The sequence below is a fragment of the Falco rusticolus genome, chromosome 8, assembly GCF_015220075.1.
Source record: "Falco rusticolus isolate bFalRus1 chromosome 8, bFalRus1.pri, whole genome shotgun sequence".
Classification (NCBI taxonomy): Eukaryota; Metazoa; Chordata; class Aves; order Falconiformes; family Falconidae; genus Falco; species Falco rusticolus.
Genome location: NC_051194.1, coordinates 13,210,225 through 13,354,403, shown reverse-complemented (window position 1 = coordinate 13,354,403; position 144,179 = coordinate 13,210,225). Strand labels below are relative to the sequence as shown.

At 40.2% G+C, this 144,179-nt stretch overlaps 1 protein-coding gene and 1 long non-coding RNA gene across 2 annotated transcripts; one reads left to right on the top strand and one right to left on the bottom strand.

Annotated features, from left to right (window-relative positions):
• Positions 1–66,454: 66,454 nt before the first annotated feature.
• ATP10B (ATPase phospholipid transporting 10B (putative)) lies at positions 66,455–128,545 on the top strand. The gene is made up of 23 exons (XM_037398622.1): positions 66,455–66,592; positions 71,428–71,721; positions 72,766–72,960; positions 85,400–85,604; positions 88,834–88,919; positions 91,567–91,673; positions 95,295–95,426; positions 97,896–98,023; positions 99,162–99,414; positions 100,307–100,542; positions 107,376–107,555; positions 108,101–108,686; positions 109,219–109,325; positions 110,071–110,197; positions 111,733–111,917; positions 115,242–115,554; positions 116,705–116,781; positions 117,286–117,411; positions 118,772–118,972; positions 120,730–120,810; positions 120,923–121,027; positions 121,480–121,667; positions 124,648–128,545. The coding sequence occupies exons 2-23, from the start codon at positions 71,447–71,449 to the stop codon at positions 125,150–125,152; spliced, it is 4,398 nt and encodes a 1,465-aa protein (XP_037254519.1). The 5' UTR covers positions 66,455–66,592; positions 71,428–71,446; the 3' UTR covers positions 125,153–128,545.
• A 3,250-nt stretch (positions 128,546–131,795) lies between these two features.
• LOC119152940 lies at positions 131,796–138,413 on the bottom strand. Its single transcript, XR_005105987.1, has 3 exons — positions 134,122–138,413; positions 133,098–133,247; positions 131,796–132,403 (listed from the first exon to the last, which is right to left on the bottom strand). It is a non-coding gene; the product is annotated as an uncharacterized LOC119152940 (long non-coding RNA).
• Between the last annotated feature and the right edge of the window lie 5,766 nt (positions 138,414–144,179).

Sequence of the window (144,179 nt, the reverse complement as noted above, 5' to 3'; positions counted from 1 at the left end):
TTGGAAAATGATGTATGCTTTGGTGCTTTGTTATGTCATTACTCTTTGATCAGAGATAAATTCATTTGTATTTTAGTCCTATCCCTCAAATTTCAGGCTCTGCTGATGTTGCTGAGCAATGTGTCACCAGATATTTTAGGACAGTGGCTTCTAATGTCTGATATAAATAAATTCAGCAGACCAGGTGTTTGTTACATCTTCCTTTCTTCTTGAATTGTTAGTGCCTTACCTTACGGCATGAAGTGTTTTGTCGTCTTCTACCAAGAAAATGTCACAAAATAGCTAAGCATTCTGAAAAATTCAATCGAACGTGACTACATCACTAGGGAATACATAGACTATAACCCTGCAGGGAGTTTATGTATAGCTGAGAGAGGAAGGAGAGGTGAGAGAGAGAGAGAGAGAGAAGTCAGAGAGGACATGCTTTTACTCCACATGAAAACAGACCTTTTTTTTTTTTTTTTTTTCACCCACATGAATCTGTGTGCCAAATCTCTCTTGTTATGTATTGATTATTTTCCACAAAGAGATATTAAATGTATGTGCAGTTATTTTGCCAGTTGCTATGCTCCGCCAGCAAAAGAGGCTTTTATCATATTTGCATATTTTTTTATGACATATGGATGATATGTTTTTGTATGATGCTTGTCAATGCCATTCACATCTCAGTATGGGAGGTTTTTTTGGTCATGCTTGGTGCAATAGGGTAGGTGTGGCAGTTCTCCCCTGTTGTACTGGTGACATTTCTTTGTTTCATTTGTTTTATGGAGACTGAGTGGTGAGATCAGATATGTAAAAAAAAAAAAAAAATCTATCTTGTTGTTTATATAATAAAAAAATTGTGTTAAAATCTTATCAATCTCCTATGTTACAGTTGCAGGTACAGGGATGTGCTTGTAAGTGGCATATTTATAAAAGCAAATATACAGCTCAGGGCAACTTTAAGAAATGGGAGAAAAAAGACTCTCATGGACATAATGGAGCATAATCAGCATTTTCAACTGCTCCTGAAAATAAGCTAAAAACCTTACTGTGAAATGCATAAGTGTTCTGAGCTTACTGTTTTCCATATTAATAGGGGAAAATCCTTTAAAATATTACTTTTTTTTTTTACACTGCCTTACAAAATTGCAGTAGTTGCTCCTGTTTGTTTGCAGTCCAACAAAGCTTCTGCAATGTAGCTAAATGGTACATCACTGATGATCTGTGTTTGTGACAATTGATCTTAAAACTGAGAAGGAAAAGAGAATGTTCGTAGGAAATTGGCTTTAAGGGCACTGATGAAGGCCAAAGGATGAACCGTGTGACACCTGGTTATAAACAGCATGTGTAGAAGTGACAGGCTTGAAAAACAGCAAGTGAGCAACTCACTAAATATGTTTGCCATGCAGTGAATTCTTTACTAAATCATAATAGTTCCATATGCAGCTATAAAAAGAAAATATTTATTGGTGCTAACAGAAATGTGATCTGCTCAAAGCGTTGCATGAAGGAAATATATATTCTTTCCATTCAAAAATACAGTTCTTCAGAAAAACTGAAATTGTAGTTATTGGGATAGCCCACCAAATATCTAATTCATTTATATAATTATTAATTATGAATTAATAAATCAATAGATAGTAATTATTAATATTAATTATCCAATACTGTAGCCATTAAAACAGAAAGCCTCCTGTTACCTCAAATTATCAGCTTGATGAAGGAATTACATTTTTGTATTTCATTCAGGATTTTAGACTAAAAAAATCTTCAGGCTCCACATCTAGTAGTGTACAAAAGACCTAAATGAGCTCGTTTTCTCTTGGAGATGCATAAAAGAGGGTGGTAGAACTAGGAAAAAAAGTTTGCTTTGTGTGAAGGAGTGCACAAGAACAGTCTTCAAACAAAGTAGATTTTATCTCTGCCAGTACTCCAAAAGTTCTTGGATTCAGGCAAATTCCTAGTTCTGTTTCTATAATAAAGTTAACAGTTACCTATTTCTACTGTGATTTCTTTGCAAAAATGTTCTGCTTTATGATGCATAGCACAGTAGGAGTTTTCTATTAGTCAAAGTAGGATTTTTAGTAATGGTCTGTATGCTCATGTGTTACTGAAGTAAAGAAACAGTATAGCCTAAAAATTGGAATTAAGAGCTATATAGGAAGTTGTAAAATGAAACTTACACTGAAACTTCATTGGAGAATTTGGAACAGGCGCTCTGAATGGCTTCAGAAAAGTTTGTAACTTTTCATTTCAGCCTCAGACTTTGCGCAGAGATTTTTCTAGTGGCTTTGCACAACATCTGGAGAGCCACCATTTCCGATTCAGGTCATAACCCGCAGCAGGGGCCACTGGCACAGCTAGAACCCTTAACCTAGGTCAGTCCACCTGGAAAGTATAGTGGCTGCTTGGCAGCCCACCCTTCCCATGTCCTTGTTTACCACAGTAATGCATAACCACTGTTTGGTGTTTACTGTAACAGAAGGTGTAGTTTCCACTTTTCTTTTTAAACATTATAATGAAGGGGATGTTTCAGCATTAGGCTGGACATCTGTGCTTAGTCCTTCATCTCAGCCCCAGGGTGGACATCTGCACACTGTTCCTTCATCTTCACCAAAGACACTTACTTTATCCTTATGGAGGTGGGATTTAGAACAGAATGCAGATAGAGGACCTCCTCCACCTTTTCCAGTGATGTGCTGTCATCTTAGTTTATTAGCCTTATTCCCCATCTGTCCATTTATAACAGCTAAGACATGCCTTCCGTTGGCAGTCTTGATTTGACTTACTTTTTGGTTTAATATAAAAGTCACAACAAACCTGTTAATGGCACAGAGACCTCTTACTGATTTATATTTTTTCTCTTGTTCAACTGCTGAAAGCAAAGTGAGGGGGTTTAATTCCTTGGATTTTAGGGGATTCTGCATGCAAATTTACTGGAGGCAAAGGAGAGTTCTTATGCAACAGTTAAATTAAAGAAACCTTAAATTGTAAAGTTCATGTCTTTTTTTCACTTTGACAAGATTTTCCTTGGTCAGACTATATGGCCAGAAACTTGTATCCAGTTTCCATTCTTCAACCTAAAGCAACATGAGTACATCACAGAGTCCAAACCAACAAGCTTGGAAGAATGTCTTATACTTCCACTTCAGTTTCTTTCCTGTTCTTCTCTTCTGCCATTTCACATTCTTGGATATATTCACATTGTTCTTCCAAGGATAGTTCACACAGAGGGGAGGAGTTCATAGTGTGTCTCACTGTGGGGAAACATTTTCACAAATGTTGACACTCTGTTAGATTATTACTTCCTTGTTGATTGACTCCCAGACTAAATAGTAGCAAATATATGACTAGTTTCTTGTAACACTGTTAAGATACCCAAAGAAAGGAATGAGTTAAGTGTCTGGTAGTTTTGGGACCAATTTTTGTCATCTTTAAATGTGCCTTTGGGCTCAATATTCACAAAGAACCAGGATGCTCTCTTTAGAAAAGGTGTACAACTGAATAAGAGATGGCAGATGTTCTGGTTACAAATCAAGAGCATCCTTATAGAGACTTTAAATAGTCATGAAGCTTGACTGGATGCAGGCTGGAAGTCTGAATGCTTCATATTATAGTCATACTGGTGGAAGCTGGAGGCACAGATTAAAGGTAGCAGCTGGCCCTTAGGGCAAGATTCTCGACTTGAACTCTTCTCTGCAGAACAAATCCTGAGCATGTCATGCCCTTGTTCCATGCATAGGACTTGCATTAATCTCAAAGTCCCCTTTTTGTTTGTTTTGTTGGTTTGTGGATTTATTAATAAAAGTCTCGCTCCCTGAACCAAAATTCTCAACTTGAACTCTTCTCTGCATAACAAATCCCAGGCATGTCATGCCCTTGTTCCATGTATAGGACTTGCATTAATCTGAGTCCCTTTTTTGTTTGCTTGGTTGGTTTGTAGTTTTTTCAAGAAAATTCTTACTCCCTGAACCAATTAGGAGGTGTATTAGTTTGTAACTATTCTAAATGCTAGACTCTGTAACACCAGATGTTGAGTTTTGACATCCATGCTAGGGCAAAGGTGCAGGAGACACTAAATCTCTGAAGTCTGTGAAGCCACTCCATGGATAGTTTGCTGTCACCCAGAGCAGAATCTGAACATGTTAAAAAGAAATATGTGATGAAACATTCATCTCTTACGTTAACCTCAGAGGAACTAGCCAGTGTGACTGTGGAAGCAACATTGCAGGAAGAGTGTGGCTCCTGCTAAGCCAAGATTTCTTGCTGTTTCTTTTGAAGGCAAAGCAATAGCCTTCATAGTGCACTGTATACAGCTTAATTTATGGATTTGGAGAAAACTCTTTGCAAAAGTTCTGCTTCACAGACTTCTGCTTAAGCTGAAAGCTGCAGCTAGCCAAGGGAGGATGTAAGAGTGGATACAGGGGATAAATACTAGCTAAAAAAAAAAGGAAACAAGCAATTGCTTGTCAGAAAAGCACTTCTAAATTGGAGAGAAGTATTAAGCAGGGTTCCCAAAGGGGTCGTCCTTGAACATAGACTGTGTCTAATCTATATACATGACTGACAGGGAGAGTGAACTAGTTAGTTGCTGATGAAACTAAATTTAGAGCAGCAGAGGCTGTGGAACAAACAATAAGGGAGACTTGAAAGGATTCCAGACTGAAGTATGAGCCCTGGTGTATTAAATGTGCTTTAATACAGCCAGATGTATACCATGATAGAGCAAACAGGAAAAGTGCTCAAAACAGGAAAAGTTCATTTAAACTGTAAAAGAATAAAACTCAGGGGCTATAACTTCTACAGCCTGAGTAGAAAGATGAAAAGAGCAAACAGAAACAAGTCTTCTGTTGTTTCCCATTGAACTAATCGATTCACCTAAGTAGCACCAGCTCTTTTCCATATTTACAGACCTGATTACTTGACCCACAGAGGATTATTCCCAGTGTTTTTTCTGAAACTGTTTCAAAGTTGTGGAGAATTGGGTTGTGAGGCAGTTCTGACCACGGATTTTTCAAAGCAGTAAGAACAATTGGAGCAACTCGTGGTAAAAACTGACTCATAGTCCATTTCTCCATCTGTAGGAGTCCAGTTATATGGAGAAAAGTGAAATTTTGGACTATCAGATTCAAAGTAAAAAATAATAATTTTTTTTTAAGGTACATGTGTTTTTCTGCAAAGTTAATATTCTATCTGAACTTTCTGGTATTGTGCTGATATATACCCACAGCGCTCTGGAAAAAGCATGTGTTGTGTTATTGGTGCTGGGGGTCCCCTTTTTTTAATGTCACTATCTTCAAACTGCATTGTGTTTGGTTTGGTAGCGGGGGGCTACAGAGGTGGCTTCTGTGAGAAGCTGCCAGCAGCTTCCCCTGTGTCCCATGGAGCCAGTGCCCGCCGGCTCCAGGACGGACCCGCCGCTGGCCAAGGCCCAGCCCATCGGAGACGGTGGTAGCGCCTCTGGGAGAATGTGTTTAAGAAGAGATGAAAAAAACCCCAAATATCAGAGGAACTGCAGCCAAAGAGAAGAGTGAGAATATCTAAGAGAAACAACTCTGCAGACCCCAGGTCAGTGCAGAAGGAGGGGCAGGAGGTGCTGCAGGCACCAGAGCAGATCCCCCCGCAGCCCGTGGGAAGCCCACGGTGAGGCAGGCTGTGCCCCCAGCCCATGGAGCCCACGGGGAGCAGGTACCCACCTGCAGCCCGGGGAGGGTCCCACGCCAGCGCAGGTGGATCCCCGAAGGAGCCTCTGACCCCATGAGAAGCCCATGCTGGAGCGGGCTCCTGGCAAGACTGGTGGACCCATGGGGGACCCAGGCTGGAGTAGTTTGTTCCTGAAGGACAGCACCTCGTGGAAAGGACCCACACTGGAGCAAGTTGTAAAGACCTGCAGCCCATGGGAAGGACTCACTTTGGAGAAGTTCATGGAGAGCTGTCTCAAATGGGAGGGACTCCATGCTGGAGCAGGAGAAGGGTGTGAGGGGAGGAAGGAGCAGCAGAGACAACATGTGATGATCTGACCATGACCTCTGTTCCTTGTTCCTCTGCACCACTGAGGGGAAGGAGGGAGAGAAATCAGCAAAGAAGGGGAGGGGTGGGGGGTGAAGGTGTTTTTATGTTTTGATTTTAGGTCTCATTATCCTACTCTGATTTGAATGGTTATAAATTACACTGAATTCCCCAAATCAAGTCTGTTCTGCCTGTGATGGCAATTGCTGAGTGATCTCCCTGCCCTTATCTCGACCCATGAGCCTTTCATTACATATTCTGTCCCTGGTCCACTTGAGGAGGGCAGTGATGGAGTGGCTTTGGTAGGCACCTGTGTCCAGCCAGGGTCAACCCACCACAGGTATCTACAGAGGAAATGAAGTATCTCTCTATTACACTAATATATTGTATTTTTTCTGTCTATGGATATAGTGCAAACGTATCACCAAATGCTGCCCACCAATTGTAGCTGTGTGTCCAAAAAACTTTTACAGTGGATGACATTAAACAGGCCCATTTGTACCAGAGTTGCTGGAATACGAGGCTGGTCTGTCCAGTCTCTGCTGCCATGCTAGAGGTTGGTGGATCTTCTTCGTGGGCTGTGGCAGCATTTCCCAGCTCTGTCCTCAGCCATGCATATGTGCAAGACTTACATAAAACTTCATCCCTTCTCATGTAGTTGCGTGGGTAGTGTTCAGACCATTCTCAGGGACAAAATGGTGAAGTGATGGAGCAGTGTGTACTGCCTGGAAAGCTCTTCCCCATCTCTGATGAAAAGACAACAGGGCAAATATAAGATTCCTGCTACCTGAATCTGACCAACAGAACAAAATTTGGCCTTGCAATCCTCTGTTGCTGAGATGAAACAACTGTAAATCCAAGGTCCTTGTCCCTTACAGCTCACTTCGGTGGGTTACATGCCTCATCTTGCAGTATTTCTTTTTTACACAACAACCCATAGGAGCATTGTTACAGTCATGTACAAACGTATAATCTTGCATAGAACTGTAGCACTACAGGGCTGCTGGCCAGGTGAGACTCTAAAGAAATCAGTGCAGTGAAGCAAAGCATTTTATTGCTTTTGGTAGTGTAGTTATATTTTATTGCCCTGTCCGTCTTGGCTGTGACCTTGCATAGCTTTTCTGGCTCTGGCTGATATGGGTTAATCATGGTTACTGGGGCATACACAGGGCTGTGAATAAATGAATGTAGCCAGCTTGGAGAAGGAAAAAAAATTAATAACAACTTCAGATAATTTTATTTTTGGTTTTGAAATGGACTGGCAAGAGCTTTTGGTAATGATTTAAATTGCATCTTGGAATTGCTTTTAATTATGATTAAGACAACTGCTAAATTTAACAAGATACAATTAAATACCAGTTTATTAAGTTTGGATTTGTTGCTGATTAGTGGTTACGCATGATGTGTGTTTTTAATATTCCTTAATCCTGAATTAATGGTTTGGATAATCAATTGATATTTAACATATTAATAATTTTTTATCTCAAAACGCAAATAAAAGCATGCAGTTCTGACTTGTGCGTTGTACCTGCCCCATCTATTGCAGACCTGAGTCCTAGCGTTGAGCCATTTAAAGCAGCTCTGCAACAACTGAAGAGCAAAACTTCAGAAACTCCTTGGAGTCTAAAGGTTGCTGTATGTCTCAGACATGTATGTGTTTCAAAGAAACAGCGGTCACTTGGAGAAAAGGTGCCTTTAACCTCTGTCCTGCCTTGGGATCTATGCTGAATATAATTCAGCCTAGCCTGAGATCCAGAACCTACACTGCTGCCATTTAATACCACACTGAAAAACATTTGTCATCAAGAATGTATGTGATGCCTTCAGGAAAGCCTATTTTAATTTAGTAGTCAGAGGACTTACCAAATGTCTGTTTTGTTTTCTGTATTCTTGGAATTTGGGGTTTTGTAAATGGAATGTTTTGGAATGCTATTGCTTAGAGCACAGAAGCTTATGTTTTCAATAATTAGTGCTTAACATACCGCTTCTTCGCAAGCTGTTGTTAGCTGCATTGCTTCCATGGTGGTTCAGAGCCTTTTGGAGATGTATTTTGTCTATGCACAGGGTTTTTAGGGAGCACTTATTGTGATAAGGCACTGATATCTTAAATTCTGAATACTGGGGCAATTTAAGTTTTCAGTACTTTTGACAGACAAATACCTTAACCTGAAGTCCCAGTGCCTCTAAAGCTCTTGTTTGGATTAACTGGGTGTTTCAATGGAACAAAGAATGATATTGTGCCTTGTGTCCTTACCATAATGTGGACAGCAATATGCATTACTTTGAAGACAGGCATTTGCTGATCTGTATTTGCAGAACAACACAGATCTCACAAAGCAACGTAAACAAAGGTTGTTACATCCTCTGAAACATACTGCATACTTAGTTTTTCAATATCCTCCTCTGCTCTTATTTACCATGAAAAACACCTTATCCCCATGCTCCCTGTAACTGAATTATCTCAGTAATCAGAAAAAGACACTTGAGCTCTTCTCACAAGGGTCTGTTGAATGGCTAGACCTTGAAATTAAAGAGCCTCATCAAAATGCTATGTTACTTATATGCCCTTTAGGAACTCTGACCTGCCAGATGCCTTGAATGTATATACTTCAAGTATTAGCTTTTGGATGTAATGCAGAGCAGGAATGAGGGAGCCTCTAGAGCCCTCTCCAAGATCTGCTGCAATCGTGATCAAAAGTGCCTGTGCCCTGTGGCTCTGCTTGTCTTCCCAGGATTTTTTCCTTGTTACTTTTAACTTCTCATTATTAAAGTCTCCTAGAAACTCATTTTTATCTGTCAAGTAAAGCTAAGATATGAAAGTATTCAAGCATCCAGATTTAACCCTCTGAGTAATAAAATAGTAAAAAAAAAAAAAAAGCGTATGAAAAGTGAAAAAGAAGCTAGTAGATAAGTTCTCTTTTATGATTTTGAACATCAGAAATAAGATTATCATATTGTGTTCTTCACTAATTCTGCTCTAAGCAACAAAGGGGACTCACTTCAGTTTACAAGTGCCTGAAAGCTTTTCTGTTGTTTGGGGTTTTTTTTGTCCAGCACCATCAGTTGATTTGATAAAATGTGTATGACTCCCTATAAAAATGGCCTCATTTCCATTCTTGGGTCATTAAAGCTACATGAGCACTGGAACTATAGTTTTATCGTAAGTACTAGAACTTCCAGGGAAGTATATGTTTTAGAAGTGGTGTGGCTTTTATCAGTGGAATATCAAAATTTGTTTGGTTTTTGGTTTCTGGTTTTTTTTTTTTGTTGTTTGGGTTTTTTTTAAAACTTCTCCTTCATTAAAAAACCAAACCAAACCAATAACAAAAAAACCATCCTAAGATTTATGCCTTGGTTTTGAATGGAAAGAGCAACTTACATCTTTGGTACTTGCTCCTTTTTACTTGATTTTTTTTCACTGAACCTCTTTTAAATTAGTGATATGCAATATTATTGATGTCTGCTTTGGAGAGAAGCTTAACATGGACTTTTTTGGCATATTATAGTTAGAATGAAAAATCCAAGATGAACGATTGTATTAGAAACTGAGGGACGTGACTCCCACAGATGAAGCCAAAATGCCCTCTGATGTACACCCATCAGTGCATGGTGTGCTGCTATTCTTAAACTGCAGTGAAAAGGAGCCAAGAAGCAGCCTTGGAAGCAAAACTCAAACACTTGTTTAAGCAGTAAGGCTATATAGTTGTTTTGTAATGCAACCTTTATTTGGACAAAATCTTTTGCTGTTTCATGGGCAGACTGCCCAGAGCAGAGATATCTCTACAAAAGAACAGCAGGTGATATTGGGGGTATTTCTTTTTTATTTTCCTATTGATCTTCTATACACAATATGTCATTCTTCTGAAGGAACAACAAAAAATCAAAACTCTTTTATACTAACATACAATCTTTTAATCTTTATAAGCTCTTCAATAATTTGCGTTGTCAACCTGTTTATATTTCAAACTTTTAAGTTAATCAAGTAACTAAAATTTAATATTTTGGGGAGACCTTCAGCTCACAGAAATCAGCTTTGCAGTCTTGGTTGTAGAGAGATGATCTAAACTAATGCAGGCTTTGGGGTTTCGTGGATTTCACTTCAGTTTCAGGGAATCCTGGAAGTGAGAGATTTATTGGAACCCTTAAGGGAGTTATGGAACTTATTAAGAAAACTTGCATGATGTTTAGATATAAGTTTCTGATATTGTGACATGTACACAATCTTCAAATGTAGAAAAAGTAGCTTTTGTGCACAGTGTAGATTTTTAATATTTTTTTCTTTAAGGCATTTTGCTGTTACACTTCAGCATTGTGACAAAGCAACATCTCTCTATTTATGCATAAGTAAGTCTTGGAGCTTGCTGCCCTAGTAGAACTAAAGCTTACCTCCCACCTCAGAGCTCTGTCTAGCCAAAAAAAGGCAGCATCAAATCCCAGGAAAGTCTGTGTTAAGTCTTGAGGTCCCTTTGCAACAGCTAAAAGTAATCGCTCCTTGAAAGCTTTGCCCCCTCTTTGTGTCCTTTTCCCCTACTCTATACAAAACAAACATGCTGGAAAAAGAGGATGGCAACCAGCATCACAGTCCTTTCCTTTCAGTGAAACCAGGTGTTGCTTCTTGCTACACAAGCTTGTTTAAGTTAATATACCTGAATTATTTTCAGGCTCATTTAGCTTAAGCAAGCCATGTCTCAATGTTGTATTCTGGTTTCACAGTGATCACGTTAGTCGTTCATGCGGAGCTGTCATCTGAACTGATGCAAATAATGAACAGCATTACTGCCTGCATTTCTACTTGTAGTTCTGCCTACGTGTAATTTTGGATCCGTGTCCATTGCCAGCCCAGCTAGCTGAACTATAAAGCACCAGTTAAAGAAACATAGAGATTTTAATGGAGGGACAGGAGTCTGGGGAAGGCAGAGTTTGGTACATCCTAAGTAAACAAAACAATAGTAACAAACGTGGAAAATAGTTCCTCTGAGGTCAGTGCACAAGACCAGGGCTCCAGAAATCTCAGTCTGTTTTTCTTTCTGCTACTGATATACCTATCATTTAGGAGCATCCTTTAACGTTGTCATTCCTTTGCTTTTACCTTCCTTCATCACTTGCTTTGTCTCTTGTAGGACAGGAATTATCTCTTCTTGTACTAAGGAGTCTGAGCTTTACAGAGACCTCAAGGCACTGCTGCACCAGGAATAAATAACAAATAATCAAATGAGAGAAATTTGTGCCTTATAACTGCTAATAGAAATGTACTTCTCAGCTTTATTTATCTCCTTTCACCAGTATATAGGGACTACTTGAGTCTACAAATTTTGTGACTTATTTGCACTTCCGAGGCCAAGTTGCTCTGAACATTTTTGTTGTTCATTTTGTTCATTTGCCATTTTTTTATCTCAGAATTTAAAAAGACAATTTATGCTGTCTTTCTGTTTCCTTCTCTTCCTGTTGTATTTCTTTTATGGTTACAGTTAGGGAAATGAATCAAAATCTGAACCATCACAGAGCTGTTGGAAGGAGACATGACAGATGAAATTTGGCCAAAACAGGTAGAAAACTCTGTGACGGGTTGTCAGTAGTGCAATGTTTTGCGTCTCCTGCTGTGTTTTCCTCTTTTAACCACACTGCCTAAAGTGTTCCACCAGATAATTAGATTAACATCCAAGACATTCTTGTCCCTATGGTTTGAAGAGGCAGCAGCATAGCATCCCAGTAGACAGATTGGATTGTTTACTATTCTTAGGTTAGAGAGCAGCAAACCCATAGGACAGGAAAAACTGGGAAGTTTGTTGTAAATTTAAATTGGTACTCCTGCCTCTTCCTGAAATTCAAAATACCTTGAGCTTATTTTTCTCTGAGAAAATTTATCTTTGTTGTCAGAATTGTTTAAAATTACATTAATGTGAGCACACAGTTAAGTTTGTTGGTATGTTAAATCTTTCTTGCATATGTGGTTTTATCAAAACCTATGAAGTGAAGAATGACTGCAGCTGAAGGAAAATGGGGTTTTGGGGGATGTTCTTTTAAATATCGGGATTCTCCTTGATTATAACAATAAGCGAATGGCAGTTACTGACTTCCTAGGCACACATTTGAAATCTGTTGCCTACAAGATTGGTGTACATTTCCCAAAGAGGAGCATGAGGGCTTGCACGTTTAACAACTCCCTCTACAGCAGAGAATAGTGTTGATAGTGAGTCAATATAACTGGACCTGTTTATTTTATTTTATAAAACATATTCACTTGCCTGTCAGTACTGTATATAAGGACTGCTAATGGGACCAGAACCATTTAAAATTTTAAGAATCTTTTGAACATCCACACAGGACCTAGGTTTGAATAAAAAGGTGCTTTTCAGTGAGGGCAGATAGAACAGCGGCAAGAAGCAGGATGGAGCTGATCGCCACACTTTTGCTTGACACTCTGCTCTTATTTGAAAAAAAAAAAAAAAAGAGGGCAAAAAGAGTTTGCTGCTGTTAGTTCGTAAAATAAAAGAAATTACCCTTATTTCACACATTTTCTGTTGTGTAGGGGGACACGACTCAAGTCTAAAAATCTCTGTGAAATAGGTTTAAAAAGACAGTCTTGGTAAAAATCTAGGACTTCTGCATATTATAAAACTGTATTATCACCTCTTTTTCAACTTTCTTCTATTATATGTTCTTCCATGAAGAGCCCTAAAAAACATTTTCTTTGCAGTTGTATATGTTAGGTGCAAATATTGGTTTTTTCCGTGCTTAAAACAGTCGGCTGCTCACGAATGTAGTGAAATTTAAGCTTAAACTCATGATGGCTAGGGGAAACTTGGTTTCCTCAGATGTCTCAATGCCTGTAATACAGAGAAGAAGAAGAATTTAGTAAAGGACTGTTAAATTTACATTTCTTTTGTTGCTTACTTTGAAGCACTGAAACTGTATTGCAAATTTTTTTTAAGGGACAATAATAAAGTCTTATGGGTCTACTGCACATTATGCTCATACAACAATATGTTCTTTCTCCTTAATCTTCTACTTGATGATTGTATCTGGGTTAATCTATATTTTGTATCCCACAGAGAAAAGTATTTGCTGATTTTTTCCCATTATTTTAGATGGCTTTTTTTACTAAGATTCATATCTTTATTCTTACTTAGCTAGCTCAAACTGTCCTGTCTTCTTTTTTAACCCAAAAAGTGTTTTCCTCTCTTAGAAGATCCCATTTGATCATTGTTTCAATCACATGACCAAATAAAATCTAACATTGCCATCTAGTGTCCAAACACTGGATTATATACACTTTTTAGTTCAGTAGTATCAGATAGTCTTTCTGAATATCATTTGTAACTGTGGGGTGCTCAACTGATAGAAATATTGTTTGCAGTACTTCCATTTTAGTAGTCTTTTTTTCTCAGAGGAATAACTTTGTGCCTAACATCATAATAATGTGAAGTGTTTTACAATGACGCTAAGAATCTCAGCTTTTCTACAGTTTCAAAAGGATTGGTATCAGTACTGTGAAGAGTCAACTGGGATAGGAGATGCAGAGAATAAATTCTGCTAGCTGTGCTCTTTCTTCCACTGTTCTGCTAGAAGCTGTTTGAAGAGGTGACACAAAGTGAGCATCTTGTCCCACACAGTCTGATTCAAGGGGGGGGGGGGGGGGGCAGTTCCACTTGGGAGAGGGTGTCCCAGCAGCTGTGTGACAGGAAGACAGGAAGGGTCAAAATGACCTTAATGAAACAAGGAGAAAGGAAACTCATCCAGAAAACATTTTATTACTGTCTTTTTTTTTTTTTTTTTTTTCTTAGACAATAATGTCTTCAGAACACTGAGAGGAATAAACTACTGGCTATATATGCAACTTCTGTTGGAAGGTTGCAGTTTTCATTACCCCAATGACATAGGTGCATTGAATGCAAGTCACAGCTTTGTGAGAAAACGCTTGAAAATTGCCTCGCAGCTCCAGCTACCCACAGGCTAGGTTATGAATCCTTTTCTGAATACAAAGAAGCATCGTATCTTATTGGGGAAAGTCCATTTCTTAACAGTTACCCCAGACAGCTTGCAGAAGAACTTGTTGTCTGTGGTTCTGAGCATCCTGGGTGGTAGCATAAGCAGGCAAAGCCTGCTACTATTCCTAGTTTAGGCCTATATAATGAATGGTAGACATACCTTTGTGAGAGATGCATGATTTTAGGGCTACTCACTTCTTAAGCAAAATGAACCGCTGCACTGAAAACCTTCTTTCAGAACGGCAGCCTGGCAGCCTGCATGCTCATCCTGCTGCTCCACTGCACCCCTTGATTTATGGCTTTTATGCATTCCCACTACTGATTTTTCTTTTCCGTCTTTCTTCAAACACAAACATGAAGGATTTCCTGGTGAGCTGAGGTGCCTTAACCACCTTTTGAAGAGCCCTTCCCTTGAGGGTCTATCTGGCCAGCCTGGGAGAGGCAGGAGCCTGGAGCTCAGCCTTCCTCCCGCTGCGTATGCCTGTGGCGTGGCTCTGGCAGCGCTCAGCGCAGCGCTGGCTGTGGGATCAGACCCAGCTATTAGTATTCCGGAGGAACTGTAGAATGCCTCACAGTCAAAATCTGTGATGTGATCGTAGGTGATTGTTGTAATGTAATTTTTCCTGGAGTTGAGCTATAGGAAACATGCTTTGTCTGTATTCTTAGAAGATTTCTTATATATGCGGTTTTTCCTTCACAAACAGAAGATCAACACATGTAAAAGAAAACAAAACAAAACAAAAAAACAACCAACTTTGGGGATTCTCCTTAATGAAAAGTTGGCAGGTGGCTGTGTTTGTGTTTAAGACAGTCTCAATCTTTGAAATTTTTATGTAAAAATTTACAAATATTTGACTGGAGGAGATGAAGAAACAAATCGGGCAGGGTTGGCTAATATAACTTTAGATCTGTGCTGTTTCTTCAGCAGCTAAGAGAAACTTAGCTTCTTACAGTTTGTGACACTTGAAATTGCTCCAATGAATATTTTATGTTTACTGTCTTGTTTATTATAAGTGCGTCCTGTGGTTTTTGTTTCTAGTTTGTACTCCTGCCTAATGAGATAATACAAGACCTAAAAAGATTCTTTCTAGATTTGCTAAATCATATTTTTAGGCTTTTTCTCACATGCATAATGAAAACAATACTGGGTTGGGTTTGGTTCGGTTTGTGTTTTGTTTTGCTTTTTTCCCCATTTTTTTTCTTCTGTTCAGTGACAAGTGAATGAAACGTTTGTTAAGCAAGTACCATTTTGTAGGTTGTCATTGCTATAATATTGATATCTAGTTGACATATAAATGTTGTTTAATTGTAGTGCGTATATTGCAGGAATGTAGACAACTTAGTTTTGCAAATCTTCTATCCAAGGAAATTATGTTTACTTATATAAAAATTAAATGTACATCAAACTGAATCAGAGGCAACTTCCTTCTGTTGATAAGCAATGATTTTATCATTGGCTTCCTTGTATGCATTAACAGCATGCTCATGTTCCTCTGGGCTAGAAATTATTTCAAGTACTTGTGGTATGGAGGGTTACTTTAGCTCTCTCATTTCAACAGCAGGCATCGGCACTAGGGAGGTGAACCTGTTCCTCCAGAAGTAAAGATCTTCCAAGCTCGTTCTCAATGTCAGGCAAGTTGATAAACCACTACAAGCTATAGATTTTGATCTCAGGTAGAGTTGATCACCCATCCATAGACATGCCTGTCAGCGGTTTTTACAGGACAGAAAGGCCCCCCGGGACACAGTGGTTCAGATTTTAGGTGGAAAAAAAGCATATGTAAGATGGGTGAAATCAGCTAGTAAGGAGTTTTATATCAGTGGTCAGAAAAACATGACAGCAAGAGAGTTCCCCTGTGGAAACTGGAGAGCTTCTGTGGTTTCTTGTCTACTCTATGCGGAGTTGCCTGGCTCATATCTTACCTCATCCTACCATAGCTGCAAGGAAGCCTTCCTTCAGGCAAGTACTGCCCACTTCCAGGGTAAGCAATTTCCATGGAGACCAAGGAAACAGCTGACCAGTCATGCATGCGTTCTGCCAGGCTCTTGTAATACGTAAGTATGAAAACAGTCCTCTAAAACCGTGAGATGACCTTTGATGGTGGGTGTCCCTACAATATGAATAACCCAGGGCTATCACAAGGCTTGTCAATAAACTAAAAGCAATGGTTTCGGTTAGCTCTGTTGGGTAATCTGTCTGTAATGCAGCTGAAACAAGATCAGCCTTCGTATTTCGATGCCACTCAAAGTCACAATAAATAGCAGTGAATTAGCCCTTCACCCCTTGAAATAGCTACAGATTCTCATGCCCAACAACAATATATTAGAATTGCAAATCATTATGAATAATATCAAGCAATCAAAATGTAGCATAGAAAATGTATGCAGAGATAACGCAGGTATTGCGCTCTCCAGGTTTAATGAAAAATGTCTGTTACTTTTGTAGATCATACTTCCATTGATCTGTTTCTCGGGCTTTTTTTGTGATGAAAAATCTGAGCACAGCAATTCATTAGAAAAGACTGCTCTCTGGCCATCTTCTTTTGTAAATATCTGTTACAAGTTACAGCCTATCTCTATTTAAATTCTGTTTCCAGAAAAAAAAAAAAATGTATACTGGAGTTACTTTGTACCGTTTGTCTTACAGAATTTAGAATTTATCTATTAAACAATTCAGAACCATTTAATTTTCTTCTGCTTGTAATATTTCCTATGTCTCTTAAAGAGCTTTCTACATGATGCTGAATTAAAAGAATATTTTTTCTTTTTTTCCTGAAATGGAAAAAAAACCCTACTCTAAAGCTATTTTAACATAGGTGTAGGCTTTTAGAATTAATGAGTCTCCAGGAACCAAATGTTAGTTTTGTTTGAAGAATGAGCAGTCATTGTGCACCTGGCTATCTGTTAAAAGAAGTTAGTTAATATTTGTTATTTATTGGGGAGCACTATGTATGCAGTCATGTCAAAATTATTACAGTTTTTTTTAGAACTTTTTTATACTTTCACAACAGAAATATAAATATACATCGATGCTGTATGTTATTAACACTGAATAACATTCCAGCAAAGTAAAATGTTAGCAGTTACCTGTTTCTGGAGGTGACAAAAAGGACTGCAGACATGTTAGATCTCAACCTTTTAACTAAACTTTCAAGCACACTATTTTCATCAGTTAATCTGTCCAATTTACATATGTCTTTATAAGTGATTTTCATTTATTAGGTTCTTAACAATAAATTCCAAACAAGTTTTTTGAGACAGTTACAGGGCATCACTCAAGTCACAGTATTATTTAATAATAACTACAGTCTGCTTTCACTTAACTTATGATGCAGACATTGGCAGCTATAACAGCTTAATTGCAACATTTCAAATAGCACATTATGTGCATTATCAGGTTAGCATGCTTTTTAGTACTTAAGATAAATCATACTCTCCTTACCCATAAACCCCTGTATTTCTTATTTCCAAGGTGGCACAAGTTTCCTCCGATTTTGAATATTCTTGTTTCTCTGTTTAGTGAAAGGCAGAACACCTAGCTAGGCCTCTCACAAACCTTGCTGATTTTTATTTCTAGGCTTGTGTTAAGAATGACACTACAGCCCGTATATCAACATATTCATCCTAATAGCTCTAACACGCAGCGGTGTCAGTGTAGTTACCACAGCGCTATGGTATTGTGAGCATCTGCAAATTCTCAGCAATAGTAACCCATCGTTTGGGGAATTCATTTTCTGCTTGGAAATACTGAGGTTGTGGTGTTTTGCTTAAATAAATTTAAAGCTAAGCTTCTTTCATTTTCCTCCATTTTCCATTTGACTATCCCTTTTTGAGATCCTTGACGTGGTCTCCGTGTGTACCTGCTAATCATGTTTTCCTTGGGAACCTTCAACTCTTCCCTTTTGGAGTGCAGGGCTAAACCCCTTGTTTTGCTTAATCAGACTGGTTTAGGTGTCCATGTCTTCAGGATCCTTTAAAAATACCGAGACATGGGTCAGAAACTAATAGGCAATATGAAGGTAGTTGTAAGAGATATTTATATTTAACAATGCTTGATCACTTCAGCTTCAACATCCTGCTGAACGTGGCAGACAACAGCTTGTGTGAATCATTTCCATAGCGGGAAACATGCATTAAGGTTGTGTTGACAATTACTATATGAGAGTATCGGCTTACGGTAGTTTTGATCTTTTTGTTTGTGGTGCCGTGTTATTGGTTGAGGCCAGAGAAGGTGAACAGTCCTGGCTTTTCAGGCAGGCAAAGGCTGTGACCAAGGAGCTCAGACAGGACTAAATTATGGTCAAGGTATCAGCCTGTGACCTTAGCCAGCTGAGGCAGGAGGTGATGCTCCCTTCTTGTGGCAGCTGAGCCTGGTCAGGGAGATGGCACCAAGCAGATGGAAGAGGCAAGGCTTGGCTGGGATATGAAGCTTGTATAGGGAAAGACAAGGTAAATGTATATAAAGCATTAAATTTAACAAGATCAGACTGTAAGATAAGAACATAAACAAAAAGCATCAGGGAAATAACTTCCATCAAAATTAATGTATTGCAATTATGGTTCTTTTCTGTCTGCTTCAGGTCATAACTTTTTCTTCTTCCTACATCCATCCATCATCGGGTTTCATCTTCTCAGCCTTTAAGAGCTGTTCTTTGATTGTTTTCCCTCAGGCTAGAACGCAGTACGTAACATTGTCATTTATTCCCGTCCAAAGTGTTCTCTCAAGCTTTCCTACTGCCTAGACCCATTGATGTGACTATTTAAGCACAGTTTGCTTAGCAATTGACTGGTCAGCAATCATCCAAATGTCGTTTTTAAAGGGCATGAATGATTTGAGCAGTTTACTTGAACAGGAAGAAATGACTGAAAGGCACTTAATGCACAAATAGCAATGGGAATTAAATATCTGGTTTAGTTACTGTGATTAATGAAGTCCAAGGTATAATGTTAATCAATTCTATACCAGATCTCTTTCACTGTAACCTACAACAGCATATAGCTGGGAAATGGTTCATCTGTTAGATGAAAATGAGCACCTTCCAGAAAGAGGAATGAAGTTATTTCTTAGAGGATCTGGACTTGTACTCTACATTGTTTGAGTCTCTTATAGTGTTGGACAAATAATTCTTTCACTGTAGCTCTCTATTCTTCTTTTCTCATTCCTTTGTTCTTTTATTCAGTGAAATTTTATATTCTTTCAAGCAAGAACTTTTGCATATTTTCATAAGTTGTGTGTCTTGGCACAAGTAATGTAGCTTCTCAGGGTCTTACAAAGAAACAACAAGCATCATAATGACATGTCACTATGTCATTGAATCTTGCACATGCATGGTTCAGGATTAGACTTTGCAAATCTGTAGAAGTGTCATTTCATTTGGCAGATGAACAAAATCTTCTAAAAGGGAAGTAGAAGGTGCATGTTCTGACCAATACAAATGTTTTTCATTTTATTAAACATAAACTCAGTAGGTAAGTTAAGATTAACCTTAATTAAAACCTGAAAAGGGAAAAAAAAATAGAAAAAGGCATCACTGCTGGCATTGGCAGGCTGTTGTATTTTTGGTTTTGTTTTTTTGTTTTTTGGTTTTTTTTTTACCAGAGCTTTTGTCCATTCCAGTCTAATCAGAACACAGTGACGGTGATGTTTGAGGTTATTGAGTCAGGCTGGTCAAATATTTTTCTCCCACAATACCTCGAAGCCACAAGAAATCCTGTAGTGGCTAATTATGAAATTATCTGTCTCTAAGGAAAACTTCTTAACTGCATGAGCTGGCTTATTCCCTGAAGGAAGAATGTTTTGTATTCCTCATATAATTATACAAGGAAGCTTAGAAAGTACTGAAAGAAATTCCTTTTTTAAACAAGTGGATGTAAGAAAATTATAAAATTCATTTTCAGCTGAACTGTAGATACAAAATAACTGATGTGGAAAGCAGACATGAGGTAGGGGGAAAAATTTTCTCTTCCATGTTTTTCCTTTTATGGATGCGGATTAAATATTGTCTCTTTCAAAAGCAGTTAATAAGAACGGAATTCATACTGACTGCTGGGGAGAACAGGGAAGACCAAGACTGGTATTGCACAGCCTCTCCCATGGCTAAACCTCAGCTTGCTAGGTCTAACCCACTACAGGCTTGTACTGGCAGGACAAAAGGCTTTTTCAGTAATCTCAGATAGGAGAGCCTGAAAAAAAAAAAGTCACAGATTTCTTCTAGCTATAAAAACCTCCATTAAATTTGTAGACAGTAATATAAGTTAATTGAGCATCGCTGTCCCACAGAGACTGTATAAAAGCATAACCAGAGCCGAGTCAAGACCTTCTGTGGTTTTGAGTCTATCAGTTTGCATAGCATGGTCCACACCCTCAGGATGGGCTGAAGTTAATAATTGGTCTCATTAATCACCTATTAAAATTGTGCCGTTATGGCGGGGGGGGGGGGGGGGGGGGGGGGGGGGGGGGGGGGCGGGGGGGAATGTATGCAGAAGGGCACAAGCCAGTGTGGACTGTGATCCTGGGAGGCTGCCGTTAACGTTAAAATAGGAAAGCCCATTTTGCTGGTCAGCTCTGGTGAATCCCGAGAGCGAGCGAGCACTATCCTGCCACAGTGGTGAGCAGCAGTGTGGAAGATTAAAACTTTCCAGCTGCTTTCGTGCTGAACTTGATGCTCCTGCCATTTCTCTCCCCATCCCCTTCCCGTGAGGCAGTGCTGGGGCACAGTGAGGAGCTCGGTGCTGCCGCAGGGCTGACCACGTCAGCTTGGACCACGTCAGCTTGGGCTCTTCAGCCAGCCCTTGGGCTAGAGCCGAGAGCTGATCCTGCCCCAGAGCCAAGGAAACCTGGCTCACTAGCAGCTGTACAGGAGATAAGATTCACAAGGTTGTAACACAGCCAGTCATAGCTGGGAACACCAGAAGAGCTTGATCGCTGCCTGCTCTTGTCCGTAGGGGCATCTGATCACTTTTGTTTGGTTTTCGGGAGCCTGGTGGTTGCCTAGGTGGTGTTTTAAGAAGGTGGGTCAACCTTTCACGCAGAGTAGAGAGTTTCAACAAGCTGATGGAGGCTTGGGGGTTGTTGGGCCCTGCCAACCCACCTCAAAATCTTCTGTTACCATTCTGCTAGCATCTGCTATGAATGGACACCAGGAGCATCATAGGCACATCCACTCAGAACTGCCTTGCATAAGCAGCTGAAAATGCTGTATGCCTTTGGAAACAGGATCAGGAATCTGTCTGTTAGTGTCTACAGCCAGGATATTTATGAGATGAAGGAGGTATGCAGTGTTTAAAACAATGGAGTACATGTAAAAAAAATTGTTTTCAACACCCACTTAAATGTCATATATCCAGCTTAGAAGAGCTTTCACGATGTTTAAGTTATAACTATGATGAGAACAATTGAGCTTGTAATGAAAAGGGTGAAAGTCTCTTTGCTAGGTTTCGGCAGCTACAGGGCTATCAAAATGTTGCTTTGCTTTGCAAAATGTTAAGTTGGCACACATAAATTATTTAAGTAATTTCTGAAAGCCAAATGTCTGCAGAGGTACTGAGGTTGCATATAAATTCTGAAACTCAAGGGATACTGCTGGAGACAGGTACAGTGCAGTGGAGCATAAGAAATGCAAACTGAATTGCATAGCGTACAAACAGCGGTGAAGAAATGTATCTCAGCTTCTAGTCAGTGAACCCAAACTTGTTGTACATTATGCAGACCGCTTAGTAATTTGCATAATTATAAACTCCCCTCGAAACAGTAAACATTACTGCAGAATTCAGTAATACAAAAAGCAACATTAATATGCATTGCTGATTTGACTTTTTAATTTTCCCAGGGTCTTTAAAAACACCCAGGTTTTAGGGTAGGCAAAATAGAGACTTGTTACTGAAACAGTAAGCCATATTGGAAAGAAATGGAGCATAAAACCAGAAACTTTTAGTTTTAATATAGAGTAGTTGTCTTGTTGACTTTTGAGGCTGTTTCTGGTAAAGTTTTATTTTACACTTTAGATATATTCTTAAACTCCTCCAAGGAGTAATCCATTAAACTACAGACTGCCAATATGTGAGGGGGTTCAGAAAAGATTATCTTTATTGCTGAGGATAGCAGACAATATGATTCCGTTAGGGTACTCCGCTGTGTGGCTGTGGAGCAGAGGAGCTGAATTAGCAGCAGAATGCTAATATTGATAATACTTCACGGGCGACTGCAAAGAGCTCTTTCCAGGGAGATTCAGGGAAGAAATACAGAAGTTTAAATATGAAAATGGGAGAATTCTCAAGGAGACAGGAATAAAAACCTAATCCTTCTGTTAACAAAACAAGAAGAAAATACTGCATTGGGAACTTTTGTGAGCTTTGTGCCTGGTTCATATTTTTCAAAAAGTCAGGTTTGGGGAGCAGTCAGGGAGGGAAACTGATGCGCTGGTGAAAACCATTGTCCCCCTTTATCTTGAGATAACTTTTGTAATAGCTTCAGGTAGATCTGGCGTGTTTTGTGGAAGGAAGGTGGAGAGTAAGTGACCCCACTAATGCAAAGCCTGCAGAGTGAATTCAGTCCTGAAGTTAAGTGCCAAGAAGTCTGGCTGGGAGGCAGCCACAGGAAACGCAGCCTTATGGCGGTGGCGCTCAGAGCGGCTTTTCTCAGAGGTTGCCTACTGATTCTGGTTCAAGTACTGAAGGATGAATTAAGGAAAAAAATAACGCACAGACAGCTGCTTACAGAGTCTAAAAAAAGAGTTCAAAAGTGTGTGTGGTATGTTAGTAATGTCGGTGCATCAGTTTTCCTTTGCCCTCAGCTATTTCGTTGCAGGGTTATTGTGTGAATTCTGAGAAAAGCAGTGATGTGCTTGCATTTACGTCTGTGAGCATTTGGAGTTATCCTTCCCCATTCCCCATTCCAGAGCAATCACCTCATTAATTCCAGTCTTTTAAAAAAGCTTTCAGAAATTAAATAAATGAAACAAGCAAGTATCAAGCTAACAAAACAGAAACTGTAAGCTTCTATGCAAAAGAAATAATAACCCCAGCAGAGAAAACTACCTCAAATTTTTTCTAGCAAAAACATTGACATAATAGTAATATGTAAACTTTCTTGTTTTCTGTTTCTCGCAAACAGAAGAGCTGCTAGCTTAGGCAGAGCAGGGTCCAGTTAATTTCCTATATCCTCAGGCCAATTAGACAAGTTGAAAAATCAATCTCTGTCAGTCTTGTTCATGGCTGTATGGGGGGGGGGGGGGGGGAGTGGCTGTGGTGGCTAATAGTAATTTGTTTCAGAAAGTTAAGAGCATTAATGTCATATTTTGTCCATTTTACCATCACTAAAATTAGATTTCAAAAAGGTCCATTTAAAGTACTCGTTTTACAAACTTGTGGGAAACTCAGATCTGTGATTCTCCGTATTTTTCTTATCTATTTGCAGTTTTCCTATTAGTGCAACCACTAACGAGGTTTACCTGGAAGTGATCGCTAGCTGACTAAATCCACAGTGACACTTTATTTATATGGTAATTTAAGGAGGATTAGGAGGGTGTGGAGTAGGAACATCTACCAGTATTTGATTTCTGATGTATTTTTGAGGCTTAATTTGGACCACTAGCTCAGTTGCTTGTTCTTCCTGCCTTTGTGGATAAAGTTCTGCGCAAATCTTGTACGGATTTAATCTTCTCAGCTATTGAGCACTAGTTAATTCAGATACTGAAGGTGTAAGGCAGGGGCTACCAAACTACCTGACCCTGAAAGCCATTTTCTGAATTATTTAATGCTGTTAATAGCCATATCCTTTTTGTAAGTCTCTCTGTGTCCCCTATATTTTACAGACCAAGACCTTATCCCCTGTTGTCCCTATACCCATCACTGTTCTAAAACAAAGGCAATTTTGGCAGATTGCTGCTGTTAAATTTTATAATAGACACCTCTGGGTTCTGCTGAAGAGTAAGGTTTTATTTGCTTGTTAATAGTACACATATTTATGTTGTTCTGCTTTTTTCTGCTGAACAACTTTTCTTCCTGTTTCAGAGATGTGCCAGTGTTGAGATAATGTTGTTCTGATAATTGCCTGTTCCCATTTCCTCAGCTTGTGCCAACCTCAGGTTCAGCAGTTAGTGCTCACTCTTGTGCCCTACCGCACCTCTGATTACAAACACCCTCGAGTTATTCTGCACTTGGGCAGATTTTTCTCCTACACGATATTGCAGGCGCATCCCTCCAAGCAAGCGCCCTAATTTGCGGTTTACCTAATTCTAAATGGTCTCAGTCACTCTGGAAACACGCTTTTGGTAGTTTCTCTACCAATTGCAAAACAGAAAATAAGCCAGCATTCATTTTTATTCTCAACTTACAAGGGCTAACAAAGGTAGGTGAAGTTTTGCTGGTGCTATACGCATGTAAGCAAAGAGTACAACCCTTAAAACTGCAGAACAGCACATGTGTGTTCTTGGGTCACACCACTTTTATTCCTGCCTTGAGCTCTGTGCTGCATCAGTCTGAACAAACCGATCAACACCGTGTTTTCTCCCCCGTTCTTGCTTTCTGCAAGCCTTTTATTTATTTGAGTAGACATCTTACTGGCATGGGCCCAGCTGTTCGGAGGTGCAGACCTGGGTCTGCCTCTCTGGGTGCAGGCTGGGCTTGTGTGGGCTCTATATCATTCTCAGAAATATTCTTTAGAGAAGTTGAGTCTTCACTAGGCACCCAAAGTCTCATTTTGAAATAAACTTTATGTAATGGGTAAGCCCAAGGAGGTTGTTTTCAGTGGTTTAATAGAGCTTGATGTGCCTGGATCAAACGATGCAGGTAAGAAACAATTAAAGAAAACTGGGTGTTTTCTTTAGCATTCTCCAGGGTGCTGTCAACAAGCATATTTTGCTGCCTGCAACCTGTCTGTAACCAATTGTTACTTTTTACCACAGGTATTATTTTATTTCCCTGCCCATTGTTTTAGTTACTTCATGAATAAAGATAATTAAATTTGCTGTAATTTTAGAGCTACTGCATTTTTAAGTAATTGTGACTGATACAGGACTATCAGAGCTTATCATATTATAATATGTATTAGCTGCTCCAGCCAGTTCTTTTAAACAACCTCTTTCAGTAATATTTCATTTCTATGCAGCTGGAGGTTCACCTGAGCATGCAGCATACATATTTTAGCCTAGAATATTTAAAAGTACATCTGAAAAGCAGAAATTCAGGAAGTTAGTACTTGCATATAAGGGGCAGTGTTAACGTTCCTGTCACTGAAAGGCTTTTACAGCTTCTTATTTAAAATAAATTTGTGGATTTGAGCCTTCCGGAGAACTTGTAAATAGTTTGTTCTGGGTCAGACAGCAAACTGCCAGCACTTTACTGAAAGGGTGTTTGGGGAGCAGGCAAGGATGGAGAGTTTCTCCCAGCCGTCCTGCCTACGTTCCTCCGTCTCCCTGCCTCTCCTCTTCCCCGTGCCCAGTGAAACTCTTCCTCATTAGCATCCTTTGGAAGATGATACATGGCTACCCTCAGAATTTGCCTTTCCACACTGGGTGTACAGCTTGCTCTTGAAATAAAAAATGGATCGGTGGGGGCTCTTTATTATTACTTTTACTAACTCATGATGTTATTTTTGCCAAAAGGCTGCTCAGATAGTTCTATTAGGAATTGCTTTTAAAACCAGCCAGCACAGACAGTGGAGAGGTAATACGGTAATTTTCTACCTTGTCTGGAATTTAATTAGCCAGAGAGAGGTTTGGGAAGCTCTGAGGCTTTCTGAGCAGTGTGGCCAGTAGAATGTGGGCTGCTGTGTGTGTGTGCTATGAGGCTAAACTCCCCTCTGATTTCACTCTAGTCAGATTATTTTTTTTTTCTGGTTATAAAGAAGGGAGTTGGCAGGTTTTGCAAATACTAAGGTCAAATATCCTATTATGTGCATGCCCCTCTCCGCTCTTAACTAGCCTATTGGCACATCCAGTAAGCTTCAATCAAAGCGTTTGAGGACATGAATCACTGATTTCAAACACCTTTGGGGAACAGCCATAGTACTTACATCTGGAAATTTGACCTTAAGTAGTTCTTAGAGTACATAAATCACATAGATATAGATGCTGTAGGTGTTCTTATTCTAGTTTTGCAGGATCACAGATTTAATTATTTGACTTACCATTGTTCATTTGTGCTTACATGGTGTCTTGTCAAGCTCTCACTCATTTACTAGCATTAATTAAACTGTTCACCCCTTGCAAGATAGGTTCAGGTGCTGTACGTACTTCAAAATTGCTCCTCTTCAGTGTCTTTTTGAGTTGTATCTTTTCTCTGGTCCCATGTCAGACCTGTCCAGAGCAGAAACTGGCACACGAAGGTCTTCCCTGCAGTTGTCTCTTCTCTTTCATTCTCCCTCTGCATTACATCTGCTGGTTGAGTGGCAGCTGGCACGGCCACCGTTTACTCCAGACCTCAGAAAAAATGTAGGTGATGTGACAGCTATGTTACTCCCATCAGTGATGTGATAGTACCAGGAAATTAAGTTGATGTAGACACAAAAAGTGAGAATACAAGAAAAGCAATGATATTAACTAAGTAGAGAGTGCTGTCAAAGTAAAACCACTTGGGAAAAGAGACGTGTTTTCCCTCTCTTGTCTCTTTGTATTAAGATATTCTCAGGAGACACAAGATCTGTAAGAGGAAACCGCATGTTTTGACTATATTTATGAGGAAAAGCACTGTTGTAGCAGTAGTCTAGTTCTGATCTTTTCTCAGTGCTTATTGTCTGCATGTTCTTGAGAGTGACTAAAGCAATAGCAGGCAAAATGGTCAGTTTAATAGAGTATTTGAGAAGTCTTTGGTAGTATTACCTGACCCAGCTGATTATTGGAAGGACTGACAATAGTACAAGAGTACCCTTTACATCTCAAGCCTATTAGACTATGCTGTTTCATGAATTGTTTAGTGGTTTTGCATACCTCAAAGACTAAAATACCAAACAGTTAAAATTGTTGTATGGTGTGTTTTATTTTCTTTGCTAGTTCAGTCAGCAGCAATCCACTCATATGTGTCCTTTCCTGCTAATGTGAGAAAATCCCCTGGTTTTTGCCGTTTAGTTAAGTGAACGTACATATTGAAGTTGCTGTGGTTTGTGCACAAGGGCTCCACACAAGATGGGTTGAAATGGTGCCTGTGTTGCCCTTGCTGTCGTTTTATTGTCTCCAGCATGGCAAAGCAGTCAACAAGGGGAAAGGCAAAGAAATTTTTTTGTAAAGACAGCTTGTCAGAGGATGAGAAAAAGTAGTATTGCAGAGTTACCCTCTCTAGGGTTTTAGGGGGGGGGCTTGGCCTAATAAGTGAGATTTCCATTGAGAAAGTGGTAGTTTTTAGCATTACATATGTCTAGTAAAAGTCATTAAATAAGAGCTTCCTGTAATAAAGCTTTAGAACTATCTCCCTGGAGTAAGATATTTTTTTCCTTACATTGTGATTTACAGTTAGAAGTTTAATGAAATTAGCTCAATGAAATCAAAATGGGATTTTTTCCCACTTCATATTGTAGCGTTGAGAGAGAGAATAGATCTCTTAAGCAAAAACTGATCAGTTACTACTGCTCTAGAACTGGTTTGTGGCTTTTTGCCTATAAAATCTGTGACAGTCTCAAAATAAACATTTTGGGGTACAAAAGAGAGTAGGGATTGCCACCTTCGGTAATAGAGCTAAAATGCTGTTTAGATCAGCTCAACACTTATTAAAACCCTCCTTTAATACAGAAGATATCTTACTGTCTCATCCTGCACTGCAGAACCCAAACCAAATTAATAAGCAAGATTAGGGAAGCAGAAGAAGGAAGCACAAAAAGCTACCCCAGGCTCCTGCAGTATCACTGGTCCTTCACAAGCTGATGAAGATTATAACACAATCTGCCACCAGCTCCCATTTTAACATTGAGCTACATGCAGACCTTTTCTCCCAAGCTTTCTGCCTCTCCGTAAGTGAAGCTCTTAGAACCAGAAGGCGTTCATATTTGACATGAAAAGCAGGTTTTTAAGTCCAGTCTGTTCATCCCTAGCACCTGCCTTTGCTACCTGTGATGCTCTTCAAGGAGAGGGCAGGTTTCCAAAGGTCCAGTTCCTGTACAAAGTCAGGTTCTCAGTGCTGTCCACAGTGACCAAGTAATTCAGGCATAATTTAATCACACAGCCTGTTTATCCCACTGCTGCACACAGTTTTGCAATTAGTCTTGAGAGGTGAGTGCAAGTCTTGTTACAGCAGTTTGGGAAGTTGCTAACCTCAGCTCCAGGTCACTGCCGTGTAGAGGAATCAGCAGGAAGGTCCGTGGCTGCTGCCCCGGAGCAGTGTGCTGGTCAGAGCCCAGCCAGGAGCTGGTGCCCTGAGGAGCTGGAGGGGAGTGTGTGGGCACACGGTCTGCGATGAGGAGCGGTGGCCTCTGGCAGAGGAGTCAGGCAGCGAGCTCAGGGACGTGACCTGCTGAATTGCTACTGCAAGATTTGCCAGTTGTTTCCAATCAGCCCTGAGCTAGGAAATAGGAGCAGAATTAGCGAAAGTACCTGTGTGGTTTGGGAGTTTGTTCCTCTATGACACCAGTGGCACAGGCTCCTGGGGGATGCTGAGATGCCTTTGCTGGCAGACGTTGCTCCACCTACTCAACACAAGTGCTGTCTGAGGCAGAGGCTGCACCATCGCTGTGTTAGCAGGCACCGAGTCCGGGCCATTCTGTCTTGTGTCTCAAAGGGGCTCATTAGCTTGGGCTCAGCACTTTTAACCACAGATACACAGCATTCTGCTTTGGAGTTGAGTCGCATCTAGTGAGCTCAAAATATGGGTTGAGTGAACTTATGTTTGCAGGCAAAATCCTAAGTAGACAAACCGCAGAGTCGCTGTGGCGTATGTGATGGTGTTCGTCTTTGAGACTGTGATGCTCTGCTGGCTTCAGTAAATAAGAAAAAGTATACATTGGGGATTATAATCTTGTACATAGAATATTTTGAACTAAAAAGAAGTTATCACATGAATGGGACAAGCTGTCATAATCCTAATTATCTGATCAGTCGCTGCTGCTATCTATGCAACCAAAAGTTAATTCTAAAAATGAGAGACTATTTCAGGCATATTTCTTTATATCTCTTGGCACTAAGAGTTTTTATATCACAGTAGAAAACTAAAAGAACAGGCTGGTGCCTCTTGGCTTTTTAAGCAGAAAACAGTTCCCAAATATTGATTGTCTGAGACCATAGTAATAAGATCCCAACTAGGAAAGCCCAGAGATTCACACTTTCCCAGTGTCTTTTTACAACTCTAAATCCCTTCTGCAGCAATACTTGAGGGGGTCGAATCCTGCTTAGAAGCTTAACAGTGATGTTTATTTTCTTAGAAAACCTTATTTTGTTCACTCAGAGTTCATTGTCCTTTTTATTTCTGTGGGTTTAACCATAAGCAATAAACTCAAGAATATACATGTATTTTTAAGGAAAAAGAAAGTTAATACTTTCAATCACTGCTTGACAGTGGGGTTCAGGAGGAGAAAATCAGCTACAGATATTATTGTCTCTGGATAGATGACTACTGTGAATTCTTTGAAAATTTGCATTTAGCATTTAGTTTCAGTAAATAAAACCAGATATTTTAAATATCTCTGTTACTTTATGCTTAGTTTTCCCTTACAAAAACTTTATTAATGAAAAAAAAAATGTTTTGAAAGAAACATTTCTGGATCAATGATCTAATTTTTTAAGTAAGAATTTGTTGCAATGATTGTTTCCAACAAGCTCATTCTTACAGAGTTGAAATGGTTTTTTTTCAAAATGACTTATTTGCTTTTCTTTGGGTTGATAAAAAAGTGCACTTTATCTGAATGATAAAACGTTGATTGCAAGGGGGAAGAATACTTCCTAACAACAGATATCAGTGATGTTCTTTTCATTACTGATTTCTTATGACAAAGACCAAGAAGAGAGAGACCTGTACATCCATTTAGATTATTAATTACTTTCCGTAAAATAACCTTCACATTTGATGACTTGTTTCAGCTACAGCTGTGAAACTGCAGGTTTTAATCACTGTTTGAACCATTTGGATCAGAACAAGAAGGAAAGTTCCCCTCCTGTGAAAAGTTTTCCATTCCCAGTCTTATTGTATGACTTTATTACAGGCAATGAAAGGTTTTTAAATGCTGAAAGTCCAATTTACAGAAGCTGAGACATAAATTTCTTGTCCTTTACAAAAATGAACTTTAATAAATGTTTTTTATCGGTTTTATCACATTTTCTTATTTAATGTGATTCTTTTTATGAGCAGATTTTTTCTATAGCACAGCATGCATTTGGGACTGATTATCTAAAAATGGGCAAAATTAACTTCCAGAATTTCTAAAACCTGTTGTATACCTGTTGTATGAGATCCATTTTATTAATGACTTTTCAACCTCCGTTTTCATGGCATAGAGACTTTGCACAGTGCTGAGTTGGCTGTGAGGACAGACCTCACGCTTCAAGCCCAAGTCTTTGCATGGCTTTCTGAAAGGTGGGCTTGGCTACTGCTGTGGTCCAGCCACGGGGCTTGGGAAAGCCAGCAGATCCATTCTCTCTCATTTTCATGTTTCAAAGCCTAGAAGAGAAAAATGATCAAATTATTATTTAAAACAGCGTGAGAGATTGTTGTATGGGTACCAACACGTATCAACACACAGGGAGTTCAGTTTTGATTGGCAATATGTATTCAATGATTATTATTTACTTGCGCATTTTTGGCAAGAGTGAGCTATCTGTAGGTTAGCCACAGACTTCCATTTAGTGTTACTTAATGCGTTTCTCTGTGGTCAGGATGGAGTCAGCGATCTCCCTGTGGTCACTCATGACAGGCTGAAAGTGATTAACACCTTGGCATCACTTCAAGGTTAAAGTTATAATCCTAATGATAGTTATTCAAGGTCTGATGGTTCAATTGAATATGGCACAGCAGTTAACATAATGGGGCAATTGGGCAAATATTAAGACTAAAGTTCCTCTTTGATTCCTGTCCTGACATTTGGATGATATTTCACCCACCAGACCCTGTTGCAATTCTTTGGTAAGGTTTTCCATTATTTTTTTCTTATTTTCCATCTTAACCTAAGCATTTCCAATTTTGCAGCTAGTTTCCCATGCCTAATTTTCAAAACATTCTGGAGCCTTTATGAGTGTATAGTACATCTTTCAGTTCACAGTATCTGCTCTTCCAGACTGCTTTATAACTTGGTACTTCATAAATCACTTAGGAACACCTTGTACATAAAAATACCATCTGAAAGAAAACTTTATTCATTGTCTTGTTTGAGTGAATTACCACTGCAAGCAGTTTCTTCCACAACCCTCTGTCACAGTTTGTGTTAACTTTTTAAGAATTTCTATTTTATTTTTCAACATAAATTGTAAACTACCTTAGGATGTCCTAATTTAAAATATCTGACTGGGTAGAACTTGAGACATTATTAATGAATGAATTCAGAACGATGCTTTTGGGAAAAAATCAATAATACAAAGTATTTTTAAACTATCATAGTTTAAATTTAGATTAATATATTGTTGTCGGAAAAGAGTAAAATAATGATGCTGACCACTAAAAAGCCCAAAAAGTTCAGAAGCCCTGAGGCATACTAAAAATATCTATGGTTAACCTAGTCCCTCAAAAAGCATTTCATAGTGCTCATGTTATTCTATTTTAATAAATAATTCCATTTACAAACAGTGATGATAGATACAGATTTTTAGAAAAGTACAAAACGTGTTTTAACCATCACTTGACGGTAAAGATCTGTCTTGTACAATACCAAACAGAAGAGCTCAAGTCTTTGTGAGAGTCACACAGGGCATGTCCCTTGGATAAGAGGATAGGAATGAGGTGGCTGTGTTGGGGTGAGGAAAGCAATTAAAAGGAAAAGAAACTATTGAAAAGCTGCAAGCAAAGCTTGACTTAACAAAAGGTTACATGGAAAGGAAGTTCTGGACTGCTGTAGGTTGTGTAAGTGGTAGAACACATCCTAAAAGGGAAGAAAGACAAGGTTGCAAAGAAGTGCAGATGAGGCTGCAGACTCTTACCATCACATATTCTGCTTCCTGGAATCCTTTGCAGTCCTTCAGTCACTTACACAGTACTTCAGTAATGCACATAAGTACTATGTAGTAACGAGGACAAGGTGAAACAGATGTAAAGTTTTCTGCACAGAAAACGTGGAACTTTTTCTTTTTCAAGTAACTTCCAAGGCAGTACTACCTTGAATGTCATAGCTGGGTTACATGACTGCAGATCAATGCAGAACGACATCTCTGCTAGTCAACAAGGTTTCTCTTCTGTTTTCTAGACTGGAATTAGGAAAATATGTAATCTCGTTTGTCCTTCACGGCTCATTGCCTTGGTTGACTAGTTGGGTAGCATTATGTTTAGCACAGAAGGTTTAATGACCCATGGTTCTAATTTATAAGCAAGAAATTAGTTTTTTAAAAAGGCTGTCTGCAGAGCACTCTTTAGATTTGCCTGCCTAGACCTTCTGCCAGTCAAATCATGGTGGCATATTATGATACTGCTTGTCACTCTTTATTTGTTTATGCAGTAGAAATACAATGCCTAGAATTATTACCCTTATAAACAAGAGTGCAGAAATGCTTGTATTCATTTGGGGCTGATGTGAAATCTGCCCTTTTATTGTGTATGTGCATGTGTGTTTTCCAAGGGGAAAAAAGACTTCTCAAATGATCATTGACCCAATGCTTAATGCGTAAATAGGGGATGGAAAGTTCCGCTCCAGTGAAAAAAAAAATCTGTATTAGTATTATTATTAACAATAATATTATTATTGCTATTATTATTGTTATTATTTCAATGAACTCCATTCTTGCTCATGGTGGCAAGTAGCCAGAATCCATTCTGTGCCACCATATTGCCTTTTGATTAATTGCCTTCAGTCTTACTATTGTAAACAGTACTAATGCCTCTTGATACCATAATTGTGTTTACTCCACAATGGAGCAGCTGCTATACAAAACTTAACACCATAACTGCATTTTGTGTTGAATCTGTCTCACTGGCATTTTTTCTGTTGGATCCAACTTTTAAACACCCTCCTTGTAACAAAAATGAATAAGCTTTAGTGTCTGTCATTTCCTTCACCTAAGAACACATTTTACAATTTTCTAATGATGATAATGACTTCTCATTAGCTGTAGGGCTTGTTTTTTTTCATGGGAATGCAGAGATTTGATGGATGTTTTCAAAATGCTCAATCCCTACGCTACATTTGAAGACAAATTTCTAAGATGGTAACAGTGTTTGTCCTTGCCAGATAGAATTTAGGAAGGATTAAAACAAAGATGTTGGTACAGACAGAAAAGACACATTTATGCAAGCCGTGGCCTCTCCGCTCTGAACAAGAATGTTTGAGTCTCAAACTGTAACAGAAGTGAACTCTGAAATAAAGGGAGCTAAATTGTTCTAGCTCTAAAATAACTGAGAAATTTCTCAATCTTTGTGTTGCTTTATCTACTTGTTTTAACTAATCCCTATAGCCAGTTAAAAATTAAAGAAGAAATAGAAAATCCTGATTTGAGACTTGCAAAAGAAGGGGAAAAAGTAGGATACCCAGCCCCGCCAGGTCCTATTGTTCTGTGAAGTCACTCCTCTTCAGCACCCTGAGTGCTTAACCTACATTCTGTAAGCCATGTGTGTGTCTTTGTCAGTTATTTATGTTGTAAAGACAGGATCTTAAGATTTAGTGGTTTCTTTGATATCCACATTGACATTTCAGACTGTAGTCCTCTGGTATCTAGATGCAACTTTCATTAACATGCACATATGAACAAAAGTTTCCTACTTTAAGATGAAAAAAAGAGATTTCTAGGGTTTTAAAGGAATTCCAACTTGTGTATCTACAAGCTATCATACATTTCAGCATTCAACAGTTGCTTGGAGACCTTTAATTTTCTAAGTTTTTTTTTTATAAAGGAATTGTGACTGAAATCTAGAATGTTGCCTTAGGGGGCACAGTTCTTCATCTAGGCTAGTATATTTCTTGGGTTTGCCAAACTCTTTGTTCATTACTTGTCTAGAAAATAATTAAGTGATTTTCCTGTTCTGATGCAACTGATGCTGTATTAAAGCAGCCCCTTCCCTCCCCCCAAACATCTATGCTGGGGGTGTCGCTATTTTAAACACTGGAATTCTCATAAATCTCTATCGCTAGGCAATTCTGTAGGACCAGTCCATCAGAAATTGAAGATACGGGCTGATGGAGCTTCCTCTTGTCCCTTGGTCATTCTCTTAATAGTGTGCATGAGCTAGGTACTAATTGGCCTTGCATTCTTCATGACGAGAGCGGATAGACATAGAAACAACTTTTAGCTCTTTTTGGGACTTGAGAAAGTACTGGCAATCTTTGGATCTAATTTAATGTTTTCATGGTACTTCTACATGACATTTGGTTTATTAGTAATTTAATTGTGTGTTTCACCAGTTTCTGTCAATACATTTCTTTGTTCCATACTGATAGTGAAGAGCAGCAATGTGCTGTACAGAAAATCACAGATCGCAGATAGCCTCCAGAGCATACCCTTTAAAATTATGTATTTTAATTAGACATTGACATCTGGTATGGTCTGTGAATGCTTATTTGCACACCTGCAGGCAATTTGATATGAAGAAACCCAAATTGTCTGGAGAGTTTGTATGCAGATGGATTTTAGTGATTTAATTTAATATAGCAATTGTGCAGAATGTATTGAATTTATAACTATTGTAAAATTTGTATGCCACATAGGTTCTATGTACTTAAAAGCTGTTCATTACATAAATAACACTTTCCCCTTCTGTTGATTTTCGTAATTGATTGAAAGGTGAATGGATAATCTTGACAATATTAACAGCTTTGAGAGTGAGAAAGGTTTCATTGAAATCCACCTTGATTTATAATATTTAAGACTTACGAAGGACTGAAATGGTTATCCATGAAGAAAACACATTGTACCACATGCTCATTTTGGCTAAGGCACACATGAGGAATTTCACAACAGTTAGAAGACAGTGAAATTCACTCAACATTCATAATAACTATAATGGCCTTGTTTGTTCTGGAGTTTAGTTTTATTTACAGACTTTAAATTAAGAAGCATTCCCGTGCCTTTGTAAAATAGCTGTTTTGTCCTACCTGTAAGTATGGAATGAGATGACTGCAGAATCTCGAAGTTAAGGATCACATTAACTTTCTGTAGCAGTGTTGAAATGTCATGTTCCAGGATATATGATTCACTGTCAGTCTGTACTGCTTTCCCTTATCAGAAAACTTATCTCCTGGGAAATAAGGACTGGGAACATGACCTGTGCTTTGTGTTAGTGGCTTCTCCTGTCTTAAGTTACATGAATGTGTTCTCGTTTTCCTGATTGTTCCGTTGCTGTCAGGTGGAGGAAAAGGCAGAAACAAAAAAAAATGTGAGAAAGAATTTACTTATGTGCAGGGAAGAAGAGTAAAAAGTGATTTTATTCCCAGAAATGTTATGCGGTCTGCTGCTTAAGATATACATCCCTTTTGCAGTACTGATTGTCCTTGCAAAGGATAACTTCCTTTTTGCATCCACTAATCTCAAGGATGCAGCGTGAAGTCACTAGTACCTCCCCTTCAGCTACTCCAGGAACACATGAGGAAGGGATTCATCCCTGTAAGCTGCAGCAAACGCTGGAGCTGTGTCACTCATACTGCAAGACACTTTCCCTTCTAGTACGCAAAATCTGACACATTGCTGCCCAGAGGGAGCCTTTCTACTTTGGAGTCTTATTTAGGTCTTGATATCTGGTCTGGACTGCAAATGTTTATTTGTTCACCTTTAGGCATCTGATATAAGGACTTGTAGGGCACCAAAGCATGTGTCTGGAGATCAGATGTATAGCCTGTTTTATAGCTTTGTGTCATCTGGAAGGAATTATACCTTGTGATTTATACCTGGTTCCCAGTTCTCTTGCTTTCAGCGTCTCTGTCGGGAAAAATTCATTCCACTCACTCATTATTTCCTTGAAAAAAAAACCTACACAGCACACACTGCAGTAGTGCCATGAGTTTGTCATGTCCTGAAATAATTTGGCTAGGTAAATGAAGTGAATCAAACAGTTTCCATCAGCATATACAAATTTTTATGGGTTAGAGAAATAAAAGAGTGAGGTTGGAATAGGAGAAAATGCTTTACCTGAATAGCGTCACTTCCATGCAAAGCACAGAGGAAAGGTCTGGGGGGACCAGAGCACGTCCCTTACTGAAGAATTACCATACCACCAGCTATGATATACTTTTACAGCTGGTCAAAAGCAATGACTCTAAACCTTGCTTCTTAATTGCTCATTTGGCAACACTATCGCTATGAGATACTGTACAACCTTTCACTGTAATAATAGTTAATCACACACATAAATGCTACATCATTATTGCCTGGTAATAAGGAAATTCTGCCATACTGTTTGACCACCAGACATGATTGAGTGACGTTGCATTCACTCTGCTAATTTTCTTTGGTTACAGAAGAATCTAATAGCAAAAAAGTGGGGTTGTACAAGATTATTTTGTTTAAAGGTGGGGTTTTTTTGGGCCCCTGTGCAATCTCTGACATTCTGCCCAATTTCTGAATACTAAATAATCCTTCTCAGCTTCTGGACTTCTTGTCAAAAGGATGAGGCATTCAGATTACTCTGAATATATTAATTAATGTGTCATGATCAGACTTTTTTCTCCGTGGCCTAGAAATCTTGAAGACCACCAAAGCAGTTGCAGTAACAGAGTAGGGAGGCTAACCTGGCTGAAGTGATGAGAGAGGCTTTGCTTTAGTGTGTTCTGTATATCCACTGTGTCCTGCTGCCGTTGTAGAGCTGCTGCCGAAGGAAATCAGCACAACCGAATCTGGACCATTCTCTTGATCAAAAGTGTGTTGCTATTATTTCTGTGTTTTCATGATTTTTTCTTTTGCTATCTTAAAGTGAGACCTGTATGGTTTTAAGGATAATAATGGGAAATAAAAGGTAAATCTGTTTTCCTAGTAACATAGAAGGTGCTACCATTTAGCAAATAAGCCTTTGAAGTATATTGCTGAGAAACTTAATATTTTGTTAGTGAAAATTATAAAAAAAATACTGCTATGAGCTCTGGTTTTGGTTTTGCTGTTTTGTTTCCCAGTTAGTGTAGTTTATAATAGCATCAAAGAAGTGTTGGCCTTTCTTCTTTGGGAATGGGTGTAAACTGTCTCATCCATAGGAAAATAATACATCCTCCACTGTAAGTCTCTTGACCTACCTTGTTAAATTTCCTATATCTGCAAGAGGTAGGAGTAACAGGATTAGAAACTTCAGTCTGGTCTCATCATAAGTAGGATGATCCTCCCCGCTCCCAGGAGAGTCCCTGACAGCTCCCTCCCTAGCGTATTGCTCTTTTTCACTTTCTTCAGTACTGTGTCATTTATTCAGCTAATTGGGCAGTTTTAACTGGGTCAGTCAACTCATTCTCTGGAACTGTCTGGCAAAAGCAGAAGTAGATGTAAGAGTGCAAACTGAAATATGTCTGATTCTGTTGCCTTTAGCCCTTGATTTATTGTCTGTTAATGCAGATATGGGCTTCGGTTTCTGTCAAACCAAGCGCTTTAAGCCAGAGCCGTACATGCATGTGTTTCAGAACCAGTTGTGCAAATTTTGTCCATCTCTCCATTGTAACTCCTTGGCATATGGTGTACTTATCGATTAAATAATTGATTAATGAAGAGAAACATCTGTTCTTTGATCTAGAAATGCAGTACACTGTTGCCAAAGCGAGTAATGTGCTACTGAGAAAAAAGGAAGCACTGTGATATCTGGATATTGCAACATAATACTGTCTAGAGTAACACAATATTAATTAAAGATAAATGATGGTGGAATCAGGGAGAGCAACTGCTTAGTGGAAAAATTGTCTTATCGTGTTCCATTAGCACTGAAGAGATTCAGAGTGATTTGCTGTGCCATGAACGAATCAGCAAACCTGTACCTTGGACATCTAAGAAGGGCAGAAGCAGAAAGTTTTATCCCAGCAGTGCAGACAGGTATATTTTAGTCTTGTGTACAGAAGCTGCTTCTTTCATGAAGGAAGAAGGAGCATTGATAATAAAAAAAACCATAGTAACGCATTCCTTTGCCTTGACTGAGAGCTTCTAGGGATCTCGAGTTGATAATTTAACAACTTAACGATGCAACTAAGGATTAAACTAGCTTAAAAGTATAGGCGTTAGGGGGTTGATCTGGTTCATGACATAAAGATTTTTCCAAAAGGTTTACTTAACTCAACAGGATACGTTAGTGTAGGTGAGGTCTTCCAACAGAAAGCAGACAAATGTAAAACATGATTAAACTAGTTCCAAAATCAGTTTGAAAAACAACTCACATAATTTCAGAACAACATGCTAGATAAATATTTAACACAGTTGTGAATGAGAAATGTAGTCCAGAAACAAATGCTTGTTTTAACAGGAAAGCTTCCATAAACAAACAAAAAAAATCCCATAGTCAGTGGCAAGAAGAAGAAGAGCAAAAAAGGGGAATCTTGTTACAGGTCATAATAAATTCAGAACAGATGCTCAGCAGTCAATGATTAGTTAAATTCTATTATTTTTTTAATTCTAGAGTTTTAAGGGAAGGGTTGCAATAAATGTAGGTGTTGTTAGTTCTGGTAGCGTACTTGGAATAGAAGTCATGCCCCAAAGATCTTGCAGTCTAGATAGGTAGTTTAAAAAACATCACAAAGGCATGCAGGTCACTCGACCAGCCTGTGGCTGAATGAGAGCTAGAAAAGCTCTCCCAAATACTGCCCAGTGCAGACATCATAATTTTATACTGACTTTCCCACTACTGGGAGCAGGCATCCATGAGAACAAAACACTGTTAACTGAAAAAGGGCACATCGTCACGATTAGATCACCACCTTGGGAATCAAAAAGATAAAGGAAACATATATTCATCTCCAGATCTTACAAACTTACTCCTTTTTTTCATAGTATGTTAATAAAAGTCTTCTAATTAGAAATGCATTGCTTTTCCCTCCCATTGAACTGAAACTATTTCAGGAGAAGAAATGAGCTGGCAATGGGAACCCAAGTTAAAGAATTGTGTTCAAGTCAATGGCTGTGTGAAGAGTAGGCAAGTCAATTCTTGCTAATGTTTAATGTCTTGATCTCTCAGATCTCTCCCTTTTTGTTGTTGATTTTTTGGAGTTTTTGTGGGTTTTTTTCTTTAGGCTTACTATTCCCAACTATCAGTTCTGCTCAGCAACTTTCTTAAAGTGTTTAGCATTTCATTTCAGAGACTAGACTTGTACCTTCTGTGTCACTGTGCTTCCCCTGAGGGAATCTGCCTTTCCCAGACTAAATGCAGACTCATAGCCAGTGTCAGCTTCAACATCGCTAGCAGTTTTGATGGTCTCTGGTTTCCTTCAGTTGCTGTAATGCTGTGCTTCTCTCACCCTCAGGGTTAGCAATAGTTCTGCAGGGTCGTGGGTGCTATAAAACAACTGACTGGCTTGGCTGAGCGCCCAGGGGACAGTGACTTCTCTGCAGGAGCATTGACCTATGCTATATGCTAATGTGAGAACGTGCTAAACCTCTGGCTATCAATAATGAAAAGTTCATTTATGTAATTGGCCAACGTAACATACTTTGTGCAGCTATAAACCTGGGTTTGACTTGGGATTCATGGTCCTGAAACTGAAATTCAGCTTCTGAAACTTCTTCATGTGCTACATCCGAGTATTATTCAGGGTGTACCTGTATATCTGCTAGCCTGTGCTTTGGGAAGAAGACACTTAACAGTTAAAATGTTTAACTCTTTCTTCTCTGAAGGCCTGTTTTAAAATCTTGGTGAGATGGCAAAGGCAAATGAAAACTGGCTTGACTGACCCCAGAAATTTGCCATCCCATCTCGTGTGCCCTTCACCAAACAGTTTGAGGTCTTCAGCTGTTTGGACAGAGTTGGGCAGATACATGGTCTGCACAAGGATTGGTTTTATACGTCCTGTGTAAAGCTGGGTGCAGTGGTGGGAGGCAAGGAAGCAGGAGGAAGCTGCGCCTCATGTGTTGTTACTTGTGGTGCTGTCAATCCCACGAGTAAATCCACTCCAGCTTTCTAGCTAGTTCACCCCTGCATAAGTTATTATTCTGTGTCACTGAGCGATATTTCAGGAAACAAGTCAAACATGTTAAAAATAACTATCATTTATTTTTATGAATTTGTATTATTTTGGGCAGCAATTACTGGCTGACTCAATCACTGGCAATGGAAAAGTGTCATTTTAAGTAACTCAGGCCAAGATTTGAACAAGAATGAGACTATTTGATAAGACGTCAACAAGTGAAGGTTGTAACCTTGTCAGTGATGATATTACAAGTTCTATTGTGTCCTGTGCAAATTGCCATAACCCTTAAACAGGGGCTTCAATAAGATGAATTGCTTATGTCAAATAAAGCAATGGGTCAGAGCTAGACTGAAATAAATGGCATGTTCAGTAGGCTCTTATTTTCTGGGGTGTTAAATCGATTCAAGGATTTAATAAATAAACAAAAGATTTTGTAAAGATTTTAGTACAGCTTCTTTGGCTAAAGGACCTGACTTTGGGACTTGAAGCAACGTAAAGACAGAATTTTAATCATGCTATGTACTATGCAGCTGGTGTTGAAGAGTGAAAATCCTAGGTGCCAGAATAGTTGGGCATGTGTTCTTGGACTGATGAAGAAGTAAGGTGATTTTACAGTGGGTAATGTTGTATATGGTTCTAAAGGTAGGCTCCTCTTTGTGCGTCAGTTCTTGAGTTGAAGCAAACATCTTTATAGTATAAAATTTTTCTGCTGTCAAAATAATTTCTCAGATGACCCCACCAATCAATTTTTAAAGTTTTGCTTTTCATTTAATTTAGAAGTGAAAAGAATATTCATTGTGTTCAAAGATTCCTTCTTCTTTTGAATGGGCAGAAATGGCTGCAGTACATGCAGAAGTTAAATGCATAAACAAATGCCTTGATTCACATGTCTGATCTAAACACAGAAAAACAGTGCACCAGATGGTGAAAGCCTTCTGCTTTGCAGAAAAGCAGCTGCAATTCACCCTTCATGTTCCTGAAGATATTAGTTTGAATAGCTAAAGCCACCTCAAAAATGAGTGGAATTGGCCTGAGGGAGGGTGCAGCCAGCACACTGAAACGAATATGAATCAGCTTTTCTTGGAAGTGAAAGTCATCTTCTCTGAATCCTCTCTGGGTGATGAAAGTCACTATCTCAGAACCAAGTACTTAGGCAGAGGTGTTCTGCGCAAATGTAGTCCATGGGATTAACATCAACTGAAAAAGCATTGAGAAGCTGATGGAAAAGAGGTGACAAACATACCAAGGGGTGCAGGTTTTAGCCAGTGCACAGTAGTGATTACAGCCATCCATTTGTAACTGTTCGTATCTATACAGATGATAACAGCTACCTATTATTTGTCTTTGTTAACAGCTAGGAGGCTTTCATCTTCTTCCTGCAGAGTGAACCATTCTTTTCTAAATCTGGAGGTATGGTTTAGTAACTTCACTCGGACACTGGAACGGCATCTGATGTGTTTTCTAAAGCATTCTCTTTCCGAAGCTTTTAAAACCTATTTTTATATTGGTTCTTTGATGTAAAAGACATTTTCTCCCACCTAGTTCATAATACCTGAAAGGTAAAAAAAATATAGGTACAATAATAATTGCCAGCTGAGAACATTTGACAGAAAATGACAGGTTCTTTCTATTGAAAGCAAGCAAAGGTTTTCCTATAGATTTATAAGAGAGATTTATGTAATCTCTTTTAACAAATTGATCTTATATTAAAGATTTTACATCTAATACATGTGTTATATCAGAAAACAGTCAGACACTTTGAAAGATTGCTGTCACATTTATCATCTCTTTATGAAAAATAATAAGAAAGAGTGCTTTTTTGTTTCTATAGGTATTTCATAAAAATGTCCACCTTGATAAACCTTCTATAGAGGAAGTATCTATAGTCAAGATAATAGTGACCAAATTCTGTGACAATCACTCCAGGTGACAGACAAAATATAGGCAGCCAGTTGCCCGGGTGGCCAAGGCCAGTGGTGTCCCGGGGTCATTAGGAGCAGCGAGGCCGGCAGGGGCAGGGAGGTGATCCTCCCCCTCTGCTCTGCCCTGGTGAGGCCACGTCTGGAGTGCTGTGTCCAGTGCTGGGCTCCCCAGTTCCAGAGACAGGGAACTGCTGGAGAGGGGCCAGCGGAGGCTACAAGGATGATCAGGGGACTGGAGCATCTCCCTTGTGGGGAAAGGCTGGGAGAGCTGGGCCTGTGTAGCCTGGAGAAGAGCAGACTAAGAGGGGATCTTGCCAAGGGCTACAAATATCTTTCTTAAGGGCAAGTGCCAGGAGGACGGGGCCAGGCTCTTTTCAGTGGTGCCCAGCGACAAGGGGCAACGGGTACATGCTGCAACACAAGAAGTTCCTTCTTACTCTGGGGGTGACAAAGCACTGGCACAGGCTGCCCAGAAAGGCTGTGGGGTCTCCTTCTCTGGGGACATTCAAAACCCACCTGGGATGAGACTCTGTGCAAGGTGCTCTAGGTGAACCTCTCCAAAGGTCCCTTCTAACCCCAACCAGTCTGTGACTCTGTGATTAACCAGTTGGCAGTGTCCTGGCTAACGCTCCCCAAAGCTATTACTCACTTCTGTCTGCTGTGTCTATTCTCATTTTCCAGCTTTATATACATTGACTTATTGTCATTGTATCTCTTGAGGTGTCTTTTTTCCCTTCAAATGGTAAAAATCTGCATTTGGCCTTCTTTTTGTGCCATCCAGAAATAGTCTTGATAGCTTTCAACGTTGCTGTCTTTCAAACCTCATCTAGAGAATAACTTCATGTTCATAGATCTCAATGTGCCTTAATGTTTATTGCTTCTTTTTATGGTAGAGGGACTGAAATGGGTTAGCAACATCAAAATAAAAAAAAATATATTTTCTAATTATTGATATCTGTTTTTTTCATGAGTCTCCTTACAGTTGTAGAAGTAGTCCTCAACAGTGCATCACTACCATGTTATGGTGCAATAATGGAGATTTCTGGTTTGATTTTTGACTTGCTGAAATTTTGAATGTGAGGTTATCCAGCCAGGGCAGTAACCTGGAAGTCTATATGTGCTTTTTCAGAATGCTGTATTTTTGCTGAAATTTACCTGCACTATTTAAGCAGATATAATATGGCTTTTTTTCCCATCCCTTCATTAGCAGAGAGGAAGATGCATAACACAAATTTTCTTGTTAATGCTAAGTAGTACTGGAATTTAGCAGGGACCTTATAACAGCTAGTCATAGGGGCTAAGTGCCTTCTGTAGCCCATGGAAAGAGAGGATCATCCTGCTTCTGAATGGTGTCTACTCTAGTGCCCAGCTAACCTCGTCTAAGTTAGGTGTTTTCCCTGGATCTTCATAGCTATACTGTAAATCTTTATGAATTTAGCATCCTTAGCCTCTAGTGTTCAAAGTAATTAATTTTCCAATTATATAAGCTGCAGTGCAATGGTTGCACTTACATTCAAAGTATAATTTTTACCTTTACATTTGAGGCTGTTCCTAGCTAATTCCAGGAGGTCTGTTACTTTCCTATCTGCAGATTGCAAAAAGCGAGAGAAAACTTTCAACTGGTTTTCTTCTGAAGTGCCTAAGCACATCCTTAGAGCTGAGGGAAAAGTAAGAACACTCATGGTGCAGTTGAGGTGGACAGGTGAGGATGCTGAAGGTAGGGCCTGAGCCCAGACCCTAAAGGTCCTGAGGGGAATCCCTGAGAGTGTGATTCATTCCACCGCTGTGTTGGCCCCGTTCAGACAATGCGTGCTGAATCTGTCAGTATGACCTAGGGTGCTTTACTTGTCTTACCCCACACAACAAAGAAGAAAGGTGAGATTTTTGTTGTCTGAATTCAGCACCACTTCATCTTCCAGTAAATACACTTAACTGGTTAACCACTACTGAGAAACACCATCCAGTGTATATTATACATAAAGAAAAGGCTTATCAACTGTTCTGTGCTGAAAGATGCTCTCTCATCAACATGATGGTGTCTCTCCTGAGAAGATGTGATTCCCACTCGTCTGTATTCTTTGCCATCTTTAAAACGGTCCTTTAGATCTCCACCAACTCCAGAGAGTGCTTGAAATGGCAGCACTGTGTCTTCCCCCTTCTCCTTTGAAGTCTTCATTTAGTCACAATCTTTAAAGATGTGTATTTTTACCGCTCCACAAGGCTTCTTCCTTTTTCATGTCCTCAGCGAGAGAGGGACGGGATGTGCTGTGGGTCAGCGGCTCCAGGTGGCTGGATGGTGTCCTGGGGCTGCAGAACTGTATGGGCTGCAGCACCTGAGAGCCCTCTGACTTGGTGCCAAGGGTATCGGGAAGCTGCGGAAGCTGCGTTACACAGCCAGGCTTGTTCTCCTCCACCTCAAGTTCCAGCTGTACCCACGGGTGGCCCAGCAGGGCCATTTGCAGGAGCTGAGCTGGTTTAAGCACAGCCTGGTCGGCGGAGGTCCTGGGTTTGGGTTCCTGCTTGGAAGGGCGAGTTGTAGGGGGAAGCAAAGAGGGCAGGTTGCTGAGAGCAGCAGCGCAGCTATGCTGCCAGAGTCTGAAGGCGTAAGGAAGCCACACTGGCTGCTGCTGCTGGCTGGGGGCCAGGGGTGGAGGTGGCTGGTGCTCTGGGGCAAGCAGCCCCCCAGCTAGGGCTGGCATTAGCGCTGCCACTCACCACAGCAGCACCAGGGTGGGAGGGACATACCTTCATAGGGTCTCCCTAAAAGGCTCTGCCTTAAATGTCTCAGGATCCACAACAGACAATACGTCTTCTGTCTGGAAACAGATTTTGGTTTTTTTTCCTCACACCGTTACCAGTATGCCATGCCTGACAGCCACCGACTGTCCCATTTTACATTTGTGGGTGACTCCTCCTCAAAATGCAGTTCAGATGGAGCTGTCTGGATCATTTAACTCCTTGTTTGGGCTCTGAAGACATTTCATCCCAGCTCCCAGTGTGCAGGTGATTATCCCTTCCCTGTTGCAATACTAAGAATTTTCTGAGGCTTTGCTGAAGATTTACAGCAGTGTGTTTGCAGAAATGAAGCTGATAGAGTCCCTCCCATCATAACTCTCCCTGCATACCTGCCCTCCCTGCCTAGTGCATGCTCCAAGCTGCCTTGCTCTTTGTAGAAAGCCTCAGGCAAGTGAAATCCCAGGAGATGGGGCTGCCCAGGTTGAGGTAATGCTGCCTGCCTAGTTTGCCAAATTATTCTGTAATAATTACATTCTTAAACTAGTCCGTTTTCATGGTTAATTTGGCTGGCAGAAAATGAAGAAGCTATTTTTGCAGCATATATGCACCGTATGAATATAATTACTTGGAAGCACTGCAGACTCCAGGATTGAATGCTTTCAAAAAAAAATTTCTAATGAGCATGAGCAGGCCGTGGTGTTTGCAGTTGCCTGGGTAACTGAGATCAGACCTTTACCTGGCTTGTTCTGTTACAAGTGGAGGAATATACTCTAATTCTGATATTTGGGCTGTACCCTGAATTATTTTATGGAGATAGGAAAGGTCAAAAAACATCTTTAAGCCTGCCCCTACTGCATGCATCACAGAAAATGATCAAGCAATTGATCCCTTCCACGAGAGCCGTGTGTGACTGGAATAGAAAGGAGCTAGTTCCCTTTGCTTCTGCATCTAATTGCAAATCCTGTCCTGTGATGACAGGCACAAGTACAGCATCGTGGGTGTCTACACCGAGTCTGATTGGACTTTCAGAAATAGTTCTGAGCCCCGAGCATGGAGATTGCAAAGTTTTTCCCATCCGCACAGTCAAGAGGTCTGCAGGACCCCGCTGCGGGAGCCCAGGCTTTCGTGGCCCCCAGCCTGCGGTGCTGAGCAGGGCTGACTCTGCAGAGCACTCAGAAATTTCAGTTAATGCAGACAATGTCTATCTGCTTTCACAGTGTTGCTTCCTGCAGGGAACATATCTTCTCTGTGCAATTCAATGAGCTGCTTGAAATTTCTAAATTACTTGTGTCCCAGTAACCTTGGAGACTACATTCCTCCTACTGCTACAACAAAATTGTTGGAACCAAAGTTTAGTGGCCTTTGGAGCATGCTGCAAGGCTGATTTATCTGGATGTTTGAAAAAGGGAGAAGATTAGAAGGTGAAAATGGCACGGTACATCAGTACCTCCTAGGTGTGGTAAATAGGAAAGGCAATCCAGTCCCTAATGTTGATGTGTGTTATAATGCACATAGCTTGTACGAATACAGGAGAGGTACTAAACCATGCAGAGGAGGCATTACTGAAAAATCCCACTTTCACCAGGAGGTAGAAAAGATGGATAACCATTTTAAGAAATGTTACTTTAAATTTTACTTTAGTTTGTTCCTAACTTGATAGTTTTGACTGAAATAAAGGTTAGAAATAAACTATAAACATGCTGGTTTTTCCAGTGGAACAGTAAAAGAAAATCATTATGTAATAATTATGCCAGAATAGGTTAGGCTGCTGAAGCTCTAATAGTAAATCTCCCTGTGCTGGCAAGTTCACTGGCTGCCAAATAGATTCAGAGACCCTGAACTTATGGCTACCTTTTTCTGCTGCAGGATGTCTCACAGAGTCTTTTCATAGATAAGGACTAAGAATATGAAGTGTATTTTTAAATGCTTAATTTTTAAATGGTGGGAGATGTAAACAGAGAGCCTGAGATTTTTCTTCTAATTCAGTCCACAAGATTTCAATCTGCTACTTAAGTATATAAAATCCTTTTTCTCTAAACAAATCAAGGAAACTGTAATTCTGAAATCTCCTTATCTGCAGTCTCTCCAAACTGCTTGACCTGTCATTTAACCTGGCATTTTTGTTAAGTTCCATCTGTAAAACTGTGATTGTGTTTTTCAAGTTATGACAGTCATACCGGATAACATGAATTTTTATTTTTTTTCCCCAAGAGAATGAATAGTTTCCATATATGACATAAATCCACTGAGACACAAATCTTCAAGTCAGAAAACCAAATGGGTGTCACTACTGTCATCTTCCTTTTTTACCCAGACATGTGCAATGGAATTTTTTCTGAAAAGGGCCATTACTGAGCCTTGTGTTAACACATTTCAGAGTACCAAAAGTTCTGTGCAGTAGAGTAACAGACAAATACACTGACAGATGACCCTCAGGAAAATGAGGTGGCAGTTCATAAGATCAGCCTGCCTGCAAGTTTGCTTTCAGAGCCCAGCAGCACCTTCTTCCTCTGGTTTTCTGCATCTGGAGAGCTTGATAATTAAAACTGTTATTAAGGAGCACAGGATTCATAAAGAAAACAAGAAAAGGTCAGGAAAGCTGCTGTTGCCATTCTGTGACTTAATATCTGATGTCTATTCAGTTTTCTGATCTCTCTGGAGAAAGCAGGAGGGAGACTATTCTGAATAATCCCTGCCAGGTCACCGGGCTTCTGCAACATGTCACCTAGAAACATTTCTGAAAACTCAGCCCTTTCCTTTAACTTTCTTCTAACTATATTTGGGCCGCTGTCAGACAAATAACTGTGAGTGACTAAGGTATGACAGATTTCTTCAGAAAAACCTTTCTTCCTTGGGAACGTAGCAGATTGTCAGGAGCTTGCTTGAAACTCTGTTCCCGCCTGTGTTGCAAATCTGCCTGGGAGTTTCTCAGCAAGAGCCAAGAACACTTGAAAATACGTCTTCAGTTATAGTTTCCTGAGCCTCTGAAATGCCTGGTGGCAAGCAAACCTGATTCACCACAACCTGTACAGGAGCCAGGGGTGGCCTGTGGATACCCTGAGAACTTCCCACGCAGCTCTGAGGCTGACCTGCCACACCTGGAGCTCAGCCTCAGCACAGGCTGCCGACGGTGCCAAATGCCGCTGCCCTCTTACGACAGAAACTCCTGTTCCCCGAGTACTTACACAAGAGCTCCTGGCCAGCCACGTTCCCCGAGTGACCTAAGCAGGATTTGACCTCTCGGGATCTAGACGGCAAGTGCTAATGTAGTGCTTTGTCCAGTTTTCTCTTGCGGTGCCAGTAGCAATCTTTTGTTCAAATGTGTTGCTTGGCTACAAGTCCTTTCATTCCATTTGAAAGCCCACATAAAAATCTAAAATGTTTAAACTGACTTCTCTGGCACTGTCAACTGCTGAAAGAATATATTGCTTTGCGATCAGGAAAATGAAAATACCCTATAATGCTCTGCTTCCTTGCCACAGAGCCTGTTCGAACAATTGTGCCATCCTTTAAATAAAATCTGATAATAAACCACAGCTGGAATAATTAATGCAGAAAATCACACAGCATAGCATTCTGTATTTATTGTTTGTCTTTTAGTAGCACAGACAGTGTCAGTTTTATGGACATGATAGCAGTTCTTCCAAGTAACTGGTGTAACATAACTGCATCGTGACTCCTTGCTCCTCAACCTAACTCTGCCATCACAGGTTTTAAACGTGGGCTCTCTTAAACAGTTGGTTTGGTTCCATCAGTGATGTGGTGGGCAGTGAGGAGGCAAAGTACAGAATACACAGAGATGGCCATGTCTGGTTTCTGCTTGACTTTCTGGGGTGTTTGAGGGGCAGGGGAAAATGTTTCTGCCAGGAAATGATGAGAGTTGTGCTGCTGTAGTATGAGTAATTTATCCAATACGCCTGAGCGTAGTTGTGCTTCTTGTTTGCTGACAATCCAACAGCTTAGAAAACCTCAAACTATTTATTTGGCACTTATGAGGGTGTGGGGGTTTAGCTTCACTTTTTATGTTTTTATCGCTTCCTTACTACCAATCACGTAGGAACAGCTCACCCGTCATAACGCAGCTTAGACACTTCACGCTGTAAGCTCCCTTCGGAGCTTTGGCGTCTTTACTGCCACGTGTACTCAGCTCGCTGCCAAAGGCGCATGGGATGGATCTGGCTGGATCTCTCACTTTCTTCTCTCATCAGGCCTGGGATCACCAATTCTTACTACAGCAGCACAGAAATGTGTTACAACAGAAGATGATTCAGCCTCAAAGCATTCATACAGAGCTTTCACGTATCTGCTCTGGGTTTACTGAAAAATTCATAGTCTTGATTTTGCTGACCATTTTCTGTCTGTTTTGTCAGACCTGAAGTCTACTTCAAACTGATTCAGATCATATCCTGACCTAAGTATACAATTCCAGATTGGTTGTGTCCACTAACCAAGCTTTCAATTAAACTCATAAATAAAAATTTGCAGTCTGCTTCAAAGAGGCTGGTTTTAGTTAAACATAATGAAAACATTGTCAAAGGAGTTGCATTAAAGACACAGTTGCAGCTAGTTTCTGAAGGAAAACAAGTATCATACTTTCCTGAATGTTAAATTTTGATTGTAAATCCTTGAATGCAACAACACTGCACTGAATCATTCTACTATAGCTTAACTACATTGTGTTGGAAATAATATAGGTGTCCCACTTCTGATGCAGTAGCTAATTAAAGACATTCTGCCAAGGTTAACAGCCCTAAAACATGTCTTGCACTAATAATTAAAAATAAGGGCACCCTACCCATAATAAACTAGTCATGCTGCAATCTGGCCGCAGAAAAGTTTGCCCTTTAAGCTGTACCTCTCTGAATTATGAATGGATTCTCCAATGCAGAGAGGAGTACCTGATTCCTTCTCCTATTCTTTTTCTACTAACTTGTCTAATCTCAAGTGACTCTTAGTAAAAGAGTTTACTTAGAAAATTAAGTTACTTGAATAAAAAAGACTGTAGCTTTCAGGTCTTGCCCATCTCTCTCAAATCACCTGTATTTTGCAGTTTATATTGTGCGTGACTGGCTTGCTTATTTGAAGCAAGGACGGCAATATGAAATTAGGGAGGTTTCTAAATACGTTCATTTGTGTCATCTGTGGACAACCATAGTGCTACATTAATAGTGGATGGTGCTGTTTTTCCTGGGTTCTCATGATATTTAGGAAATTGTTACTTATGCTTTGCTAGATATTTGCACCTTCTTAAATGTAGATAACTAAAAACATTGACCTGATAGGCTTATTTGCCTAAACAGTTTATATAATTAGAAGAGGGAGTCTTCTTGTATTATTTTAGATAGATTCTCTCAAATCAGCCTTTGCAGGACTCTTACCTTTCCTTTTAGCTAAAGGAAGGTGAGAATCTGAATATAGGTATTTTGGCTGTGAGTGTCTCCCTAGAGACACAGACAAGAATTTCTATGCTCCTCAGACCTCTGGTCTGTGTGTCTCTGAATTTCTTAAAGAAGTATCCATGGTGCTGCTGGCCTTGGAGGTAAGCAGAGCTTGAGTGGGAGAGACCTTGAGCCACCTCTTCTAACTCTGAAGTTGGCCCTGCTCTTGCATGGGGGGTTGGATTTTTAGGGGTCCTGTCTAACCTAAATTATTCTGTGATTCTAAACTCAACAGCTCAGGGTATAACCTTGCAAGTTTCCTTTTAATCTCTCAGTTCAGAACAGGTTCAACCCCTGAAGCAGAAAAATGAAGGAGAATCATAAATCTTATATGTTTATAAATGATACAGTTATTATTCTATCTCAATAGCAAGAAGTGTGCTGTCAGTGTATCATACATTTTCCCTTATGAATCTTGGTTTTTCAGTACTACTTTCTGAGCTCTCACCATTCTTTGAAAGATAAGGTGCTAAGAAACCAGAAAAAAATTGCTTGTGCTCTGTGTGGTAAGTCAGTAGGGAAAAAGAGTTCAGGATCTGGGGATGGTTTTACTTGCCCTACTGTCTACTATGTTGTTCTCTCAAATGGTGCTTGAACAGACTGGATGAAAAGAGCATCACAGACTATAGTGTTAGCTAAGTGAAGTGATCTGGATGGACTCTTGAGGGCTTCTTTCCAATCCATGTTGCTGACATGGGTAGTGCGCTTGTCTCCTCAAATGAATAGCACAGTGTGGAGAATCCAGTAGTAGCAGGAAAACAGAATGGAAGCATGTGCCCAGAGGACTGTAGATGGCCTGTTAAGTGCAGAGAACACAGTTTTGAGTGTGCCTTGTTGAAAAGATCTGATTCAGTTGGTGTTTATTTCCAGCTTCAGCAGCGTGTCTGGAAACAGAAAGCTACTGCGAGCCAAAGCACAGATATAGGCAGATAGGAACAGAGAGGGGAAAGTACCCGTCTGCTGGAGCTGTCAGAAATGTGTGAGGCTCCCCAGGGGCTATATAAATAAAGGAGCTGTCTGGGCGGGAGGTTTGAAAGCAAGCCAGATGGCTGCAGTTGCTTGCAAGAAGGGTTGATATGCCAAATAACTTTTTACATCTCTAATGTGTGAAAAAGGTTTTGCCCTTGACTTCAAAGTAGCAGAGAGTTTGCCATGCTGCCTGATACTCTTCTGGCTTTTTTCTTCCCAGACAGCCGGGTTTGCTATAACCATCCTGCAAATAGCTCATGAGGTACCTAGTGCGTAATCTGTGGTCTGCCCAGCAATCCTGCCGCTGCAAATTGCGGGGATGCGGTGTTATTTCGATTGGCAGCAAACGCAGAGTTCAGAGAGTTGTGTGTACCTGGCTGAATTCCAAATGGATAATTACATTCTGCCTACCTAAAATTCCCCTTATGGCTTTTCGAAATCCCTTGCTCAAAGCTGTTGTTATAATGTCACTATCTGCTCTTAATTGGTAACTACCTTCCACTCTACAGGCGACCGCATTTCAGTGACAAGCGAGGTGACCTGGTATGTATTGTGGTGTCCCCATCACCAATTGCAAAGTCCAGGTATAAAAAATGTAGGGTTTCATGCACACATCCCAGCTGCTCTCTGCCCAATGATATATTTCTGCAAAATGTACTTGTAGTTGCCTCTAGTTTACGTAGAAATACCCATTTTTGAAATGTCTTCTACCATACAGTTACTTTCTGCTGTTTGGGCAATAAGTCTTTGTTACTTTTTTCTTGGTTTTTTATCATTTTTTTCACTATACGCAAGGCATCACTGGCTTGTGTCCCCTGTGATTTGTGACCTGAAACTCAGTGACAAGAAGAGATTACTCCAGAGCTGGAGAAACTCTGCAGAAGTTTCCTCACTTCCAGAATCTGGTCATAATGTTGAGTCATAACATCTAATCAGACATAATGAAATAGTACAGAAGTAGGCAGATCAGCAGCAGCATATCCTCAGTGTTGTAGGGGATTTTGTCAGTGCAGTGGCTGGGCCACCCATCATTGTGTGTGAATCCTGTTTCCAGGCCATTTGAAAGCTGGTGCTCAGTGCTCATCACACCAAGCTCTGAAGTGGGTAGTGCCAGGTGCAGGTATTGAAGGCTGAAATTATACATGTTCTCCTATATTTAACTGTAATTAAGCAGACACTTGAGTATCCGTTCATCTGTTTTGTGCTTTTTTAGGCTTGCCACCATTCAGTAAACAAATTATTTTAACTTTATTCCTCACATACGGTATATGTGTGGAAGTAATTAAAAATGTCAAGCTGTTCGAGGTAGACTTCACATTATTCTTGCAGAATATGTGTTTTGATGTCATTTCCATTCTGTCTCCTGCAGCCTCCTCTAAGAAAGAAAAAAAAAAAAAAAAAGTCATAGCAGTTCAGGAGAATATGTTGCACACTGGCAAAGAAACAGCAGAACAAAGCCTGGGGAGCAGACTGGAGAGTTGCAAACTTGTCCTCAGCTTTTGAAAACACCACCATAACTAGCCTCCCACTTAAAGATCTGCAGTAAAAATGAATCCATAATGTTCCTGCTGATAACACCACATTTCAATAGCCTGGCTAATACCATCACAGCATTTATACTCTGCAGGCTTTGTTAAAAAAAAAAAAAGTAGTTGCTCAAGTAGTGCAACTTCGAAAGCCTGGTTTAGGGGAGGAGTATGTCATCTGGCTGTATCAGCACTGCAGAACATCACAAGTGCACATGCACCACAGCCCTTCATTCGGGGGAGGCTACCTCAGGTGTCTCTCTGTAATCTGGCTGCTTCTTTTCACAGAAGCTGTGGGGTGTTAATGTCTTTGAATTTGAATTGATTCAAAATTTCTTGCTGGGGAGGGAAAAGGGGAATGATACCGGGCTGATACTGTAGCTGCACATGCTTCCCTTTGCATCCAGGCTAAAAAGAAACATGTTGCCTACAGCATAATCTTGAAAAGCTGACCGGTAAAGCTTTGGTTCACTCCTGTGCTCGGTATGAGGAGTCCCTCTGTCCCTGGCCATTTCACAGTGCAGTCTAATTCAAAGGCACAACTGACTGCTTTAACAGTGACAAACACTGGAAGTCCAGAAAAATGCACCGTCAGGAGAGATGAAATCACAGCTGCATCTACTCTTATTTTTGAAAAGCTGCTCTGTTATATTTAATATATCCTGAAATATTTTATGGGCACTTAAGTCATGCGCTCATGAACTGGTTCACCTTCAGTTTGAATGTGGTATATTCTTTTCTTTTTTTCTTTAGACAAACTGCAAAAGGGAGTGGCAGTGCTCTCCCTGGCTCTTCACACAGCGGTTTGTGTCACTCATCTCCCCTCTGCAAAGCGCACGTACAAATAACCACACAGACTCTCCCACAGGCCTGAGGTCTAGCTCTTCCAGCTCTGCAGTTATCAGCCACTCTGCAGTACAGCTGCTAAGGGATTTATTAATTTATTAATTTTGAAATGTGGAGGGTTCTGCTAATTTCCCCTAGTGATGAAAGGGTTGCACTGAAGCCAGCTCAGCTACGAGCAACCAACCACCCGTCTGACCTGCTTGTGGTTCTTGTAAATCTTAGAGCATCTGTTTGTTTTAATGTTGGTAGCCTCAAAGCACATTTGTGGGATAGTAAATATTGTCACCATGCTGCAGACAGGGAAAATTATCCAACAGGAGAGGAGCGGTGTACGTTATGCTGCTCGTTCAGTCAATATGTGTTATTGAGACCTGTGTTCAGGCCCAGTGCTCCAACACTGTTGTCATTTAATCCTAATCCACTCCACTCTAGGTTTCATTCAGGGTTCAGGTTGTGTTCACTTTTCTGGGGCTTTTCCCTGCTTGTTTATCCTCCTTGCCCTCCTCAGGGCCGTTGGTGTTGTACTTGGGCATGGGAAGAAGTGTTGGTGCTCAACCTTCCGTGTTGCTGATTTGTTCTCTGAGAGTGTATTTCTGCCGGCAGGCGGTCTTGTGAACCAGATTACATGATTTAATATTTTGCAGGACCTGTAATAAGAGGTTAGTGGAATTGGCCAAAATGGTGCATCTTCCATTTTGACCAGTAGGTGAAGCTAAGAAGATTTATTGGCTAGAAATACTGCCTTCCTGCCATTAATAAAACTAAAGGTTTTGGGTAGTGCTGCGCGGTTATTTCTCCATGTGAATTTATGAGGGCATTCGGGGAGAGTCGTTTTTCTTCACCTGGTTCCCTTTTCCTCAGAGTGAGTGATGGTTTTGCTACTGCTGGCTGCAAGGCGAGCAGAGAGCAAACAGTTCATAAATGTAACTGCCTCCAGGAGAGCTCTCCATGTGTACAGCAAAGTGCTTTAATAGAGGAAGCAGGCAGGCAGGGTGGGCAGGTTGTAAAATAAATACATTGCTACTTAAAGAGTTGTCTTCACTCTGTTTATACCTCACTTGCTGCCTGATACAGACTGAGTGGAGATATTTTCAGCAGAGGTATCTGTGAGTTTTTCTTAGGTAGTTGTTCTGCTCATCTTCAGTGTGTCATGTCAGTCATCTACTGCCTTTGTGCCGGTTCTTCTGTTAATTACTGCAGCGCTGCATAATAGAAAAAAAATTAAATCTGGGCTGTGAGCAGCTAGTAAACTTATAAAAGACATGTATCTTCTTGTGGTTTAACCCCAGCCAGCAACTAAGTACCACACAGCTGCTCTCTTACTCCGCTCCCCACTCCCACCCCAGCAGGATGGGAAGGAGAATCGGGAAAAGGTAAAACCCATGGGCTGATATAAGAACAGTTTAATAATGGAAATAAAACATTAATAATAACAACAGCAACAAGAATAACTGTAATGAAGAGAAGAGGGAGAGGGAGGCATAAAACCCAAGGGGAAAGAAAAACCAACAAGTGATGCACGATACAATTTCCCCCTCGCCGCTGACCAATGCCCAGCCAGTCCCTGAGCAGCGATCGGTGGCCCCCAGCCAGCTCCCCCCAGTTTATATACTGAGCATGACTTTCTATGCTACAGAATGTCCCTTTGACTAGCTCGGGTCAGCTGTCCTGGCTCTGCTCCCTCCTGGCTTCTTGTGCCCCTCCTCGCTGACAGAGTATGGTAAACTGAAAAGTCCTTGACTTAGGATAAACACTACTTAACAACTGAAAACATCAGTGTGTTATCAACATTATTCTCATACTAAATCCAAAACACAGCACTGTACCAGCTACTGAGAGGGAAACTAAGTCTATCACAGCCGAAACCAGGACAATCTAATTCTACTTCTACTCTTACACACTGTATAAAAGGAAAGATTTTACTATTTTTTCTTTGTTTCTTAACCCCGTATAGCTCAGAGAGGATATTCGTTTAGTTTCTGTAGTTCAGAAAAGGCAACTTCTAGATCCGTTCAGAAAGAAGGAAAAATTTTCATAAATTTACATTCAAAATCTAAGTCAGTAGAGGAGTGTCTTTTTTCTATTAAAATCTGAAGAATTTTTCCCTAGGGGCAACAAGACAAATGGAAATATCTGTTTGCACTAAAACATTCATTTGTTTCTAATAAATGGCAATGACCTACTTTAATGCTCTTGCATGTTTAATTGGGGCACAATAGTGTATTAATCTCTCTTTAAAAATGGGAGTGGCCTGCAAAGCTAGAACATGTAAATGTAAGGAAGAAATATATAGGAAATAGAGCTCTGAACCTACCTTCTCTGCCTGCTCTTTGCCTTTAAAGTATTATACCTGTTAAAAATACTACCATGAATATGCAAGATTCTCTGACTTATAAGTCAACCAGCTGATGTGGGTTAATGCAAAACACTCTCCACAATTTAAAATTATACAGGCAATTGCTTTGCATCTCTATCAGTATAGTGAAATCCTGTTGGGATGGAGTGTAAGGCTGAGACAGTTGTTCCTGAATTTTTGTCCTTGCTGTGACACTAACAAGCCAGTTTCCTATTTGCAAAATGTGTGGTTCATTTACATCATCAGATCTTTACTATGGCTACCTAGTTAATGATTGCAAAACAGAGGGCTCTAAAATAAGCGGTAAACTATTTCTTATCCCATTCTTATGCTGGTCAGAGCCGGAGTCCATTGCATACAGATCCATTAATTCATTTAATATTTGAACACTCTGCCTGTTTATCAAAGCTGTCACTAGTTACCAGTTCAGTTGTGGCCTTTTAGCTCTAATCCAGTAACAGGGTCTTCATTTGGACAGAGACAGAGACAGACAAAACCCACTTCCCAGCTGCCAGGTTTAAGGGCGAAGACTTGCCGGTACAATGTGGTAAAAGTTAGAAGGAAATCTAGTTCAGGCAACATGGATGGAGCCAAGATCTCCTTGGCTATAGCCAGGCTCTGGGCAACTGAGGAACCACACCTGCAAAACCCTCTCCCAGGTGTGACAAAGGTAGGTCCTGGGTGATTAGCTAGGGTTGTGCAAGCCCCTTGCCATACCTCTCCGCTGAAAAATGACTAAAACATATGTCTTTTTGTAATCTTAACATCGGTGCTGCTGTTCTTCGGGTAACCATCTATACACAACATAGCGTGTGACATCTCTTGAGGAAAACTGCCTCATGTTGTACCACTGATCCCAAGAACCATCACCACCAGCTGGCAATGCTCTTTCTTTGTTGTCAGCAGAAGGTGGAACTTCCTATACGATAGTCTTGAAATTGTTTTTGTTCCTTTAAAATTACTGCAGCAGATCACCCTGGAAGTGTGTATGTATGCTATATACCTGTATTTTATGGAAGGAGAGACCCCCTACTCTACTTCTTGGTGCTATCAAATCAAGAATTCCATCAAGAACAGACTTATCTTCAATACAGGAACAATTTGATAAAAGTATTAGCCAGTATTAATAGGAAACCAGGCTATGAAATCTCATTCCCCAGACAGCTACAAAACTAAGAACCTTGACACTTCAGTTTTACAAACAGCTCACTTTTCTCTTGCCAATGGAAATACAGCCCCTTGGTAAAGACTGCACCACCAGCTCTTGCGAGCAAGGTTCCTAGAGTGTATATATTGTCTTTCATGCTAGCGTTCCCTGAAAAGTACTTGGATATTATGATCAGTTGGACTGTTGTGTAATGGCAAGATTGACCCATGTGACCTATGGATTTTGTCCAAGGGGAACTTACTCCTGAAAATAATTTCTATTATGGAATTCACTTGATACCATAACAAACCATGTCTTGAGGTGCTGCAGTGCACTGATGAATGAAAATTGGTATACTGGCTGCAGAAACAGATGATTTTTCTGGAAGAGTTTGTCTTCTAACTGCTAACAAAAACAGTAAAATTGCTGTGCAGTAGCTTCCAGTTTAGACCAGAGTAGTAGTAACTACAGATTGCAGTGGTTATGTTATAACCTTCACCCACTCAAGCCATGATGTCAGTTAAAGTTACTGCAAGCAGCCTACGAATATCACACCTTTATTCCAGGGGATGTAACTCCCAGCACCCTATGGTAACTTCACTACATGCTCACGTAACAAGAAGGGAAAACAGGATCAACCCAGGACACTCAAGTTAGAGAAAATATTTAATCCATAGAAAAGAAGAAGGAACACAATTTAACGGTTTGGCTCTGTCTCCCTGACTTTGGAGGAAAAGAAATTCCATTGTTTTCAGTGGGTCAGCTGGACTTAGGTAAGATAACTAATAAATGGACAAAATTCCAGGAAGTTAAACTGACTTCACAGCCTCATAGTATTGCTTGCTCAAAACAAAGCTGTTAAACAATTACGATTTTCATCATCCACTTCAGGGTTATAGCTATACCTATCTCAGTTAGTAACTGGAGATGGCTGAGTCAAGTACCATGTGTTACAGCAGGTTGTAATCAACTTCAGTGTGAAGATGTAAATTACAATCAGGTGCTTTTAAAGGCAAAAAAAGTCAGCTTGAAATCACTGTAGTAACATACAAGTAAACTGCTCTGACAGAAACACATTTTTTGAATGCAGTGGTGGAGAAGCTCTTTCACACGCTCTGTGGGACCAGTTGTAACACTGAAGGTTTTGTTAGGAAGAGCTAGCTGCAAGCCTCTCTTGTGCCAACAGTATGAGCAAGAAGACGATGCTAAGAACCTTTTTCTTTTGTCTCAAAAGGAGATTCATGCCTTAATATAATTTCAGTGGAAACTATTCTGCGTAAAAAGTCGACCTAGAAATGAAGTCATTTATACATCAGACTCAGACAGAATTTATGCTTACTAACACTTTTTATTGTGTTTGACTTTGAATGTCATGTGCTTTGGGTTATAATGAAATGGAGTACTTTGAATAACCAGTTTTTCAATTTACATCAGAAATCAGACACCATCATACTTTAAAGGCAAGCAAAAATATTTGCCGTTTTTGTTGAAACAAGCCTTGGCTACAAATCATCAGTGACTGTATACTTCATGTTCTGCTTTTTAATTACATAGTAATTAAAACCTGCATTTTGTGCCAGTGTTTATGATAGTATAGAGTTCTAATGTACCACAACCAAACAAATAGCCTTCAGGATGGGTGAAGAAAATGGCTTTTCATGTATTAGAATTCAGATTCTTAAACAGTTTCTTGGATACTTTAGGAATTAAAACAATAATAGCAGAAAAGTGGGGGCGGAGGTTGTCTTTTAAGGCAATTCTTCAGAATGTTTTCACAGTCTGATACTTATCATTCTGCTTTAAAGGTATGTTTCAGACTTAAGTAATCTCCAGCAGAATTAAAATTTCCTCATTTCCATTGGCTAGGTAGTAATTAACAGCACAGGTTATGGTAATGTTGTCTCTGATGTTGCAACCAGTAACAAGTGAAGCTCAGGTTTGGAATTAAGTTTCTTAAATTCTTTTTGGTTTCAGTCTTAATACTTACTGTTCTGATATCACTTGTATTCCAGTCTGCCCCTAATTTATTTTTTTTAATCAGTCAACTGATTGCTCATTATCATGGTGATTTTGCATTCACATAAATGACTGCACAAGATGCAAAGCCACAAAAAAGCAATCCTAGGGAATCTTCAGGATGACAGATGCATATGTTTGCATTTTACCTTAAAATTTCATATGAGGTTTTAGACCAGAAATAAGAATTTGACAAAGCTTACTGTTCCTTTCCTTGTAACAGATTTTGTGTCAAACCTTGCTAGAAACATAGAGCATGAACATAGATTGGGAGAGGAAGTTTGAACCCTGTGTCTGTGCTCCTGAGAGATTCTGGCAAGGAAGTATCTGTATCTCAGCATGAGGAGATGCTCAGTTAGGATAAATATCTCTGTTTGGCCCAAAATAGTCATAGCATTACAGCTTTATGCTTCCCCTCAGCCCATTTTCCTTGGCAAGTCTTTGCTGTGTCTGATTTTATAAAAGAACTGCTCTGCTGAATAACAAAGAGGTGCTTCATCAGGTCTGTCCCAGATTTGCTTAATAGTGCTGATATTTAAATATAATCATTATTTTCTCTACATGCAGCCTGAATAAATGGAGTAGAATTCATTTTTTCTGAAATTTTTCTAGACCTCATTTTTTAATTATTTTTTGGGGGGTGTCTGCTTGTCCTGTCTTACTGCAGTACATCTGATATTCTGTAAATACATAGTTTTTTAAGTGACTGGGTTAATTTCTTTTGCTTTAGGTGTGTATCTTTCTGTGGAAATAAGGTGTGACTTTTCCCAAGATTACTTAATAATCGCTGTTCCCTTGCAAAAGGTCTGGCTTGAGTCACCTCACAGTACAAACATAATCTCCCTTCATCTCTGTGGAACATTGCCTGTAAGCTACTGCTCCTGGATTTCTTGCTTTAGAAAGGGCCAGAACAGTTTAACTGGTTCTAGGTCCCTGTAATAATTTGCAGTGTGAGTGGAGCAGTGTTTGCACCCTACCCCTGTCCTCTCCCACCTTCCCCCGTCACTGCTGCCCAAGCTGGCTGCCTGTCAAGTGACTCATTTTCTTTGGAATAAGGTGACATTTCCTAAGGTTAATGTTATATTTCTGTGACCTGACAGATGGAGGAAAGAGAAAGATCATCGAGGAAATGAGATATAGATAGAATAAGGTGGTTAGGTACCTTTCTAGGAAAAGTAGCCTTGGCACATTGTAAATCTTGGTCTTTTAGATTTTAACATAGGGTTGGGGGAAAATACCTTGTCAACAAGTGAACTCTTGTGCTGTACTTTTTGTAGTCTTATAAAATGATTTCTGGTGTATTATCTTATTTTATCTATCTAGTTTAATTAAATGCAAAAATGTGCATCCCAGTTACCTTAGCCTGGGGGAGGATGAGAGTACAGGAGGGAAAAAGAGATGGGATGAAAGGGAATCTTACTGTTTTTAAAAACCAATTAATGTTTCCAAGAAGCATTTCACAAATACGTGTTGTTATGCGGTTTATGCTCAGATTCTTATATGGAAGTTTGTGGTGGTCTTTGAAGGCCAAGGAAACCTGTGGCAGAGCTAGAGGGGGAGATCAGCTTCCTGCATCTTAACCTAGCTCCATCCGTTACTAGCCGACGTAGTCCTCAGTTCTCCCAATGCTCCCAGTGTGGTGCACTGCTGCCAGGAGAACCTTTCTGGACTGAAGAAATTTTCTTGTCGTTCTCCCAAAAAAGGCCTGAAAAGCATCACTCCTGACTGAAACAGGACAACTTCACTTTATCCTGCATACACACCTGGTTCACCAGCCCAGGTGTTACTGGACATTCCTTAAACAATGCTGGGTGATTAGATCCTGATTAAGCTTTCCCTTCATCTTTGATTGACATGGAGCTGTGCCCTACTGAATTGGCAGTTGTTTTAGCCTCTCTGGTTTTTCTTTCCATTTCATATAAATAAGTAACTATTCTCTTTGAGGCACTTTAATATTCAGATTTGGAGAACTGAAATTAGAGTCAGCACATTCAGACAAAAACATAGTTGCATAAAAGGTTTTTACATATAAAGGATCTTCTGGTCAGTTTCCAATTTATTTTCAATTTTTCTGCTTCCTTTTGGACTTTTTCAGCATTGCTGAGTTCCCACATGAACATCTGCAACATAATTTTGATCATAAGTGCTTTATAATCATACACGCTATAAATATTAGATTGTCTTTTAAAGGCCACTTCACTTTGATTTTGAATATTAAGTGGAACAAACAAAAAAAATTATTATTCAGACAATTGCTCTAATTTTGGTGTCCTCATTTCTGGGCTAAAATGCAACCAAATTCTGCCATTGCCAGAGTTTGAAATACATGGTCTTCTAATTAAGTAGCGTGCAGGACCACTCAGGGAGCTAGAGATGGAGGCATACGTTGGATCGAAACAGATATTAGTCTCTTTTGCAATAGCAAACTCTAAAGGTTTCTGAATAGCCAGATGAGAGCACAAGGGAAAATTTCCCCAATGTGCAGCAATGAGAATGCTTCTCATGTGAAAGATTCAGAGAAACAAAAGACAGCTGTGCAAAAAGCCCCCGCCAGGCATAGATACTGGGCTGGATGTGTATATTTGCAGTTTACCGAGCAAACCTTTTCTAACTAAGGAGCTTACAATACAGTGAGTCTACAGTTTGCCTTACTGCACCTTACCCTAATCTGGCATCCCTGTCTCTCTGTGTTTGCTTTTTCTCTGGGATGTGGGTGGAGATGGCTTAGCACACAGCTGTGCTGATTGCCACCTGGGTTGTGTCTGCTGTGGAAGTCACTTTGCTCAAGCAGAGTCTCTGATGCTTAATTTATGTTTGGGGGGCTTGTTGCAGTCTGTTATTACACTACTGGGTTTAGACCGACTGTTTGGGGCCTAATAAGAAAATGAGTAACTGGGCCCATAATTCTTTAATGCTCTTAAAATCCTTGAAGATGGACATTTCCCCACCATGGAGAGATGTTCAGAATTGTAGAACCTAGGTTGCTGTTGCTTCCTCTGCTTACTGGCCTTGAGTGTTTTTATAGATAAGACAGAGTCCTCAGATGGAGAATATGCTGTCTACCAAGAAGCAGAGGTGAGTGGAGACATATGACATGTCAAACGGATGTGTAGCGTACGCGTCTTTTCATTTCCTTGTCTGGATTTTCTTTTCTGATAACCAGGCAGTGGAAAGAATGGAGATGTAGTTTTCTAGAGCTAAGGAAAGAGGTTTGTCTGAAACATTTTTAATTTTACTTTTACTTTTCTTTATGAATTATCCTTTCTTCTATGAACAAAAAAAGAATTTAACGCTTGCCTGTATGTAAGAACTTACATGGAGGTTGTTTCCAAAGGCCAGTGGTATAAGCATATACTTTTGTTTGCATTGTATACAGTTTTGTTTCAGCCAATGTATGCTCATGTGGCATAGAAAATTTTTTAATATTTAAAGTGAACTGTAAGTATGAATAAGAGTTCCTATATTATGGCTCTTATATTTCCTGGATAAGAGTAATAAAGGCCTGATTTCTGAAAACATCTGTATTTAGGACAGTACCTTCATGTGCATCCTCAAAACCACATATGTGCCAAGATATGTAGCTATTTCTTACAATGACCACTCTCACTTCTGCACTGGCCTGAAGCCTGCAGTCTTATGTCTGGAGCTATGTTTACCTGTCTGAAAAGACAGATGCACATAAACCATTTTTAAGATACATGGTGAAATTCACTGTCCATGTCTGGGCACTATATTGTAAGAGAAAGCTCAAGAACACCTCACTCAAAGTCACGAAAACCACAGATCTGGCTGCCCTTTCAGTCTGGTGTCTCCAAGTAGCACCTTGCCGTTTTGGATTTTGTAAAAGCTCTGTGCAAGTACCTCTTCCCAGTGTCTCCTCAGCTGATGGTGTGAACAGGACAAATGTAATTACTGTGCTGGAAGGTGGTAAAGATGCAGAAGCTACCTCTGCGTACACTCGTGTAAAGTATAGTGGGCCCAAAAGTAGTAAGAATAAATCTGTGTAGTATTTGGGCATTCTGGCAGCAGTGATACTCATTGTAGCTAGCCAGATAATTTTAGTCTAGCTCTTTATTTAACTGAGCATGTAACATGGGAGACCTGAGCAAGCTCCTCATTCACAGAATGAAGCTCAACACAGCATCCAGAGCTGCTGTTTGCAAGTTGGAAACTTCCTTCTTGAATAATATCTGATAATCATCCTTGTCTGTATGACCTGTATGTCAGCATACGCTGAGAGCACATCTATTTTGAAACCAGTCTTAATAACAGCTGCAGCCCTGCAGAAGATTGTGCTGTCTGAACATGCCTCTGCACTGCTCAAGCTAAAGGAAAGTTCTGCACTGAAATCTAGTCTGTCCTCAGGAAAGAGTCTTATAATTAACCTATTATGGCAAGATTTTTGGATTTATTCCCCAAGGAAAGAGAATCTAGTCAAGACATGAAAAACATGTCAATCTAATATAATAATAGAATAGTGAATCCCTGTGGTCTAATGATGCATTAAATTTATGAAAAGCTCTTTTCTGTTTATCCAACACAAACCTGCACTCAAAAACATTATGTAGTTGTTAATCCATAATATATTTCTCTTGTCAGTTAAATGACAAGTCTGCAATGACCAGCTTTTTTTGAATGCAGCAGTTCTTTGGAGCTCTTTTTTTTTTTCATTTCTAGCAACTTCTTTTCTTACTGCAAGTACTATTTCTCTACTATAAAGTGTTACAGTATACTTTTAGTCTGTGGTCTGTATCCTGCTAATCAATGTAATTGCCTGCCTTATTCTTCCCAATCTCCTTTCCCTTTTCCATTAGTCTTAACCACAAAATATTTTCTCTGAACTGATATGACTGAGGAGGAATTTCTATACAGTATCACCTAAGAATGAAAGAGCTTCCTAGCATATAATTGCAAAGCAGATAAAGAAGTTTGTAGCTGAAATTTCTATAATACTCAGCTCAGTAATGTTTATCTCCCCAGCCAAACCTTCCCCAGAACAGCTCCTTCAAATGAATGCCACATCATCCATACAGGGCATCAAGAAGAAAAATTGCTGCAGCTTTCAGTTAGAAAATACAATAAGAGTTAAGGGATAATGGAGTGAAGTATTAGAGAAGGCTTGTGTTATTTAATGTCTTCTTGCCTTACAGGCAATGTAGAAATTAAAATATCAGGTGAAAACTTGGAAGGACATTTTCTTAGTTGTAGTACTTAGTAATGTCCACATCTGCATTGAAGTGCCACCACTGCCTTTTCTCACAGTCCTGACTTTCAGAAATAAGCTCCACCCTGTCTGAAATTTTGCCCTGAAGTCAAATTTTCAGAATTATCCAACCAGCTTTTGAAAATGAAGTATAGACCTTCTCTTTCTCTGATAGCTCTGAAAGTTGCTGCTTTGTATTGCCAGCTTTTAAAGTTGTTTTTACATATGCCTATGAGCAGGATTATTTTTCTTTTAATGTGGATCTATCATCTCCTTTAATGAACAGCACATGAGGCATGATTTTGTAAAAGTTTTTGTGCATATGCAGGAGAAACAAAATTCCTTCTGCAGCTCCTGAAGTCTGGGGCGCAGATCTGTAGCTGAGCCTGGCACTTGGCAGGAATGAGGCAACCTCAAAAGAGAAAAAGTTGTTTTCTTATTGCTGGCTTTCTGATCAACTTTCTTTTACAGTCACCAATATTTATTTTTTTTTTTTTAATACAAGAATCTTCAAAAAAGACAGCATTTAAAAAGAATACTCATAAAGTAAGTGTCACAAATAATCCTTCCTTGTTAACAGCATTGGCAGGACTCTCTAATCCAGTCTGTCTCTACCATATAAAGTTTTCTTTAGTATTGGATGAGATTGAGCAATCACAGGGAAGATGCTGATCACATAGGCTACCTATGAAAATTCAAGAGGCCTTTCCCATTGTCAACATAAAGTGCAAGAGGAAAACACTTACCATCAGTGGGCTGTTGCAGCATCCCTTTTCCAATAAAAGGAAACATTTCCCAAATACTTTTTCTGGCTTAAAATTGAAGTACTTACGAAGAGAAGATAAGCTGAAAACAATTAGGAATAAAAATGCCAAACTCTACCAGCTGCATGCTGGGTTTTATAGTGTTATCTTCCCTTTGGTTTGTTTCTTGTTTAAGATATGTCTCAACAGGAAAGTTCACTTCTTGTATAAGAATGCCTACATAGTCCCACTATAGTATGATATATATAAAATAACAAAAAAATAAGCATAGGCCTGCCTGAGAGGGCTTGAGACAAGTACACGGTAGTTTATCTCTGATTTGCTGAACCATCCGAACATGTGGAAATCTGCACTTGGAAAGGGCCCTGTATCATTCCTTCTGTCTCTGCTGACCCAATATGCCTTTCAGCTCTTTTCCCAACAGAAGGAATATTTACTATCTGTTTCTCTCTAGTTTCCAAACATGTTCACTGTATCCACTGGATAACTTACGTTATGGATGCAGGCAAGAGCTACCTGTGAAAGCTTACCACAGTGTAGGCTAAATCATGAGCACACTGACTTTGCAGATGTTAAGGGCAGAAATGTAGCACTAGTCTTAAAAATGGTGACATTTTAATTCACTGATTAAATGCAGCAAGAAGAAAATAAATGAGGCTTTCAAAACATGAATGGTGGCCTTAGGTTTTAGGAGATATAATTGATGGCTGCTTGTTGTAATAAATACATCCCTGTTGTGTTCATTGCAGATGCAGAATCCTTATTCTGAGACAGGGTAGTCAATAGCTTTTCACAAACCGAGTATTTTTCAGGGTACGATAACAAAACCATTAAGTAGAATGTGTATCTTGTCCAAGAGTACCACGATGCACTCTTTTTAGTTAATAGGAGTTGGATATTTTAATCCATATGCAAATGGAAAAGAAAAAATTGTTTGGTGACTTTGTGCCTCACAATTGCTTGATGATGCAAGTTATCAAATTGCACCCCACACTCTACAGAAAGAGCATGTCAGTACTCCTTTTGTTGCAGAGAAATGTTTCAAGACCTTCCTGATGACAGTGTGAGTGACACCATTTTAATTTACAGCATCTTGTTCATTTCACTCATTTGTCAAACATCAGAAATATTTAAAACTTTCTCGGACATGCATTCTTCCATAACTTTATGGGAGAAGTGCAAAGGTTTTCACGCTTCAGTTATTGCTTCGCATTTCAGAAATTTTCATGCAGGCTTGTGAAATAATGTGACTACTGCACCTAACCTCCTGTGCTAACACCAGCTTACACATTTCTCATCTCACATCTTGGCGTAACTGGGTGTCTAGCTGACACGTTTCTGTATAGCTAAGTTACCTTTGCTATAAATAGGTAATAGTTTAGTCACATATATGTTGCTTGTCTTATTTTTTTTCCAAATGCAGAAGTTCAGGAATTGAGATACCTAGACGTGTTTTACCTTTTTTCCTGCTCCTGAGACCATAGTAGCTCCTCTGGAAGGTCAAAGAGTGACAGAAGTTTGGACTGTGCAGAAGAGTGCCATTCCTAAAAGGAAGGACAGGATAGGTAAGGATTCATTTTCATTTCATTTAATGAATATATGTCTTTGGTTGTGGAAACCTTGAGGGGCATCTACACAAGGAGGCAGGGGACTTGTCCTAGGCTAGATTTTCCGATGTCTTCTCCCTGGAAAACCATGTGGGAGGTATAGATGTGAAAAAATGTGTCTGCCTATTGAGAGCTGCCCACAGTACATCCATCAATAATGAAACAGAAAGACAGAAGGAAAACAGTTTCTGGAAACTGAGGCTTTTTAGTTTGTTGATTAAGACTTCATGGGAATGATGGTCATAGCATTAATTGACTGCAACTTCACAAAAGACTGGAGGATGAGACACTAAAAGCTTATTCTGCCGTGACTATATAGCAATAGAGGGAAATTGTCACGGATATTTCTCTGGATGACTTACCTGAATAACTTCTCCAGGCTCCCTGGCACTTATTAGGTTTTATGGTTTTAAGGACATAGAGGGGCTCCGTTTGTCCCCTAGTTTGCAAGCGTGACAAGTGCTGAGCTGGGGCACAGCCACGTGCTTTCCTCGTATTTCTCCTCAGGTTGCACCTCGAGCAGTTACAGGGTAACTGAGCATAATCCAAATTTCCGCAGCCATAGCTGGTGCCTCTCTGGCATTTTTGACCTTATCCTGTGGAAAGTCTCAAAATCCCAGTCAGAAATAAAGCAGACCACTATAACTTGCTGAATGCTTTTAAAAGCAAGCTTTTCTGAAGTGGCTTGCAAAGGGTAGCTTGGGCAATAGTTCTAATGTGCCAGCACTGGAATTAGCACTTGTAATCTGTATGCTGAAGTGGAATAGTTGGTAAATCCCAAACATAATGGTGTTGGAAATGTCTGCACCACCTTGCTCTTTCCCGTTCAGGATATATATATTGCAGTACTAAAGCTTCACTAGCTAGATGGAAGAAAACCAGTCATTTCAGTAAACGTATGTTGAAAAAAATCCACACTTTGTGGGTTCTTTCAATGATATGTCTGTAAAAACATAAATCAAATGGGTGTGCACACATAAAATATTCTAGAATCACAGAAAAGGGATTTTATGAAGCTCTTTTAGAAAAAGTTGAGACAGATGTGTTAGATATATTGCCAGAGGAATGCACTATTTTTTATGGATTTTCTACCATACAGAAAGCACCTGGCATAACCCACCGAACTGTTAGTAAATTGGAACATTCTTGTAAGTAGTTGGCTGAATTATAGAAAACTGTCATTTTACAGAAGGACATATCTCTGAGTTCTTTCTTCTTTCCTGCTAGGTCATGTCCTAACACTGATGACAAGTTTAGGCTCCTTTTTATTCTTACTGAACTGAAATAATAACTGCTGTTTGCTTCTGCTATCTTTTCATTGGCAGCACTGAAATTCATATGTCAAGAAAGCCATTAGCTTGCTGCTTTGATTATACATCCAGCTGTAATTTCCCCCCCACCCCCCATATAACAGGTCCTTAGTTTTGCATGGTTTATGTTATGAAGTCTCTACACCTCCTGCAACACATTTAATTGCATGGTAGCACCAATCGGCCCCTCTCTTCATGGATATGGCACTGTTTATGACCACTGCCTTTCAAAGAAAGCCATGAGGAGAGGCTTGATCTCCAAACTAAATAAAACTAAGTCATTCTTTCATTGATTTTTACGCTTAGTTAGAGATGGGGTGGAGAGACAATGTCTTGAATGTCAAGCAGACTTGCCTAATTGTGATTTGTGAACTGCAGAAAGTTTCCTAGGGGAAGTTGTGGAAGACCTGCTACTATTTATGTGTAAAGCTGCCTTTAGTAATTTTATCTGCATTTATTTTTAGTAATATACCTGAAACTATTGCTTTCTCCCATTTGTAATGTCTAAGGAATTTCAGCCTACCTTGATGTATCTCAGATACAGAAAGAATTTGGCGCTCTGGTAGGTTGTATGTAACTCATGTATGTAGCTTTGTTACGTGCAATTTATATATATGTTACGTGGTTAAAGACATATGTAGTAGAGTGTGTCTCTGAGCCACCAAAGACTGCCACTCTTCCATCGTCTGTTCATATCTTAATTTATGATGTAGCTGACATCAGCTGGGAGCTTAACACCCAGAACAAGGTGGCAAAAGTGTCCAGACTTTAACTAGCAAACATGAGCTGCATCATTTCACTATAGCATTTTCATTGAGTGATCACTGTGCCTTTTTGGCAACTACCAACAGCTGAATTTCTGCCATTTTATTATGAAATCTTTCAGCACCACAGATTAAAAATTATACTGTAAGGAAGTTCTGGTTATAAGATAGTTCAGGTTAAATACCATTTTCATTTCAGTCAAAGTACTCAATCATTTGGGCATTGCGGAGTGGTTAGTATGGATTACAGAGAGTCCTGTCTATGGATTAAACTACAAGTTTACTCAGTTCCGTGTGAAGTCATCCAGAGCTTTAGCTTGTGCGTGTTAATGTAGCACCTTCAAATTATTGATTTTCCTTAGTAAACAAGCACCAAGAGTGCTAAAATCCATTCACAAGGAAGCCTGTTTTCATGTCTGCTGTGCTTCCAGTCCTCTCTCATGTTAGTAGTTTAAGTCAGGTAACTTGTGGAGAAAAGGTTCCTGAGATCCAAGTTGTCTAAAATCGTTGGCTGTTATAGCTTGGAAGCTATAGAAGGCTTTCTTTCAGTTTCCCAAGCCACACTCCATACTTCTTATTGTGTCTAGGTGCCTGTTTTTCCTAGCTGCTCAAACACAGTAAACCAGAATAAACTAAATGACACTACATCGACCTAAGAGACAGCTGCTTCCTGGCATCTTGACCCCAGGTCCTAAATGAAGCATTAATTTTCCTCTCCTGCCTATCAGCACAGTGCTCCCACGGGTTCTTGAGGACCACCCAGGAACACAGCATAAAAGCAGAGTAAAGGAGAAGCTGATGCTCAGGTTTAGGTTCACCATATGTTCATCAGATCTCTATCCCTTTCCCATGCAGACCATCTCAGACTTACTGCATGTTGCCTACAGTTCATCTGCAGCCCAGGGTCCTGCTGCTTTCATTGATGTGCTGCTTTCATTGACGCTCAGCAAGCTCTGGAGATCGTGTTTTAAGTACACATGAAACCATTCTCACAACGGCAGCTGCTTTTTACGGCATTTCATCTTTCAATAGATGAATAGTTACTGCAAACGCAGTGAAGGCATCTAAAATTAAGGTATAAATGCTGGAATTCCATTCTGTGAGGCACAGCACAAGTAATGACAAGTTCTGTTAAAAACTCCTTTCACTTGCTTGTTGTGATATTTACCTTCCCTTGCACCTTCCCAGCAATTCATAGTTCCAAGATTCCTTACCAGGGCAACATGACATTAAGTCTAGATTCATTAGGTTTTGGGACTTAAGTTTGTATCAACAAAGCCAGTATTTCCAAGTTCCTGACAGGCACAAATTAGCCATTCTCAACATTGTAGAGGATTCCCAGGCACTGCTGAGCAACCTGAACTCTGAATTAAAGTGTTTTGAGCAGCTAGTGAGTAATAGTGCATGAACAACACTTACTGTTTGTTGCAGAAACAATGCACTGCAAATGTCTTAGTGAAATTCAGCACAGTATATTTTTCCCCTCCCAAGATGCAAACATGTACAAATATTATTAAGTTTTTTTTTCCAAAGGAAGTCATTGCTTCCAGAAAAAGGTAGGCTTTTGGAAGAGGAAGATGAAAAGCAGAAACAAAGGACTCACTGGCAATAAAGGTATAACTCATTTCAAAGGTTTAATGTATTTGAAATGTGATTATTAGACATGTGCAAACACCTACAGATATTCTCTATCTGCTTCAAATACAGCTGCTATTAAAGTTTAAACCAATTCTTCAGTGAATTAATCTAAATAACCATTGCATTTTACGTAATTTTTCTGTCTTTGCGTTTCCCACAGTCTGAGTGAGGTGGGTTCAGTTCACATGTGTTGTTTAGTGAAACCCTGAAGCTGCACAAGGCCAGTGCCTTTTTCTTGTTTGTTTTTTTCACATCTCATGCCTCACCATTGGCAGGCAGCTTCCAGTCCTCAAACTCCTGCTGTCAGATTGAGATTTTACTGTGTTTACATTGAGCATAACAGCATATATGCCTGAGCTGCTGGAGCCCGAGTGTCCTGGGTGCTGGATTGCAATTGCAGTTGCAGATGCGTGAACAAGGCAGAAGACAAGTGTTCAATAATAGGATTAGTATTCGGAGATTTAATTCCTTTATCTCTCTAACCAATAAAACATCCATTGTTTTATTGCTGGCTGACATTTTCCATTCAAATCAAATTTCTAGGGAGACTTTGGAAAACTGTTACGGGAGTGTAAATGAGATTAAGCTGATGCTGCAGTTCTTTATTATCTGAGCTATTAAGATTCAACACCTGAACTGGTCCCTTTGTAAGTAAGTGTGAATAGAAAAAGTATTGTAAGAAAGTCAGGCATTTGAAGAAAAATGCCTGAATAGATTTGGTGGTGGGTTTTGACTGAGGAAAATGATACAGAATTTGTGATGGAAAAAAGCCATTGTTCACCTCTGTTAAATTGGCTTTATCTATGTTTGCTGTTATAACACACAGAAAATAGATTTGGGATTTCCGCCCCCCCCCCCCGCCCCCCCGAGATAGAAATAGCTTTTTTCCATGTTGAAGATTTTGTTGTTATCTTTTATTCTATGCATTCTCTGCAGAAAGTGCTGAGCTCAAAGGCTGAAGCTGCAATGGACTGAACAGGAGTATTGTTTGCTGCTTTATACCTCTGATAGCAAGACATGAAGTGAATTTTCTACCAGAATGGAATTGGTTTTCAATCCTTGTCATGCATTTATCTTTCAGCCTGACATCCCTGCTGCAAATGGCTTTGTCTGTGGACTCTGCTTTGTATCGTTGGCAGCGACTGGGAACTGAAAGTCCCTCCCAGACTCTACCAGAAACAACACCACTGCTGTCTTCTCTCAGTGACAAACCAAAACTCAACTTAAACAGATGGAGGATTGTGTTTCCTGACAATGGGAGACAGAGGAAAGACTGGAAACAAGCTTCTGTGTTCTATTCTGGAAACAAGATACAGACCACAAAATACACATGGGTCACTTTTTTGCCCCAAAATCTTTTTGAGCAGTTTCACAGGTAAAAAAAAAATTATTCAATGATACATGAGATATAAGAACTCTCTCTGAAACAGTGGTATCTGAGGGTGATGGAGAAGGACTGCTTCTGTAGTTGCCACATTAATAAAATTTAGGTGATGATTATTTGTAACCACATGTCACTCGATTCACACTGAAATGGAAATTTAAAGCAAGTAAACACTAAGTGTGCTTAACTGATGCTCTCTTGTTTGAATGCTGAAACAGTTTTCTATGTAAAAGTTTTTCTTTAAAAATTCCTCTGTTTCTGTGTTGTTTTAAGAATTTTGAAAGACATTCATTGGATATGTTGAGAGACCTATGAAAGTCTGTAGATTTCAGAGATTTATAGATTAATTTTGATACATTTTTAATGGCATGTAAGTGACTTTGTCTACTGACGTTAACAGTATACATGTATATGTAAGTGCTAGGTCAGGTTTCTTTCCAAGTGCTGGTTTCAAATTATGTACGCACCGAGCACAATGAATCATGTTGACAAGATGCCCAGGGAAATACCATTATGATAAAGGTAAATGAAATTTGTATATCCATCTCTAACTTTGAAATTGTCATTCTGTATATTGGATTTACACATTCATAATTTGACCTTCCACCTGTGGAATCCTTCCTGGATTCCTGACAGGGACATTTCTATAATTCTGAACACGTGGTTTCTTACACCCATTCTGCTACATTGGTTTGTTTATTTAAGGTAATTTGGGGGGGTTGTTTGATTTTGTGCTTATTTTCAAGACTGAGGCAGTGGGGGATCATTAAAGAAGTTCTAACTCCTTAGAGATAAAGTATTTGTGGTATGTGGAAAAATGAAGGTAGCTGTAATATTATGAAAATATATCTCACAGGCTTTTCCAAAGAAAAAAATGGCATCTCAGTTAAGGAACTGATTAATTCATTCTGGGAAAGCAAGAGAAGGTTAGAGGAGTGACATGATTAATGTTCCTTTGATACAAAATGGATGTTCATTAAGAAAAAGACACATTCTGATTTCTGACTACTTATAATTTGTTTTCTACCTTTTCAGGCTGGGTAATCTCTATTTCTTCTTTCTGGTGGTTCTGAACTGGTTCCCACAAGTGGAAACCTTCCACAGGGAGATTACTATGCTGCCTCTGGTTGTGGTGCTGCTTGCCAGTATGATTAAGGATGCTATTGAAGACTATAGAAAATACCAATTTGACAAGACAATAAACTTCTCTAAAACTAGGGTATATGACAAGTAAGTAAACTAAAATAGTTATTTTTTTCCCTGCATTTGATGTGGTAGGAACTGCTCATCTGATTTTGCAGTCCCTCACTGACACTTTGGAGTACAGTAAGTCTGGAAAACTGTTATAAAAGAGTTTTGTTCTGCCTTTAAAAATGCCTCAGTTATCTCACGTATGTTATCCTGATACCACTGAAATTTCATTTCATACCACAGCAGTGTATGCTGATATACAGGCTTTCATTCTAAGTTTCCAAACCAGCTTGCCAACACATGCAACATCCTCTCCAGGTAGCAGAAGGATCTGGAGGAAAAATGAAAGATATCCAAGTCTGGAAAGGATTACTGGGGCTCTTTAGCAACTGGAGCAATGTCTTTCAGATGTTTCACACTAAAACCATTAACACAAGAATTAATAATCTACTACATTCAAGTTGAAGCATAACCAGGAAATAAATTTTATAGGACCTCCAGTAAACACAAGTGATCAATAGAGCATGGTTTCACTTTGGAGATGGTACAACACCTGCAGTAAGCTGTGATGTTTGCTCAGTACTGACTCAGAAGGAAGAAATATTTTCACGTGCAACTCTTATTACGACATTTTGATTTCATCAGAGTTTCTTGTCCAAGTACTAACATGACTTGAGACTACTCAGCTTGTCACTGTGTAATGCAATAGATAGGAGTTTTCATTTTTAAAAGTTTAAATGTTTGGGTGTCTCTGTTTTCTCACCTGTCCTTAAGCCCAGGCCATAGAGAAAAAATTAGTATGGTTTGTACACATGTCATTAGCTCTCTTGGAAATTAGCCCTCATCTGTGCTGATGTGTCAGCAGCACAGAGACCAACGGGGAGGAAGAAATGAGAGGCTGGAAGAAGGGGTTCCTGGGTGAGAGAGGGATGCTGCTGGTGTCCAGAAGCAGGGGGCCTGCCAGAGAAGGATAAGGCTGAGGGGCAATCGAGGTAAACTGCCCTGCAACCGCCGATATCTAATGCTCACACCTAACCAGTCTAGGTTGGCTTGGTTTGGGGAAGTTGGGGTTGGTTGGTCGTTTAATAATCCATGTTATGGTCATGAAAACAAATAGTATATAGAGGAAGTAAAACAGAGAAATACCATCTGTACTGAAGCTTACAGCAATCTTCTGCTGACTTCTGGGACACGGGGCTCTGCCCATTACCTTTGAACTTCTGGCAACGCCCAAGCTTACAAAGTGATTCTGAAACTTACAGAGTGAACCGTGAAAATCGAGCGGATGTTCTTAGCTTTGTTTCTGCTCTGCGTTAAAGCAGAGATATTTTGTGTGAGCGCAGTCGATGCCAGGGAAACACTCTGAATGGGGCCTCCAGGCATATGCTAACAGGAATAACAAACCATTCAGGATGCTTTTGTCATAGTGAGGTGCAGCCTCCCCAGCAGGCTCTAGGACCTGGTGCAGCTGAGTCAGGGTGATACCTGTTCCTAGCCAGGTGAAGACTGGCGTCGGAAGGAGAGGCAGCCCTGGGCTTCAGACGGCTTGACTCTTCTCTCTGCCACTTGGGAGTTTCTTTGGATTATTGAACTCTTCTAATTTTTTTGGTTTTCAACTTGAGGCTACTTTTTGAGAGGAAAACAAGATGTCAAGGAAAAGTGTTCCAGGCTGCTTCTCTAGGATGATATGGAAAAAACATTTTTTCAAGGAAACCTGCTGCCAATGTGGGACTCCAGATACTGAAATCCAAAATTACGAGCTAGAGAAGAGAGGAAAAGTAAAGAAAAGAAAGAAGAAAAATGAAAATAAACGAGTGATCATCTCAAATTTGCCCTTTGGAAATAAGAAGTCAAGGGAAAACCCAAACAGATACTATGACTCCAATAAAATTAAGACCACAAAGTATACCATCTTGACTTTCCTTCCTAAAAATATATATGAGCAGTTTCACCGCTTCGCCAATATTTATTTTGTGGCCATTACTCTGCTGAATTTTGTGCCAGTGGTGAATGCTTTCAAACCAGAAGTTTCTGTGATCCCAATTTGTGTTATAATGGCCATTACAGCCATTAAAGATGCTTGGGAGGACTTTCGGCGGTATAAATTAGACAAAGAAATCAATCATATGAGATGTTGCATTTACAGCAGGTGAGTTTCATACAGCTTTTCTTTTATTATCAAAAAAAGTTGGCTTGAGATCTTCTATCAATGGTAAGGCTTTTTGTTTTTAAAAAATAATAAATTACTGCTGGAAAATCACAGTGATTAAGTGAAACAGGAAAAAGTCATAGTGACTATATGTCACCTGGTATTTGCTCTGACAAAGGGAAAGGTATTTCTTTTTCTGTTTAAACCTGATTTTCAGACTGGAAAGGTAAGTTTGAGTGTCGTGGTATTGGTGTGGCTACCAGCCTCTTAAACGTGGACTGTAGTGAAAACAGGTGCTTAAACAGCTATGAGCACCTGGGCTCCTTAGGAATTTTCAGGAGGGCTTAATTCTATCAATATAAGGTAGCAGACAGCGAGATCTGTCATGGGACCTATTTACATTCTTAGATGCCAAGAAACCTCTTTAAAATGCAGCCCTTTGAACTGCAATTAGTTTTATATTCTACACCGTGGACTAGCTTTCAGCTGTATATTTTTTTACTTGGTCGTAGGTAAAATAGAACTGTAAAAATGCAGTTTAAAAATGGGAGACAGTAATATACGCCTCTGTTCAGTCATATCTAAATGAATTAAGTACACATGTCTATGCTCGCTTCTTCAAAACGTTTCATGACCTCTTGCTTTTAGGACTTCCAGAAGTTTGAAAATTTAGTTTTATGGTATCAAAACTGTTCTTTCAGAAAAGTAGAAAATTACTTCTCCCTGTTCAAATATCTCATCTGGGAGTCAGAAGTACAAAACTTTCCATCTCTGTGAATGTTGCCTGCCATCCCTCAAACTAATCAACAGTGGTTTAAATAATGTACGCTTTCACAGGCAAGATCTTGCAGAATTCTGGCTTTTATCACACAGTGCTTGTTTCTCTTGCATGTGTTTGTCAGGTTTTTACTTTTATATCCTGCTGGTTAAACAGGAAAACAATGGATTTGCTTGTCTGGGGGCTAAACTTACCCCCACATATCAATAATGACTTGTCAGAAACAAAATTGTACGGTTCCCCTTGCCAGCTTGTCTGAAAAACAGACATTTTACAAGTTTCTAAATACTGTTCATTTAAGATTTCTTCTCTTCCACCACCGTAAAGACTGTCAATAATTGTAGCTCTTTGGGTAGGGTGGCAAAATTGCCTTTTCTGCCTAGCTTCGAGATTGCAGTCTAGTTGGATTTTTCAGTGTTGCATTAGCCCATGAGGCAATGGGTTATTTGTTAACACCTGTTAAAACCACTGTGAAAGAGAGTAGGTGGTGCAGTAGGTACTAATGAATGAATCCACACAGGAATCTTATTTATTTCCTATTTATATAAATCAACCCTGTTAATTTATATCTGAAAGCTTTTTACTATGGGAATGTGAGAAGTTGAGAATACAACAAAACTTGTTTTGTGTAAAAGGAAAATGTCCATCATGGAATTACAGCATGTGTACAGATCCAGATTAAAGTTACAGCCTTGAGTACTTTCTTATGCAGAAACATGGCATGGGCCTGCCCTAAAATTGGTTATCCCATCCCATAAAAAATACTTTGGTCTATGAATAAATCTTTCCTAGAATCATGTCTTTCACCAAAGTCTTATGGCCCAAAAAGGTGATGTAAGGGAAAGGAAAACGAGACCTTCAGACTATGGCATTCATCCTGTCTGAAAAAACTGTGGGTAATTACAATTGCCATCAGATCAGTAGCTACAGCTTATATTATCATGAATAATTTTAATCAGGCTTCTGTAGTGCTTTGGGAAGCTGATATTTCTCGTTCTTCTTGCTAGCTGCAAAGACATCATTGAAGAGCATGATGTCTTCTAATTTTCTTCCTTATGAATCATCTGCTCTAGGTAATTTTTTAACATAGGTGAAAGTCTTTTTTAAGACACTGAAAACTGTGTTAATCTTGTGCAGAAAAAAAATCTTTTTTAAAAGAGTAATTGATCTTCCATCCTGAGATGAAAGTTTACTTAGATTTTAAGAGTTAATCTTGAAGAGTATATTGTCTTTATTTCAGATTTTAGTAACAGAACTCTGGTTCCTATTCCAAAAGAAGTATGAAGGCAGAACAATCATTTCCAAATGCTGAATTTCTCCAAAACTTTCTTGAATACTAGGGGAAATGCAGTAACTTGCCTTCTTTCAACATAGAGCAAGGGAAATTGAATTTCAATAGGCTGCCCTGTAAACACGTTTCTTCTAATTTTCTTTTCACAGAGATCAGCTGGAATGGGAAATCTAGTCTGCTAGTCAAATGAAGGAAAAGGCACTTCAAGCAGTGTATTTAAAGAATGTTTATTTGAGAAAATGGGAGAGAATTAATAGGCATGAAAGTGCCTTGGGGAGCTGCAATAACTTAGATCTAGTATTTGATTGTTGAGATTTTAATTTTTGAACCAAAACTTGGAATCATAATAATTGTATACAAGCTGTTGTGCTGTCAGAACAAACTGCACAACACTAAACGAAGAGAACAGAAAATTCAGTTGCAGATGGTACAGACCTTGTTAAATTTCCTCCTTTCTCTTGGTATTCCTTAACATATACTTCGTCTGATTTTAAATTTTCTAAGCAAGGGGGCTTTCATTACTAAAAAAAGTAATTCTCGAAGCATTTTCTATGGTACTATGGTTTATTATCCCTTTTTAATTGCATTTAAATTCCTCAAGTCACCTGTTACCTGGTATCATGCAACCCTAGTTATTCTTTGTTCATAACATTTAATTACAAACGTCAAATACGTGTGATTTTTATCATGTTCATTTTGCTATGCCCAGACACCTTTTAGCTGAGAACAGTATATAGATTACTCATTCCACCTTTCGTATCAGTTAGTCCCTCCAAACCTACTGTGGCTACTTTTCTCTGAGCTCTCTCCAGTTTGTCATTAACTTACAAGGGGGGCCAGCACTGAATGTAACATACAAACTTCTACGTGAATGTCAACCCAACGGTTGTTAAAAGCTATTATTTGATTTTCTTGAAGTTCTACAAAGTTCAAGGAATTATTATATATGTAATTAATATATGGCCTGGATCTGATATACCCCTAGGATTAAGCTATAATGGTCTGTAAATACTGCATAGCATCCAGACAGTTTTTTACATCAATTTTACACTTCTGGAAGATTTAACCTAATTTTTTCTCAGTGTTTCAATAGGTAGAAATGCAAGGACTATGCACAGTTCAAGATGGCACAGCAACACACTTGAACTGAATGCATGTGTCAAACAGCAGCAGTCATAAAACCACTAACGTGATTTCAGTTATTCACATTGCTTTAATTGTAAGCACCTAAACTTGGATATCATAGATGGTGACTCAGAGAAGCCTAGTTTATATGCTCTGAATCATCCTGTGGAGCTGTTGGATAACTAGGTAAGTCAGCAGGCATCCTAAATGAGATAGCCTGGTTATTTTTTCCACAGAAAGTTCCTCTGTGTTGCTTTCAGGACCTGAGGTTTTCAAGTAGTTCCTACAGCATCAATCTCTTCCTCTGTAGGTCTGCTGATGGCTGTGATACAAAAAAATCAGGCTGGTCTTAGCTATGACTCTTTATCTGCTTAGTGTAAGGTTTTAGAAATTTTTATAAGATTTCTGCATCGGCACTAGCTCTGGGTTAGTCCTAGAGCAGTGATGTGGAAATAGGGAGAAAAGAAAGAACTCCTCTCTGTGTTGCACAAAGTCAGAATTGCCAACAGCTGAAAAGCTGGAAGCAGCTTAAGCTAGAATCACTGGTTTGAAAGAGAAAATATTTCAGTCGACTGAAGCTTTGTAACTTAGTATTGTAATTTCTCTCTATGACAGCAATGGAGATCATCTTGCCTACAGGTTACCGTATATATAGTATATATTTTCTTAAAATTAGGGAAGCTGGGTAATGAATGTGAAGGCGGTCTTTCTGTTTCAACCTCTTTCATACGCTCTGATCAGCTGGACCTTCTGAAGGGAGGAGAGATTGCACCTGCCCTGGATGCTCCCAATGTCTGGGAGAGCAGCTGGGGCTGGCCAGGGGCACAATGACCAAACGGAGGTCAGTGGCATCTGGAATTGAGCAGAGAAGGGTAGGGAGCGTGCTTGAAAGTAGGAATTGACCTATTGTCAAATCTCAGAAATGAAAGAAAAAAGACAGCTTTTCTCTGGACACCAGAAACATCATATGCTGCTCATTCAACCCAGGGTGAACCTGAAAGTTTGTAAAGTAGAAAGCGGGACGAGAGGAAAACACCATCCTACCAAGGGTGCAGTAAACAAGAAGAGATTTGTTGCCAATGCTTTCATTTAGAGTCTTGCTCAGCAGCACTGAGTTTTCACTTGTTGAAGAGCCTTTTTTTTCTGCTTTATTATTTTTGTTTCCTAACAAAGCATAACTTTAAAGACTGGGAGGCTGACGGAAGTTTTAGTGGGTTCATTTGAGGCACCAAAAAAGAGAGTCTAAAGCCTGTGGCCTGCTTGAAGTCCCACCACACTCTCTCAGGCTAAATTGCATTCAGTATTCTTGGGCATAGCAATATCAAGGCTTCTACACCTCAGCGGTGCCTTCTCTGAACGGTGTCTGAATTTCATCAGGTGGAGGCTGAAGAGGATCTCCTGGAGAAAGGGCTGCATATGGCTGAAGGTGCATTCCTGTGACAGCCACAAAGCATGAACTTTGATCAATTGAAATATGAATTCTTTCTTCTAAAAGTAGCAAGAATATATTACAATGACTGAAGGATTATTACGTGCTATGATATTATTGCAACACCCTATCCATCAGGAAAGATCTGCTGTAGCTCCCTTGCTTAATGTCAGACATGGTTGCATTGTTCTCTGCCTGGGACTGTCACCAGCAGTGGGCATCCTCTGCTTGGCTGCTTTGTCATCCATAGAATGTGGGTTTCAGGTCCCATGGAATTTTTGTACTCCCTTTAGCTATGGATACCTGAATTATCAAGGGGTTTTGCTGAAAGCACAAACAGTACCTTCTGGTTGTGTGAGCCAGGGCATTCTTCAAACATCCAGTGAGCGGAGAAAATGGCCTTAACCAACAGTGCACTCAGGGTCACCTCACCACACACCTGCCTGAAACGAGTGCTACCAACATTGTGAAGAAATAATTAAAATGTGAGATCATCTTATGGTGAGCATGCTGATTGTGTGGCCAAGAAACATTGATGTGCTGAACTGACTAAATGCAAAAGAAAAATGTCAAGTTCCAATGCTCAGCTGGTCCAGGCAGCAGCACTTGCAAGTCAAAGAGCAGCAAGCTGGCAGGGCCTGTCAGTCGGTGCGCACGCTGCGCTGAGGATCCTTGGTCTCCATGGAAGAAAATCCATAAATACATTACTAATGCTACTACTGGTTTGTGTATTGCTTTATCAGAGTTTTCTTCAAGATCTATTACCTGCCAAGGCATTTAAAGCTGCTTCACAGAAGTGATGCAGTGGTTTAGCAGGCAGCAGCAGAAGCTAACGACTAAAGACAAAGGGCAAATAAATGAGAACCTATGGGTTTGGCTCAGAGACCTGCAGCATCGTGACCTCATGGCATTAAGTTCCATTCTAACTGGCTGAATTTTTAAAATGCCATTAAAACCCAGAGAGAAGCAGGTTTCTGCCATGTGATCTCAAGAGCTACACCATCATCTAAGGAGATGACTGTAGCAAAAAAAAAGCTGATCTAGGCTGTGGCTTCCAGAAACTTGAGGAGATAATGGGAACCCTTAGAAACTAATGCTAATGATTAGCAGTGGCTAAGTAACTGGCCTTGGAGTTACCGGTTCACTTCAGCCGATGCCAGGCAGAATCATAGCAATCGCATTTTGTTGAAGGAAGTGTTAAAAATAAAAATCAGATTTTTTCTAAATGTAATAATCCGTAACTTACAAAACAAACCTAGTAAAGTCTAAGCAAATGTGTTCTCAAAATACTTTTTTATTTTATTTTATTTCTTCATTTGGTACAGGTTCTTATAAAATCGAGACAGAGATTTAAAAAGGCAAGTTGAAATCCAAAACCTTGTATATGGACGTAAAATAAATGTATAAAGTTCTGGTACTTACTTAAAGTTCATGTAAACTTGAATTGATTACAGAAACTGAATATAGGCTCCTTGTGTCATTGAGAGAATAACTTCCTTGTTAGGATGCTATAGCACATAAAAAGGTAGGGTCTGTTGCTGGCATTAAGGAATTTAGAAGGCCAAAATGGTATAATTAAAGATATATTTTATCAGACCTGAGAAAAATTGCACTCTTGTTATTTTTAAAAGAAGCTCTTTGTTGTCTTAAAGTAGTATTCAAATGCTGAGAGAGTTTGGCTCTGTGGGGAGAGGCTAGAGCTGCCTGCCAGTGTGGGCTTGTCACAGGACTGGCCACTGCTAAATGAAATCATTGATGCCGCTGGGCTGATGTCCACATCACAAAACCAACCTTCCCGACTGCAACAGCACTGTAGCAAGGGTAACGTGGCAGAAGCAAGCGGTGGATTGGCAGGACCACACAGTACCTTCTCGTGCTTAGATAGTATCTCTAGCTCAGGAACACCGTCAGCAAGTTGTGCTGTACTCTGGCCCATGGCCAGTTTCAGAATCCGTTCCTTTCCAGTCTAGTGCCTTCCTCAAGTCCTAAATTTCCTCCTTTGTTGTCAGTTTTCCCAAGTTTGATGGCAATAGCTCCTAACTAGGACATCATGGCCATAAAGTGATCTTTGAAAACTTCTTGTGAGGTTTTTCCATATAAAAGCTGGGGCAATCTTTCATAGCATAAAAATGTGTGGGATTTCTATTTGTAAAACTAGATTGTAAAGGGTAAGTAGCTGTGTGGTTCTACCTGTTGCCTGTGTAGAACTGAGACTCTCAGAACATTAGCATTTTTTATAACGTAGGTGGTGCTTGAGGGGGGCCATTTTCGAATGTAACGTTCTAGCAAATTTACATATCATAAAGTGCAAACATTTGGGTTTGTCTATTCGTAACACTGATATTTTACTTTTTTTAGTGTTATAACCTAGTGGCAATTGAGGGGGTGAAAGTCAGAGCAAACAACATCTTTACTTCAAGCTGCAAAGGATCCTGAGATGGAGCTTGCAGTAAATCAAGGCAATAAGACTCACTGAAATAATTGGTTGGTACGATACTTCTGGGTGATAAAGATTTCTGAAGATCTTTCCCTAAGACAATCTAGGACTCATAGACATGCTGTGGAGTGCATATGAAAAATGACTTTTATTTAATCCCCTCAGGGGAGCAGAACAATAATTTTTATTTGCTCCCCTTCACCATCCATTTTGACCCGGTTTCCCTTTGAGATTTATCTTTATTGAATCCAAGAATGTGAAATGAAATCCCTGACACAAAGTCAATAATTTATTCATGTTCCCCCACAATCTCCAACCACAGCAGGATTTTTTTTATGATCCTTTCTTCCCAGAAATGACTTCATAAAGCCTATTTAGTTCAGGCCTTCTGGTCAGATATGATGAGTCCAATAAGAAATTCTGGCAGACTTCAACTGTTCAAAGCTCAGCTGCCTCTTTTTGTCAGCACTGTTCTCTGATGGGCACTATCATGGTACCTATTACCCCAGGACAGCAAGGGAATACTTTTTAAGCATGCTGTTGATAAATTGACTGGTAAAGGAGAGAAGGTATTGAGAAACTTTTATCTTAGATCACATCTTTGACATGCCACAGCCCTGACGCCACATGCTCTGAGAATCAGATTTCCAGTTTTTCACCTACTGAAAATCACCACGTCTCATTTATTTTATTAGATAAACACATTTGCCCTTTTTGTATGTTTCTCATCACACCATCTTAGGTTTATGAAGCTCCTCTGTTTATTTAGCAACTGAAGCTTTTGCTATGAACCTTTACCACTGAAAAGAAAATGGGCAGTGTTCCCAGTTACAGGAGTTGCTAAAAGGAAGTTGCTTGAGTTGAAAAATCTCGTTAAGCAACTGGGCCAGCGCTGCTGTGGGGTGCACCAGGTTTCTTGTGAAGTACTTTTCTTCCTTTCATCCATTGGTAATTCTCTACAAAGTTGTAGAAAACCTTTGTACTGTAGGAAATTGTTCATTTTACAGCTGCAGCTGAACAGTTCTTTTAGGAAAAGAAAATGTGTTTCTTTGCCAAGTTCCATGCTCATTGGGAGAAAGGGGCAGTCTGTCCATCCAAACGCAGGTTTGGGCTCCTAGCAATTCCTGAACTGTAGTCCCTGGGCTAAGTAAGCCTTTTCCTCTGATCTGAAAGAGGTCATTTAGCTTTTCTGACTCACCATCCCCTCTGTAATTAGTGAATGGGAAGAACCTGAAGCTTTGTAATGTATGTTTTGTAGGGAAATATTGAAAAGCTATTACAACTCTGTGATTTCTGTGGCTTACTTTTGCTCACCTGGTTTCTTCAGGCTGATGTGGAAGACAGCCAGCTGGGCAAGGCACCTTCTATAGCATTTTACAAGCAAAAAAAGTCAGAAGTGTCTATAAACTTCAGAATTCTACAAGAACTGACATACAGAGAGGTAGGATTGCCCTGCAGAAGTCATACCAAACATTATATTTAAATTATACACAGCATCCAAATGTCTAGGAGAGCAAGACAAGCCACCTACTTGTTCTAATCTGCTTCTGTACTCTCAATTTTATGTTTTAAACAAAGGAAGTTCTACCTAGAAAGTGTTTGACACGGGGAAGATTCACAGTTACTTAGTAGATTATCTGTGCTAACATTAATATTTACTTTGTAGAGCTATAAAAACTCAACATGCACCTGCTTAAGTATTTTTCAAAGAGAAATTTATGAGGATTTTTTTGAAATGCATAGCAACATCAAATTAACTTACAAAAAAACTCTGTCCTCTGTTGCTGAACAAAAGAAAAGAGGACATAGAGACAACTGGAGTCAGACAGAAAGAAGAATGAAAAATTCAAGAAGGAAAACGTAATGTAAGAAGGAAAACATTGCTACGATACCATTATTTAGTAAAAGCCTCACATCTAATGTTAAAGGGATTTAAATAGGTTGTGGGCTTTTCGTTTGAATAAAAGAATGGATACCACTGGGAAGTGAACAGAATTTAACTGGGTGCATGACCTTTGCAGGAAGGTGTTACTCCATGTTGGTTTACAGATAAGGCTATCAGCCCAGCGCAAGGGCTCGCCCAGCAGCACCGTGGCACTGGGCTGTGCAGAGGGCTGGGAGCAGGCGAGCAGGGAGCTGCCTTTGCCTTGGCTCTGAAGCAGCGCTTGGCTGTGTACTCTGTACTGCAGTAAGACACTTTATTTGCCATACAGCTCCTCCCCTTCTCCTGATATTAACGCTTAATCAAAAGACAATATTCTTCAGGCAATAGATGAGGATGATTAAAAAGTTAAGCAAAAATGAGTCTGAGTCATTACAAAAACCCTTTTTCTGTCTGTCTGGTAAAGTATCACAAGTATTTTCCCTCTTACAGAGCAAGGCATAGGATGATTCAATTATTCGTACTGAAAAGTTTATTTCCCCTTAAAGAGGTAGAGGAACCAGGCCATTGTTGCCCGTGCAGTTTTTCCATTAACTAATTTTAAAGCTTATTGTGCAGTTTTCAGTTTGTTTAGATGATTAAGAGCAGTTGAAGGATCACATACTGAATATGTAATGTCAAAAAAAGTTTGCCATTTCCTGAAGCAATGAGCACTGGTTCGTTGATGAAATGGTAATTTATTTCCTTGCACACTATAGGCTCTTTTTCCTCTTGGTTTTTTTTTTTTTTTCTTATTTAGAAACTCTTTGTTTCTTAGCCTAATTTTTCCATTAAACTTGGCCTCTAGTTGCATCTTTTCTGTTCTACCTTTTGAAGTTCTTTCAGTGTGCTAAGCTAAAGATTTGTAATAACCTTTTGAGAGTTACAAACTGGAAAGAACTGGAGCAAGTGTGGCTGAGATATCAGTTTGCTTATTTCAGGGTCTATATGCTCTTGTGGGAAAGTATCTGAGAAATAGTCACATAGTCAAAAACCAATATATTTTTTTTTATGAAATCCCTAAATTTCTTTAAAACACCCCTGTTAACCAGAACAGCTTTCTATATTTTGCGGTGGAGATTATAGGGTTAATGCTAGAATGAAAGAGAACTTTTATTTGTAGTTTCTTTTTACCCTACATGAAGTTTTTATTTGAATGTGATATACGGTGAAGTTGATACTATGAAAGCGTCTAAATCCTAAATTTCTAGTTGTTGCTCTGTGTCTTAAAAAAATACAGCAATGTGCCATCACCCTTCTGGTTTCCTTTTTTTTTGAAGCCACACTAAGCAGGAGGCCTGCCTTTCTAATGTCACTCCTCAGCCATGACATGTTTTTAATGCAACAGGGAAGAACACACTTATGTCGAGAAATGCTGGAAAGATGTCCGTGTGGGGGATTTTGTGCAGCTGCAGTGTAACGAGACCATCCCAGCTGACATCCTGCTGCTGTACTCCTCCGATCAGAACGGGATCTGTCACTTGGAAACTGCCAACCTCGACGGGGAGACCAACCTTAAACAACGACAGGTCGTGATGGGGTTCTCCAGCCAGGTAGGTCTGGCGGGAATGGAGCCCACTGCTGGTCTGCGCCCGTTGGGACACAGCTCTAGCCATGAAGTGCACCAGTTCGGATGGGCTGATACAGCTATGAAAGCGTTTTGCTGTTGGAGCTACCACCCTGTACGGAAAGCAGCAGTTTGTCTGTAGAAGAATGAAGCTGAGTTAATTAGGATTGATAATATACAGCTGTGGGTTGGCTTCAGGGGCGGTGGGTTGGCTGATGTAGATAAGGTGCAGCTGTGGCTGGTTCTGTTAAGGGGTTGAGAGCCAATGAAGAGAGGCAGCCGAGGGAGAAGCAGAGAGTGCCCTGGATGAGGTAAGACGGCAGCAAAGGGACTGGTATGAAGAGTGTGTTGGTACGAGATGGTAAAGGACCTTGCTGCAGCTTGATAGTTTGGAGAGTGCTGCAACAATTGGATGTTAATTAACCCAGCTTCATTCTTCTACATTTGTCCTGAAGTATTTTTGTTATTCTGGCTCAGGGATGGCTGTATAAAAAGGAAGATTAGGTCAGACAGTAGCTGTTTGCAGCAAAGTGCATCAGCAGATGCTTTACCAGCACCACACAGTACCACCGTTCAGGACAGCAGCAGGTTTGTCCTATGTGTAAGTCATCTGTACCCCACAGGTGATCACAGCACACAGCGCATCCCACAGCAAAGTCACTACTACTGAGTGAATTACTCCGGCACGGAAACTGGAAGAGAGCTCATGGCCCTCCTTCCAAAGTGGCCGCAGGCTTCCTTATGGATTTTGCTTCTCTGTTGCAGCTCAGGTGCCACTGCTGGTTCTCTAGGCAGATGGATGTATGGCAGTTCAGCTAGGAACTGCTCGAAGGCATGCTAAGTTGTAATGAAATAAGAAAATCTTTTATAGGAGTATAATAAGCAAGTGAATAGGAACTCAATGTACATTAAAATATGAAAAGTTCAATAAAAATAATGTTTAACATCAGCTTGATTGTCAGCAGAGGTTCAGTTTGAATGCTTAAAATCACTATTTTTTCCCCATAGGCTGTATCATTCCCTTTTTACAAATGCTTTACTGGTATATTCTGGTGACTCATGTTTGATAAGCATGAAGTAAACGAGAAAATATGGTTTAGGGAGAGTTGTACTTGTTACATTTTGAAATGTAACTTTTCAAATACATGAGGGCAGTTTTTCAAATAGCACAGAACAACTTTCAGGAGTTGCAGCATGTGACGAGGAACATTTTGTTCCATTGGAATCACTCCAGCAGCCAGGAAATCAAAAAACCTGGCAGACAGTTCTAGGAATCACATCCATTTATTTAGCCATCAGTAGCAGTGCCATTAGGAAAACCTTTTGGGGTTATTGGTGGGTGGGTTACAGTTGCCCGCAGGCAACCAGATTTATTAAATAAAAGAACATCGTTTCCATAGCCAGCTGTGGTCAGGTACTGTACCCAGAGTCACTTGCTCTTTGTCCAAATGGAAATCACTTTGCAAGCAGAATTAAGGGCTTTCTCATGTGTATGCCATACTATAAAACATAACTTTTCCAGTGCTTTCCAATGATGATTAGGAAAAGGGGCTTTCCCTGAAAATTTCTTAATATGTAGAGATTTAGCAAAAAAAAAATAAACTGGCTGCTTAAAAAGAAAAAACAAAAATACTGCATTTGTGTCCCACAGTCACAGTTTACGCATTAGGTTTTGTATATTTGCTGTTAGAGGAAGACGGAGTGCTTTGCTATCACACAAAATGCAAACTTTTGCCTCAGTTGTTTATAATATGCAGAAGTCTTGCTTTAAATCAGAAAATCCCCACGTGCTGAATTATGCTCCAGACTGCCTATTCGTGGGGTTTTTTTCTTTAGACTTTGAGTTGTTATTTAAATAAACTATGCCTAGAAGTGTTTATACTTACGAAGTCTTGTTACACTGGCAGAGTGCAGTGCAGTTCTGACCGTGGTGATGGCCGTGCTCAGGAAGGTCAGAGCTTGAAGAGTCACCTATATTACCCTGTTATTTTAAGGTATTAGTGTCAACAGTTTGTTGGCTAAAAAAACCCAGTGTGCCAACTTCTTCCTTGTTCTTTGACCTTTGTTTAGTCCTGTGATTTATATGCTGCATAAAACTGATTCAGATTTAATTGTGTCTATAAAGTGCGACTCTTCAAGGAGGGAGGAAAATATGTATGAACTGGCCTTAGTTCTTTGGTTTAGGACGCGCTTAGGAATACCGAATTCACCTACCTGTAAAAGACTGAGAGGAAGCAATATTATTTTTTTTTCCTTTTATGCCATTTTCTGACTTGAATTTTCAAATGTGAAATTCTTGTCATCAAAAGAAAAAAATTTTGAGAGAAGAATCATCCTTCTCTACTCCTTTCCAGCTAGAAGCCTATTAGTCATCTTTGTTTAGTAACGAGCCCTCCAAGTGCCTTTTGCATCTTCCTGTTCTCCTGTTGTACAAGTATTTCTAGCACAACCAAATACGTGCCGATTTTTCTGTTCAGTCCATGGAGTTGAACAAGATTCAGTGGAGATAAATGATATCTCTTAAAAGAGATTCTGAAAATATTCAGCCATGTGATTCAGAAGGTATACAAAATGCCCTTATATTCATCAAGCTTTTATATTTTCTCCAATTTTTTTTTTTTAGATCAGACTTCCTACTTGCTTGTACCTAGATTATATTTATGTATTTTTTGTTCATTTTGGGGTGAGTTTTGTTTTGTTTGCTGTTAGTCTTGGTTTTAGTCTTATTTGAATGTGATGCATTTATTCAAATGTGTGGGCTCTTATTTTATGGTTATACCACCCTGGCCAGTGACATAACTCCCCTAACATATTTCAAAATCCTGATAAATCCTGAAATCATTTTCATTTGAGCTTGCTTTTGGTTGAAGGCTGTTTTTCTTTCATAAATAATTTGAACTATTTGTTACATTCACTTTAAATAAAGACATATGTTTTCACTAATTTGTATCTGTGATGTCTTGTCCAGTACACAGCATTTTCTCCATTTAATTTAACCAGTTGTTAATCCAAGAGAGGAAAATCTCAGATCTTCACTCGGCCCCTCTGAAGCTTTGCTTCAGGCTGAATGAGCTAAACTCCTTCTGCCTCTCCTTGGAGGGCAAGAGCTTCAGCCCCCTACTATCCTGGTAGCCTATATTGAGTTGCTCTTAGTGTTCAGCATGTTAAATACTCATTGGGTTTACCACTCATTCTCAATGTGTTTCCTCTTGCAGAATACTTTCTTCGAACCTGAATCTTTCCAAAACACCATCATCTGTGAAATGCCTAACAATGATCTCAATAAATTCAAAGGGTACATGTAAGTATCTGTTATCCATAAATGCATTTTGTAGCTGAACTTGAATATTTCTCTTGGAGAAAGTGGATGGAAGGAGCATATTTTGCAGAAATTGCTGGATGTCACTATTCCTGGATTCAGAAGTCAATGTAAAATGTAGACTGGAACCTGTGTTTTGATGCAAGGCAAAACCAAGGCTTGACATTGAATTTGTGGTTGTTTAATACAAATGGTTCTCAAAAGGCTTCAGCTCTTTTCAGAATTCAGACAAACTCATTTATGTTTGACCTGAGGGTTAGGCTAGGCTAGATTGTAAATCTAAATCCTTCCTAATGTTTAGAGATATTCAGCTGCATGGCTCTAGATTCTTCATATTTACGGCTACAGGGAAAAGGTAACCAGGATCTAATAAACAAATCAGATTTTCTTCTTACAGCTAGAAAAAGCAAGCAAGCCAGCAAAAATCATACCGAACCAATGTATTAGACTACTATAAAAAAGTGTTTGGTGATTTTTTTATCAGTGTAAACCTATGTATGTAAGGAAAAAGCCACATCCTCTGCTTTTTATGTTCTTTCTCCAATCGTATAATTCTGGCACAGGCATAACAGGGAAATCTATACTAGCAAATTCACCAGATCTAAGTCCATTCCCTTGCTATAAGGCAAATTTGTATAGCATGGCTCATGTCTGAAAATTCTCTTACACTCCAGTACAGGGCAGCTGTTTCCCAAGATCTCTTCATATTTCACTGGTCCATGCTGATTCCCATCCCACACCAGAGAATGGCAGGGAATACCTGCTGCCCCACACTGAATGCATGCCCCACGTTATACAAATAATCTAACTGTACGCATGCGCCAGCATCCCTGCCCATGCCCCAGCTCTGTTAACTTTATTAGTAGCTAAACTAGGAGTTAGCATCTCTGCAAGAACGCAGGGAGAGTGTTGTACCTGGAGTAGCTGCAAGTGCCCAGATCCTCTGCCACGAGTAAACAGAGAGTTCTTGCCCATTAGCACTTACTGTGCTTAATCTGATTTTGAGAATTTCTGCCCTGTAAGAGTGATGCCTCTAATAGCAGTGCCATTTCCCCTCTACTGTGATATCTTAAAAGGGAAAATCACTGATCACTGGCTGTGGTTTCTGGCTTTGAGGACCACTGGGTATAATCTAAATTGGAGCAATCCTGCCAATTAGCCTGCTGTAATATGGCAGAAGAGCACTGAGATTATAGAAATGTAGGTGATATGTCACAAGAAAACATACACAAAAACACACCCTTAGGACCCAGGACTGAATCAAAATCTTAAAACGCCTACTGAAAGTCTCTAACAGAAATGCCTATTATCTCACCTGCTTGGTGGAATATGGAATTAGCTGCCTTTCTCTCCCTGCTTCAGGAGTAGATGCAAGATTTTGCCATTGAAAATTACCTACTACCAATGGAGTTTCTGTCTTTGGTCTGCTGGTTTTTGAGCTGTTTCGTAAACATGAAATACTTGAAGCATGTTACATTTTTTTCAAAGATCCCTTAATGAATTATTGAGGCTCTGTTGCCTTGCTGTAAAAGAGTAACAGTGCTCTCTCTGCTAAGAAAGAACTTTATGACATCCATCTGACATGCCTGACCACAGAAGATTCTGCTCCAAGGGACGCAAGAAGGCTTCTGTTAAATAAGTTCACCAAGGCTGAATCTATATTCCCAGAAAAAAACAGGTTTCTGGCATTACTTTTTACAACTACCAGCTGTAGGTTGTTGGCACCTAAACCTTTGCACTTGCGTAGTTTGATGTCATGTAATCATGTGCAGCTGCACATAGACCAGGACTGTGCCTGGCCCTGAGATAGCACCTAACCTTGCCCTCCATTTAAGTGATACTGCAGTTTACTGGTGAATGAAATGCTAAATAGAAATTAGCAAAAGCTACATATTCTAGAAAAAAAAAGGTTTCTGATGCTGATATTTACATAACAGAACCAGATGGAGTGACAAGTGAAAAATCTCAGCTTTGGTAAAGATCTCGGGAGGAACCTACCAGAGTATATAATAAAAACTGTGAGCAAAAGTAGTTTTATGCTTTCATTTTCAGAGGCAACTAATGAATTGCCTGCCTCATGGAACACTGAGCTAATAATTTCCATTAAGTTTTCATTGGTCTGTTCTGCTGTGCGATGGGACGTCTTCAGCCAGAATGAAGTGTCTTCCATCCAGCGTGAGTGAGGAAACTGTTCGAGTGAACTGAAGTGTGCAGAGACAAGAAGCCCTTTGGTGGCTTGACAGAGAGACAGGCTCCTGCAGGGTGCAGGTGTATTCATCTGAATCTCTACCAGCAGGCAAACCCTGCTTAGCTTTCTAAAATAATTTCATCTGAACGAAGTCGCATAATGTATCTTGGCTTCTGAATCTGCCAGAGAAGGTGCCAAGTGAAAGCCAAACTTGCTTTTTACTGACATCGTGAAACACACACCATGCAAGTGGTCGTTAAAAGAGATTCTTGAACTTCTCTGTAGCTTCTTACTGGAGTCTTTATTGAAGCTGAGGGAAATACAAGGAAAACAGGGTTTTCACAGTTGCTTGATTTTAACTTGAAAGAGACATGCACACAAAAATTTATTTTAATGCTGTATTAGAACAGCAAAAGGCATTATTTATTTTCTTTCTTCTAGGGAGCAGCCAAATCATGAACGGGTTGGTTTTAACATTGAAAGCCTCTTGCTTCGTGGATGTACAATCAGAAACACTGAGGCTGCAATAGGAATTGTTATATATGCAGGTAAGATGTACTTTCTATATCTAGGTAAACATAGAATTTCTCTGTAAATATCTTTAAGTGTAGTCTAATATTGCACCACAATTTCACACTTTTTTTTAAGAACTTTTTTTTAAAGAACTGGTAGTGCATGGGAAAATGACATAACTTTTTTAAAGTAAAGGTATTACTTATCCAACTCCAAAACCAGTAAGTCCTGTGCTGGGTCTCTGGAAAGTGACACTATCCTTGTGTATGTCAAGTGTCGTGTTGTCTTTGTAATATCTTGCAAAAATATCCAGACAAGTGAAAAATTGCGAAGGTGAGTTTAACTCTCAGCTCTGCAGTTCTGATTATAGTACTAATTCCATCTGGCATAAAATCTACATGGCTGCCCTTAGGGAGGTCTCGCGGGCTCCTCGGGGTAGAAACTGGTGCAGCTGAAGATATAACAAGCAAAAAAAAAATGAAAAAATATAAATCACAAAGCCAAGCTCTGCCAGTGCCAGCACACAGGAGGCAGTGAGAACAGCAGCTGGAGGTGACAGAAGGGGCAGCCGCAGCGCAGGTTTGTGCTGACATAGACATAGTGTGTCCATGCAACCGTGAATTTCATGCAGCAGAGACATGAACTAAGCAAGACAGTGTCAGTGCCCAGATCAAATGCAGCGGTGCCAGGTTCAGCAGTGGGTCAGTTCAGCTTTATCTCAGCATCTTTTACTGTTGGAGTGCTACCACTGTTTCTGCTCAGTGAGAAAGATTTATCAATGGCTTTTCCAGCTTTGCCCTCTTTTGCTTCAGCTAGAGTGTATCAGCCAGCCTTTTTATTTGTAGATTAAATAAAAGTAAATTTAAATACAACAATTAATCCTGTTATTGGTTATTCTTATCTTTCCTGTAGAGTCATGTCACCTGTTTTATGTCTAATCAGCAGCAAGGGGTTCAGGGCTGATCCACCCAAAAGAAAAGAGAAGTCACCATCTTTGCAAAAGTCATTTAGTTTAGATTAATCTCCACAATCCAGGTTATTATACCTGACAACTGACTGGTTTATGTCACTACCGCAGAAGTAGACTCTAAATGTCTGTAGCTCCATATGTTTCCAAAGTAGCTTTCGCTTGGTGGGTCTTTCGTTGCCTGTCCCTCTGAATACCCCATGTAAGGATGGTGCACACCAGCCAGAGGAGAGCCAGAGCCAAACTCATCACTCATTTTTTTGAAGTAACTACTATATAAAAATCTCTGTAGGGATCATTCCCTGTGGAATTGGAGTAACTTGTCTTCCCTTCTCCTATTTTTTATTGGGAGATTTTTTAGGATTAGGATTCCTATTTTTCTTCTCTTTAGTCAGTATTTCCCAGTACGTTCCTTTGCCCACCAGCACAGATCCTAATGTGGATCTCTGTAATGCTGCTTAAGCTGCTAGTAGCAAAGGTTGGAGTTTTAAAGTTGTTCTCCAGATATGGTGTCTTCAATCTGAGTAAGTCTTCAACTCAGTTTCAAACTGACATCTTATTGTTAATGTCAGCATAAAAGTTCATTTTTTTATTCTAAAATTAGACTCACTTGAGATGGTATCAGCTTAAATTCTATGGTTCTTTGAAACTGATTATAGTCTGGCTTGTAATTACGGTCTGTGACCTTTTCTGAACAATAAAGATCAGTCACATAGTAAGATGGCACACTGTCCATTTTTGTAACTTTGTTACTCCTTGAACTTTGTAATGGAAGCCTTTGTCAGGAGTACAGCCATCACTTAATGGGATTGTTAGCCTGTGCAGGTCTCGTTTGACCCAAATATGATTATACTTTTCATGGCTACCCAAAAGTTTCTGCACAAAGCAATAGCACTAATGCACAAAAACCTCCTTCCCGAGCAACAGCCAGTGTAGTTTCCTCATGGTGACAGAGACAGCAGCAAGAATTAAATGCTTATATTAAAGTACCGGAATAAAGTTCTAGAGAAGTCCATCAGCATCTAGAAATAGAGAGACTGGTAGTAGTGGGGTGGTAGATGAGGTGCTGTGTTGCATAGTTTATTCCTCTTATTTCTGATATTCTATTTCTTGCGAGGGGATCTCTGTATGACAGATGCGTCCTTTTCCTGTTGGTCAGCTGAAGGGAATGATAGGCTGATATTTGGAAAGAAACCTCTTCCCATTTTCTTCCTGAAATAAATTCATCAACATTTCTTTAAGGGTTTTCTGGGAGGGATTAAAGGCTTTTGTCTTGTTTTGTTTTCAACACAAAACATTCCATTAACCCTGACATGAAAGAAAAGTGAGGAACAAGGCTCCCACAGCTGCTGGAGGACCAAGCGTGGGCAGCAGTGCCCTCCTCTGCTGTGTAGCTCGGCCGTTAGAGCGTTTGTCCACCAAAGGGAAGGCATGGGGTTTGTTCTCAGTTCTGCCTGTATGGAGCAAACATACATCTCCTGCTTCACAAGTTGTACCCTGAGTACCTGACTCTGTGGAACGAGTGAGTACTTACATAGACATGAGTTGGAAAGGAAGGAGCGCTGGTAGTATAAACTGGTCCCACTGACATAGCTCCAGGTTGTGTAAATAATTACATATTCACTGGAATAGGAAGTCAGGAGTCCCAGCTCTTGGGTGAATGTCCTGAACATAAGGCTGGAGAGTAATTTTCTCTCTTGCTTTCCTCCTCAATTAATAACCTTTGATGTAAACCTGGAATGAATCCAGCAGGCATGATTGAATCACACCTAACTTTCAGCTTTTGGTTCAAATCACTCCCCTAGAGGAACCAAAAATGTAGCTTGGAAAACAGTCCCTCTCACACTCATCACGCACATACAAATGAAAACTAAATACAAGTCTGCAGGGTTTGTATTTTCAGGGAAAAGGACTGTAGAAATAAACAAAAGATTCCATTTCATATAGCAACAGATGGTATCCAGATATCCCAATTGTGGAGCCACAGTTTAGATAACATTAATAGAACAGAAAACCAATTTCTGCTTCTTGGCTTTTTACAGCACTTCTCTTTTTCCATCACAAATATACCAGCTCAATTCTAATTCAGCAAGTTTTAAGGGTTGGGGTTTCTTTATTTCTTGTCCTACCGTTTTCTTAGCACTTTACAACCACATAGCAAAAAACTTAGTAACATTAGCGTCTTTCACTGCTGGATCTGACATGTTGGAGTTTATTTAAGTTAATACATGAAATGTGTTTAGTGGCTTTTAAATAGCTGCTGAAAAATACTCAAATGTAGGTTTCACAAATCTGTATAGCACCTAATCAAGTTGCTTGTAAAATACAGAAGTAAAATATTATTGTTCTTTTTCTTTTTATTCTCACATATTCAACAGATTTGGCTGTTCAATATTTATATAAACCTTTTGATCCTCCTGAATCTGCTGTCTTTGGGAGAGTAAAATGTATATGACAGCTGCAATCTGTAACGTACTAGAGGTCTGTAAACCTCTAGATTTAGTCTCTGATCTATTCTGCTATTCAATGAAATGAGAAGATGGGCAACAACATTACTAAATTAATCTAGAGTTAAAGTAACATTAGTCATGAGCATCCTGCTCTCATTTTTTGAGAGAAATACTTTAAATTAAAAAATCAAACTACAGAATATTACATAAACATGATGATATTTGTTTGTGTTTTGCAGGTCATGAAACTAAAGCCATGCTAAATAACAATGGTCCTCGTTACAAGCGCAGCAAGATAGAGCGACAGATGAATATGGATATTTTCTTATGTGTGGGCCTCCTGTTTGTGATGTGTCTTGTTGGAGCCGTAGGTATGAATCACCAACAAAAATCTTTTTCTGTTTCATTGCTTTTTTCTAAATGGTTGTTACAACTGATTTTATAGACACGAGTGAGATCAGATCTAGAGCTGAATGCTCTTGGGGTCTTTAGGCTCCTCAGCCTTTCCAATAGACAAGTTAAAATGGCAAATCTGAGCAATTCAGTTGGAAGAAAACTCATCCATGGCCATAAATATTTCAGTTAAGATCCATCTCCACTGTCGTAAAATATGTGTAAAGCAAGCAAGTGAAAGCCATAGGGTTAATGCATCATAGGGATCGGTACTTGCCAACTGAAGTCTGCTTCCTGAGTAGATGTTTGCTCCTTGTGTCTAACAACAAAGGTAAAATGATGAAGCTTTACCTTCATTTCAGTAACACCTTCCCCTAATATGTTCAGGAGCATATGTTCAGAGCTAGCCAATCTACAACCCATTAGCTGCACATGGCTAATTCATCCAGTTTACAGCCTCCACAGCTATCTTCCTTCTGAAAAGCCCCTTTACAGCAGGCTGTGAGATGGATTAATTGTTTAGGTAGGAATAGCCTGCATTTTTCTGGGATCCTTGCGAGGAAGCACACTTGAATATAGTTAACTGGGGTTAGCGGATCGATTGCTAATCTCAAAAACATCATCTTCACTGCATGTAGGCACCTGCTTGCCTTCCAGCTCTGATTGCAATCTGTCCCAGGAAGGACAGGATTAATAGGATCTCATAATCCTGAGGAAAGGGCCAAATTTTAAGCCTGCTGACTTTTGAACGGGTCACGGCTTTAAAGAGATAACAGAGGCTCCCATAAGCGCTTTGTGTTCAAAGCCCCTTTTCTTTTTAATCGGTTCCATATTGGTAATAACTTGCTTAGTGCTACTGCTCTGATTTAGTTTTGTAGTGACAAAGTCAAACCCTGTGGCCCTGTCAAGTTTTCCTGAACCCGCTCTGGAGGCATACGTTGTGACACACCAGACAGCCATCAGTGTAATACCATTAGAAATCAGGTTCATCCAGAAAAGATGAACAGTTGAACGGACTTGATTGCTTTTTTAATTTTACTGCTTCATGTTGCAGTGGGCTTTTTTGGCATAGAAACAGGATTTCAGCTTGACAGCTGAGCTCTGTGTGATGGAGAGAGGGACTTTATTTTCATTGTTCCCTGGCTGCTGTCATGTAGATTTAGAGACTTGTCTTTGTCTGGTGTGTAGGGACCCTTGAGTAATAAAGTCCTTTAATTTAAGGTTTAAAGTGGTCTCAAATGAAAAAAAATCAGCACTTAAAAAACAGTTTATCTGCTCAGGTTTAAAAAATATAAAACGTTTGTTGTCTTAAGTGAAACATAAACCAGTAACTAGCCTATTAGCTCAAAGTGTCCGGTAGCTCTACCATGAGCTACCATTTTTGCCTTGCAACCTTGCCTGAATGTAGAGTTCTAGGAAGAAATATCACTGCTGGATTGGTTATCAGGATTTTTCTTGCACCCAGTGAAAAACAGGAGTAAGAAGTGGCTTGTGGAGCATAGATGTCCTTGCTCAGATGTGATTGTGGTCTCTAGCAGCCAGAAGATATTGCTGAAATAATTTGAATTCCTTTGGCAGTATTTTAGTAGGCTGGTGTTGCAAAACAACTGCTTGCTTAACTGATGCTAATAGAAGTTTTATCAGAGCTGGACACACAGAGTGGAATAAGAGAAGGTTTTGCATCTGGAGCGATGGTGCTGTGAGGGCGGCTGAATGGTTTGTCCTAGCTGTGTGTGAAGTTTCTGATGCTGTAAATCTAGTAACGTCCTTGAGCAAAGTTTGTTTCGGTAAGGGCTGTATGAAAGGTGGTAAAGTAATCATGATGGGATGTTGTTAAGTCCTGAGGCTTTATTGTAGCAGTGCAATGATATCTACTGATACATAAGACACAGGGGAAAAAGCAGTTCGGGGGTATGACTTAATTGAAGGGATTGTAAAAATGAGCTGCCCAGGCTGAATTATAGGGGGTTTGTCAACCCTAACAAAGACAGATTGAAATCAGGAATCGTCAGGAAGGATAAGAAAGATTTCAGTTTGTCTATATAAAAGTTATAAGGTTTCTCTCTAATAGAAAGAGGAAAGGGAGTCTTCATCACTGAGGATTTTTAAAGACAGGTCATAGAGATGGAGTCCTCCAGCAGCAAGACATGGAATGAGGAAAGGTCTATGCAGACCCCAGAGCCCTGGGGGACACCTGCTGAAGGGGAGGTGAATAAAAATATCCATGACCACTTGTTTTTTACTAGCATATCAATTACATGCACGTGCTACAGAGCTCTGCATATACTTTGCAATCTTCAATAGTTTTACAGCATTGCTTGAGGACTGTTGCTTTGGAAATGTTCTTGCTTTTTAATTATCATAGCAGTCCGTATCTGCACATTTCAGAAGCTTTGTTGATTACCTTACTGCTCAACGTATTTCAATATCATATATCATTCCTACAGGGCATGGCATTTGGACTGGAAACTTTTCAGAGCATCCGCCTTATGATGTCCCAGATGAGAACGGCAATTTTCTGTCTCCCATTCTTGGTGGTTTCTACATGTTCTTGACAATGATAATCCTGTTGCAGGTAAAAGACAAAAACCTCTATTACCTCCAAGGAAGAAGCTATTCAAAACTGAGCATAATCGCTAATGGACAATTAATATCAACTAATAGCTGTGCAGTACCTTCTTAATCCTGTTTGAAAATATTGTTAGGAGTGTGTCAAATCATCCAAGTATGAAATAATGTATCTTCTCTTTCTTTTTTTTACCCCTTTCTAACTGCAGATTTTTCTTTCGTGCTGTTGAAACCCCACAAGGATATAGATAGGAAGGACATGTATCTTTAAATAACTCCAGAATCTCTAGCATATGCAACAAAGAGGATGTTTATATCCAAATGTCAGCTTTTTTTTTCCCTGCCTATGTCCAGAATTCCAAAATAAGAATGCCTCTTAACATCCCAGAAAAACAGTGAAACAGAAATTGTCATATTTGCCAGTGGGGAATAATAACTAGGTATGGTTCAGCTGGTTTAGGAAAGAAGCTAAATTAGAAGTAGGATGCTTGTATATCTGTGTCTGATTAAGCCTAATGGGGAGAGAATATTTTATGGGATGAGGGGAAAAAAATCACATTTACTTTTCAGATTTCTTGATGTAACTGCTGAGATTTAAGTGGACAGAATTTCTTTAATATGAATGAAACATAAAGATAACTTTCAGAGCTGCTCAGAGATTCCTTGGGGGATTATTCTTCATTACTGAAACAGAATATTTGTGCATCTTAAGAATTCATTATTATTTCAGGTCAGGGAAGCTAGTGGGTGGGAAGAGTTGCGTGCAAAGTAATTGATCGTGAAACTTTTTTACGTCAAGAGTTAGTCTGTGCTAGTGCAATCTTTCAGTTTCAGGAGGGTAAGAGCCAGCATGCTTCTTAGTTCAGAAAATATGCCTTGTATGAGCATCCTCTGAAAGACCCATCTTTGCATTTCATATTCCAGGGATTCTGTATTAAATTTGTCACTTGTTGTCTCTGTTTATCCTTTGCCATTGTGTGCAGGATTTTTTTTTCTCTCTTGAACCATTATTATTCAATCCTGCAATATGTCTCTAGGAAGGACCGTTTCTCTGGAGATCGTTAGGATACCTGTGCTAGGACGTTGCTGACAGAAGGCATTAAGGCTTGTTTCACTCCTCAATGAGAATTTAAACTCTCTTTCAGGTTTTAATCCCCATTTCTCTTTATGTGTCCATTGAGTTAGTCAAGTTGGGCCAAGTCTTCTTAATTCACAACGACATTGACCTGTATGATGAAGTGGCAGATTTGCCCATACAGTGCCGTGCCCTAAATATTACTGAAGATCTCGGACAAATCCAGTATATCTTCTCAGACAAAACTGGGACACTAACAGAAAACAAAATGGTATTCCGGCGCTGTACTGTTGATGGAATTGAGTTTTCTCATCAAGAAAATGGTGAGAGACCCTTTTCTACACTTGCTTTTCTCTCTGAGCAATTAGATGTTAATTTAAATATTACTGTTTAAATCTACCGAGCCCTCTGACTGAATGCAGAGCTTTGTGGGTTTGTCTCCACTTTGGGGGGGACTCCTGTTCCAGAGATTCAGAAAAGTGAAGGTGTTTCAAATGATTCAGAAGTCAGATGGGAAAGGTTTTCCAGTCCCCTCTGCAGGTATCTCAGGCTTTGCCCTGCGTTCAATACCCACTGAAGCGTGCAGAGAACATTTTCTCTTTTATTTCTAAATGAATGCCAGCCAACCATTTATAAGATCACAGACTGAGTTTAGATAGTAATTAAACACAGTGGGTCCAAAAGTAATTACCATAGTCTTCTGTGTGATATGAAAGGTAGAGCTACAGGTTTCTGTGAGCTGACCCGAGCTGCAGTCTCTCAGCATGGGGTGCTCCGAACCTGGTGGGCTGACTCAGGCCCATTCTTGGTCGCTACTTTCTCTCTCCACATAGTGCAAAGGATTTCATTAAGCTGGCAAGCAGCTTCCAAAAAGACGTTTGTGCTATGTGACAGTAAGCATTAGCAAATTTGTGAATTACCATATTTCACTCCCCTGTTCCGGTCAACTGCAAAATGCAGCTAAAGAGACCGGCCATTAGCAGAAGTCCATAAAAGTGACTGATTGCTTTGAAAACACGTTTTTGTTTTCTTGCAATAATAAACATTGGAGAGTTGGAGTTGCCAGAAACTGAAGCGAATAGTGAAGTTTTTCTGGTGCTGGCTTTTGAGATGTTTTGGCTTTGGTTTGTTTCCATTTTTTAACCACCAAGGAATTCCTCCTGTGCAATGCAAAAACCAGACTAAGAGGTAAGGTTCCATGTTCTCCTTTCACAGCCAGGCGCCTGGAAACCCACAAAGAGTTGGATTTAGATGATGAGGACTTTGCAAAACTTCAACACTTCACTCTTCCTCCCATGAATATTGAGAGATCAGCCACCTATAAGCAGAGGACCATGAGACCTTTAAGGAGGTGCCAGAGTGCCAGGGCTCATTTTCAGGGGCATACAAGGAACAGATCTTTTGGCCGTTGTGACAGCAACCAGTCCCAAGTGGCATTCAGCAGCACCATTGTGAGTACGAACAGGCTGAGCTAGCACGTTTTAAGTTCTTCTTTCTGTTTTATTTTGTGATGGGAAGGCAAGAGGTGGACAGCAGAAATCCAAGCCCTGGTGAAGCTGAGAGAGAGAAGGGGGAGATGGAGCACTGGGGTCCTTGCTTGGGTGTGGGCTGCATTCGGGGGCTGCTGGGGAGGGTTTGGGGACCTGGCACCTCGAGTCAGACGGCAGCAGAAGGGGGGGGGGGGGCACAACAGTGAGTTTTTGTGATGGTTGCTTGATAGGAGGAAAAGGCAATTTTGAATTTGGGGTCCGAGCATGTGTCAAAAGACAAATATTGCATTTTTCAAGGCGGGGGGGAAGCAGGACTTCTCACAGAGATAATAGAAATTAAGCTAAAAGGGCTTATCAGGTTAAGGTGTTAAATCCTGAAAGATGCTGAAGAACTTTGTCTTCCTTCAGTAGCTGGGTGGCGTCTGCATCACCTGGAGTGCTGACTTGGAGGTACATGTTCACTTCTTTGCAGTTCAAGGAAAATCTTAGACTGCTGAATTTTAGAACTGAAACTTCCCAAAATCTGACATGACCTAATTGAAGTCAGACTGTTCTTTTCTTGAAAGTTTTTCAAGAGGTATTTCAGACAAGGCTTTTATGGACTCTAGGATAAGTCGAACATTTTCAAAATTAGAATTCTGATTGAAATTAAATGCCTGAAAAACCTTACCAAATCTTGATTTAAATATATATATATATATATATAAAATAAATACAGAGTTCTCTGAACTTTATTTTCTGCAGTTTTTCTTCTTGGCACAATTTTTGACTTGCTCACATTTTTTTGGAGGATGTAAATTTAAGTTTGTTATAAGGCCCTACTTGCTTCATTCAGTTCCTCTGTCACGTAGTGGTATCTGTCAGTACTGCTTCTGCTCTTGGAATATGTGGGTTTGGTCAGTTGTTATCCTAGTATTTTCCAGCCCAGACCTCATGGGATGTTGAGAACCTCTCCGTGGGTTCTTGAGAACCCATGGGTCATGAATTTTGAGAACGTCTTACGGGTCGTGACTTTTGAAGTGTGGAAAAGGAATTTCTTGCCAGTACATTTCCCCAGTTATGTTTTTTACTGCCAGGCCTCTTCATTTTCTTCTATAAATAAACTGCCATGTTTGTGGGTTTTTTTCCCCCACCGTAAAAGCAACATCAAACATCTCCTTTGTAGAGGAAAATTAAGCTGCCTTAGCTGCTAATAGGTATCAATATATCTGGATAAGTTGTTTAACCTGTATGACAAATATGAAGATGTAGTAAAAATGGAGACACCTAGATATTGCCCAGAGCCTGTCCGGTATGTTGATATCCTTCAAATGATGCATAGTAGTATCTTTCTTTACCAGCTAAGCCAATTCCCTATTAATAAAACTTTCTGTGTCTCTATGGCTCCCGCCCCTGGGAACTTCCATCACTTCGGATGCATTTGTACTCTGCTACAAATCTGGACCATCTTGAGTATTCCAGTCATGCAGACAGTATCATGGGCCTGAATGTGTCTCAATAGTCAAAGTTCCTTAAGAAAAATCTATCTTTGAACAATGTGTGAGAAAAGACACAATGACTGCTATCTAACTTAATTAGTTTAAGACTTGCGGGGCACTTCTAGATGAATGGCTGTGCTAAAATAGAAGCATTGAGGTATTCAGTGGCAGGCAATAATTGTTGAGCACAGTATTCTCCACAAAATTGTGAGACTACACTTCTTCAGATCAACAAAATGCAAGAGGAAGAAAAAAAACAACCTGCTTTATGTAAATGTAAAGTCCAAAGGCCAGTACCTGGCATTGTACAATTTGTTGTTATTGGCTTTTTTCTTAGTAAGAGTCACTTTTCCAAGGGTTGATGTGCCAGCCGCATGAAAACTATTTGTGAAAACTGGTAGCCTGAGGTAACAGTAAAATTGAAGAACTTTGCACTGCTGAGAAGACACAGTGGTTTTTGGGTAAGGGTTAGCACAGCATCTGCTATGAGCACCTGCATGTCGGAACTGTTGCCAAGAAAAGCATTTTAAAGTAAGGGGTTAACTTAACAGTATCCTACAAAATGTAGAGTTTAATTGGAAAGTAACTGTGCCAAACAAAAGAGAACCATTTACAAACATCAAATTTATATGTGAATAGCTTTTAAAGGGAAATTATCTATGCAGTGATCACAAAATTTACTTGCTCTCACTCAGCCTTGCAGGAATCCATGATAAGCAGGTTGCATATGGTATTTTAAGTGCATTTCTACAGTGGTAACCGATTGTGCCTGTGAATCAGCATGTTTGAACTTTGTCTCAGTATTCTGAGCAGATCTGCAATTAGGAAGCTCTGCAGCTATAGAATGTATTTCAGCCCGCCTGTTAGGGAGAGTGTTCTCTGCTTGACAAGTTTTGATGTTTTGCTGAAATCCAAGAAGCTCTTATCAATTAACATGTTCATTTCAGTGTGTCTCTGAGATAGAGATGAGGATGATGGGGTTTTCATGGCATTTGATAAAGTTAATTAAACCAGAGCCTGCAGATCCTAGAAGAATAACTACATTTATTCCTTGCCTTTTCTGAAGTAAAAGTAAAACGGGTATGACGCAGAGCCCGACTCCTGTGGTTTTGCTCTTTCCAGTATTTTTGTCTACAGTCTTCACGGTCCATGGCAGTTTGTGGAGCCTCGTTACATACAATTTATGCACTTCATCAGAAATGATGCATCCTATGTCCACTTGCAGCTTCAAAAAAAGCAATGGCAAGGTCCATCCAGTGGGAAGGAACTTGACAAAGTCTTAAACAACTGAAAAGCAAATTCCTAGCTTATTGTCAGCAACCACACTTATTGCTGCTCTTACTAAACATAAACACAAAGCGACAGAGATCTACCTGTTAACAGTTACACTTGCAAAATTAGAGACTGAGCTGAACAGAACTGTCTGACCACAAATTCAAGCTATTCTGAAAACTTACAGTTGAGAATTGCTGCCAAGTCTACAAGTGTTTATATTGATACCATAAAAACGTGCAATGTCTGTGTACACCTTAGGGTTTATGTGGAATGGAAAGGAAAGGAGAATGGTGTAGTCATTGCTTCAGAAATCTCCTAGGATGTCTGAGAGAGAGAAACACAGTGACTGATGTATTCATTTCATAAACATTTATGAGAAATCTGGAGGTAGACAGACATCCCAGAATTACAGAAAGGTTGAGAGGGAAAGGGACCTCCAGAGGTCACCTGGTCCAACCCCCCTGCTCACCAGCAGCCAGTTGCCCAGGATCAGGTTCAGATGATTTTTTAATATCTCCAAGGATGGAAGCTTCATAGCCTCTCTGGGCAACCTGGGCCAGTGCTCGGCCACTCTCGCAGTAAGAGTTTCCTGATGTTCAGATGGAACTTCCTGTGTTTCAGTTTGTGCCTGTTGTCGCTTGTCCTGTCACTGGGCACCACTGAAAGAGCCTGGTCCATCCTTTTAGCATGTCCCTTCAGGTACTTATATAAATTTATGACATTCTCCTTCAACCTTCTCTTCTCTGAGCTGAACAGTTGTGGCGCCCTCAGCCTTCCCTCATATGAGAGATGCTCCAGTACCTTGATCATATTTGTGACCCTTTTTTGGACTCCTCCTTTGGTACCCGGAAGACCAGAACTGAGCGCAGTACTGCAGGTGTGGTCTCACCAGTGCTGAGTAGAGGGGTAGGTTCACCTCCCTTGACCTTCTGGCAATGCTTTGTCTAATGCAGCCCAAGGATACCATTAGCCCTCAGCTGCAAGGGCACGCTGCTGGCTCATGTTCAACTCAGTGTCCACCAGGACCCCCAGGTCCTTTTCTACCAAGCTGCTTTCAAGCTGGGTAGTCCTCAGCATGTATCGGTGTTTGGAGTTATTCTTCCCCGGTGCAGGACTTTGTACTTCTCCTTGTCGAACTTCATAAGGTTTCTGTCAGCCCATTTCTCCAGCTTGTTGAGGTCCCTCTGGACAGCGCCAACCGTCTGATGTGTCAGGCACTCCTCTAATGTTAAACAGGACTGGACCCAGTACTGATACTTGGGTTACACCACTTGTCACTGGCCTCCAACTAGACTTTGTGCTGCCGATCACCACCCCCTGGGTCTGGCCATTCAGCCAGTTTTCAGTCCACCTCACTGCCTGCTTACCCAGCCCGAACATCAACAGCTTGGTTATGAGGGTCTTATCGGGACGCTTTCAAAGCCCATACTGAAGTCCAGGTAGAAAATATCCACTGGTCATGGACATGTCCATATCTAAAGTATCTAATGCAACTGGAAAAAGAATGGAGTTACCTGTTCTGTCACAGCTTCTGTGGAAACAGAAACTGATTTTCATCCTGCCTGTCTTGCTCTCCAGAGAGACAGCCTTAGCCCAGCTAGAGGACACAATCTCATTTTAGAACCTCAAAGGTGTCATTGGCCAACTCACTGGTTTCTTTGTCTAACTCAGAAGGAGCCAATGCCAGTATACTTTATTATTCTGCTTCCTTATGGCTGCTGCAGCTTCTCAGAGGGAAAAATAAAATCATGTATTATAAAAAAACAGAGCTATGGTTGACAGAAGGACTTAAGGGAAATCAAAATGAGTATGAAAAATATGATAAGCAAATTTGGAACAAGACAGAGAATAAACATTTACTTTGTCTATCTTTAAGAGTTCTTATCATGACAGCACATTTCCTTCTGGATTTAATAATTCCAATAGCACTTTTCTATTATAATTTTGTGAAGATTTCAGTTATCCTACTGTCATTAGGTTTTAGTGCCATCAAGAAGAAATGCTATCAAATTAATGAAGAAATCTTAAAAACTGAATGACACTAACCATTTTATAACATCAGCATTTTCACTAACAACATTGCTAACATTGAAAAGGTGGTAAATTTAACTGATCATCATCATTAGTGCTGTTTAATTTTCTTTTTGTTTGGTTTTGTATATGTTCAGGTTGCTCAATGAGCAGACTTGTTTCTCTGAATTTTTTTGATCTCCTGAAATTCCATAAAACGTGAAAAAGTGAGAAAAAACTTTTCTGATAAATATGGATTTTTTTATTCTTTTGTTTTTAAAACTTGTCTCTGAGGCCACAATTGACGTGACAATTTTCTGTTTTTTCAGAGGAAACTTTTGAGTCCAGAAAGTTTCTGCTGCAGTGGAATATCCATTAGTGCATTGTCATTTTTGTCATGAACTAGTGTCAGATGATCTTAAAGGTCTTTTCCAACTTAAACAATTCTCTTATTCTGTGGAAAGAAATTGGGTGGGATGATGATGGATAGGAGAGGCTGAGATCCGTGTGTAATAATTTGTGGTTCATGGGATTCATTCTAATTGTGCCGGTGCATGAGGAAATTATATCAATAGTTGGGCAAATGGTGAGTGTCTAATCTTTCGTGTTTTGGCTTTATCATAATTCCCAACATAACTGTTTTGACAACTGTGTGTGCACGTGTTCCTCGTCAGAACTGTCCAGTTGAGCTGTTTGGGATTGTTACACGTACAAAGCACAGTACTGGCAGCAGACACCGGTACCCACAGGAACTGTCTGCTGCAGTGCAATATTGTGAAAGCATTTCTAAAGAACGACAGCTTTAACTTTTCAGCCTCTGAGTTTAAGAGACCTGAGAAGATAAGCAGAAAATCCAGCTTATTCTCAGTATGTATCAGTTTGCTAAAGAGAGGACCGCACCTATACTTCAAACATTTCCCCATACGTGAAATAAAAAGGCATGAAAAGGCTGAACCAGAGAAGCCAGAGCCTCGACAGCAGAGAAACTGCAAAACCTTGTTCTGTCTTCGGACTGCTGAAAAATGAGCAGTAGATTTATTTGCAATTATGAGGATGATTTAAGTACTGCTATTCACTTTAGCAAGCAGGAGTTACAATGCAACATATTCAGCTCAGCACAACAGAGCCGTGAAGGTGGATGCTTGACTTCTGCTGCATATTTAGGGAACTTAGGAGAACTGTGCCAGGTTGGAGGAGGAGAGGGCAATAGCTGAGATGAACTAGAAAGCAGCTAAATCACTCTTACAGTGCCATAAAGAAGGTATTGAAATGTGTTGGCTCACAGGAAGGTGTCTTTTAAATTTGAGAGTTCTTATTAAATATCGCCCTGAATTAAATCCAAACCAGGCTTTCCTAACAAGAAATTTCCATTAAAAGTAATACTCCCATAGCCCTACATCAAATTAAACTGTAGGTAAGTGACATCGTTAAGTAGTTTGGCTTGCAAATTCAGGCTTGATTAGAAAGAGTGTGGTAGTAAAATTACAATAACATTTCAGGAACAAATGAGGTATGTATGTATTTATTTATTTATTGTAAAAACTGAGGAAGAATAGTTTGAGACAGCTTCTCTTTCTGAGTGCAGAGCAGAATGACTCGGGGAAAAAAACATGATACTGCTGTAACTAAGCCTTAAGTACAATACATTCTCTGTTGAAATAACCATCAGCTCCCACACTGAAAGGGGAGAGCCCAAATCCAGTTCCATCTAAAATGCCCTTTAATTCAGTAGTCAGCAGTTTCAAAGTTGGGGGACACAGTATAGATTATTCTTGATTTCTGGTAGATCTCCAAAGAAATATAATTCTGAAATCATCTTCTGTTTCAAGATGCATCTCTTTCTAATTATCTAGTCAGGCAGCTTTTAGAAATTTCTCTTTTTTCCCTCGATTTTAAGTACAAAAGGTATTTACCTTACATAATTCTAGGTGTAAATTCAGCAAAAGGCAAGAAGTTGCTAACAAGTTGAGAGTTCTTCCTTGAGGACAAGGGTAAATGGGAATAATGCTCATGAAGTCATTTCTTTTCCAGGAAAAGGATGTGACTCCCGATAGCAGGCTGCTAAGACGAGTGAGAGAAGCTGCACTCCAGACTGAAAACCTTTCTCCGTTTATACATATGAAGACTTCCACGTCCTTTACTGACTTTTTTCTCGCCCTTGCCATCTGCAACACGGTCCTGGTCTCCACAGCTACCGAGCCAAGACAAAGGGTAATCTAAGTCTATGAGGAAAACTGATTATGCTTCCACTTAGCAACGTAGAGCAGCGTTTGGTGAAACCTGAAATGGTGAAAAATAGTTTGTTTGGGAGTTCTCCTCTAGCTCTTTTACCTTTTGTGCAATATCTGCTGTTTTCCTGTCTGTGTATATCCTTTTTAAGGATATTCTAAGCTATTCTGAGAATAGCTATGGCTACCACAGTGTTTACATTTTTTTCTTTTCGAGTTTATATATACTGTAAGAAATATGTTGAACAAACTGTGTTTTCTCTGACCTCCCAGGCCATTGACGGAACTACAAGGGGCTTGTTTCCATCTCTGGTTCAGAGGTAGAGATACAAATCAGCATCAAATTTGGGTGCCAACTTACCTATGACTCCTCTACTGAATTCCCCTACCACAGTCAAATAGGGAAAAATAAAAAGTTGCTTTTCTAGTTATATTCATTTAGATACAGAAAAACACACTGAAATTTTAAAAAGTAGCTAGTAGCTCACATTTATTTATTTTTAACCATGGGTTTTCTCATATTTCCAGGTCACAATCCCACCACCAATAAAACAGTCGGGAATCACCCTGGAGAAGATTCATCAGATATTTCAACGGCTAAAATTAGCAAGCCTTAGTCAGTCTTTTTCATCATCTCAGTCTAGTTCAGACCTAGGCACTAGCTTCAGTGCGAAGAACGCTGAGGAACATCTGGCTGCCTTGGGTTGCTGTGACAATGATGACAACTGCTGTGCCAGCAGCAGAGGCAGCGAGCTACAGGGCAAAGGCAGCACAGATACTGGGAGCGCTTCCTTGGATGAGGTTTTTCAATCTATGACTAGCAGTTCTTTGCCGACAGACTTTTGTTATGAGGCTGAGAGCCCAGACGAGGCAGCGCTTGTCTACGCTGCCCAGGCATATAGTTTTACTTTAGTGTCCCGAACTCCCGAACAGGTGACCGTACGATTGCCACAAGGCACGCTCCTGACTTTCGATATTCTCTACACTTTGGGATTTGATTCAGTGAGGAAAAGGATGTCTGTAGTGGTGAGACACCCTCTAACCAAGGAGATTGTTGTCTACACAAAAGGAGCTGACTCTGTTATAATGGACTTGCTGGAAGACTCTGCCAAAGGTAGTTAGTCATTGAGCTATTTCTGATATGTCTCCTGCAAAGAAGCGCAAGAAGTTTGCGGTGGTCTTTTCTGCACGAAATAGCATATCTAGGCATTAGAAGTATAAAAAGGAGAGTGAGTTTTCTCTAGTGTTACCCTTGCAGATCAGAACTAAGGTATTTATTTAACCTGGGTAGTGTTTAGAATACGGAATGGGCTTATTAAAATTCACTGACAGCACTAATCCATGTGGATTGTGTACCCTGCAATAATACTGTCATAAAGGCTGGACCACAGTATTTCAGCTTGTCAGCAAGAGTACTATAACTTTAACAAACAAACAAAAAAAAAAACCTCCAAGTAATGTTAACTTAAAGGAAACAAGGACTTTTAACAAGCTTTCAGTTTATGCACAGCCTTTGAACTTTTAAAGGAATTTTTATTATACAGGAATCCAGTTTTATCTAATGCCCACTCTTTTTTTAACCTTAGACCATTAGGTCTGCAATGATCTGTGCTTAAAATACAGAATCTTTTCCCTGCATTTCACAGATGACATTTATGCAGAGAAGAGAATGAAAAGAATAAAAGAAAAAACACAGAAGCATCTGGACTGCTATGCCCGTGATGGCCTAAGAACTCTGTGCATAGCTAAGAAGGTAGGAGGGCATTAGCCTAATATTGTTTACAGCTGTGCTCTGTACATGTCAATAGATTTATTAGAAACATGTAATGGTTATAATTCTTTCTGCCTCAGAGAACAAGCCAGACAGAGCGCATCTTTTTGTCCCTCTATTTGATTGCTCTGCAGTCTCTTTTCCCCTTCTTTTCCTCAGTGCGAGCAGATGATGGATTTTTGTTCAGCCTCAAAACATTCATTTCTGTTTCTCTTATGGTAACTCTAGCTGACCTTCCCTAGAGTGATTCCATGCAAGAAATAAAAAAAAACCACAGAGGAGCCAACCTTCTTCTGTTTTGCTTGGCATTCAGCTTTCAAAAATCTTGTCCTCAGCCTGGTTTAGTACATCTTAGCCTGATACTTTAATACAGAAGTTGTCTATGGGCAACAAATAGATCATATTGAAGCTCTGGAGAAATGCAGAGCAACCTTCAGGAATGGCGTGTTTGAAGTCAGAGTCCCAGCTAAGGGCTGTGTGGTCAAGAGTTTCTCTAGGTCGTGGTTTTAAGTCTCAGCTACAGGCCATTTATACAAACAGGAAGGCACGTCTATTTTTCTCATTATTACTAGTTGTTGCAGTCTTCTCTTGGAAAAGTTTGTGTTACTTTAAAATGACACACTACTTTACTAGCCTGGATAGGAGTTAAGTCTCTGTGATCCAGAATGTTAGGATTCTTCTCTTATTTAAATTTAAAAATGAGCTCTGTTTAAACTGTGTTATGCAGGTCTTGAATGAAGATGAGTTTCAAAAATGGGCCAATTTTCGTCGGGAGGCAGAAGCTGCAATCGACAACAGAGATGAGCTGTTAATGGAGACAACGCAGCATCTGGAGACCAAACTCACCTTGCTGGGTAGCTAAAAATACGAATTGTCATTGCATGAAGTATCACTTGCTCTCCTGTGATATTCTTGGCAATCAGACAACAGCTTATACTAATTTATATCAAAAGTCTTCCTTTGAGGTTTGGAAATCTCAGGGCTAGGGTATACAGTCCAATGACAGTGTTTAAGCAAGTTCTCATGCATTTTGAATAGCAGTAACTTTAAAAAAGTAAAAGTTAAAAAAAAAAAAAAAAGTAAAAAGTAACTTTTAAAAAAGTGTGCTGAAACTGTCATGTGGCCGGAGCAAAGAATGTGTACATCAGCTGTTACTGTGGCTCAGCTAACATGGTCGATAATGAAGTTCCCATAATTCCATCATGTGTCTGTGTCCTTAGACAGACCTATAAAATACTGTAAATTAACGTCACATTTGAGCACAAATTCCAAGGGCATTTTGTTAATTAAACTGTATTATAAAAAATGGTAACTTGAACACACAAGCACTTTTGCTAGTGAATTCCTGCTCTTGTTGTATTGTCATGTTTGCTTGCTGCACTTTGTTAAAGGATATTTCACGTTAAAAGTTCCGTGCATTGGCACTTGTGCATCATCCATCACTGTCATATCTAGCAACACTATTCTGTTAAACTATGGAACACTGCAGAGCTTTCTTTTCTATCTTGTTTCCAAACATTTTGTTCCTTAGGAATTTGATTTTCAGAGTTGTCTCAGTCTCATCTTTCTGTGAATAAAATCTATGCCCATACTTCGTTATCCTGAATTTCTGTGATTGCAAGCTATTAGCATTATGGCTTCTCATAATCTCTGCACTGATTTAAAAATTAGAGTAATAACAGTATATGCCATAAGCAGAACCACATAAAAGGTAATGTAGATCTGTCAGAATCTGTTATCTTTGCCAGCTCTTAAGGGTCTGTGTGCTTTCATACTTTATTTCACAAAAAGTGTTCTTTTAGCTTAAATCAATACCTATTTTTAATGTATCACAGCTACAGCATCTTCAAGCTGACCTCTAGTGGAAGAGGTAAGGAGTATTGCAACGTTCAGAGGGTGATTTACCATCAGGATGAGTGTTGGCATCTGCTTCAAAGTTTGCACATTTTCAAAAAGAAAACTTGCTGTACCCTTTCTTCTCCCTTTGATGGGTGAAGTGTCTAACTTGACAACAGGGATAGCATTCATTAAATAGTCACAGTCCATCTTTTCTGGTTGTTTTAAAGGGTCTTAATGCAGTATTTTAAAAATGCGTATGGTATAATTCCTCTGCCAGTACATTGCAATTTTGGATTATTAAGAAGCAATGTAAGGTATCGTTCTAGCTATGAGTAAAATGAAGAGCTAGAACTTGATTGCTGACATATTCAGATCTTAATCCTAATGCAGATCTTGTGCCTGTGTGTTTATTTGCTGGGCAATGCCTTGGCTCAGCTCTTGATAAGTTCAGGGTCACAACTGGGAGTCAAAATTCTGAAAAAAGAAAATAGCAACATGACTTCCAAAAGGAAAGAAAACTCATGCGCTACTCCTTTTCCTGTTTCCCCAGGAGCAACAGGGATTGAAGATCGCCTGCAGGATGGAGTGCCTGACACTATTGCTGCACTTCGCGAAGCCGGGATACAAGTCTGGGTGCTGACAGGAGACAAGCAGGAAACAGCAGTTAACATTGCATATTCCTGTAAACTCCTGAACCAGAGAGACACCGTCTTCACCATTAACACCGAAAATAAGGTGAGTACAGAGAGAAGCACAGAATTCGCAATTTCTCCTTTCTTCGTGTCTTGCAGCTTGACATTGTTTTGCTTTAGGCTGCGTTCAACACAAAACAACCAACGAAAAACCCACGTAGCAACGTTAGGCCAGGAACTCTTTAGACCACATATATCAGGATGAATTAAAACACAAGACAGTTATATAGAGTTTTGTTCAATTAAAATACAATGATTTTTCCAAATGAAAATATTCTTTCAAAAAATTACCTGAATAGTGAGCTTTAGAAAGAAGGTAATATGCAGTTTAAGTGCCTGATTCCTTAATAATATTGATATCTAGCTTTTCACCTTGCAATGGAAATTTCAGTTAGAATGAGATTTTAAACCTAGTTGATATCTGTAGAAAGACATTTGGAAAGTGCTGTATGAGTCCGTCTGGAAAAATTATGCAGGTGTAGATTTAATTGAATTAAGAACTTCCTAGTTGCATGTCCCCTAATAGGATTAGACTTAATTATTTATTAGTGAACAATTTAATCCAGTATCTTTTTGTGTAAGCAGCATTTTACCTTCTTGGAAACCTAAATATAGTTCTTGTGAGCCAGTTAAAAACACAGTCACTTTCTTGACATTCCGTGGTGGTGCACGTAGTTGTGGATGTGTACAGATATTCCCTGAATTTCCGTGGGCAATAGAAGGTCAGGCAGTAGGCAAAGCAAACTTACTCCAAAATGAGGATAATCGCTTCAAGGGCGTGTCTGTCAGCTCCTGTGACTCACTAAAATACAGGGAACAATCTGTGGTGCAATCTATGGCTATTCCTGAAACCATCTGTACAGAGAGAAAATAGAGTCCTACCTTTCAAAGAGGGTAAGTGCCATTAAGGATGGTGAAAATAAAAGGCTTCAGAAAAGCAACCTTGGCTTTTGCAGGTTGTGAAGCAACATAAGTAGGGTACCAGGAAAACCACGCCTCGCTTTCAGGACACAGAATGGCCACCACTGTGCACAGCCTAGGATTTGCCCCTCCGGGCATCCTGGTGGGACAGATGGCTTTCTGAGGTGGATTTAGGGAAAAGCAAGTTCAGGCATCATGGTGAAACCAGACCTGTTTGCTAAGGAGAAGTCAGCCCTGATCATTTCTAAAGCCCAGAAGCAGGGTCCAAAATGCCAGCTGTGATGCCCTTTGTCGTTTTCTTGCTAGTGAGCTCTTCCTTCCTGAGCAGCCCTGGATGCCCCCGCGGTGCCCCAGGCTGCAGCCACTGCCCCTTCCCAGCGTGCTGCCCTGTCCCTTTCATCAGGCGTACGCTGGTGACCCCTGCTCAGCCATACCAGCAGTTATCATGAGACAAGCCCTGCCCGGGATGGACAGGAAGATGAGGTGGGGATGCAGGTTCTTCCTGTGAGTGGGCAAGGCACTGATCTCAGTTGCCTCGGTTTTTCTCCCCACAGAAGAGGGTTTACTGATACAAGCTTGCCTTTCCCTATAAAGCTATTGTGAGGATTAATTAAGCATAGTTAAAGTACAGACTGTTTTTCTTGTGATAGGCAATTTGTATAGAGCAGTTAGATGGCCTACTTTCTAGCTGCTTTTGTCTGCAGTTAGTAGTTCTCCAAACAAGAATAAAATCCTATGCAAATGTCTGTCTCTTTTAATGTCATGGAAATAGGGAAACACGCAAAGATGATATGGAATTTGGCATGGAATACATTCCTTGCTTCAATGTGTAATTTCATTTGATACGCATATCTGCTTTAACGGAAGGCAGAATGAATACATTTAGGATGGAAATTAGAAGATGGTTTCTGTCAGAGAAGTGATGCTGCAGGCAGGACCACCCCAGCTCCAGGAAACACAGGCACATGCACTCACCTATAGCACCCTATACGGCCCTCCATAGGCCCAGGTGCCAGCTGCGCACGTATGGGCGCTTGTGTGAACACGTGTGGTCCAGGGGGCACTGGAGTCGCTCCACAATAAGATTTAGTTCCCTCCCTTTCAAAATGCAGCCGAGGACACTGGTTCTAGCAGTCTCCCAATGGCAGCAGTTGGGGGGAAAAAAATAATGCATACAAAGCATTTAACCCATTAATTTTGCCAAAGTTAACCCTTGAACTGCCTTCAGTGGGAAGGGACTCGGTTTGCCCCCTGAGTCCAACAGCTCATTCAGACACTGAAAATTAAGTATCTTCCAGGCAGAAGCAGAACAAAGAGAGTTTGGAGGATTCATTTACAAAGGCAAGCCAAGGCAAACCAAGAATTTCCGCTACGATTTTTGGTTTGTTCACAGAAAGCCGATGCTTCTTCAACACTTTTTAGAGGTTTTGAGTGTGCAGTCTAGATGCAGCTTTTTATTAGATATCAGAGGTACATTTGATTCCAGAACCTCCCACTTCAGTGTAATTTAAATCTTGCAAACATCCTACACATGTACCTTATGCAACATAAAGTGAAAATAACATTTTAGAACTGAATCATCACTCAATAAAGCTGACAGAAAAGGTAGAAAAGGGAGTGATTAGCTCCTCAGGTATTCAGTGTCATGCCACAGAAGGAGGACTTTTAGCATTAACAGGAAGCAAAACAACTTTTAGATCATTCTGGGGTTTATCTGGTAGTGGTGTGCCAGTTTAGGAGACCTGTATGGGAGAGGTAAAAGTGCACCCCTTAAATCTGTTTGTGTTTGATACTAAGTCACTTCTGGTTGTTTGCATCGAAGAGGTGAATTCGGTCCAAAAGGAAGCAGGTTTGATAAGAGAGAAAGACAGGGGCTGAGTTTGAGGCACATTGCTGGGCAATACAAAGTTTTATTTCTTTAGTTCCAGTGACACACACCTGATTTGTGACCTAGAAAAAGCCAAACTGTAAAAGTTACTGGGTGATTTTGAAAATCTGAATGTCTTGTTTCTCTACTGCAGTTTATTTCTGAGGGAAGAAAATGCTGTAGTATCTCACATCATTCATATCAGAACCAGATTTTTTTTAATCTCCTTTAGAATAGAAAGCAATTTTTTTCTAAATTTCTGAACTCTCAGCATCACAAATTACAAATATGTCCTCCTGATGTGAAGATTATTTTCTTTTCTTTTCTTTTAAAATCATTCCTTACTACAGCTAACTAGCTGATAAGATGTGCAGTGTTTTCACCAAAGGATTTGATGACGCCATTGGCATAATCTCCAGTCTGATGATTTAGTGTGTTTCTCAGTCAGTTTTCCCTAATGTTTATCTGATAGGCTTATAACCCACCGGCACGATCATACAAACACAGACTTTGTAAGGTGCTGTGCTGTAAAGGGAGATGGAGATAACTATTTCTAGAACCACTTCTGTTTTCTCACAGGAAACTTGCGAATCTCTCTTGAATTTAACCTTGGAAGAGGTGAGGAAGAATTACGAGGCTGAAAAACCACAGAGGAAACTTTTTGGCATTATCCCAGCATCTTTCTCAGCCCAGGAGGCCCCCAGCCCTGAGTTTGGACTGGTGGTTGACGGACGGACGCTGAACGTCATCTTCCAGGGGGGGCTGGAGAAGAAGTTCCTGGCGCTGACGAAGCACTGCCGCTCGGTGCTGTGCTGCCGGTCCACCCCGCTGCAGAAGAGCATGGTGGTCAAGCTCGTCCGGAGGCAGCTCGGAGTGATGACCCTGTCGATAGGTACCCCCACCCTGAACCGCACTGTTCTGAAACAGGTCCTTTCTTTATGAGTCATGGAAATGCGTGGACTATATTGTACAATATATTGTATAATCTTCCTGATCAAAAAACATATGGAAGTCCTTTCTTCAGCTTTCACTGAGCAAATCTGGCACCCAACATTTAAACAAAATGAAGGCACCCAACACTCAGAACCCCCCAGCAGTCCCTTTCATGCACACCAGTACAAGCATGTATACACATTCCCTCCAGAATCCCCGTGCTTTGGGCATGGAAAGCAGTCAACACTAGTCACTGGTTTGTCTTTCCAAAAAGGCCTTTTACTGTCAGACTTTCCCAACTGGTGAAAATGGAGGTATCCCCAGAGTGGTATTAAGCACTGAGTTGTTTGGTTTTTACCTCCAAATAATGTGAAATGCTCTGAGTTTCCTGCTCTACTTTTGGCAAGTGATCCCCCTGAAATCCTTGCAGAATTGATTTTTATGACTTAAAACTAAAAAATACACCTCCGTGGGCCAAACAGAAAAGGAAGTGTCTGATGTATTTTAAAATTTCTTGCTTTGCCTTGGAGTTCAAAACATAAGCTTTCAGCCTCCTGCTTCATTTATTTTGCTTTACCAGCTAACCTAATTCACAGTCTCTGCATTGCAGGCAGCAACCATGGCTGTTCTTTCCATGGACATTTGTTTATGTATGTAATATATTGCTGCAAGTTGAAATGAGCAGAATAACTCCTGAAACGGGCTTGTTACGTTGTCAGCTGCAATCAAATGTATCATATAATTTGGAGAGTTCAGTGAAGTAGGGCACTGCAAAGCATGTTGCTGAGCATATGGAGTTCACCAAGCAGAAATATACATAACAAGGCAGACGTAGATGGTGTCAGGGTGTCTGTGCCACCACCCAGCTGGTCCCAATGTCGACCTTAGCCCTGGTGGATCTAGATCTCCTGTAAAGGAGAATGTTCCAACCAAGATCAGAGCCTAGAGTTCATGATTGCTTGATGCTCAGCATCAGTTACCTTAGTTAAGATGCAATGTAGAATATCATTAGCAAGGCTAGGGGTTCTTTTCCTTGTACTGATACAGGCATTTTGTATTAAGCACCCTTTCTTGCACCTTTCTCATTCCCTCCCATCTTCCCATTCCAGGTGATGGTGCAAATGATGTAAGTATGATTCAAGCAGCTGATGTTGGAATTGGAATATCTGGCCAAGAAGGCATGCAGGTATCCCTTCAATTTATTTCCTTTCCTCTTTCGTCATGCAGTCTCTTGCTGCTTCGTAAGTTAAAAATGCAAGTTGGTATCATTACTGTCATAAATTAAAATTCAGTTTATAATTATGGGTCCAGCCAAAAAAGTGTTTTGAGCCAACAATTAGCATGCATGGGCAAACGTGTGTTTGCTCATAAGCCTGGAAAATTAGCAGATGCCTGTCCAGTGTTAGGTTGGCACCTGGTTTCTGAATCATCTCTGCTACAGCATTTCCGGGTTTTGTTGATTCTCTTTCAAGTGTTTTCAGCCCCAAATCCTTTCCCACACATCTCCCTTCCTCATTCTCCTAAGATGGAGAGTTTTGCAGAGATAGAAAGTTCCAGCTGTTTTCCCAAGGTGTGTATTTTTGCTAGAGTATTCAATAATAGAAATAATTTCAATGTTCGTGTTCAAATTTCATCATATTGGGTGGGGAAAAGATATATTGTAAATTTACTTCTATGCTTTTTACCAAAGGCTGTGATGGCTAGTGACTTTGCAATATCCCGATTTAAGCATCTCAAAAAACTGCTTCTTGTCCATGGACATTGGTGTTATGCTCGCCTGGCAAAGATGGTGATTTACTTTTTCTACAAAAATGTGGTAAGATTATTAAAATTCTGTAAGTTTTCATCCTAGCAAGGGTTAAATCCAGGGCTTGGGAGTGTGTGTGTGTGTGTGTTCGTTTTGGTGTTTGCAAGCTATATTGTCTTAGTTTTTATGAAGCTACACCCCTGTTTCTTCACTTTGCAAGTTTATAGTATGCTACCCCCTTCCTAGTAATGTGCTGCATAAAGCATTCTAGAAAATATGGGTTCTAAATATATTTTGAAATAGCATTATTCCAGAGGGAAAAGGACTCGAGGCTTAGTAACTTTTATATGGTAGTTCAAGAAACTTTATTAATAATACCCATGAGCCTCAAAATAAAATTTGCATAAGGAAGAGCAGATTATTAGTGCTACAATGTAGAAGATGACTCTGCACTAAGAATTGGTTGCCTGTGAAACCTCTGAATTTTTGCATTTAATTTGATAGGAACCACTTGCAAGTAATGATGCAGTCATATCTGGCATTTTTATTAAAAATTTAATGTATATGCAAATGAGCTGTGCATTGAAGAATAATGTAAAGTGGAAAAAGCTGATAGTAATACAGTTTCTACAAGACTGTGCAAACAAGTCCATTTGACATGAAATACACTCTGAGCATGAAAGACTACTTAGAATTGAAAGTATCTGCATTTTTTGTAATAATTTTGAATAAAAATTACTTCTTATCACTGTTAAAGTTTGTAGTGGAAATGGAAACTTTTTTTTTTCCTTGATTGGGCATCCTTTTAGAGTTCAAAGGATATTTATTTGCAATGCGAAGTAGTTCTCCAGACTGAGATGATGCTGCTCTATTATCTCCCCAGCACCATTAGGGAGTAGGAGGCCTTTGATTCCGCACAGACAACTGGTTTGTAAAAGGATTTTAAAATCTGGTGCTCAGAGCTGTGAACAGCTTACTTCATTATTGTCTGCTATTTTCTTAAAGAAACCTAATGGCTTTGAAAAAGCTGTATCACAGTGGATCGGTGTGAAGTAGACCTTTAAGGTACACTGCTTTATGGAATAAAGTGCAGAGCTGTCTCCTGACGGTACCTTTAACCAAAATAGTGCATCCTTGGGAGACTCTGTCAATAACCAATGTACTACCTAAACCTCACAGGTGGAACTATGTAAGACACAGACCATCTGTACATTGCAAAATAAAAGGTTGAGATCAGCTGTAACAGTAAGGAGCAGGCGTGGGGAAAGGAAGGGGATGTAAAGGAGAGGCCACAGGAAAGGTGCAGCTTCACGGTTCCCACAACCCAAAGAAAAATGAAATCACCTCAGCCTGAAGGATGTGCTGCTGCACGTGTGGGGAGCCACAGCTCAGCTCCTAACAGGATGTACTGTTTGTATCTGCTTCACAGAGCTACGTCAACCTGCTCTTCTGGTACCAGTTCTTCTGCGGGTTCTCAGGCAGCACTATGATAGATTACTGGCAGATGATTTTTTTCAACCTCTTCTTCACCTCCGTGCCCCCTCTTCTCTTTGGAGTCCTGGATAGAGATGTTTCTGCAGAAACACTTCTAGGTTTGCCCGAGTTGTACAAGAATGGACAAAATTCAGAGGTATGTCTTGATTGCTTGATAAGCCAAAGGACCACAAGTTTTTTGGTTTTGTGAGGAGGGAAGGAAGAGAAGAATTCAGACTTCCTTGGAATCAAATGATCCACTTATGGTTTCTAGTTTACTGACATACACTAAAAGAAGGTATAATTGTAGCTGTCAGAAGAACTGGTGAACATGTGTTTGAAGTTTTTCCTTGGAAGTGAGGCTGGGTGCTTGGTCATGGTTGGAAGATGTAAATGGGAAAGTTTATTCTGCCATTAAATAAATGGAGCGATCCTGTCTGGTACCGATGTGCTGCGTTATAGTAAGTGATGTGCTAGTGAATCTGTCCTGTGTTTGGCGTTTCTGGTCTGAAGAAGAGATGAGGGAGCAAATATGTGTGTGTACGTATATATGTACATGCCATATATCGAGAAAATTTCTCAGTGAAGACATTGGGAGAAATAAATAAAACACGATGAGAAATGTAATGAATGAGGGTAAAATAATTTAGATGGTCCCTGCCTAAACTTTGCTCAGATCTGGTGCTTCGCAGTCTCAACCTACTGACAAAGCAAAGTTTATTGAAAAGACTACAGCAAAAACCGACAAGAAAACACAAACCCTTAAATCAATAAACAGCCCGACATTTTTTTTTCTACTCTCAGGTTCAGAAATACATAAAGGATTTTGTCACAGTTTGGTGTCTAGACTGTTCCAGGCATGAACTCATTCATTTATTTGCTTCTTTTACTTTGACTAGTCATTATTGGTAATCTTCAGAAAATACGCCTGGATTATGTTATGTTTTTACCTCAGTTTGCCTGTCAGGTTTAGCAAACCAGTCTGACCTCTGTATGTTTGCGAGGAGCACACATATACAGACGTACATACCTGGTTTGGCACAGACATACAGTACAGTAGCAGTTATTCCTAAATTCCTAAATTTTGAATAGGAAACTATGAAAATGTTTGTGAGTAAAAATTTAAGTGGCCTTAGTTTTAAATCACAAAATTGCAAGGTATTAAGGAATTCTTCTCTCTCCTCCTTTTTTCCTAATACCTACTTTTATTATCCTGGATTGTGATTTTTAGCACTGATGAACACCGCTGATTCTTATCATGTTTAATGTTGTTTTGAAAAACTCAGGCAAGGGAGTGCAGAATTTGAGGGTTCTCTGTAGGACTTTCCATCTGTTTTCTTAGGAGCTCTTAGACCTCACATATATGCAAATATATATGTTCCTTACCATTTTGAAGAGGTCATTGTTGTTGCTTCAACATTTTGTCTGCATTGAAACAAGAGGAGCCCAGCCTTCTCCCACTCCACTGGAGCTGTGGACGCATGGGTCACTAGATAAGTTTAAATATGACAAGTAGTCAAATTAAAATGGCACTAAATAGATGTTTCAGTGGAACCTTAACAGAAAGGATTTTTGACCAATTTTATAGCTCTAGGAAGAGCTTTGTTTGAAAAAGAATTTGATAGATGGGGTCTTCTGGGGAGGGTTGGGGCATTCAAGACATTTGGCTTTTAAGACCCTTAGCTGGCTGGTTAGTCTTCCTAAGGTCTGTCTGTAGTTAACACAGAGGAAAAGCCTGTTCAGAGATAAGCCCTCAGTCTGTAGCAGCTGCTCAGGAGGCATTTACTCATGAAGGGAGACCAGCTAACTATAATGGTAGTCTGAATGGAAGAGAAACAGACAGCAATTACGTCCGCAGGACAGACTAGAGATGCGCGTCCCCTTACAATGACTGTTATCTATGAACTCCTGCAGATATACAAGCTGTCAACTTTTGTTATTACAATGTTGGATGCCTTCTATCAGAGCCTCGTTTGCTTCTTTGTCCCCTATATGGTAAGTAACCAGGGTCATTAATACTCTCATTCTCCTATCTTCCTGAAAAAAAACAGAAAAAATCACTTCTGAAAAGTCAGGGTTCATCACAGTCTATCTGCCTGTTTTCTAGACATACGAGGATTCTGACATAGATGTGTTTTCCTTTGGAAACCCCATCAATACCATCTCCCTCCTGACCATTCTCTTGCACCAGGCTCTAGAAACGAAAACATGGGTATGTGTTTGACCTGTCCTGTTCACGTGACTTTTTCTTTTGTGAACATAGCATACTGCGTAGGCATGACATTGTCTTTCAGGGTCATTTACCTGAATTCTGGGTCACAAAAAGTAACAGATGCACTGAGATTTCAGAGGTGCTAGGGTTATTAGCCTCAGGATAACACCTTCCTGTGAGTGACAACAGAATTTGCTTCTACTGTGCCCTTGGACAGGACAGTACACAATTTTTACGTACTTCTATCTATGCAGATGTGTTTCTTAAAGAACTGTATTCACTGTCACTGTTGTTTTGTAAGTTAATTTCCAGGTATTTCTCCTACTGCACTATTCAGTAACATGGACTACTTACTGGATATGTTCTTTCCAACCTGTCTTTGTATCCTCCTGTCTTATACCCAAAGCCAGGGTCTCAAAAGCATCAGTCATTTCATGCAATCCTGCTTACAGACCCTGTTCCAGTTGGCGGCGATGATGGGCAGTGTGGTGTTTTACCTCATCTTCTCTCTGATCTACAACGCCACCTGCGTGGTCTGCAACCCTCCCACCAACCCCTACTGGATCATGGAGAAACAGCTTTCAGACCCCACCTTCTATTTACTGTGTCTTATCACCCCGGCCATCGCACTCTTGCCAAGGTTTGAATGCTGCACCCTTTTCCTTTCGATTTTCATTTTGTGGATTTATAGGCATTTGAGTGACATAACAATAATGATGTGTATAGATATGTGATGTGTCATGCACATGTGTTACACAGGGATCAGTGATAAGAGTGGAAATCAGATGCCCGGGTTCAACTTTCCAGTTCATGAACCATTAATTTATTCAGTTATATAACCCTAGATAAGTCACTACAGATCTACTGCTTTTGTTTTCCCATCAAGAAAATCTTTCTTTCTGCGGTGCTTCAAAGTTTACCAGTACAAATCTGCTACATAATTGCTCACTATCGTAAACACAATGTTGTTTAGCTGATGAAGATAAGAAAGCAAGTCTTTGAAATATATGCTTTGAGAGTTACAAAATGTATTCTCTTTGATGAAGTACATTACAGTGTACTTACATTATTGTACAGTGTACGTTACATTATTCAACCAAATTTAAGAACATGTTTCTACATGAAACAGTTTTCTGCATCTGGAATTTTAGTTTTGCTCGGTGCAACAAATCAGGTATGTTAAAGGTAACCGAGGCTGAAGAGTATTTGGAGAGGGATAATTATTCTGATAGGCTGCCAAAAAAAAGAAAACCGTTTGAAAAAAATCATGATTATGTTCCCATGTATTATATAGTAACCGTACTACTTTTGGTGCTTAATACCTTAATCATTCTGTAAGCAGATAGGGTTTGTCTGAGTTGCACCACTTAAAATCTTTATTTGTGCTTGGACAATGAAAGAAATGGTTTTGACTGTCTTGTTAGTCTCCTCATCCTAATTGTCATGAAGTAGCACAGCATACTGGTATTGCAAGAATGAGGAAAAATATTTTTAGTATCTGATTTTGTATGTGCTTTAAGGCATTAGAATTTGAGCCTTTGTTTAAAAAGGGACCTTCAAGACTAGATACTATTTTTCTTCAAATTATTTTTATTATTTCCACATGCGAGTTGAGACGCTCTTGTGATTTCATGTTACATTATATAACTTCAGGTCAGGCTAAACAACACGTAGCTCAGTAAGGTCTCATGTCTTCTAGGCAGGGCATCCTTCTCCACCCTGTTTTACTCCTCTGTGGTCTTTGTTTTCCGATCAGCCCTCATTCACAGTGTCAGTTTTGACCCTGAGTTTTCTACTGAGGGGTACATCGAATGTGGTTAAAGAACTTGTATCTCCATCTTGGGAATTCAGCAAGGTTAAGATAGTTGTTGCCTCAGCAGGATGCTGAACTTAAAGATTTGTATCTTATAATCTTCAGAGTTGGAGGACTGCTGTTCCTCCATGTAGGTACCCCAGATTATTTTCTGCAGAGTCCTCAGTTCACAGAATATCCACCCCCTAGTTTCCGCTGCAACTTAGCTGTGCCGGCAAATCACAGCAGTGGTGAAACCACCCTTTGTTAAAATGCACTGAATTTTAAGTTTCAGTTGGTTCATCTCACCACACCGTCTGCTCCCGATCTCCTTCAGAAACCAGTTGGAGCCTTAAGATTCCCATTTATTTCTAGAGGTTTTGCTAAATCCTTGCTCTTCTCGACTCTTCCTTTTGCTACTGCCTTCTGTGCTAGCTGGTGTGTCTGAGATGCTGCAGGCACTCGGGGGGACCTGCCTGCACCCTGCCTATGGGCAGGCTGTTCTCGAAGCACCAGCTGTACTTTGCGGTGCATCTTCTGTGCATCTGCATCTCAAACCTGCCGCTGAACCTTGTTTTGGGATGCAAACTACACAGCATGAGGTACTAAAACCTCGTGCTGAGTCTGAGTCTGAGAGGAAGAGATCTGAATTTCGTGTCCGTTCAGTGGCAAGGGAAGGCACCGTGTCTCTTGGAGGGTTTCACCATACGAACCAGCTGTGGAAGGCAGGTTGTGGTCTGCTGGGAAGCCCTGCAGCACCCCGATGGGTAACCAAGTCTCACACTCTGCAGGTCTCAAGGCAAGGGCAGGAGCAAATAAAAGCAGTTCACAGGATGGGAGATAGTTCTCTTTCCCTGCTCTGGCCTCCTGTCTGACCAACCTGCAACTTGCACAGAAGATTCAGAGGACAAGATGATCCACACCAGCTAGACACAGGTTGACCTGGGCTCTCTGTAGTTATGCGTCGATGCCAAGCTGTAACCAGCAGTTGCACAATTCCCAGACCTGAGATGCTACAGGATTGACCAGCCTGAGCACAGGTGCAGCAAATATGTATTTATCCACTCTTACTCGTGCAGATAGGTCTGAAATCCATTGCCTTAGACTCCCTTTCTGTACATAGTCTAGTTTGTTAAGCTTTTTAATCTTGTTATACTTATTTATGCATACATTTAGCAGCAGGATGTGAAGACAGGAGCTTTCTTAATGCAATTTCAAAAAGTCCCCACGTTTGTTTTAAAATGCATATTGAGGCCATCTATGTAAAGGTCAAATCATATAGAAAGATGCTTTGAAAGAGACTTTGGTTTTCAGACAAAACTAACATGACGAGAGAGGACGTGTGCTCTCTCACTGCACACAGTATATAGTTACATAAGTTCTCTGTCCTACAAAGGGCAGGTAGGACACATTTTCCTTTGCTGGTTCCTGAGAAAATCCACAAGCTGAGGTTTTTAAATTTCTAGGTTTATATCCATCAAAATAAGATCCCTGCTTTAGCCTGTTTTGGCAGTATAAATATAATCTCAGTCTTCTCAAATATTGCATCTCTTGGTGAGCTTCTGTGTCTTTCTTGCACTGTTCATCCATCAAGTGGTTGTATTATCGTTTATTCAGTATTTATATACATGTTGTTGACTCTGCCGGTCAAGATAAGTGTGTAGTTAAATGTTGCGTTAAGATCCAGGAGTCAGCTTTCATCTACCAGGTATAAGGTGTCTACCAGATGCCTGTAGATCAAGAAAATTAGCAACTGGATTTGTGTTATGTGATGCAGATTATGGAAATAATCCACTGGTAAGAATCCATTCTCTTCCTCTTTCATCAGGTTCTTTATTCTTGCTCTACGAGAAACTTACGGAGCATCTCTGATTCTGAAAGCACAGCAACTAGATAAACTCCCTAAAGACAAAAAGGATCTTGAAATCCAGAAATTGAGATCAAGAAAACAAACTACTTCTGGTGCACCTGTAGCATCACCTGCATCTAATGATGACCTTGACCAAAATAGCAGCCATTTATGTGTGTCGCCGTTTTTACATGCAGCAGCAGCAGCTGTGTCTCCTAGGGACACAGGTCAGGTACTTGCTGCCTCTGAGGTGAATCCTCTCAGGAAGTGGACACCTGAAGAAGGCTACTATTTTTTTAATAAGTGGGCAGAGGAAGAAACTACTGCAACAAGCTCTTCAGCAGGACCTTTCTCCAGCCATTACCCTCTTGTACCCAGCAGGGGAACAGCTCCTGGACAGGACCGTGGCAAACTGATTAAAGATAACACTAACAATTTTAATCATGGAAGCCATCGACGATCTGTGAGTGCAGTGACCCTCTGAAGAAACATTCAGAGATGGGATCCACAGGCTGTGGGGAGAAGGATACCATAGGGAAAATCAAATGTCTATTTCTACTTAACCACGATGCTGACTGCAAAAGGAGAGAGGGGCATCTGGAGTAGTGCAGCAACATCTCTAATATGCAGTTTTTCCTAAGTGCATATACAGTTTGGGTTTGTCATGACATGACTTCTTGATCTTCCTGGTTTTGTCTCATTAGAGGAATGTTACAAGAGCATCACACAGTTGCTGAGAAATGTACAATTACTTTCTTTCATCAGGAATATTTTTCTTTCATGGTAATAGAGAATAATTGTACTGGTGATGTTTCAATGTTATTATGCTATTGAGGTAATAGAAAGAGAATCCGTTCTATATTAAGGCAAGTCTTAGAGCAACACATCCCACTCTAGCTTTTACTATCAAAGTCTTAAAAAGACCTTACTAACTTAAAAATCACAGTTCTGCCTGGGAAAAAATGTTACCTCCTGATCCTAAAGGAATTTGCAGAATAACAGCATTGGAAAGAGACTAGAGAATGTTCCAGTTTTTAATATATGGACTTTATACATATAGCAACAGCAGGTCTATTGTCTGTTTTCCCTGAACAGTAAGCTCAGTATTTTTATGCAGGCAGTGCTTTGACCTGATGCTGTTAAGAAGAGGACAAATGAGTTTATGAAGTAGAAGAATGCAAACACTGAACTACAAGAACTGACAGGATAACTCAGGGATAAGTGGAGTCTACTTCTTCATACCTACAAAAACAGACAGATATAACAAGTCAAATGCAAGGATTTATGTTCTAGAATTCTAAAGTTGTCCTTGCTTTTTCATCTAGAAATTCCCTTTTTTCCTTCCATTCTTTAGATTATTATGTAGTGTCACTGCATTCAATCAAGTATAAATCATGCTCCTCCCCACAGCTGGTTACATTCAGTAGGTGATGGAGATCTCAATAATGGAGATTTTGACAAGCAATATATGAAGGTCACTAATCACATTGCAAAATACACAGTGTAGAATGACCAAAATATGCATAATACCTTCATCCTTTTCTGTATCTCAGGGCAAAAAGATGCAGGAAAAAAAAATAAAATGTCACCATCATCACTACCTATTGCAATGCAATGAAAGGTGACTTTGGTATTTCTTATAGAAATGTTGACTAGTTAACACCACTTCCCAAGTTTTTCTTCACAATGTGGGGTGAAATCTTAACTATATTTTAGATTCCAGTCAGCTGTACTTTAGCGAATCTGTCACTGGTTCTGATTTAAGTAGGTTTTTAGCCTTTTTTATACATGCTATATTAATTTAGCTGTTTAATTTGGCTATTTACTACCTATCACAATGTGTGATCTGTTTAATAACCTATTTAGCACATATTAATTCAACCTCTGTGTTATAATAATTACTGTAAGTAGAGTCTTCAAGATGTTACTTTAAAGCAACTCAGGCAAAACTCAGTAGCATATCTACCACTGGGATTTCTGGCGGGCAGAGCAAAAGCATACCTAGAACTGCAATTGTTAAAGTATTAATTGTCAGCTGTAAAACAATTCAGAAAGATAATTTTTGCATGATGTACAAAATGAAGGGAATTAAGCATAGCTGAGATTATTGTTAATGGAGTGTGAGATTGCTCAGTTGTTTACTCACGAGCTGGGAATGGACATTAGGTGACAGGACCAGATCAAGCCTTTATGATTCACAGCCACGTTTTTACATTAAACGGTCCATTTCCTTTGAACTTAAAGATGCCAATTTCTTATAAATTTTATTACAAAATGTGAAGTGTTTTTATAGTAATAAATGTAATGTGGTCATGATTTGCTGTGCTGTTGTGAGGAGCGAAGCAGAGGCAGAAGAGCACTTTTCCTACTGTCATCCATGAGTGACAAACCCACATTTTCGGAGGCCACTCCTCTATCTAGTGGTCTATGCTGTAGGGATGCTTATCATAAAAACTAAATAACAATTTATCTAAAGAGGGGATAGGGGTGGGGAGTGGGACTGAGCATATATGGAAAAGGGCCAGACAGGTTATATGTTTAAGCAAATCTGGAAGATCTGTAACATCTCTGGATTTAAAGTCAAAAATTAATTTCATGTTTTCTCATCACAACTTCTGCAAAACTGTTCTGCCACACATTTTGCCCTGACAGTTGGGCTGAGGTTCAGAAATGACATATAGTTAAGGGAGGGTCCTTTTAAGAAGGGGAATGAAGGAAGGATTGCTTATTATCTCAGCAAAATAGTCCCTAAAAGCTCTATAGTGATGGAGTCCCTGCTATTGTCAGGGGATGAAAGAAGTGGAAGGCAGTCCCTCTCTAAGTAGCTTCTAGGCTGTAACTAAAAATAGTTACTTCAGTTAAAAGAAAGAAAGAATCCAAATTTGCATGGCTGTCTTAAATAATTCTACAGCTAGACTTACAATCTGTTAATTCTGTGTGTGGTAGATGATAACAAAATGGTCCAATAGATCCATTTACCTGGAGAATTTGCAACATAGAGGAAAAGCATCCCTGATCCTTGAGGAAAGAGAAAGCTGAAACAACCAGAAACAAAAGGCAGCATCAGGCAAGACCTGGCCTCTGCATCCCAGCTGGCTCCCCAGCTTTACAAAGCTCTCCCCTGACACTCCTCCTCCTGGGTGATAATGCCACCAGCCCTCCCCCAGAGCAGATGCTGCCATAGTTCAGGACCTACATTCACTGCTAAACAGTGTGATCTTTCCTATGCTCCTGGGTGAGCAGTGGTTGTGAACTATCTCCTGTTCAAAAGATGGTGAGCAGGCAGTTTCCTTTGATCATGAGGTAAATTAGATGACACTGTCAATCCCTTTGGGAAGCAGGACCTAGAGGTAAATGTTTTCCAATGAAAGCAAACCTACAGCAAGAAAGCAAGCCTTCCGATGCATTCATTTGCAAGAGGGGAAACGTGTTTACTAAATGGGTTATTTAGACCTGTCTGGATTTCCAAGCTAGCTTTTTTATTTCAAGACATATTTAATAATACCATCAAGATACAAGTTCCGTTAGTTCTAACGCGAATGCTTCACAACAGAACAGGCATCTCACTTTTTAATGTATTGTCTGGTGATATTCAACATTTCGTACATTTGGACTATAAAACACTGAAATGAATGTATTTTTGTGGAATTGATGCATATTTTCTATTTTAGTCTATGTTGTTATTATAATAATGATACTGCATAAGTGACGGTGCTTTGAGCTATACAGAGCTATACCTACATGACAAACTGAAGGTGGCATCTCATATAGAGGTGAGCAGGAGCTGACTTACCAGGTCTGCTGGCTGAGTAACAGATGCAATCCCAGGCCGCTTGCAATGGTCAATAAAGAGCCATCCGTCATGTTCTCAACAGAGGTAAGTTGTTCGAGTGTTTTTTTAATATAAGGCGAGGGAAATGCATACACATGTCTGCGCTTTATTGGTGTCTTCCAGCACAGCAAGTTGGAGATGTGGTCTTAGACAGTTACAGCTGATTATCGGCTAGATATCAGCAACAACTAAACAACAGTCTAAAATCCAGAAATATTCAGGTGGGATAGAGAGAGGAATGCAGTTTGTTCTCTTTTCTTATATATCTCAGAAACACAAAACCAAGTTTCAAACTCTTTAGCCATAGGTGTGCATCGTGATCCTGCACAGAAACCACTTTTCCCAAGGACGAATTTTGTGTGTTTTGCCACTTTGTTGGCTGATGCTGCAATGTTTAATTCATTTGTTTGATTGCAGTTTGAGGTGGTGAGTGCAGAGCTATTTACTTTAGGAGTAAGGTAACTGTAGGCAGGATGTGGCATGATTAGGTACTTGTAAGTGGCACTGATGAGTAAAAATATAAACGTGGAGACAAGAGCCTCTTGAAGATAATGATCACAGGGGGTGGGATTTAGAGAGCTGACCAAATAACACTGAAGATCTATAAAGTACTTTTGACATAGCTGGTGATTGGAACTCGCTGCAATTATTGGTACATGAGACAACTGTGAACAGAACTTGCTGCCCAGCTCTTTAATACACCTGATTTTTTTTCAGCTACATAATCAAGGTTGAGATTGAATAGAGTCTGAATCATTATTTTCCAAAAATACCAGAGGGGTAGCTGTCTGTTGTCAGAAGGCACTGAAGGCGATGATTATTTATCCACCATCCCCAGTGCACCTGCTGAAGCATGCTCCCACCACCAGGCACCCTTCGCAGTTGCTTTCCACGTTACTGCCCAAAGAACTTGGCTGGTTCTTGTGTTCTTCAGCAGGAGAGCAGAGCTCTATAAATGATCATCACTATAACTAAAAGGTCAAGTTTTGGCTCCAGGGAAACCCAATTTTGACCTTGACTTCACAGAAACCATGTCATTAGCTGCTGCTTTGCCGTTGCCATCAGTCCAGCCCCACAAAGCTGAGCCAAGAGCTGGGGAGGGGGCACGGTGTCAGGCATCATCAGTGCCACCCTGGGGGCCAGTTCTCTGTCACAGCTTATTGCCCTCATCATGAGGGTGGCAGAACAGCCACATAACCTCTTCAGCTGCTTCAGATAACCCTGACAAACTTGTCAGAGCTCTGGGTTATGCTTTCTTTCCGAGGTGCAGACCTTGTTCCCCGTTCTGCCTGCAGTCCCTCAGCGCGCACAGCCGCCTCTCCAGCTGAACGTGCTGCGTCTGATGCCGAAAAACCTTGGAATGAAGAAAACTGCTAAGAGACTTTTTGTACTTTTAGCAGCAAGATATTTATTTTCTGCGCAGGGGAGGAGGTGGTTCGCCCCACAGAAACTCGCTCTGCCGTACAGGTGTGAGACAGGCTAATTTATACATTTGACATACATGATTGCAACATCATCTCATATATTATTCATGTAATTACAACATCTCATTGCATATGAATGATGGGCAGAGCCTAAGTGGGGCCTGGGTGGAGTTTAGGCTGAGTCTTCTCTTGACATCAATTTTTAGAGGGTTGTGCCAGCCTTCGGCCTCGCTCAAGTGGTCTTCCTCAGAGTTGCACTTTTCAACTTTCTTTCATAAGTGACCCTGACAGGATCTTGTACATGATTTTTGGCTTGTTATCATTTTCTTCTATTGATGTATCAAACTCCTCCTAATTTATGATTTCTAGTACCTGATACAGCGATTTCCAGCAATGGCTTAGGCCTGGGTACAGTGAGCAAGATGAGGGCAATTCAGCGCTACGTGCTATGGTTCCTCAGGAACCAAGCTGAGAAATCTTGTAAGGCAGGACAGAACTACCACCTGAGACTTTTCTCAGGTGGATCTTTAGGTTTTTAGGCCTTTTTCCTTTTGACTTAGAGAGCTGCTGTGCTCGTGGTACCATGCGCTGCTCCGGGGGGGCAGCAGGTAATCTAAGCTTCCAGGGCATTGTACCTTGCGTGAGACAGTAGGCATCCAAAGAACCTCAAATGGAAAGAATGTTTAATTCCCAAACACTGGAAAATATTTAAAATAACTAGCCAATACCTTGGAAGGTGAGCCAAAACAGATCTGGGGCCTTCCTTTTTTATGCAGGTGTTCCTCCCTGGTTTACTAATATTCTTCGATTTAACCTCAAACGGATAATTTAGGGAACTCCTGCACATTTATTGTTTTTATTCAAAAAATAACAAATGTTAATCAGTAAGTTGCAGGCAAGTCAACAGAGCTCATTTAAAATCAGGTGAACTCAACTTAGATTTTATTAAAGGCTATCTTGTTTTGTTAATACTTTAATTCTAAAGACTTTTTTCCAGGAAGAACAAACATCTATATGTGCTCAATCTGAACGGTTCTTCTTTCACAACGTTTAGGCAGCTCATGGCCAGTAATGTCTTGATCTAAATCAAGATTTGAAGAGGAGAGCCGAACCCTCATTCTGTTACTGCGTATGTGGGTTAGGGCAGGAGATGGACTAATAAGACCAGGAGTACACCATAATGGTAAAGGAAGAACATGAACCTGTCCAAGGCCTTCCGGAGATTTCCGAACAAAATTCTTTAATTTCTTTCAAGCATTGTTCAGAGGGCTTGAAGTGTCTATCTAACATGTTTTATGAGTAAAGTATGCATCCATGCACGTTCTCAGTTAAGTGCAGAGGACTGTGAAGAATGGCCCCACACTTGTAGTAAGCTAAAATGATTTTGGTTTTAATCTTATTTTGAGCGGAGGTAATGCTGTAAAGATTCAAATATGATTTCTCAAAAATTGTGAACGTATATAAATTATGGGAATCTGTTCTTAAGATCCTTTGCTCCTTTTCATAATCTTCAATTTCACAGTAAGGAGGGAATATAGTCCAGAGACATCAAAGAGCCAGAATTGTGCTTGCAGCTATTAGTTCTCAGCTAAAAAAAACCCCAAAGCTAAAATTTGCAACCCAAAGGAATCTAACTCTCCAGCATCTTTCAATAAAGGAGTCCAAGCACACACCAAATAAATACTTTAAAACCTAATACTGATTTTGAAGGCAGCTTATTTAAAAGGAATATTCTGGCACCACATGTGCATTTGACTTGCTTTCATTTAAAATTCAGACCGGTTTGCAGTTTCTTGAGATTACTCCAGATAACTGTTTATTTGTGATAGATCATACTTTCACAGAAATGTAAGAAGTAGGAAGGAGTTACAGACAATCCACATCAGCTATTTGTCCATCCAAGTCTTTATTTAAAAAAAAAACAAAACAAAAAACAAACAAAAAAAACCCTCCAACAACACCACAAACAAACAACCCTGTGAGAAATTATAGTAGCACTACAGTGGGGCTTGCTTGAAAAGGACCTGCTTGCTGGAATTTTGAAATTCATCCACTATCCATCATTGGAATAAAGCTTTTCTTTACTTCTACTGTATAGAAATATATCACAATAATGGTAGGGATCCAAAGCAAGCTCATATGCTGTGATAAATGACAAGACTGCCATGGTGTTCAAATCATTATCAGAATCCATTTCATACCTCATCTGTTGTTATAAGCATAAAATGTGCAAATGTTCTCCACTGCTGTAAATGTCAGCATACTGGGGGCAAATGCTTTGATTTTCTATCAGCAAATAATGTTAAATCATATAGTGTTTAATCATGCCTAGTGAGAGTGACGAACTTTAAAGGATGAATTTCTCTCGAATCATTCCATCTTCAGTTCTCCTGGAAATGGACATCATCATTTATAAAATCCTGGCGATAACTTCCTCAGCCTGGAGGCTTCGTGATGGTTCAAGGCTGATGCTAGGGCACTAAAATGCAAAACCATTTAGATATCAAACTTATTTTGATCGAGGCAAGCAAGTATTTGAGCGTAGAATTTGAAAGTTAACTTTGAAAATGAGAACCCTGACATAAATAATTTTGGCATCTTTTAGGACGGTGAAGTTATTTGCATTTACAGAATAGTCTACGTTACCTGCTATGACACAACCTCAAAACTGTTAATTTCTAAATAAAGCAGTTGCATTTACCAGGCCAGATTGTAAGTGGTTGGAGGGTAGTAGTGCTCCACTGGAGTAACTGGAGGTCTGAGACTTTATGTCTGCGGAGAATCCGACCTCAACTCTCCACCCACTCTTTCTGAAGGGAAAGGTGAAGGTAAAGGTATGGATGCAATACATGGAGGAGACTTTTACAGTAGGCAAGAATATAAATCTTCAAATCCCAAAGACATAGTGAAAGGTAATACTGCTAGTATCTTAGCAACCACAGAAACTAAAAGACAGGCTGTACAGGGATATCAGCTATAGCCCACCTCTAAGAGCTCTCTCTGGTTTATATTTATTATGTATTTCTGAAGCTGGCTTTTTAATCACAGCAGTTTAAAATACAGAATTCATTGTCAGAGGGCTTCATCATTTTTTGTTTCTGCTGAGGGGAGCTGTGTTTTTATATTTGGATCAGTAATCATTCATTTATTAGAGCAATTTCATTAGCACATACCGGACTTGAAGTGCAGGTTGGAGGCGGCAGTAGAATTCTCTTGTGAAAGGAGGGGTGGGTTCTGTGCTGCAGGCAGCATCCCACCACCCTCTGGGGTCAATGCCAAAGCCTCTGCTGCATTCAGTGGCACAGAGGAAGGTCCTGTATGTACTAAGAAACAGGAAACTCTTAGATATTTGCACTTTTTTAATAACTAAATTGGTTTCATCACTTTCACTACAGTCTTGATTTTCTGGATTTCTGTATCACCCCAGTATATAGAAATATTTTTTTTTGTTCTAAATCAACTGAAATAGAAACATGAATTTAATAGCAATCATGTGGCTTATGGCAAAACTTTTATCATGATGCAAAATTAATATGAGGTCGGTCCATTTTCAAAATATTGACTTTCCATATAATGCTTTTGGTATAAAAATGCAGAAATCTTGAAGCAAAATGGAATTTGTGGAGTGACTCAAATAATAGGATAACAGGTGCATAGAAATGTTGGTACGTTAAAGCTTCATATTCACTTTGCTGCTCTTTTATTGTAAGAGTTTCAGCACCTATTGCTTGCTATTATTCCTATCATCATTAACCTTCATGATAATGACCACAAACATCAAAAGTTTGAAAACTATTTTGTTGAAAGCATGTCCTTAGATATGCTCTATTTGTTACATATAATAAAGTTTTATTCTCATACTGGAAAGTTACAATCACCTAAAAAGAGGCAGAAAATAGGTTAAAGTGCAAATCAGTTGCATTTGAAAAAGGCAGATAGTCAAAGTCAATGGTTTACAGGAAAATCTCTGTTTTGCAATTTATTTAGATAAGCTGTTCAGTGATAAATGAAAATCCTTTTAAAGATGATAAGGGATAGGAAATTACTCAGAATCCCCTAAATGCTTGCATTCAAGAAATATTTTGTCTGCTTAATATTGTTTATCTAGGTCTAATCAATTGTATGTCACCATCAAAAAGATTGTTTCAGCTCACAAAAGGCAAAGCTGAAAATTTATTGTAAAAATACTGTTATTACCTTGGCTATAGTTCTTCCTTTGTTAAGTCACTAATCGTGCAACTCTCCGAAATAATCAGGTATTTGGGAAGAGGAAAGTGAACAGTTCACCTGGATTTCTGAGAAAGAAACTGCACATAAGTGGTTTTAAACAACTTTCACTAAGATTTTAAGCTCTATCAACTGAAACTATCTTCCTGTCACCAACAGTACCGTCTCATAGGTATTGTTATTTACTGAACATCCACCCTTCTCCAGGTCTTCTGGGGCTTTTTGTTTTGTTACCCGACTTGGAAATGACTCAAGGGCATATTTCAATTAGTATCTTGAGGTTAAGAAGTCACTTGCTGGCTACCCAGGCTTTCCTGAGCCAGCCCCTAGGGACACTCCTCCCTCAGCGCAGGGGTCCCAGGGTCAGAAAGACTCAGGTGCCTGTAGCAAAATGGGAAACATGCTGCTAAAATGGAAAGAAACCAGAATTTAGGAACTATGTATTTTTGTAGACCTAATGATGCCACAGGTGGTTTAATAGCCTCTCCCTCTGCAACAGCATTCTTAAAGAAAAGCAAAATACATAAATACCCTAAACTGACCAGGGTGAGGCTGGTCATCAGCCGAGGTCCCCCAGGGGGTCTGGCCCTGGGCAGCTCTCCCGTGGGAAGATGAACCTGTCACCTCAGGGTTCATCAGCTGCGGGTGCCACTCAGTGATGCTGACAAAGCTAAATACCTTCCAGAAGGTGGGGAGCCGTCTCTCTGTGGGTGTTCTCCCAGGCTATAAGTGAAAATAACGATCCTTTGGCCAGCCTGGGAGAAGCGATATGAGGATAAGCATGCTGTAACTCATCACTTGGCTGGGATGCCGGCAGAAGTGGGGCAGTCGGAGAGGGCAGGAGATGCTTGCACCAAATGCAGAGCGAGCCCAGATCAGATTCATCAGGAGAAATCCCTGCTATTATGCGGGGGTTCCTTGCAGCCTTCTGAGAACAAACAGCAATTAAGAGAAATCTGAACGGATTCGTAAAGTGCAAGTTCTAAACGTTATTAATTTCAGCAGTTAACACCTTGGAAAATAAAGTAGAAGTAGCCTCTTGTGAAACTACAAATATTTGTCATCACTGCTTCATGCCCTGCCAGTCTAGCAGCTGACATCCATGGCATTCCAATTCCTTTAAGTCTTGCCAGTCAATATTAACGAGACACTAAATACTCAGATTGCACCTTTCCCAGTAAATTGACTAGTTTATTGTCTTCGCAGTCTTTTGAAGAGCGATAAGCACCAGCTTTGAACAACTTCTTGGAGAAGGTTTCGTGATTATAGCCTTTGAATCCATTCTGGGAGGCGGCTGACAGCTGTCCTTTCTGGTTTGGAAACAATCTAACAGATGATGCTTGTCGGAGTAAAAGCTTATGCGATGCAATAGCAGATGATACCTCGATCCCTTTATTTGAACTGCAAAGACTGGCAGGAGAGATAAGTGCTGTGTTAATACCTGGAGACCCGTTAATAGCAGAGAGTGAGCTGCTCAGTATTACCTAAGATGTTCTTAATATAGAAGACAAAAGTTTTCATTTTAAATAATTCTCCTGGGTTTCCACTCAGTGCAAGAGGCAGGTAAGCAAGAGGTGTCATTCAGACTAACGAGCTGATTTGGCACTCCTGCAGATGCTCCTCTCTCTTCCTGGGAACCTGTGAAGAGTCCTGTTTGTCAGGTATTAAGTAGCAAGCATTTGGGGTGAGAATATCAGCCCTGTCATGCAGGGTACTAATGGTCTTTTTCTTCTAGCATTGGCTACAAAAGGAGATACCCAATAATTGAGGGCTGGAATTGTAAAATAATGAGAAATATTCCCCATCCCTTTTGGTATTATCCAGGTTCCTTTATTTTTTTCCCTTTTTTTTTTTTTCCTCCAGCAAGAATGATTTTCTGCAGACTTCTGCTACACCTGCAAACACAGATTTTTACCGGCTTATCTATGCTGGGAACAATCCCAAGCTCTCCAGAAAGGGAATTCTCACCAGGCAGCCAGATGAGCAGCAGTGGTGTTACAAAGGGTTTCATCTTGGTCAGAAGTTAAGTGGGTTTTTACCTTTTATATATACAACATTTTTTTTTTTTTATATGATGAATGGATGGAAGAAAAATAGATTCATAAGAAGGTTTGATATTCCCAAACAAATGTGAGATTTTTTTGGACAGTTTCTGTGGACTCTCACTCGGCCTCAACTTTCTCTGCGAACGTCCTTCCCAGCTGCTTCCTGAGCTGGGACCTGCCAGAGGGGAGGGAAAATGAAGCAGAAGCTTCACAGGTGAGCCCACAGGGGCCATAAACAAGGGTTTCCTGTTTGTGAGCGTAGGTGCATCCCAGAGGGAAAGAGGCTACCGAGTTTTGCACCTTGCTCTACATTTTGACAGATTTCCGTTTCTGGGTCACTGTTCCTCGCACAGGTGCAGCCCAGCTTTACGTAAGCTTTGTGAAACGAGGTCTCTCCTCATTAATTTTTCACTTGCAATCCCCATCCATTTCCTTTGCCTTCTGATTCTTCTGCTTGGATGTTTTCCTTCTGCTTCTTGTTTCTGAAGGAGGTACCTAGACTTGAAAAGCAGGAACAGAGCCGAGCTGAGGTAATTAGCAGCTGCTTTAAGCTATTGTTTACCCTGCACAGGAACACATCTCCAATGGATGCCAATTTGGATCACAAAAATGTTGCCAGAGAGAGCCAGGCCAAAGCCTTGAAAGCCCATTGACAGCCCCTTTTCAGACTCACAATTTTGCTGCAGATGAGCCCCACTGAGCGGCGTTTCCCAGCTCCATAGGTTCCTGCCTGCAGGAAAATTGTTAGAAACACATTTCTCACAAATCCCACGTAAGTGGAAACCCTTGTGAACACCAAGTCAGTGTAGCAATGTTCCTATTTCAGAACAGTTCAGAACAGGGAGGGAAATGTTTAAGAAAAAACAAAACAGAAGGACGACAAATATGTGAATAAAAGGGTGTTTGCTCTTTTCATCCTTCCATGCCATAAAACTCTAATACTAATACATTATGGTTCTGGGAGGAAGCCAGAAAAAAAGTATGCTTGTTCTGAATTAGGATCCATATTGTCAGCACCGACCTCTTGTCCTGGGTTCACAAGCAGGTATGTACACACACACATTCCTGTTCTGTGTGCAGGACCTTGGCTCCAGCTCCACTGCACATGTGGGGTTTTAACCAGCCTCCCTGAACCTGCAGGAGCATTACAGAGACAATGCACCCTCCAGGTAGCTGTACTCCATTTCAGTGCAGGCAGGAGAACAAGGAATTAGCTACATCTTTGATAAATGCAATTCAGGTTAGAAGCTGTGATTTTTTTATTTTTTTTTTTCTGGATCCGTCTATGAATATTGTTGCTCATGCAAATATGTGAATTTGCTCTGGTTTCCATGAAGACAACACTGAAAGATTTGCATTGCCTTTATGAACCAGTTTCTTTATGAACTAAATAATAACTGTTGAAAAATATAATTTGAGCTTGCTCGCATTTCGTAACAAACCTATAGTGATTTGCAGGGGAAAAAAAAAAAAAAGCCTCTATCAAAATGAAAGCAGGATGTTTGGTTGAAGTCACTGCACCAATATTACAAGCTCTCATTTGTTCATCAAACTGAGGTATGACAGTGTCACCTAGCAACTTTTGAAGGGCATTCAGAACTGACGGTGCTGAACTCTATAGAAAAGCCTATAAATAAATTAATTTACAAATTAATACTTTTTGTGAGTGTCAAAAGCATTGCATTTGACATTAAAAAATTAACACTGTACAGGAGGAAAGGGACCAAAAAATAATTTTCATCCTGGTAGTTAGGTAGTGGGAGGATTTAAACTGAGTAATCATGAAATACTGTAACCCTGGGGATCAGGGGTGTGCATTTCCAGTATCCCTGCTTTGAATTATATACATTCATACCCATAAGATTTATATACAGATATATGTATGCATGTATTTATGTATATTATTTTAGATAAGTTGTATGTTTTTCCAGGTACTTATGTTAACAAAGAATTACCTGTTAAGTTTTGCCCATACTATTAAATACCTCCTAGTATGTAGAACTCCTTATTCTTCAGTGAGTTCATAACCTCCTCTGCTCCGCCAGCCCACCTGAAGATTGAGGCACGGAGCATCACGGCGGTCTGTAGTGCTGAAACCTAGTGACTTCCCATGGAATAACTGCTGCCAGACCTGCCTGGATGGAGCAGATAACTCCCTGTATATGGAAGAGCTTAGCCAAAATTAACAGGCGTGATGGTCAGAAAAACTTAGGCTGATTTCGGTCTAGGAATTAAAATTAGGAAAAAGTAGAATTAATAAAAGCTAAATTAGGCCTAATAATTTGTAAGGGGGAGTCTTGAGTAGTCCAGCATCAGAGAGGCAGGGTCTAGGCTCTCCTCTGCACAGCTGAGAAGACAGAGTGTTCCTTGTGGCAATTTTCTAGGTTGGATTTGAATTATTAAAAGCTTTCACAGAAGAAAAAAAAATTTAGACAGGGAACTTTCCCAAGAATTATCAGACATGTAATGCATCAGTGCGTTTACTAAAAGTAAAGGCAATAGAAGCTGCAAATATTCTCGAAAAAGCAACAAGTGGGTACATACTGCATTGCATTGTCTGGCTATTTGTGATATCTTCTCTTTATCTACACGGCCTCTGTGGGTGAATTAGCTGGGCCCTGCACGTGTGCCTACCGCTGCAGTCACCGGTTGCCTCCAAGTTTACGCTTCCAGCCGTTCCTCACCCTCCAGGTCACCAAAGGGGCTTCACCACGGCAGGAAAGAGCAGGTGCTAATGGGATCTGCCTGCAGGCTTGTCTGAACAAGCTGATCCAAAATAGAGCTGAGAAGCCTAACAGTGCTTTGAATCAAATCTGAGCCTGGAAAAGAGGAATCTGTTTGAGTGATTAAAACCCAAAAACTTAAAACTGAGAATCAGCAGGCTGGGTACATGGCTGCTCAACTGTGGCACAGCTCCTCTGGGCTCAACGGCACCCATCATTTCTACCCGGTGTGGGCACAAGTGACACCTTTGCTGCCTTTTTTTTTTCTTTTTTAACAAGCATATCCCCATTGGATAGAGGGGCACGCAACTCCAGCATGCTCCCTTCCCTGGCATGGTGCTGGTTAGGCAACGGAGAGAGGGAAGTTAGCCGGGGTGCAGCCGGCTGTCTACCTGCACGCCAAAAGCCATGCAAGCCTCAGAGATTTATTTTGGTTAGATTTCATTTCTTGATCCCGTGTAATACCTTCTTTGTACATCTAAAGGCTGGGGCAGCAGTCACTGACTATTTGGCACCAACCAACTTCTTTTCCATACATTGATAAACACAGGTCCCAGTCACACACATTTTTCCCTTCCCACTTAAGTGCAAGAGAAAAATGCTCCCAATTTCCTGGACAAAGTTGTCAGCAGCAGCAGCCAGAAAGTCTGGCCATGAAGGACACACGTCAAACCTTATTAAAATAACGTGGCGAGGCTTTCTTCTGCTTCTGGGAGGACTCTGGTTTCTTCAGCCTCCAAGAAATCCGATGGCAGCTGGATGACCTAACAGCCTGGCTGGCAGTCAGGTCCAGGCTGCTCAGCCGGGGAGCAGATGGGCAGGAACGGGTGGTTGCCTCTGGTGCCTACTGACCCAGGACAAACAGGCATTTTGTTAAACATCATTGGCACGGCTAGTGCTCTTTCAGCAGCCTGAAATACATTTCAGAGTTCGTGATTTCCACTCCAGCATTCAGATGCTTATGGCACTGGGCTCATCCTGCTGATGCAAGGATGAGAGCATCTCACCTGTGTCCCGCTCTGCACACCCCCAGGGACCCCCAGACCAGAAGAAATAGGAGCAAGAAAAAGAAAGGACAGGCTGAGGAGCTGATTCCTTAGCAGAAGATCAACATGCCGTGTTTTGCAGCCTAGTCAGTGGGGACGGGGTGCTCCAATGTGCCCCAGGAGGCAAGCATGGGCTGTGCTGAATGCTGGGAGAGTGATCCCAAGCTTGCAGCAGGACTTCTTCAGAGCAAGCTGCCTCCAGCAGCAGTTTGAGGAATCACAAAAAAAGCCCCTGACCCCTCACTCCCGGGGGCAGCGTGGCTCTGTGCACATCTGTAAGCCCACCAGGCTGCCCCACAGTTCCTCCCCACTGCAGGAAGGGCCAGCAGGATCAGACTGGCAGGGCAGAAGATTTTACTCCCAGATTCACTCCACAAGTGAGGACGCAGATTATTCCTTGAGTGTTGTATCATTTCCATTTCTATCTTTGTCAATCTTTCTTACCACAGCTGAGCGATGAGCAGGGCCGAGGTGCCGCATCCAGCACAGAGCTGCAGGTGCGCAGGGCTCGCAGCAGGCAGGCGCTCCTGTGTGCTAAGGGTGGCAGGGTCTGCGGGGTTCTAGCACAAGACAAAAGCACTATTACTACCACAGTTGTTAAATATGGTATTTTTTTTCCCTTAAGAACATATCAGACCACAAGGTCTGATACCCATGCATACACATCTATTTATGCTGCAAACTTCCCATAGCCTCATGAAACAAAAATTTTACTGAGCATTTTTTCTCTTCCACTGGCTATTTAACAAATGTATATAATGACTGACAGTAATTAAAAACTGTCTAATTCTGGCATTGCTGCAGGCGGTCAGAAAATTTCCTTCTCCACAGACTAGGATGAAACCAAACCAGATCAGAGAGGCAATTCACGTTCATCACACCGCGTTCCCTCTCCTCCATTGTCCTCAGCTCCCTTCCAGACAGGGGATATTTTTCATGACAGAGAATGAGCAACTCCTTTTGTCCTAAGGCCACCGACCAATGCAGACCGCAGCACAAAGAACTGAGTAGCAGAAGCCTTGCTGCCTCAAAACAGAGTGCAATAAAAGGTAAAGTGATCATTCCCCCGCAATGATAGCGGTTCCCCATGGGCGTCGTGGTGTCTCTGTTATCTTTCCGTGCTCTCTGTAGGCGGGAGCAGCCTGGGACTGAGCAGAAGGCACCAGAACAAGGTGGTTTGTGACAGGCGGCAGCCCCTTGGGATCGCCAAGAGCACACCATGGGATCCAGCAAAAGAAACAGCGAAAAACGTAGTTTGCTTTTTGGTTTCCTTTCTGACAAACTAATTAATCCCTGAGGGAATCTATCAGTATGGTGTCTGAGGTGGTTTTCCAGAGTTTTTGGTTCCACCTTCCATCTGTAATAGAAACAATCTCTGCCTTTTTTTTTTTTTAAAGTGAGCTTTCCGTTTCTCACTTCACCCCTCCTTTTGCTGACACAATAAAAGACAATTTTCTAATTTTTTTATCATTAAATTTCTCCACAGAAGGGGTGTTGAAGTTAAGCTGTAACCCTAATGGAAGTTGGGATTTCATCATCAGAGGTCGGTCCCCATTTGGGAGACAAACGGCTTCATTTCGGAGGAAAATACTTTGATTTGTCATATAAATACTTTGCAACCCATAGCCTGATGAGGTGATAAGCTTTAATTTAATATTTTCTCTTGTGGTTATGTCATAGCACCAGGTATTTGTCTTTCATTTCATCGACAGAAGAAAAGTGGCAAGTGTGCACAGAAAATACAGCACTGATAAGATGATTGCTGGGGGGTGGGAAACAAGCAGGAACACCCCGGAACGTGCCCAGCTGGCTGCACGGTGAGGTACCCCCGTGAGGTGCTGTGCACCCGCCCTGCTGTGATGGAGATGTCTGGAAGGCAACAAAAGCCCAACACACCTTCGTCTCAGGCTCTGTGTGCATAATGGCCATGGAAAATCTGTTTCCATTCTAAATGGCTAAAAATTCTTTGTATTAATCAAATCAATGCAAATTATGTAATTTAGATGACTGGCAGCTGTAATGGGCTGTATGAAGATACTCTGCCAGCTTAAGTAGAAGTGGGAACGCAATCAACTCCCAGAGCTGAGAAACAGCTCGCAGCTGAGGTTAAAAGCACACAGACGAGGCAAAGCCCCGGTGAGTATCTCCAGACTAAAAGTGGTGGTGGGGTTAATGGGTCTTTCCAAAAGTGACCTGCTATTGATGTGTCGCCACTTCTGCTCGCTAAAAGCAGGGCTGTACTTGTAGGCGTCTAAGCGGCTCAGATCAATTTACAATCCCCGATAAACTTGGCTGCAGTGGTGGAAAAGGCTGTTCCCTTGTACCCCAGCTACATCCATCACCTAAGGTTAAGCATACATGGTCTGATGGGTCCTACCTGCAAGCTTACTCACAGTGTGTCTACTACCACGCTGACATTGTGTTTCCATCCGGAGTTACCGATGCCAGGCTGGCGTTGCAATCAGGTAACACACTGGCAGAGGACAGTTGCCAGTGAAATTTCCCAGGGAAGGAGTTTCTCCTCGCAGCTATTCCTGCTCTTACACCTGCTCCTGTTTGATCCACCTCAGGGCAAAGACACACAGGCTGATTTAAGCTGCTAGTGACAACAATTGAGATCATCCTTTGACTTTGACTTGAGATGGGCTACACTCCTTAGGCTATTTATAACCCATGCAGAGGTATTCCTCTACTTAATCAGTCTCCTGAGGGTGTGAGTCACACCACGGCTGGGTCAAGCTCCTACCAGACACCAGAGGATGAGCAGCTACTCTGGCTCCCGTGTCTCTCCACCTTCCTGCCCATGCACCTTAAGGCATGGGACTAAAAGGTCTTCTGGAAGCACCACACCTCCCAGGAGGGTGCAACCACCACTGGGGTTTAACACCAGGATGGATGGAAGTGGGGGGAACAATTTAAGGCATTGGCTGAGGTGGGAGATGAGGGAAGAGGGACTGAATGCAACACCAGCTCAAAAGAAGGATTAATAGAGCTGTATGCTGTGAGCAAACCTTTCTGTCCTTGCAGCGAGGACTCCCACTGCCTTCTGCGTTAGGTAACTTCTGGGGATAAAAGGCTGTGGGAAAACAGTATTTTATGCCAGAGAAGAATTACTTCTTTAGCCACTGTCCTCACCATGTACCGTAAGGTGTAGAGTTGAAGTCTGTTCCCTGTGCCACTCAGGACAGTGACTGTGATCCCCTGAAGTCTTGTTTCACGCATATCTTGTCGATTTGAGGACCACCCACAGGACACATCTCCAATTCAAACATCCCAATGTTGAGTTCAACTGATTTGTCAGCCTGTATTTTATAGAACTCACATATGGATTCTATAGCAAAAGGACTGCCCCCCCAGCTCACACCACAGCACAGTTTCCCTGGGGTTCTGTAATAGAACAAGAAAACACTTTAAAGACAAAAAATTATATTGAATTCTCTTACTCCAAATTAGATTAGCATTTTAATGTTGTTTAATTAGTTAGTTGCAGGGGTTTTGTATGCCAGTTTATAATGTTGGGAAGTGTATTTTACAACATTGCACATACAAATAATAAATTGTGCAACACAGATGTTGCCACTAATTGTAATATTTTAAGTGAAGAGGAAAACAGTCTGCTTAGCTTTTAATTAGGTTTATTCCAAGCAGACACAAAAATAAAAATTTACTTGTCTTTTAAGTAAATACCATCTGCAATATATTTCTATACCACAATCTAGTGCAAAGCGTATCTGCAGCCTGCTATGCTCCTGCACGATCTTGTTTATGGTAGAAGGCCTGTCTGTCCAGCAGAGGTAAATCGGTGGCAATGGTCGTATTACACAAAGCAAACCCCCAGCTTGCTCCAGCTCACCTCTCAGGCACGACTCGGGCTAGAGGTGCCCTTGGCCTGATGGCAGGAGTGCGCAGTAAATGTCTGCCCATAAGCCCTGTCTGTCTGTCACTTGGCACTGTGGGACAGGCAGTGAGACTGGCACGCTGTGGGCCACTGAGGGAACTATATAATGACTTGCTGAGCCACGCACATGCAAGCTGGATCATTATGTGAGCGGCATGAAAGCAGTAAACACTGCAGGGAGCCAGCCAAAAGCACCCATTGCCTCTTTCAGGCTAGCGTCCTTCAACATGCTGCACAACCACAGAGTTTCTTCCTTTTGTAAAAAAGATACATCCAAGTGACGTAACTCCTAATTTATTTTCCCATTCCCATTTTT

What these genes read in the sequence shown, in the direction of transcription:
- ATP10B (XM_037398622.1), top strand. Translation starts at nt 71,447, where the DNA reads ATGGCTTTGTCTGTGGACTCTGCTTTGTATCGTTGGCAGCGACTGGGA. An exon ending in CTCTGTGCATAGCTAAGAAG is followed by an intron (nt 109,326 to 110,070) that starts GTAGGAGGGCAT and finishes TGTGTTATGCAG; the next exon opens with GTCTTGAATGAAGATGAGTT. An exon ending in GACCAAACTCACCTTGCTGG is followed by an intron (nt 110,198 to 111,732) that starts GTAGCTAAAAAT and finishes CTGTTTCCCCAG; the next exon opens with GAGCAACAGGGATTGAAGAT.